General features: G+C 36.3%; 5 protein-coding genes and 2 long non-coding RNA genes across 31 annotated transcripts in view; all 7 read left to right on the forward strand.

The window, feature by feature from the left end:
• Positions 1-4,121: 4,121 nt before the first annotated feature.
• On the forward strand, positions 4,122-6,092 carry LOC114269315 (uncharacterized). Its single transcript, XR_014365352.1, has 2 exons — positions 4,122-4,260; positions 6,055-6,092. It is a non-coding gene; the product is annotated as an uncharacterized LOC114269315 (long non-coding RNA).
• Positions 6,093-16,979: 10,887 nt separating this feature from the next.
• LOC114269354 (protein MIZU-KUSSEI 1) lies at positions 16,980-18,556 on the forward strand. Its single transcript, XM_028210663.2, has one exon. It carries the CDS (start codon positions 17,234-17,236, stop codon positions 18,179-18,181), a length of 948 nt encoding a protein of 315 aa, XP_028066464.2. The 5' UTR covers positions 16,980-17,233; the 3' UTR covers positions 18,182-18,556.
• An 18,959-nt stretch (positions 18,557-37,515) lies between these two features.
• On the forward strand, positions 37,516-43,678 carry LOC114269311 (uncharacterized). 19 transcript variants are annotated; one of them, XM_082922451.1, is made up of 13 exons: positions 37,782-37,860; positions 37,952-38,052; positions 38,523-38,631; positions 38,831-38,948; positions 39,452-39,568; positions 40,203-40,508; positions 40,736-41,124; positions 41,581-41,680; positions 42,018-42,071; positions 42,171-42,257; positions 42,370-42,435; positions 42,708-42,836; positions 42,959-43,678. In XM_082922451.1, the coding sequence occupies exons 3-13, from the start codon at positions 38,573-38,575 to the stop codon at positions 43,277-43,279; spliced, it is 1,746 nt and encodes a 581-aa protein (XP_082778577.1). In that variant the 5' UTR covers positions 37,782-37,860; positions 37,952-38,052; positions 38,523-38,572; the 3' UTR covers positions 43,280-43,678. The 19 variants fall into 19 exon arrangements, with proteins under 19 accessions (XP_082778580.1, XP_082778581.1, XP_082778577.1 ...); XM_082922450.1 differs by having other exon boundaries at positions 38,540-38,631; XM_082922446.1 differs by having other exon boundaries at positions 38,543-38,631.
• A 14,632-nt stretch (positions 43,679-58,310) lies between these two features.
• On the forward strand, positions 58,311-100,944 carry LOC114269309 (Tetratricopeptide repeat (TPR)-like superfamily protein). Of its 2 annotated transcripts, XM_082922461.1 has the most exons (23): positions 58,311-58,509; positions 58,622-58,732; positions 58,919-59,125; positions 59,308-59,430; positions 59,539-59,622; positions 59,750-59,800; positions 60,580-60,672; positions 61,393-61,533; positions 61,652-61,732; positions 62,019-62,266; positions 62,350-62,521; positions 67,773-67,844; positions 73,797-73,912; positions 73,994-74,051; positions 74,408-74,473; positions 74,616-74,828; positions 74,960-75,011; positions 87,143-87,516; positions 87,636-87,730; positions 94,771-95,013; positions 95,403-96,046; positions 96,706-96,909; positions 100,431-100,944. In XM_082922461.1, the coding sequence occupies exons 1-23, from the start codon at positions 58,507-58,509 to the stop codon at positions 100,625-100,627; spliced, it is 3,648 nt and encodes a 1,215-aa protein (XP_082778587.1). In that variant the 5' UTR covers positions 58,311-58,506; the 3' UTR covers positions 100,628-100,944. The 2 variants fall into 2 exon arrangements, with proteins under 2 accessions (XP_082778587.1, XP_028066407.2); XM_028210606.2 differs by lacking the exon at positions 67,773-67,844.
• Positions 100,945-101,200: 256 nt separating this feature from the next.
• Positions 101,201-102,092, forward strand: LOC145823149 (uncharacterized). The gene is made up of 2 exons (XR_014365353.1): positions 101,201-101,412; positions 101,511-102,092. It is a non-coding gene; the product is annotated as an uncharacterized LOC145823149 (long non-coding RNA).
• Positions 102,093-115,210: 13,118 nt separating this feature from the next.
• On the forward strand, positions 115,211-126,958 carry LOC114269307 (secondary thiamine-phosphate synthase enzyme). 3 transcript variants are annotated; one of them, XM_028210604.2, is made up of 7 exons: positions 115,211-115,808; positions 118,353-118,413; positions 118,519-118,613; positions 118,698-118,731; positions 124,425-124,479; positions 124,570-124,612; positions 126,605-126,958. In XM_028210604.2, the coding sequence occupies exons 1-7, from the start codon at positions 115,587-115,589 to the stop codon at positions 126,674-126,676; spliced, it is 582 nt and encodes a 193-aa protein (XP_028066405.2). In that variant the 5' UTR covers positions 115,211-115,586; the 3' UTR covers positions 126,677-126,958. The 3 variants fall into 3 exon arrangements, with proteins under 3 accessions (XP_028066405.2, XP_028066404.2, XP_082778588.1); XM_028210603.2 differs by lacking the exon at positions 124,425-124,479 and having other exon boundaries at positions 115,360-115,808; XM_082922462.1 differs by lacking the exons at positions 124,425-124,479; positions 124,570-124,612 and having other exon boundaries at positions 115,360-115,808.
• A 4,308-nt stretch (positions 126,959-131,266) lies between these two features.
• SPP (Insulinase (Peptidase family M16) family protein) overlaps positions 131,267-144,179 on the forward strand; it is a 24,762-nt gene continuing 11,849 nt past the window's right edge. The window contains exons 1-15 of one of the 4 annotated variants that reach the window (XM_028210598.2): positions 131,267-132,126; positions 132,983-133,223; positions 135,368-135,609; positions 136,826-137,024; positions 137,379-137,426; positions 137,850-137,957; positions 138,051-138,239; positions 138,384-138,686; positions 139,735-139,836; positions 140,782-140,916; positions 141,137-141,361; positions 142,991-143,194; positions 143,278-143,448; positions 143,662-143,811; positions 144,114-144,179. The exon at positions 144,114-144,179 is cut by the window's right edge and continues 72 nt beyond it. In XM_028210598.2, the coding sequence (XP_028066399.2) occupies positions 131,834-132,126; positions 132,983-133,223; positions 135,368-135,609; positions 136,826-137,024; positions 137,379-137,426; positions 137,850-137,957; positions 138,051-138,239; positions 138,384-138,686; positions 139,735-139,836; positions 140,782-140,916; positions 141,137-141,361; positions 142,991-143,194; positions 143,278-143,448; positions 143,662-143,811; positions 144,114-144,179 (2,676 nt within the window). In that variant the 5' untranslated portion in view covers positions 131,267-131,833. The remainder of the gene's footprint in view (positions 132,127-132,982; positions 133,224-135,367; positions 135,610-136,825; positions 137,025-137,378; positions 137,427-137,849; positions 137,958-138,050; positions 138,240-138,383; positions 138,687-139,734; positions 139,837-140,781; positions 140,917-141,136; positions 141,362-142,990; positions 143,195-143,277; positions 143,449-143,661; positions 143,812-144,113) is intronic. The other 3 variants (XM_028210599.2, XM_082922464.1, XM_028210600.2) reach the window with 3 other exon arrangements.

Consider the following 144,179-nt stretch of genomic DNA (forward strand, 5'->3'; position numbering starts at 1 on the left):
GGAAGAAACCTAGTTGGCGAAATGGTTGAGTATGAAACCGTTGAGCAAGAACTGCGCAGCCTTCACTAAATCAGGCCTAACCTTTTGTACACTTGGACTTTAGTTATGAGACTACCACCATTGGAAAGTGGACTTCCGAGGCTTCATTTTAGACTCAAGAATCTCCTAAAGCTGAGTCTGAATGAGGGAGATATGGCTATTTGAAGTTAGGCATCCATCCGTTTAAGACATAAATAAGCAATCTCCACAAAAATAGGCATATATCTTTGCACACTTAGAATTTAGATATGAGGCTGCCACCATTATAAAAGACTTTCGAGGCTTCAATTTAGACTCAAGAATGACCTAAAATCGAGTCCGGATGAGGGAGATATACCCATTTGAAGTCGGGCTTGGAAGCAGATTTTTGGTGGCCGGCCACCGGCAATGTGCCGGCCACGAGTGTAAAACCCAGATATTTTCTCCAGTTGTTTCCACAAAGTTCTAGTTGTCCCTTTTTAGATATTTTTGACCTAAGGCTCATTTTTTCTATATATAGAGGACCTCTTTTCTTGCTTCCAAGGTTAGAAACATTTAGGAGTGAGAAATAATTTTGGAAAATATCCTCTCTCTCTCTCTACAATTCTCTCTCTCTCTTGCAACTTGCATAGCCTATGCCCAAACATTCTAAACCAAACCTAGAGAACTTCTTGCTGAGATGATTTAAGCTTGAATTTGAGCTCTTGAAGCACTTGAGAGTGTGAAATTGGTGGTTTGTGACTTAAGGGTTCATTCATCTTCAAGATGTATACCTTCTCTTGCCTTTGTACCATCTTTACACCACTTGTTTTCCATTTTTTATTACTATTTTTAAGCTCTTTAAAACCTATTTTTATGGGCTGAAGCTTGTGATTTAGGGCTATTAAAGGTAGAGGGGTTAACCACCCTTCTTTGAACCTTGTTCTCTAAGCCTTTCCACTTGTGTTTCCCATGTCTTCGTCAATTTTTTTTGAGCTTTTTACCACTGATTTTCAGAGGCTAAAAAATGATTTTGAAGTCCCAAAATGAAGGGGTTAGACACCCCTCTTTTGGCTTGTTTACTTGCTGTAATTGCTCCATGTTTTAGCTTATTATTTTAACTACTTTTGTCTTCATTCCAGTACATTTTTGAACTGTTTTTAGGCTATATAAAATCTATATTTTTGGGCTGAAGCTTGTGGTTTAAGGCCTTAAAGGGTAGAGGGAGGTAATTTACCTTTCATTCCACCTAGGTGTTCAAGGCTTTTACCCTTGTGTTTTCCACCTTTGCACTATTTTTTTTTTTTTTTTTTGAGCTTTTAAACACTATTTTTCAGAGTTTTTTCAGTGGCCAAAATCATGTTTTGAAGTCTAAATTTGGAGGGGTTAACGTCCTCACTTGTGTCTTGCTTACTAACCTAGTTTGTGCTATGTTTTAGCATGTTAATCTAGCCTTTTTTGTCTTAATTTCAACATGTTTTAGGACTTATTTTTTGACTGTTTTAGCACTATTTTAAGCTGCTAGTTCCATTTGAGCTTTCTTTTGCATGCTTGTAGTGTAATAGTCCTCATGAGTTTGGTGTTCTAGGCCTTAGACACCATCTTTTTTGAGTTGATAACATTTATTTATGTTTTTCTCACTCATTCTTAGCACTAATAATCTCTGCAACCTCCCTCCTTTCTTGGTTTTTGTTTTTCTTTGAGAGTTGTTTCAAGCCTCTTATTCTTTTAAGCATGAGATTGAGATTGTCATGCTTAATGGTTTAATCCCTTTTAGGGGTTCATTATTAACGGCATGACATCTCTTTCATGTCTTAAGTTAACTCTTGGTTTGGTACTTTACGCCACTGGAGGACTTAAACTCACCCTTTGGACTCAATTGATTAAAGAATGGTTGGTAACCTAAAATGGAGTAATTAAAATTGAGGCTAAAATGGTGAAAGATAATAATTTGGTTGTGTTCAATCGAACGTTAATTGAACACATGGAACTTGGACCATTTCATACTTGCTAGTGATGAAATGGTTCAAGGCTTCAAGGTCACCACTTCCCTTGATCATCCATGATAAGGAGGTGGTCTTTAGAGTCTCTTTTTGTTGAATTTATTGAAATTGCACACTTAGGTTCACAAGCCATCATGCAATGAAATTTCTTGAGTTGGTGGTTTGTGACTTAAGTTCACCACTCCTTGGATTTGCTCATGAAAATGAAGGGTGAGTTGTGCGGACAAACCCTTGAAATACCCTGTATAACTAGTGGCTGGCAACCTTCATCACTGGCCGGCCGACCACTGATGAAAAATTAAGCAGTGTGTTTTTGAAGTGGAGCAGAGTTGTCCTGGAAGTAGGCAACAGTGTTGGTGTTCAACTATGCAAACAGAGGCATTCAGAAGCAAAATGGTGGGTTTTCAAGTGGAAACCAAGCATGAGCATTTTTCGCATATCGAACCTGTTTAGCTTAAATATTTAGCTTACATATTGTTGCACTTAATTAGTTGTAGCTAGTTAATTTTGTCAATTGTTGTAATTAATTAGTTAGTTAATTAGTTATTCAATTTTGTTTTGTAATTAATTAGTTAACTAGAATAGTTTGTTAATTCAAGTGTTGTAATAATTAGTTAAGTAGTTCAGCTAGTTTATTCATTTCGATTAGTTAGTTAGTTAATTAGCTTAGCTTAATTAACTTAGTTCATTCGGACTCTCCTTCGTGAGAGCACAATGTAATAATGTGTATGTCTTTCAACCCCACGTCTTTCTCCCTTTTATTTACTAGTTTATGATGGTTAGTTTAGGGACATCACGTCTTGTTTAGCATACTCTATGTTTGCATCCACTTGTACTGCATGCACCGATGCTCGGTTCATCATTCTAACTGCATTGTTAGTTTAAATACTTCTTTAAATACATGCTTAGACCGCATGCTATCTAATTGATTCATATTCCATGTTAAATAGCCAAGCTTATTTAGATTGCATATCGCATGTGTTGCATTAGTCATATTGCATAGTTAGGAATCATGCATTTTTCTAACTCTTTTGTTTGTTTTGGCTTGGAGTACTAGGTGAGCCTTTACTCGCTTTAGCATAATTACATGAGTGTTGATGTTGCCATGTTTAGCATGCTTGCCATGAGGCTAATTGCTTAAATGCTATAATTGCTTGAATGCCTGTGATTGAAGGCTTATTGCTTGAATTGGAATAATTTGAGTAATGCTCATATGCGATCACTTTTTCAAGTAGTACATATTTCGAAACAATTTTCAAAACGAACATGAATCAAATGTTCCAATTCTTGCAAAGTTAGTCTATACTTGTATGTGTGCACATCACATAGTAATACTAGCCTAATAAACTGGAACAAGAGCATATAATGTATATAAGAATCATATCATGATTAGTAGAGGCCAATTTTGATCAGGCTAGCGGGGGTGCTCAAATACATTCATGACCTTCCTCTCTCGTACCTAAGTTCCCGAGCTGAGACAATCTTGATAATGACGGACACGTGGACTTTGGCAGGAGTCATGGGTTTCTAAAATATTTAGGTGGCGACTCTGTATCTGGCAAAGCAGTCCATTTTTGACAATTTGATTCAAAATCGATTTTTCAAAAGATTTGTCGAATTTGTACTCTTTAGTGTTTATCAATTCCATATTGCACTTGTGAGATTAGATTCAAAACCGCGGCAATCCGAACTGTATGGCTTATTTCGAACTTCCGAAAAGAGACGCGAAAAAGTCGGGCTACAGTAAGTTTTTAGCCTAACATATAATGGCAGTATTCTAGTGTTGTACCAAATAAGATTCTGCAAATCAACTCATAGTTAATTAATTTAGGTATTTCATAGCACAATAATTTATGGTTTACTTAAATGTTTTATTTGGTGCTAGTCAAACTGAGAAGTTAGGAGGGTTATGATCATGGGTATGGTATGATATTTCTATTTTGTCTAAATCTAGATTTATCTCTTATTCAAATTGTGCTCATACTGTTACTTGTTGCCCCTGTTAATTCATAACAATTCAATTTCAGTTAGTGTCCCACAATATCATAGGTCTTATTTCTTATTATAAGGTGTCACTCTACATGGATTGATTTCAGGAAATCCTGGCTTTTGTAACTATATCTGCATGTGATTTGTCTATTGTCATTGTTAATAGAATAATCTTAGAACTAAAGTTCTTAGAATATGTGCAGACTGCAGAGGAGGCTATGGCATCGATTGAATCAACATTTTCGTTGGATGTCAATCCAAAATTGGATTGGTGAGTTTGTTATTGATTTTCCCACAATTGGTTTACTTCTTGCATTAATCAAAATGGCTAAAAAAACTCTTTCTTTCTTTTTTTTGATTAAAATTTTAGCTTTCGATTGACAACCTCATCATGACATTGTTCAAATTGTTTGTTAGGCTCTAATTTATTTAGCCATGAATGATATTATGTTTCTTTTTTATTGTTATTTTTATTTTAGTTGATAGATTTAGTTTTCTTTTCCTTTCTATTTTCCCAATTATCCCTTTTAGTCACTGCCTTAAAAGGGATAATAAATTGGATTTGTGTAGTCGAAAAAGGGCATTTCGAGGGTGAAAATTTAAAACAACCCCCAAACCACCGTGTGGCTCTCACGGACAACTTCCTCTTCACAAATAGGACTTGTGACAACTGACGGAATGTAATTAGGACGCATAGGCTTGGAGTTAGAGTCGTAAATGCCTTAAACTTAGTCAAAAAAGAGCGCTCTGATGGCGAAAATTCAAAACAGCCCCCGAACCATAGTGTGGCTCTCACGGGTAGCTTTCCCATGACAAATAGAATTTGTGACAACTGACGGAATGTAATCTGGACACGTAGGTTGGGAGTTAGAGTCAAATACGCCTTAAACTTACTCGAAAAAGAGCGTTCCAAGGACGAAAATTCAAAACAGCCCCCGAACCACCATGTGGCTCTCACGAACAGCTTTTCCATGACAATTACGACCTATTACAACTGACGGAATGTAATTCGGACCCGTAGATTGGGAGTTAAAACCAAATACGCCTTAAACTTAGTCGAAAAAGGATGTTCCGGGGGCGAGAATTCAAAACAACCCCCGAACCATCGTGTGGCTCTCACAAGCAGCTTCCCCATGACAAATAGGACTCGTGACAACTAATGGAATGTAATTCAAACCTGTAGGTTGGAAGTCAGAGCCGAATGCGCCCTAAACTTAGTCGAAAAAGGGCTTTCCGGGGATAAAAATTCATATTAGCCCCCGAACCACCGTGTGGCTCTGATGGACAGTTTTCCTATGACAAATAAGACTTAGGACAACTGACGGAATGTAATCCGGACCCGTAGGTTGGGAGTTAGAGCCGAATACGCCTTAAACTTACTCGAAAAAGGGCATTTCGGGGGCGAAAATTCAAAACAGCCCCCGAACAATAGTGTGGCTCTCACGGACAGCTTTTTCATAACAAATAGGACTTGTAACAATTGATGAAATGTAATCTGGACCCGTAGGTTGGGAGTTAGAGCCGAATACGCCTTAAACTTACTAGAAAAATGGCGTTTCGGGGGTGAAGATTAAAACAGGCCCCGAACCACCGTGTGGCTCTCACAAACAACTTTCCCATGACAATTACAACCTGTGACAACTGACAGAAAAGAGCGACAACTTTATGAAAATAAAATCCATATATTCTAATAATTATCTTTATATGTTTATAGGACGAAGAAAATACATATTAGATTGTTTGTGCAGTTGGTTGGAATAAATATTGCATGATACATATATATATGCTTTTATTTCCAAGAAGACATTTCTCGATTATTCTACCTTAAATGCATATTAGAACATGTTCTCTATGGCTGACTGAATTGATATTTTGTAACCAATTCTAATGTTTTTTTTTTTTTTTTTTTTTGTAAATGGCTTTGTTGCGTGGACTTGTGGATAATCCATTTTGGTGTATGGAGAAGAAATTTCACTTTTGTATAGAACTAATATAGTACTTTTGTCGTTCTTAGCTTTTGTGTAGTTCATTATTACTGATACAAAAAACTTTTGGTAATTAACAGATAATGATTGGCATGGTACATAGATCACCTTCTATCGTGGTACATATATGACCATTTGTCCACGTACATATATGACCTTTTGTCGTGGTCTATAGAAAAAATTTTGTCGTGGTACATAGATCACATTCTGTCGTGATACATATATGACCATTTGTCGACGTACATATATGACCTTTTGTCAAGGTCTATTGAAAAACTTTTGTTGTAGTACATATATCTCCTTTTGTCGTGGTACAGATTACTATGGTAATTTATACCATGCCAAAATTTAATTTCGCTTGGTAGTAAATATAATTTTTGTATACGGAGGGTTTTGATTTTTGTATGATTCTATATTTTTGTATGGAATTATTATTTTAGTTTGGATAATAGTTGGTTTGTATGGACCTTGACATTTAAAGTTATTTATTTTTTGCATATGAATGCAGATTGTGAAATGATTGATAGTAAATGTATCATTTTGTTTATATATGTATTACAAGTTGCACGGAATATAAACATGTTGTGGAGAAATTATAATTTTACGATAAAACATGATATCGTGTTTTTGGCGACTAAACAATTAGTAGCTAAAAAGAGATTGGGAAAATAGTTTGGGCGGCTAAAAGTTTTGTAGCAAAAAAAAAAAAAATAGACCATTGGCGACTAAAAGTTTTGTAGCTAAAAGAAAATCAAATATTTTGTGACTAAAATATTTCGTAGCTAAAAACAAAAACTAAAGAATAAAAACACTTTTGCCGACTAAAAATTTAGTAGTAAAAAATGTGGAACTTTAGGTGACCAAATATTTAGTAGCCAAAATAACAACTCTTTGCCGACTAAAATTTTAGTAGCGAAAAATGTGGCACTTTAGGCAATCAAATATTTAATAGTCAAAACAAGAACTCTTTGCCGACTAAAATTTTAGTAGCTAAAAATGTGAGACTTTAGGCGACTAAAAGTTCGGTCGCCGAAAATGTACTAATTTAATTTTATGTCCAACCTTTTGGCAACTAAAAATTTAGTCGGAAATTGAATACATTTGACGAATAAAACAATTTTAGTCGCTAATTACCTTTACCTACAATTCTTCGACGACTACATCTACGACCAAATAATTTAGTCGCATTTCAGCAACTAAAAATTTAATCGTCAAAAATAAAAAAAAAAAGTTAACAAAACAATCATTTGGGACCTCAAAATTTCACAAAAAAATATCACTCGTAATAATTTTAAATTTTTTCGCGGGCAGATGGAACTTTCATGCCAAATCAACTATGGAAGTATAACATTTTAGGATATTTATTCCCTCTAACATCATTATACAATTGATTTGCAACATATTAAGTGACTTGGCAAAATATGTGCAATCATCAATTGTAAGATGTTCTTGGTTTGCGGGTGTGTGTCCCACAGTTTTTTCTTGATGATAAATGTGGTTAATTGTTAAAAATACAACATGTGCATAAGGTACACTTACCATCACAAGTTGATGAGCATGATTACCTTTAAATAAATTCAACATTTTTACTAAGTTTAAAACTTAAAATTATTTTTTGTCAACCTCAATTAAATAGATTGGCTAGGTTATCCATTGAAAAAATATTGTAGATAATCTTCATTAGACAAACTTAATTAGTTATTTTGTAGTTAAATTGCAAGAAGATGTTTATGGAATTCTAGATATATACATGTATATATGGATTGTAACAGTGTAGTCCTGTAATAGTGTTCTAATTTTGTGTTCCATTTTAGGTTTGAGCATCCATGGCCCTTGACAGTTGGGTTGGGTATGGTCCAGGCCAGCTATTTTTGTTACAATATTCATTTATTGGGTATAGTCCGGGCCAGCTAGTATAGGGGCCAACTCCAAAGGAATCCACCACACTTGAGGCCTGTGGTAGCTGATCTGATCGCCCTGATTCCTTTATTTATACCTTGCACATGCATATGCATTGCATTGCATTGCAGGTCCAAATGTTCTGATATTCTTTAAAATGTTTAACTCATGTTCCTTCATAGATAAAATTTTGTTGTTTTTTATAATCAAAATTATTTGGTCAACAAATACAGTTTTTATAAAGCTTTAACAAACACTAAAGTAAATCAATTAGATGCGGGTAGAGATGTGACTAAACCCTATGAATGAAACTTAGGTTGCATACAAAAGTAATATTAAACAAGTCTCTAGTACATTTGATCTCATATTAATACTGTGTTTGGTTGGGAAATTAGGGAAAAGATTTGGAAAGAGAAAAGAAAAAGGCATGTGAAATGTGAATAAAATATACTTACATTTCACATAATTTCACACGTTTTTTCCCTTTTCCCTTTTCAAATCTCTTTCTAAATTTATCAACTAAACACAACGTAAAGAGAGGAGGAAAAAAAGATTTGATAATGCACTCTAAAGTCTTCTGTATATTTGGATCTTAAATTTGTGATGAATAATCTATTCACAAATTCAAGATGCAAACGATACTTTAGAAATAAAAAATAAAAAGTAAGTGAGGTTATGGCAAATGTGGATAACATTTGCGGGTCCGTCCACCATTAATTAACACTAACAAGGATAAATAAGTTAAAATTTTGCTAAGAGTAGAATTGCTGCTGATCATATAGAAGGTTGAAAGTGGCTTATAAAATATATATGTTAAATTTTTCCTGTAATGAAATGGAAAGCCACAATTACAGAGAACTTCAAAGCTTGCTTATTTCCAAGTTTACTAATTGGCAATCAAGAAATAATGCGAATATGACAAGCTAGTAGGAAGGAAGAAAGGAAGGAAGGAGACCAAAAGTTGTCTTGATTCCTCGTGCTCATGCAACCAAAGAAGCCATTTCTCTCTTCTTTCGTTTTAGAGGTGCCCACGCACACCTTTTTTTTCTTTCTTTATTTATTTATTTATTGTTTTTTTGTTTTTTTTTTAAAAACTGTGATGATAACAATGCCAGTCACCCGAATGATTTTATATAATTTCCAATCAATGTGCACAATGTCATGCGCTCTTTTGTATCAAAGCAAAACCGCACTTGAATAGGGGTGGTGGTATATGACACATGACATGATTGTCATCAATTATATTTTTTTATGACAATTGTTATATATTAATCATTTTTATTATTAAAATAATTAATCATAAATATTCAAGTAAATAATAATACAAATAAATAAATAAATAAATGAATATCCAAACAATCATGTTTTGCAGCAGGTAAATCAAGTTAGGAAAGACCAAAACATCACATCATAATATTAAAACTCACAAATTAAAATTCCAAAACATTTTTAATCCACATTTAGTGAGAACATACTTATCCTTACCTAGAATTAATATTAGGAGCGGGGCACATACTTCCCACTAAAGCAGAATAAAAGAGAAGTAATAGTGTCTAAAATCTCTCCACGGTAACAAGGCAATCAACTATAAGTAAGCAAGACACCCAATAAGTTAGATATACAATTCTAACTGGGTTTTCTATATATAGGGAAATCAAGCAAGCATTTATTAAGTATGAGAGAGTCCTTGATTGACTACCCCAATCTAAGTTTTCTTTCATGATCATTTGGTGTTTTGTTGGGACATTTTGGCGTGTCCATTCAATGAGCTCATATTTTTTGGCGGCATCATCTCTACTGTGTACTAATTTTATCGCGCACAAATATATATAATTTTTTTATATTTATCATTATTAGTGAGATTTTTCATTATAATTGTGTAATGGAGAAAATAGCAACCCATAAAACACATGGTAAACAATTTTTCTGTGTAATAAGAAAATTTCTTATTTTATTCGAACGAGGGGACAGAAAATGAAGTAGATTTGTTTGTCGCATTTAGCTTAGCGAAAAATTTCATGAATATGATAGGGAGAGGGAGTCGAAGAAAGAAACAGTGACTTCACAACAAATTTGTGGCTCAATGACTTATTCACCATTGAATAAGGTTTTGAGTTTTGGCTGGATTTGTCTTTCAGTTTGAATAAGGTTTTGAGTTTTGACTGGATTTGTCTTTCAGTTTGTGTTCCGACAGCTATAATATCTTGTGATCAGGGACAAGCTTCCACCGCGAGCACGGATAATTAAGGTGTGCATTAAGCTAACCTAGACCCCCATGGGAAACCTCCAAAAAAAAAAACAATGACTTTAATTTGGATTTTTTAAAAATTTTAATTTATATTTTTTTAATATATAATTCAAATTTATTTTATATATGAATCTCATAAAACACTAATTAAATCTCCAATACACATTTGAACTTGGCTGGGACTTGCCTCCACTCAACCATCTAGATTAGAGGGTCTAATCCGGCTCATTGGACTCACTTTTGAACCCTTTTTTGATAATTTGAACTGTTCACATTTTAGAATTTATTGAGTATATTATTCTTATAAAAAATCACGTCGATCGGGTAACGAATATTATGTATCAGATCACTTTTTTTATGAACCGTAAATTTTCTGACCATCTTTTTTTTTTAGACAAAAGTGATCCGAATACATAATATCTGTTGTCCAATCGATGTGACTTAATAAATTTTAAAATATAAACAATTTTAATTATCGACCAAAAAACTCAAAAATAAATCCAACAGAGTGAACTGAACCAGCCTGTCTGGAATCTGAATTAGAGAGGGTCCGGAAATTTGACCATATTTCTGGACAATAATTTTGGTGGAAAATAATATATAACCTTTTTAAAAGTTGAAGGCAGTAGCGGTGGTAGTGGGCCGGCAGGCATAAATTATTGAATTGACGATTAGGAGGGGGACAAGTCAGTGAAGCGTGCAACCAAAATAAAAAATAAAAATAAACAGTAATGTTTAGTATTATAGTAATGTTAAGTATTATGAAAATAATTATAAAAATTTTGTAATTTTTGAATTACACTTAGAATAAAACATCACATATTAATGAAGGTAATCCAAGGATCATAAATTTTTCATGATCATTTTAATGAAAAAAATTTCATGATCCTTAATTTTTCCCAAAAATAAAAACCTACCTACTGGAAATCAATAAATCTAGGGAGCCTTTTTAATTTATTTAAAAATTTACCAATTGTTCATCTCACAATCCATTGTTGCTTTTATTTAAATATATATATATATATATAATAATTTAACTTTAACATATTTCAATTAATTAAATTATCAATTTATATTACTCATATAAAGGGAGAACAAATTAAAATAAATCTAAATAAGTGATTATTAATAAAACTCATGTACATAAAACCTCCCCCAAAAAAAAAAAAATAAGTGATTACTAATTAATTAAGTTAAGCCTCACATAAATTATTTACAAAAAGAATAAATTCATCTTTAAATATCAACATTTTTTTTTCTTTTCTTTTGATTAAAAAATCAATGAACCTATTCAATTTGTTTGTTTGAGTTTTCAGGAGAAAAAAAAAATCTAAAATATTCTAAAACATTCTAAAAAAATTTAGAATTTAGCTTGGTAAAAAAAAAATTAAAAAAAAATCATTCTTTTTATATGATTTTCCTTTTTTGGGTAACTAATAATTTTAAAAAGTTGTTTTTTAGTATTTATTTTTGTCAAACTAGATTCTAATTTTTGGGGAAAAAATAAGACACAAATTCTAAAAACTCAACCAAACAGAATTATATTATTTGGAGCACATATTTATTTTATTTTATTTTTTTAGTTCTGTATATCATGGTCATACAATCTTAAGACATATTTTGAGGGGAAAAAAATACATATCTACTTTCGCTACTTGTCTCAATATAGTAATAACAAATTGATAAGCTAATTAATTGAAACGCTATTTTTTCCTTAAAAGCCTCCACTTTGAGGTGGGTTGCCATTAGGGGTGAGAATGGTTCGGATTGATCCGGATTGGGATAAAATCAGAACCAATCAGTTATCTACAATTCCTAAGAAATTAGAACAAATCCAATACGTTTAAATCATGGAACTAATTTAAATCAATCCGTTTAAACACGGATTTGACCGGTTTAGGACCATAGATTCACATAATTAAATAACAAAAAAAAAATATAGAACATTTAAAGCAAACAAAAGCAAACAACATCATATGTGAGCTGATCAACAAAAACAGCAACATATAAAATAACAAAAACCCATTAAAACAATATCACCAATTCTTCAAAATGTCATCTTATGTTACAAAATTCCAAGCAAACAAATAACAGCAGTAGTAGACAACAACAAACAAATTCAGCAGTAGTAGACATTTCCCTTCCCACAAATTCTAAGCAAACAAACAGAGACAAACTGATTTTAGAAGGGGGCAAACCTTTGAACCAAAAGGAGTTTCAGGCTGAGGATCATGCTTTGGCTCAAACTGAGACTGAGAGAGGTCGATGACATCATTTGTGTCTCCAATACTTGACATCTATCAAACAAGAAAAAGAAATACATCAAAAAAATAGGATTAATATTATTAGAGAGCAGAAATCATACAAGAAATCAAAGAAAAATATATACTTTGTTCCTCTCCATACCACAGAAATCATGCCAGAAATCAAAAGAAAAAAAAATCCAAACTACAGGAACCAAAGAAAAAAATAAAAACAGAAATCATTTGATATACACACACTCATTTAAGATACACTGTTTCTCTCATTGTATACAAAAATCACTGTTTTAGGAAAAAAAATAGAAAAAACTAAAAATAGAAAAAAAAAAAATATATATATATATATATATACACACACACCCCCATTTAAGATAAAGACAAAAAAATATAAAAATAAAAACTCTTACTTACACACCCATACCCATTTCAGAAACAGAAAAATAGTGTCATCGAGAGAGAGACAAGTAGCTTACCGATCCGATCTAAGATGGATAAGAATGTGAGAGACAGTACCGAGAGAGAGAACTTGGTCTGAGATGAGAAAGAGAAGAGAGAGAGAGTATCGAGAGAGAGATGAGAGTGTTAGAGACAGTGTGGCGTGAATGAATTAGGGTTAGACTTCAGCTTTTATATGAAATACAAAATTATATTATGTTGGAGGGTATATAATGTAAATATAAATTATTTCTATACAGCCTGGATTGGTTCCAATCCGGAACCATGAATTTCAATCTGAAACTGATCCGTGACCTATGGATTTTTAAATTTCCAATCCTGAACCGAACCACAGACTCAAAAAATCAATCCAAACCTACTGGATTAGACTAGATCATATCGGACTACGGATTATACGGATTCCTTATTCAGCCCTAATTGCCATGTGAGCAGCTTGTAAATTTTTGGATAAATTTGAGAGGCTCTTTAGTCTTATTGTTTGGAATTAGGTTGGATTGTACTATTTGGACTCGTGAAATTTATCGTAGGTTCTACTTTGGAGATTTGTTTTGTTTATTTTGTAATTTTATGTGTATAAATCATTCATGGAAAAATTTAAATTAATGTAATAGTCTTAATCACATAATTTTATCAATTTCTTTTTTAAATAGTGGATAATTATAATTTTTGAAAAGAAAATCGCATCTCTCTCATTCTATATTATTCCTTTGGCCAAGGTTAAGGTGATAAGAGACAATTGAGGCGTGTTTTGAGAAGTTGGTAAAAAGTTGATCTTTTAATTTTTTTAGTCTATTTTGTCTTTTTGTGAATAAAAAAATATGAGAAGTGATGTGACTCAAAATAGATAAAAACCTAATAGCTGCATTTTTACCCTCTTCCCAAAAGACCCTTGAGAGAGAGAAAGCACACATAATGAAATATATATTTTCAAAATAAGTGAATTATTTATTTTTTTTAGAAATAAAAGTAGATAGCAAATAAATTTTTGTTATAAATTTTAAAAAAAATTATAAATATAAATAAAAAATTATAAACATAATTAACTAGTATTATTTTAGTTTTAAAGTTATGATCACTTGCAAAATTTAATAATGGGAGTCTTTTTTTTAATATTTAAGATAATTTCTCTTTTTTACATGTCTTTTACATATCATTTATGTTAAAAACGAATCTAAAAAATAAGTATATTATTTTCCTTAGAGGATATTTTCCTTAGAGGATTGTAGAGACCCTTAATTAGTACTAGTATTTTTAGCCTCCGTTTGGGAAGTGGGTTAGTTTTTTGACTTTTTGATTTTTTTGACTATTTTATCTTGGGCTAAAAAGTTTAGTTTGGGAATGATTTTTTTGACTTTTTTGACTTTTTTTAGGAGAGAAGAACATAATACTTATGGATTTGATGTGATATTTTATTTTTTGTGACTAAAATAACCTATTTTATCTTTTGTGATTAAAATAATCAAAAAAAAAATCCGATTTAACTCTTATCAAACAGAGCTTTAATTTATTTTAAAGTGGATAAAAAAGTTGAGTAGTCTACTACATTCATCGTTATCCTTAGGCATATATTAGCTGCCAAAAACAAAAAAGCATTGGGCAAAAGGCAAACAGAGGGCAGAAGTGATAGGGGGTCGAAATCATTGCCCTACGTGCATGCTCGTTTTCATGCTCCACGCCACACCACTCGGTCATTCATGTCTATTGTCATAATATTATAAATTTAGATTTAATTATTTAAAATTATTATTTAATAATTTAAATCTATTATATATATAGATTTTATATTATACAAATTCAGAAGTGATTTGCAATAATCTAAATAAATATATTTTTTAATTTTTTATGAAATATGAGTTATATATAAGTTGGGTTTGAAGTGATGTAATAGAGAAGTGATGTGACATAAATAAGATAATGTAACTTAAATAAGATAGTGACTTTTTAACTTTTTAAAATTATGACAAACGAGACCAATTTCAATCGCAATCTATTTTAAGATAAATTCACAATAATTAAGATGAAATAAATAGAATTATTCTTGTCATCCCCTGTTGCAGCCACCATCCGTGCACTCCCACTCCACACTGTAAACGCACTTTGATTTAACATTCATTGTCCTCACTTTTCTAGTCTTTTAGCACATTCCAAATATTCCACTCTCTCATAAATATAATCTTATTCTTCTTTTATTATTATTTTTCTTCTTGGTTTATTTACCTTAAAATTGTGCTCTCTTTGAACATGCTATATTCAAAGTTCATACCCCCGGGCGCGGCACAGTTGCGTTGGAGGGAGGATCTCAAAGTTGTTACTATACATGACACTTGGTGTGGATTTGACTCCATTCAACTACGTAAGTTTTTACTTAATTAAAGTTTGTGTTGAGGGGATTAGTGCAAACTTTCAAATTATAGTTTCTCATCTGAAACGAATAATAAGATACTTTAATGATCTCGACGGATATTGTCTTGGACCTACGAGAGGATGCGAAGATTTTTCTATATCAATATATATATATTCAAAGTTCATATCATAAGTACGGTACCTTGGCATTGTTTGGTGTTGGAAGGCTAAGCTGGCGTGTAGTAATAAACTAGTGGGAATATTACTATTTACCATTACAGTTACAAACAGTCATCGTCCTGAATATTTGCTGTTAATTGTATGCATATCATTCTGATCAAGAAGAGAGTAAACTCCCCGCAAGCAAAATGGACAAATGATTTAATAACTAGTTAAAAAAGAGTTGTAAATGGGAAGCATAATGTCATCACTACTTTGTTTTTCTTTGTTTTTCCTTGGTAGAAATACAATGGAGAGAGAGAGGAAGAAAAAAAGAAAGGGGTTAGGATTTTTTTTTTGATTGATTGTAATGAGGAGACGGAGGAGGGATTGTCGTGTCGTCCACTGTGATATATTCCGGGACAGGGAAAGACGAGCCTTTTTGCTGTTTTGCTGTCACAATAAAGAGAGAGAGAGCGCCCCACTGCCTGCGAGTGCTTCCAAAAAAACAGAGGTCCTTCTCCTCTCTCTCCCTCTCTCCCGGACACCCTCGTGGGCAGAATTATTGCACACACAATTCCTGGCCAACGTTACCGATTTACAAAACTTTACAAGGTTTTAATTTGTAGAGAAAAATAGGAACACACGATTTATATTTAAAATAAATAAATAATATAAAATTAAGTAATTAATGATTAATTTAAAATATGACTACGTAATATTTCGAAATTATTAAATAATTTCCCGTGCTAACCATGACAGAAAAATCAAAAATTTATTCAGAAATTTAAATTTAGGTTGAAGATTTGATGGAAAATGATATCACTCCATAAATGAATCTTTACCCTAAATTATAAGTTTGCGTTACTTTTTAAATGAAGAATGATATACAAAATCGCTCTATAAATTTATTTTTTAAATTCAATGATATTTAAATAAAATAATTAATGGATGATTAAAGAATACATAATTGAGAGATTTGCTTTAGATATTTTGATAATTGCCATATAATTTAAGTTTGAAAATATAATATCTAATTTTTTGATTTGGTTAATACTACTCATTTTGAATTCATAGAATTGCCACATCATGATTTAATAGGTCTCACCACTGACACCTAGCTAATTTTTATTTTTATTTTTATTTTAGAAAATTACATCCTAATGAGACAGAAAAGTTTTTTTCACACAAACATGGAGGGGTTCAACAATGTGCCTGTTTGGCAGAAATTATTTACAACTTATTTCAGCTTTTAGCTAATTTAAATTATTTTGATGTGTTTGATTTAGCTTATAGTTTTGTGGAAGTCAGAAATCAATTTATTCTTTGAGTGTGGCAGGAGATGCTTTAAGAATAAACTGGAAATCAGCTTAAGCTGAAAGTTACAAGTTATAAGCTGTTTAGACACAAGCTATAAGCACTTTCTCACAGCTCTACCAAACAGGGCTAATATCTCACTTACACCTCATCACAGATTACTTACACCCCAAATATATTAGTAGACATAATTTTGCATCCTTTTACTTTTAGCTATTTATAAAGGAAAACACTATAGTGCACATTTTTTCATATGTATTTTATAAGTAGAAAGAAAAATGATAAATTTTAATTTTTTGAGTCATAATAGAAAGAAAAAAAAATATCATAGTTAAACATAATATGTGGTATAACTATAGAATTAAAATAATATAATAATTAAAAAAAAAATAACATAACTAAAGCGCATATGTACATTAGAATTTCCCGTCTATAAATAGCTCTATGACCCCTACATCTTGTCCTAGTAACTCAGTCTCCCTTGTCTTGGAGGTTGATGATTCCGTGTTGTTTGGATCATATCTCATCTGATCTGATCATCAGCTAGTGCTATTCCGAGCAGAAGCAGAAGCAAACATGAGGATGATAGACTTGGGAAGCCAAAGGGGGCCCTTGCACATGCACGTGCACATGAACATGAAAGTGATGGACACACCAATAACCTCCGTGGAGTGTGGCAGGGAAATCAGATTCCGGCGCTCATTCCGCTCACTCATGGAGTGCGTTGTCCCCTGCTGTGGTTTCCAGCCATCTTCCACTGCCACCGACTCTCTCGCCGGCGATGTTGATGCCGATGCTGCTGCTGCTGAGTCTACAATTAATCATCATCATCATCATCATCATCATCATCATGGCTCCTCCTCTTCCTCATCTTCCACAGTGACAGGGACGTTCTTCGGATACAGAAAGGGGAGAGTGAGCTTCTGCATCCAAGACGACAGGAGGAGGAGCAGCAGGAGTTCCCCTCTCTTGCTGTTGGAGTTTACTGTCCCCACCGCCTTCCTAGCCAGAGAGATGCAGTACGGCCTTCTTCGTATAGCTCTCGTCGAGTGTGGTGAGTACAGCCGTAGTCACATAACCTCTGCCTCTAAACAAGGTTACTACTACCAGTACAATTCGTCTTCCAAAATCAATACTGTTAGCAGCAGCTGCTCCTCTTCGTCGCTGTTCAACGTACCAGTGTGGGCCATGTACTGCAACGGCAGGAAGGTTGGGTTTGCAATGAGGCGTCAGATGACGATTGGGGACGTGGCAGTCCTCAAGCTCATGCAATCGGTTTCAGTTGGTGCAGGTGTCCTGCCTCCTATCACTACTACTGCTACTGCTACTGCTACTACTAAGTCCCCATCCGAGGAGGAGGAGGAGTGTGGCAGTGGTGGTGGTGGTGGTGGTGGTGGTGAACTCATGTATCTAAGGGCCAGCTTCGAACGAGTCATTGGATCGGCCGACTCTGAGTCCTTCCACATGATTAACCCCGTCGGAAGCTCTAGCCAAGAGCTCAGTATATTTCTTCTCAGATCATGATGATTCCTCATCCCCAATATCTACGTGCCTTGTTCACTTATAAATGCAATTACAAAAGAATTCGTTGGGTGTACGTCCCCCATCCCCATGGGATATTATTATTTCAGGCTTTGTGTTGTTCCACTCCAATATATATATATATATATAGGGTCCCAATCCAGTTCAAAAAAAAATCATGATAATAATAAATTAAAGAAGGGGTCCCAAATCTACACTTATATATTTCTGTAATTCTATCTTAGCTTTTAGATAGGAATGACGCTCTTCCTGTGTGTTAGATCTCCAGTTTCAGATCTACTACCCCAAGATAATGCAAGCACAAGCAGTAGATATGTAACTTTTAATACTTTTTATTGATTTGTATCTATACTTTTATACTGTGTTTGGTTGAGAGATTTGGGGAGGGATTTGGAAAGAGAAAGAGAAAAAGTGTGTGAAACTATGTGACATTTAAGTATATTTTATTCACATTTCACCTACCTTTTAGATTTCCTTTTCTAAATTCCTCATCAAATTCCCCAACCAAATACACCCAATTTCATCTAAAATGGACTGGGTGTCAGAGTAGCAATATCAAATGGAAATTGACTCACTTCCATTTTACTTGTGATTTTATATTGCCATGTTTGAATTTGGTGAGGAGTTAGACCTTAAATTATATAAGAAGCTTATTCAGTGTAATTAACATGAAAGATTTAAATGCATATGCTCTTCCAAATTAAACATACCATTAATTGCACCAAACAGGGCCTGAGAGGCTGTTTGGACATGCTTAAAAACTGAATGTTTAACTAATAAGAAAAGCCTGAAGCATTTGGTCCTTTTTTATCATCATGATGATTCAGACTTATGCTAACTGTCACTGCAAGAATACACATTTTTGGCGGTCATTTTTGACTACCAAAACAAATTTAGTCGCCAAAAGTGTGGGAATTGGTTATCAAAATTAATTTTAGTCGGCAACAGTCAACTTTTTAGCTACTAATTTTTTTTAGTAGGGGAATGTTGATTATTGGCGACTAAAATAAATTTAGTAGCTAAAAATATTACAATTGGCCACTAAAAAATTTTTTAGTAGCTACACATATCACAATTGGCGACTAAAATAAATTTTAGTAGCCGTAGGGGCACCTTTAGCTACTAAATTGTTTGGTAGCCGAATGAAAATTAAAAAAATTATTTTTGATCTACGGCGACCAAAATTTTGGCCGCCAAACATATATTTTCAGCGACAAAATAACGTTTAGTCGATGTAGACCTACTTTTGGCTACTAAATTGTTTGGTAGCCGAATGAAAATTAAAAAATTTATTTTTGATCTTCTGCGACCAAAATTTTGGTCGCCAAACATATATTTTCAGCGACAAAATAACGTTTAGTCGCTGTAGACCTACTTTTGGCTACTAAATTATTTGGTAGCCGAATGAAAATTAAAAAATTTATTTTTGATCTTCGGCGACCAAAACTTTGGTCGCCAAACATATATTTTCAGCGACAACATAACGTTTAGTCGCTGTAGACCTATTTTTGGCTACTAAATTGTTTGGTAGCCGAATGAAAATTAAAAAAATTATTTTGGATGTATTTTGTGATTAAAAATTTAATATAATAAACTAGTAATAAATTAATTAAATCCACTTGACACATGATTTCTTCATCTGTCTTTATCTATGACAAAATATACATATTGCATGTTCTAAAATTCTAAATCAAATTGATTAGTGCCTAGTTAGTCATGCAGGAGTCCTAAAAAAAAAATTAACTATGTTTTACAATATAAGAATATAAGAAAATATAAGAAAATTTTTAAAATATAAGAATATAATATTTTAAAATATATTCTTATAAAATTTTAAAATATATAAGAATATATTATTATCTGTCATAAAATTTTAAAATATAAGAATATAAGAAAATATAAGAATATAATATTTTAAAATATATTATTATATTTTTCAGTAAAAAAACATATTAGAACAAATATTTAAGATAACTTAATATTTTTAATTTATATTTAGTCAGAAAATTATTTTTCTAATAAATAATTTATTTTTACATAAATTATGTTCAATAAAAAATAATTATCTTTATATATATACTTTTATATTAATACGGGTCTATGTACTGTATAAATAATATATGTTGCATATATAATCATATGATGTTATGGAGGTGTAGTGGAAAGAGGATGGTGTATAAAATTTATAGTGTGGGAGGTTGATGGTTCAAATCTCTACAGAAACTTTATAACATTTACTTCTATTTTCTTTTAAGATAATAAATTAATATTTTAAATTTTATTTTTGTATCACATGAACCATTGGGCAACATCTAAAAAAATCACCTATTTTTTCAAAAAATTTTGTCCTTTCGTAATTTTATTTAAATTTTTTTTTTCAATTCATTTTATTGAGCCGAATCTAAGAAATATATATATTTTTAAAATTTTTAAAAAATTCAAAATTCAAAATAAGCAACAAATATTTACTATTTTTTTGTTTATTTTTATCTTTATTGAATTTTTTTTGAAATTTTAGAAAAAAATTATAATTTTTCGATTCGTTTTGTCGAATGAAAACGAGAAATAAAAAATTATTTTTTCCCTTTGGCGACCAAAATTTTGGTAGCCAAAAGTTTGTTTTCAGCGACAAAATTGAATTTTGGTCGCCAAAGAACTAAAATGTTTTGGAGGGAGACATTTCAAATATTTAGAGGGATTTACAAAATACCTTTAGCGACAAAAAATTTTAGTCGCCAATAACCATTTGTATAAAATATCTCACGCTCTCACCAAACCAAACCCAACAAAACCAGCGCCTTTCTCTCTCTCTCTCTCTCTCTCTCTCTCTCTCTCTTCAGCATCCTTCTCCCTCTCCCTCTCCCTCTCCGCTGCTTCTCTCCCCTCCACTCTCACCGCCGCTCCTCCGCACGTTGGCCGACAACCGGAGCACCGATTCACCCCCTTGTTGGTCACCGTTGCCTGAGATCCTCTCTCTCCCTCTCGGCTCTGTTTTTCTGTCTCTCATTCTTTCACCATTCACTCACAAAAACCCATAGAGCTTCACATACACGCACACACATGGGTTCTTCAAATAGTCAGAAGGTATGATTTCTAATGCATAATACTCTATTGGGTCATTCACTTTTTGCTCTAATTCTTGCTTTCCATTAATGGGTTCCATCAATTTTTTTGAAGGACCACTTTGAAGTTGTAAAACAGTTTTTGTTTGATTCATATTAAAAATGATAATGACCTAACATTTTGTTTGGCTCAAAACATTGGTCATGGTGTTTTGTGTTTTTTTGGGGGAATGTTGGTGAAATTGAATCACTTTGTCTATGTAGCCATTGTTGGTTTTTAATCTATGTAGCTACTTCCCTTTCTGCTATCAACTTGAACATATGATTTCACTATCTCGCCCGTTAACTGTTTGACAAATTGCATGAACTATCAAAGCTTCAATTTCTTCTTATATTCTTGGAAGTGTTTAATCTAGGGGATATTGACCCAAAAATCAGGTATTGTAGGTTTCATTTATGGATCCTTGGTCTGAGTCTGATGGACTATATACTCCTAAGCAGTTGATGAGATGGTCATGTGAATTGTGTGTTTTAAAATTGAAGTATTGTCCTTGCTGTTAGTGGACAATTAACAATTAGTATAGTCATCTTGACCTCTTTGACCTCTTTTTTCTTTGTTGTCCTAATGATCAGTCCTTTTAAATAGTTTTTAATGCTCTTCTTGAATTCAATAAATTTTCTGGCCTCCCGCCAAAAAAGAGCAAAAACAGGATTTACATTGTTGGTACTGATAATCTATCTAAGATAGATCTTCGCAATTTACTTCGGGTTCAACTTGGTTCCCTTCCTGTCAAATACTTAGGAGTGCCCCTTATTTCTAGTTAGCTCTCAATTGATGATTGTAAAGGCCTCATTGACAAAATTAGTTTCTTTCTTACACTGGTAGACTTCACATTATCCAGTCTATTCTCTTCAAGTTTTTTGGTCTATGCACTTTCTCCTCCTTAAGTTAGTATCCTTGCATATAGACCAGTTGCTTAGGAATTTTTTCGGACTGGGACAAACTCTTACCTTCATTCTTATAAATTCACTTGAGGGACTCTTTGCTTACCTAAAACAGAAGTAGGTCTTGGCATTAGAAAGCTTCTAGATTGGAACCATGCTCATTTTGTCAAGAATATTTGGGTCATTTACTTTTGTTCTTGTCAATCATAGCTGAAGCTATATAATAATAAGTCAATATTTTTTTATTATAAGCCTTTTGTTCAATTAATTAATTGATTTAACATATTCAGAAATTACTTTGTCTACTAATTAGGCTACAAAATACTAAGAATTTAAAGTTTTACTTGATGTAATTCACTGGTTCACAATCTTTTATTCTTCTTCATATTTTATTTTTTATTTATAAATTTTTTGTCCTGTTTACTATAGTTGTATATTTGCTCCTCATTTTACAATAGTCTTTAATTTGTGTTTTGAGTTTGTCCTTCAAGAACATTATGTCTTTACCTTTGACCTTTCAGTCAAAAACATTACATATCTTTTGAAACATTAATATGGAGTAACATTCTGAGTGTATATTTGCAGGATTCAAAGAGCAAGGCCTATCATTATAGATCCAGGCTTATACCATTCACAGAAATCTGGTGTATTTTGGGCCAAAGAGAAAAGATCTATGCCTTCTTCATTCAAGTTATTCATGGGTATATTCTTAACTTTTGCCTTGTATCACTATTCTATTGTCCATGTGGATAACTCAAGTACCTGTTCATCTGTGTTCAGTTTTTCACCTTAGAATCAGGGATGCTGATGTTTTCATACGTATGTGGTCTCATAAACTAATATATGTTAGAGGAATAAGTTAGTGGGATTTTCTGTACTTTTGCGGTATTATAGTGATACATTTTTGAATCAGATCCTGTAGTCCTCAATTATGATAAACCACCACCTGTTTGTGTGTGGCTTTTTGAAATTTAGGATTGATATTTGACCTCTTTGGTTCATATAGGCATAACTTGATGACAAAAAGCATGTGAATAGGAAAAACATAGCTGAAATTTTGCATCAAGCATATTTAGTGCATGTTCTAATGAAGTTTGGTTTGAGTTTAAATTTTATATTAATTTGCAATTTAGCATGAAGCCAGACAAGTTTATTTATGTTTTATTTGGTTTTAGTGGTCAGGTGTGATTTGGTAATGTCAAAATTTAGTAGACATGGATCCATGGGCCTTACTTTGGTTAGGTTATATTGGGTTATTATGTGTGGTCTAATTTAGTCGCTAAAATAAAATGTTTTCAGTACTACCACCTTGAACATCTTGACACATTTCTTGTTATGTCATAGAAATCTGCACGTTTTTTGGTTTGGTCACAATTAGAGCAGGAAATTGATATCGAGATGATGGGGATGGTGTAGGTGATGCTTTCTGAGCAGGAAATTTGAATTTTAAAAAATTTGCACGCAGACACGTTGCGGACACTTAGGAAAATACGTGTATATCACTTAAACACATTAAACACATAACAAGTTTTATTTCTCTTCATTTCTTATTATTTCTCACTAAATAACCCCATCCAAACAAGACTATACTGTAGAGGAAAAAGAGATGATGAATTGCTTATTAGTTTTATAGTAGAGTTTGTATTAGTTTTATAGTAGTGTGTGCACTGTCTTAGATTACAAAGTCCACCTGATTTGGAGAATGGAACAATGGGTGCTGATATTCTTGATTCATAATATTTTAGCAGTGGGGTTGATATCATTTCCCTTTAAAAAAAAAAATCAAGGAAATATCTTAATCAATATACTATACACTTTCCTAGTTCCTTCTTAAAATTAACATTTGTCCTAATAATTCTTTATTTAATCAGTAGGGATATTTATTTAAAATTAACATTCCTATATTGTTATAATATTATTCTTTGACAATAATATTGTTAACCTTACTAGATTGTCTAGTGCTGCAGCCCTACATGCATGTACAATAGTAATGATGAAATTTTTTTTTACCAACCCAATATGTAGTCAATACTAATGATTAATCTTTTTTGTTTGCAGATGGTTTTGGACGTACAAATGTGGATATGACTTTTTTTGACACGTACGGAAGGGCATTGTTTTTATACCTCTGTCCGTATATATAGTGATTCGTTCAGTAATAATTGTTTTGCGTGATAAATATCTCAAATATGGCATGGTAAAAATTAGCATTGGATGTGGTATAAATTAGTTTTTGGGACAATACATATTAGTTTTTTGGTGTGGTACAGATTTCCTCTATTATGTATATTTTTAAATTATTGAGGTTGGAATATACTTGGGTCGTATGGAATTTGTATTACATATGTCGAATGGAATGGAATTGGATGTTGAATGGAATTTTTGGCATGCACGTTGTCAAATGGTTGATAATATATATTTAGTATTGATGGATTTTATTGTTTATACATTGTATAAGTTGTATTAATAATGGATATAAGTGGTTCAGAAATTTAAAAAAAAAAAATTTATTTGTAATATAGTATTTGGCTACTAACTATTTTGGTAGCCAAAAACTATTTTCAAATGTTTTGGCCACTAATAATGTAGTAGCAAAATGAATAAAAGTTGGCATCCTTTGGCGACTAAATTCTATAGTCGGCAAATAGTTCAATTGCCGACTAAAACTTTAGTCTCTAAATAGTTCAAATTATTTTTGTTATAACTTTCAACGACTAATATTTTTGTCGCCAAAAATGTCACTTTTGCCGACTTACTCAACTTTAGTAGCCAAACGTTAACGTTTGGCGACCAATAATTTAGTAGCTAAAAATTTCCTTTTCGGCAACTATTTTTTTGGTCGCCAAAACGTAACATTTGCCAACTAAAAAAATTAGTAGCCAAATGTTGCATTTTCAGCGACCAAACACGGGTTTAGTCGCTAAAACATTCGCCGACAAGGTTTAGGCGACTAAGTTGGCGACAAAAAAATTTAGTCACTAATTAATTTTAGCGACTAAAAACATAACATTTGATGACTAATATTTTAATCGGCGAAACTGTTATTTCTTGTAGTGCGTTGTTTTGATGTTTAGCGAAACATGGATGCAATATCTCTGCTATCTATTGGATTTATTTATTTACTTTTTAAAAAAGAGAGAGAGGTGGCCCAATTAATAAGAAGATATGAAGCAAGAAAACCCACCAATCTGGTTGTTTGGATCTTGCCCTGAGCATATTGGGTAAGGGGGCACACATTCACTTCCATCCCACAAACTAAGATATGTGAATGTTTTGGTTGTAATTTTTTGAATTTAATTTTTTAAAATACAAGTTTTTATTTTTTGTGTATTTTAGTTTTTTAAATATTTTAAGAAATTTTTTTACTTTTTAAATACACTTAATATAAATACAACTAAAAAGTATAATATTTGTGAAATTTTTTTTAAAAATTCATTAAATACAAACAAAAAAATAAAAATTCAGTACATTTTTGTATTCTTTTGTATTTATTGATTTTTTAAAATATTTTTTTACAAATATTTTATTTTTTAGGTATATCTAAGTTATGTGCATCTAAAAAGTAAAAAATTTATCTAAAATATTAAAAATATTCACAAAAAATTAAAATATATATATATGAAAAATAAAAAACTCAATTTTCAAAAATTAAATTTAAAAAACCGAAATCAAACAATCATATTACTTCCATAATATCTAACTCAACTCAACTCTCCTCTCCGTGAGAAAAGTGAGAGTTGAATTAATAAAGATTCCATTCCGTATATATGTACAAAAATGTTTGATAGCTCTAAAACAAGAGCACCAATTGGTAAGGTTCACATGTTGATGTGATGTGAGTACTTCTTTTTGTTTTTTGTTTTTTTTTTTTTTTTTCATTCATTGTCACGTAAGTAGAGCTCAATTTAGAGCTCTACCTGCGTCTATAGCTCTCTATCACTTCCGATATATGTAATCTATATCAGATGTAGACACAGACACAAACACGCGAGGAATGACTGTTTGTTTATCACCAACAACAACAACAGGGCTCCACTCCTCCACACCTTCACTCTACCACCACCAACACCACCACCACACCAACTTTGACGTGTCTCCTCTCTTAGCGTCGTATCTCTATCTCCCTCCTCAGCCATTTAATTATATAATATAATAATATTAACATTAACATGACAAGAACAAGGGGTATGCTATACCTGGGACTTGAATGGTTGTTTGATTTCATGATTCACCGTAGTGTAGTACTACTAGCAGGATAGGATAGGATAGGATAGGATATTGCCCTGTTGCTGTTTTTTGTTGTGTAGTGTTGTATGGGTTTTTTACATGTAACAGGGGTGGGACATAAATACACCAACTGTTAATAGCTAATATTGTTCTGTTATTCATTTCTCGATAACTTAAAAAGAGAAATAATATACAATTATTGTTACATAATTAAATTTAAAAAATAAATCTAATTTTTTTTTTTTTTGCATGAATAACACTACTCAAACTTAAATTTGAGTAGTAGTGGCACAAATTGCATGAAAGAACCAAAATGAGCATTATCTTCTTCAAATTACATCTCAAATAGCCACAAGATATCCCTATTTAATAATAAATTATTATTTTAGACACAATCAACTTATTGTACAAAAGAAATAGTGTTATTACTTAAAAGGAATTTTGTTAAGAGTAATCTAATTTGAAAGCTCTAAATAGAACTCTAGTGAGATAAAAGAGAGAGAGAGTAGATAGAGATAGAGAGAGGAGTGTGGACTCTATCTTCACATGAATACTCTTCACATCATTAAAATTACATTAGAGCTCTTAAATTATAGCTCTCAAACATTATTGTTTTGTTAATGTGTATCCTTTAAGTATATTTTAAACAAGTTTAAAATGATTATATCTTTTTAAATGCAATCACTTTCACGTAGAATTTTAATGTACAAACTTTTAAAATTTATTAACATTCGTCTTAAGAACATATATTAATAAGGCCAAAATATTTAAATATTAAATGGCATATTATCATGTGTTAATATAATAACATGGTATCACTGTTACACTCATTTTTTACTTATTTTGTAATGGTATCAAGTCATCACCAATAACCACTATCACCCGCTATCAATAACCCACCATTTAGGCATGGTGAACCTCTAAAAAAAATGAACTTATCTTTTTTTAAAATTGTATTTATGGTTATTTTTAAAAAATAAATGTGCCTAAATAAAGTAGGCATAATTATTAAATCAACTTAATTTATTTTTATAAATAATTTACATATGAGATTATAACATTAACAATTTAAATCATGAAAGAGAAGTCACAGGTCAAAATTCTACCAATCTAGTCTACGTGAATAAGAGGGAATAGGGTACCTGATGTGTTTTTAGGTTAGATAAATTAAAAAATTTAAAATTTTTAGTGAAATATGGGGGAAAAAAATGAAAAACTAATTTTTGGGTTTGAAAAACTAATCAAAGTGATTTTTGAGTTGACTTTTTATTTTTATTTTTTATTTTTTATTTTTAAACACAAATTAATGAGATATATGCAACGTATGTAATTTGAATTGAATGCATATCTTTTTAGGAGAAATTAGTGAAGGGTTAGGGGATTCCAGAGCCTCTGTAGGGACCGTAATTGTTTGGGGTGTCTTAAAAAAAGTATATTTTTTTATTTTTTTAAATTAAAAAGTTGAAGAAAAAAATATGGATGTTTAGGTTAATTTTTTGACTTTTTATAAAAAAATATGTATTAAAAAATTATATAAATAAGTATATAGGAGAAATTAGTGATGGAATAGGCCGTACGGTCGGCAGTGTAAGGGGCATTGTGGTAGTGTGTAGGGGAAGAGATGATTCTCTCCTTTGCGGGCATAAATTAGACGGTGTTGTTCGGCTTATGGGAGCCCACTACGGTCCTGTTTTGCTAATTGGAACCGTTCAATGTATAAAATTCGTTAAGTACTATATACTTGTAAAAAATCACATTGATAGAATATCGATAGCTATTTGATCGGATTAGTTTTTTTTCAACCATTAACTATAACACCGTCCATGTTTTTATACAAAACTGATTTGATCATATAGTTAGCTATATTCGACCAACATGATTTTTTATAGGCATATAGTACTCAACGAGTTCTACACATTGAATGATTCGGATTATCAAAACGGGATCCGTGATGGCCCTCACGGGCCGAACAACACAGTCCTTAAGCTTGCCTCCGCCTGTGTAATTTATCCTCACCAAAGTCGAGCACAGTCGCCTTCCGTCAGAGTGAGTTATCTCACAATTTGTAAAAAAATAATTTTTTTATATTTTTTTGGTGAATAGTGATAACTTTTTAACTTTTTTTATGACTTTTTCACCTTTTTTTTTTTGTAAGTTGCAAAAAAATAGAAAAAGAAAAGTCATTTTGGGGAAGCCTAACCCCAAAATAAAAAATTGAAAAAAAAAATGGCGCAGAAGCAAAAATTGAGTGGAGGATGAACAGAGAGCATCACTAGCGTCCCATTCTTTCTCCGGCAACCTTCGTTTCTGGCAACCTTTCTCTTCTTTGTCCTTATTCTTCTCTCATTGTTGCAAATCTCCTTTTCTATCGCAGATGTCATTCAGATCTGTCTCAGATCTCTTCTTCTAAACAAGGGTTTTCAGATCACCGAGAAGAATAGGATGAAGAGGGGTCGCGCTAGCGGTGGTGCGATAGTGGGTTTGAGGCGCTGCTGTGGTGCGAGGGTGGACGACGACGTAAGGAAGAGTAAGAGGAAGAGCAATTGCGCGGCTGAAAGGTTGTACCGAGGCGGGTTCTATATCAATTTACACAATAAAAGGAAAGGTGTGCTTGAAATTGATAATGACGAAATGGGTTTGGCTTAAATCTGATTTCAAAATCACACTAACAAAACGAGGCCAACGCTGCTTCAGATTATTACCGAACCCAGAAAACATAGGAAACTTGGATTGCTTAGGATTGAAATTACTGAATCAACATAATAATGCCTTAGTTATTCATTAATGGCTTTGATTTGTTTAAATTGAAATTTGCATTGTTGGTCCAACATTCAACAATCTCTGTTTCTGCTTCAACATTCAACAATCTAAAAAATGTAGAGAGAGAGAAAGAGATAATCAAGAAATTTCAATGGTGTTTAGTGGCTTGAATCAATTATTATAGGTCTTCTCGCTGGAGTGGAAGGGCATTAGGACTCTTTTTCCCAGATTTATTTATTTTTTTTTATTTTTTTGAGGGGTTAGTTTTGCCCCCAAAACGACGTCGTTTTAGGGGCTAGGATCCGGACGCAGGGGATGGGGTGTGGGGTGGGCAGAGCAAAGATAAACTACTCCCCTGCCGCCCCCAAAATGCAGCAACATTATTGAGTGATATAGCGGGATGGTGGCGAACCTGGTGGTGTGGTTCCCGCGCTTGGCAGAGTCCGAATCATTTTAACTGTTCTTATTCTTTTTCTTCTTCTTCTTCTTCTTCGTCGGCCCCACCTCCTAAACCCTACACTCCCACTTACCCAACTTTCTGTTGGACAATCTTCACTGTATTTAAAAAATTTAATTCTATTGTGTACACAACAACAAATAGAATTTAAAGAAATAAAGAAAAGGAGAGAATTTGTTTGATTACAAAAATCAAACATGAAATAAAAATAAAAACAGATTTTATTTTGTTACATAAACAAAATTAAAATCTAATTTAAATAAATAAAAACAACACTGAAAATAAATTAAATAACTTACTTGATTTAATTTCTTTGAATTATTTTCTGATCAAGTCCAGTGTTTGACACTGTGTCCTTAAGACAGATTCGTCCTCTCCACGGTGCTTTCAGAATTCGGACGTCTATCTCCCAGGATGAAATGATCTACCACAAACAATAGCAGCACTACTAATTGTTTGCCTTACGAACACACTAAGTGTTTACACTCTTTCTTTCGGAAATAGAATGCAGCAAGATGAAGAATAGAATTAGCAGAGGTGAAATACGAAATTTCTGAAAAAAAAAAAATCAAATGAGGGTGGTCCTATTTATAGATGTGAAGGTGGCTCTTGGATTTGAATTGAACAGGTATGTGGCTCTTGGTTTTGAATTGAACAGGTATCATACCTGTTGGGTTTTGAATTCAAACAGATAGTAAAACGGGAAGGGCCCTGTTTGGGTGTGCACTAATTCCAAAACAGTTTATTTCTGTTTGAAACCGGGAAGGGCCCTGTTTGGATGAACAAAAAATCCAAACCAATTTAATTTGAATTATGGATTTTATTTTAATAAAAAATAAAATTAAATTCAAATGTTTTTGGCCCAAAAAGATTAGAAGCCCGACCGGACGGACGGCGGCGGCGCGCGTGTGTGGTGATTTTTGGGTCCAATGGGTCTAGCCCATTTTGCCCATAACCTCTCCCTCTAAAACACTTGGGTACCCCTTGGGGCACACCCCAAGTATCTCACCCTAAGCCTTATAAACCCTTTCAAAACTTCCCACCAAATCAATGTGGGACAAGCCAATTTACAACCTTAAGGAATTTCCACCAAAACTCCATTTCCATGGAGCACACTTTGGCTTCAATTTCCCATTCACTCGGTAATGGTTTTGAGCAACCAAATATACCACGTGAATCACAACGCGGCATAGAACGCGTTACCACTTTGACCCGAGTAAAACGACACTCGGGGCCTACCTAAAAAATAGACCGAACTTAGGAAAAAATTCTGGTTTTATCCAGAATTTTATAACCATTTCCAACAATCCCCCACATGAATGGAATTTGATGACAACGGAAATGCAACAATATGCAGACTTTAACGAAAGAGTATAAGTCGAAAATATCTTGCATCAGGATAGGTAGTTTTCGGCTTTGAACCTTCCCTAGTGATAACCTATCGGACTTACTGGCTAACCAATGGACGCGATGCCTTGAATTGTTCAGCCGTTTGTGTAAGCCAAGACAATAGATTTCACACAAAATATCTTCTAACACATCGTGGTTCTCACTGTTTTGTTCATTTTGGCCTTGAACGCACCTGGTTTTCATAAGTGTTTCTAGAGAATTTAGCCTCTTCATTCTCATAGAACCGGCCCCAGTTCAACACTCAAATAGGTGATTCTTATTGTGAGTATCTCTTTATACTCGTCTTGATTTTATGCCTTAATCAAGATATAAGTAATCATTAAAAGCAAAGCTTATCCTTACACCCCTGCAGACAACATATGTTGCAGATATCACTCTCACCATAGGAATGGGTAGGAATTTTAATCCCTTGGTGATTTCTGGCGAGCCATACATAACTTAGTTGTCCCTTTGAACTTAGTTCTTGGGATCTCCAGTCATATAAGTAGGGTTACCATTATGACGACTCTTATGTAATAGGCTTTAATCCCATCCCCTTCGATGAACTATACACTAGCTCTTTTGTCAAACCTTTTGTTAACGGATCCGCAATATTCTCTTTAGATTTTATATAATCTATTGAGATTATTTCGTTTGACAACAATTGCCTTACGGTATTATGTCGACGACATATATGTCGTGACTTACCGTTATACATGTGATTCTGTGCCCTGCCTATTGCAGATTGACTATCACAATGAATGCAAATAGCTGGCACAGGTTTTGGCCACATTGGAATGTCTTCTAAGAAGTGACGAAGCCATTCTGCTTCTTCACCTGCTTTGTCTAAAGCAATGAACTCGGATTCCATTGTGGATCGTGCGATGCAAGTTTGTTTCGTGGACTTCCAAGAAACAGCAGCGCCTCCTAGAGTAAAGACATATCCACTAGTGGATTTTGAATCTTTAGTATCCGATATCCAATTGGCATCACAATAACCTTCGAGTACTGTTGGATATCGAGTAAAGTTCAAACCATGATCACGAGTAAATCTTAGATATCTAAGAACCCGAATGATCGCTTTCCAATGGTCTTCTCCAGGGTTGCTAGTGTACCTACTCAATTTACTGATAACATAAGCTATATCAGGACGAGTACAATTCATTAGGTACATTAGGCTTCCAATGATTTGGGAGTATTGTAACTGAGACACTGCATCACCTTTATTTTTTGATAAATAAAGACTGATGTCTACAGGTGTTCTAGCTAAATTCAAATCATCCTTGATAAATTTATCAAGAATTTTCTCAATATAATGAGATTGAGATAATGCATATCCGTTAGATGTTTTAGTAATTTTCATTCCTAATATAACATCTGCGACCCTCATATCTTTCATATCAAATCTTTTGTTAAGCATCTGCTTAGTTGATTTGATCATGTTTTGACTGCTTCCAATGATAAGCATGTCATCCACATAAAGACAAACTATGACATATCCTTGGTCAGTGTTTTTAACATAGACGCATTTGTCACATTCGTTTATCTTAAACCCATTAGTAAGCATTGCATGATCAAATTTTTCATGCCATTGCTTAGGTGCTTGTTTTAATTCATAAAGGGATTTTACAAGTCGACAAACTTTCTTTTCTTGCCCTGATACTACAAACCCTTCGGGTTGTTCCATATAGATCTCTTCATTTAGATCACCGTTTAAGAAAGCTGTCTTAACATCCATTTGATGTATTTCTAAATTAAACAACGCTGCTATAGCAATAAGCATGCGAATGGATGTTATTCTTGTCATAGGGGAATATGTGTCAAAATAATCCAGACCTTCCTTTTGTCTGTAACCTTTAACAACAAGTCTTGCTTTATACTTGTCAATTGAACCATCTGCTTTCATTTTTCTCTTGAATATCCATTTATATCCAAGAGGTTTAGAACCTAGTGGAAGATCCACCAATTCCCAAGTATGATTTTGCATAATGGATTCAATTTCATTATTAACAGCCTCTTTCCACAAAGGTGCTTCAGGACTTGTCATTGCTGCCTTAAAGCTTTGAGGTTCATTTTCTAACAAGTATGTCAGAAAATCTGGACCAAAGGATTTTGATGTTTTTGCTCTTTTACTCCGTCTTGGTTCATCATTAGTTAAATCCTGTTGGTCGAGACTATTACTAGTCTCTTGTGTTTGATTGTCATTAGTCTCTTGACTTTGTGTACAATCATAAGTTCTTTTCTGTGAACTTAATTCCTGTCCTTTCTTGTAAGGAAAGACATATTCAAAAAACACAGCATTCCTTGACTCTATAATAGTGTTCACATTTATATCAGGTATATCTGATTTATAAGTCAGAAACTGATATGCACTACTATTCTGAGCATAACCAATAAACACACAATCTACTGTTTTTGGTCCAATTTTAGTCTTTTTAGGAACAGGTACTTCAACTTTTGCCAAACACCCCCACACTTTTAAGTATTTGTAGGAAGGTGGTCGACCTTTCCACAATTCATAAGGAATGCTTTTGGTTTTCTTGTGGGGTATTCTATTAAGAACATAATTAGCAGACAATATTGCTTCCCCCCACAAGTTCTGTGGTAAACCTGAACTTAGTAACATGGCATTCATCATTTCTTTTAGGGTTCTATTCTTCCTTTCAGCAATGCCATTTTGCTGTGGAGAATAAGGGGCTGTAGTTTGGTGAATAATGCCATGTTGTGCACAAAATTCATTTAATGGTGCATCATATTCACCATCCCTATCACTTCTAACCATTTTAATGGTTTTACCAAGTTGATTTTCAACTTCTGTTTTGTAGAGTTTAAACATTTCTAAGGCTTCATCTTTACTTCTAAGTAAATAAACATAACAATATCTTGTGCAATCATCGATAAATGTTATGAAATACTTTTTGCCTCCTCTAGTTTGAATAAATTTTAAATCACATACATCAGTATGAATTAATTCTAGAGGTTCGGTTTTTCTTTCAACCGATTTAAATGGAGCCTTAGTTAGTTTCGCTTCTACACAAATTTCGCATTTATGATTAGGATTAATTTCAAACTTTGGTATATAATCTAAACCAATTAATCTACGCAAAGCATCAAAATTCACATGTCCTAATCTACCATGCCATAAATTTGACTCAAGAATATAAACAAAAGATGTGTTATTCTTATTCATAGCAACTTTCGGTACAACTGTCATTACATTTAACTTAAAGAGACTATCACTCATGTATCCCTTACCAACATACATACCACTCTTTGTTAATACAAATTTATCAGACTCAAATACAAGCCTAAAACCATTTTTACTTAACAAAGACCCAGAAACTAAATTCTTCCGGATGTCAGGTACATGCAGTACGTTGTTGAGGGTCAGTTCTTTCTCTGATGTCATCTTCAAGATTACTTTCCCTTGTCCAGCTACAGTAGAAGTAGAAGAATTTCCCATGAAAAGTTGTTCACCATTTGCTGCCTCATTGTAGGTAGTGAACATCTTCTTGTCCGCACATATGTGACGAGTTGCTCCAGTGTCAACCCACCACTCTTTGGGATTTCCAACCAAGTTAGTCTCAGACACCACAGCAGAGAGGTTGATGTCATTCACTCCGTCAGAGATGTAATCCAATTCTGTTACATTGGCCTGATTGGTGGTCTTCTTACTTGTACTTCCATGATTCTTTTTAGGGCGGCGGCAGTCAGAAGCTCGATGTCCAGTTTTGCCACAGTTATAGCATTTTCCTTTGAACTTCTTGCTACTATCGCCTTGTTTAGGACCATCTCCAGTAAACTTCCTCTTTTTGTTATGTGGTTTTTGAACTTGTTCAACCACATTAGCCTTGGACTCAATGGGATTTTTCCCATTCCTCTTTTCAGCCTTTCGGTTATCTTCTTCAATTCTTAATCTTACAATCAATTCATCCATAGTCATCTCTTTACGTTTATGTTTTAAATAATTTTTGAAATCTTTCCAAGCTGGTGGTAACTTTTCCATTAAAGCAGCGACTTGGAATGACTCGTTAAGAGACATACCTTCTGAATGAATATCATGCAAAATTATTTGAAAACTTTGAACTTGAGATATTACCGTTTGGGAGTCTACCATAACAAAGTCCAGAAATTTACCGACGACAAATTTCTTCGTGCCGGCATCTTCTGTCTTGTATTTCTTCTCCAAAGAATCCCACAATTCTTTTGCTGTTTTCAGAGGACTGTATACATTATACAGCATATTGTCAAGGCCATTTAGGATGTAGTTTCTGCACAGGAAATCTGAATGTTTCCAAGCATCTACAGCGGCAACAACTTGCCGACCACTTTCACCCTCTTTAAGTGCTGGAGCCTCTTCATGGAGAAACCGGGCCAAATTAAGAGTTGTAAGATAGAACAGCATCTTCTGCTGCCATCTCTTAAACTCGGTACCGTTAAATTTTTCCGGTTTTTCTCCATGATTGATTGGTACATGAACATGGTTCTGGATAGGGACCGATGTAGGTGTAACAATAGGAGTACCACTGCCAGATGCAGTTTCAGTTGTAGTAGCCATAATCTCTGATTACAAAAATCAGAAAATATTAAAACACAAATTAATTTTCTAGTTACTAAAACCAGAAAATAATTATAAACAACAAAATAATTTTATTTTCCTTGTTACTAAAACTAGAAAAATAAAATATCACAAGAATTTTCTGTAATACCAAATAATATTCTGAATTGTTAATGACACCAGTATCGTACTACTAGTTGTTGTCAAAGAAAAGAGACAGTATATTACTACTATCTGTCAAATAGCATGAATCACTATTTATTTTTCCAACCAGAATATTAATTTGAAAACACAGAAAATTAAATACAATGAAGATACCCAAAAAGGGGTCTGTCTTAAGACTGTTGGACAATCTTCACTGTATTTAAAAAATTTAATTCTATTGTGTACACAACAACAAATAGAATTTAAAGAAATAAAGAAAAGGAGAGAATTTGTTTGATTACAAAAATCAAACACGAAATAAAAATAAAAACAGATTTTATTTTGTTACATAAACAAAATTAAAATCTGATTTAAATAAATAAAAACAACACTGAAAATAAATTAAATAACTTACTTGATTTAATTTCTTTGAATTATTTTCTGATCAAGTCCAGTGTTTGACACTGTGTCCTTAAGACAGATTCGTCCTCTCCACGGTGCTTTCAGAATTCGGACGTCTATCTCCCAGGATGAAATGATCTACCACAAACAATAGCAGCACTACTAATTGTTTGCCTTACGAACACACTAAGTGTTTACACTCTTTCTTTCGGAAATAGAATGCAGCAAGATGAAGAATAGAATTAGCAGAGGTGAAATACGAAATTTCTGAAAAAAAAAAAATCAAATGAGGGTGGTCCTATTTATAGATGTGAAGGTGGCTCTTGGATTTGAATTGAACAGGTATGTGGCTCTTGGTTTTGAATTGAACAGGTATCATACCTGTTGGGTTTTGAATTCAAACAGATAGTAAAACGGGAAGGGCCCTGTTTGGGTGTGCACTAATTCCAAAACAGTTTATTTCTGTTTGAAACCGGGAAGGGCCCTGTTTGGATGAACAAAAAATCCAAACCAATTTAATTTGAATTATGGATTTTATTTTAATAAAAAATAAAATTAAATTCAAATGTTTTTTGCCCAAAAAGATTAGAAGCCCAACCGGACGGACGGCGGTGGCGCGCGTGTGTGGTGATTTTTGGGTCCAATGGGTCTAGCCCATTTTGCCCATAACCTCTCCCTCTAAAACACTTGGGTACCCCTTGGGACACACCCCAAGTATCTCACCCTAAGCCTTATAAACTCTTTCAAAACTTCCCACCAAATCAATGTGGGACAAGCCAATTTACAACCTTAAGGAATTTCCACCAAAACTCCATTTCCATGGAGCACACTTTGGCTTCAATTTCCCATTCACTCGGTAATGGTTTTGAGCAACCAAATATACCACGTGAATCACAACGCGGCATAGAACGCGTTACCACTTTGACCCGAGTAAAACGACACTCGGGGCCCACCTAAAAAGTAGACCGAACTTAGGAAAAAATTCTGATTTTATCCAGAATTTTATAACCATTTCCAACACTTTCAATCCATTGTCTTTTCCTTTTCCCCCATTTGTTTTTATTATCTTATATTTTATTTTATTGTGTTTTTGTTCATTGTAGGTAGTATGAAGAGTTCTCGAGTTCGAATTGTTATTATCATTTTTTTTATTTTCGTGCCGACAGACAGTAACTGATTACCTGTTCCCCAAACCCAAATCCCTCCTCACATACCCATCATAATTTCAATCCTTATCATCATCATCATCATCATCACTACTAGGGCTGTGCAAAATACCGCCCAACCCGCTAAAACCGTACCAATCCGCATCAATCCGCACTGCTCTAACCGCTAACTGTGGTTTAAATTTTAAAATTTACAATCCACCAACCAAACCGCTCCGTTCCGCTATAGTTAATATATATATATATTTTTTAACTTCCAATGAAATATCAATGTAAAAATGAGTGTGAGAGAGATTTAAGATATAAAATTTATTACAAATTAATAGTTATATATATGAAATATATTATGTAAAATTACTTTGTGTTATATATTTAAAAAACATTATATAAATTAGTATTATATATTATACAAATATATGATAATTAACTAAAATATTATTCAATCTGTCAAAAACTGTTTAAATCATAATTTGTCAACCTATTAATTCACTAATCTATCATTTAATTTATAATTTTACTCTCGATCCGTCCGAAGAACGTCGCGCACACTCGTAATCACTACTAGTCGCTTCTCTTTCACTTTCTTCTTCTTCTTCTTTATTGTAAAGTATATAATGACAATAATTTGGTGTTACTTTACAGCCCTTGTTCAGTCTCTCAGTCAGTACGAGATGAAAGTTCCTTTTTTTTTTGTTTGTTTGTTACTCGTTCGCTCTCTAAACTGGATGCTGCGTCTCTCTTGTGTAAGCATTTCCCCACCCTTTTTTCTTTTTTTTCCTCGTGTTTTTTCATCGAAGAAATTGTTGACCCACTCCACCGCTCATTGGTAGTAATCTTCTATTTCTATAATAAAATCAAAAAATTTGGGGAGGGGGGGTGGGCTTTGTCGGTGTAGCAGTTGATTAGTTTGTGTCTGAATCCTGATTGATTGTTTGTAAATATTGGTTGGGTAGGGGGTGGGTTAGGGCATAGGGGTGGTGGTGCTGGTAATCCAACCAATTGCATCTCCTTGTGTTAGATTTGGTTTTTGTTTTTGTTATTTTTTTTTATCAAAAAAAAAAAAAAAACAATAATGTAGCTTCTTCGTCTTTTCCTCTTGGTGGATTCTTCCTTTTTCCACTTTATATTATAGTTTCCCAACTTTTGCTCATTAAATATGTACTGTTGTTGTTATCTGTAGAGTAGACTGTCTGTGTAATATAATCTCTTTCAGATTCTTGCTTCTTTCAGTAGGGAGTACTAGAAGAAGAAGGGGAAGAAGATATGATGTTGCGAGTGAACTTGGGATCCTTTGATTCCTGCCTCTCTTCAAGTTTGCAGGGGTAAAACCTTCTTTTTTTTCTTTGCTTTTTTTTTTTTTTTTTCCTTCCTTTTTTTTTTTTTTTTGTTTTTATAAAAAAATTCCCAGTTAAAAAAGACTGTATTCATATGTCAATCAATTAATCACTTGAGATGAGATGAGATGAGACTTGATTGATTGAGAAGATTATTAATTGGTTGGGTTGGCTATACTGCTTGCAGATGCAGTAGTGCTCCTCCTCCTCCTCCTCCTCCTCCTCCTCCTGACAATGGTATGCTGCTGCCCACCAATGTGCTTAACGTGTCACCTAGCAGGCTGCCTTCCTACCCTTTCAACTCTGTATGTATAAATATCCTTCTAATTTCTCAACTCTTGATGTTAAATGCAACTTAGAATCTAAAATATCTCTTGCAAACTATTAGGCAGTTCGGGAACTATTAGCTCTGCTCGAACTATGCCACCTCTTGCCGTTGGGCTGCTGCCCCTCTTCCACCAACTAGGAACTGTTCTATTGTTCTCATTCTATCGTCCTCTCTACATTATGGCAAAATTTTATGCAAATATCAATCATATAATTTTATTTAGTTATATTTTATTCACATTTCGCTTACCTTTTCCATTTCCCTTTCCAAATCGATCCTCAAATCTCCCAACCAAACACAACATTAGTAATTGGGATCCTGGTGTTCCTTCTGTTGATTTACCTAGATATATTTTATGTATTGAACAATAAATTCAGAGTTTTGCCATGGTTTCCTTCATTTCCAAAGAACCGAGCACATCCTTCTGACCAAAACTTGAATACTTTTTAATTGCATTATCATTTGTATGTTTTGACACAGGCTCTACAGTTGGAGAGCACATTCAGTGACCAGTCTACCTTTTGTTGGGAATCTGAGAAGGCACCAGGTTTTAGTTCCATTGCTTCCAATTCTTCATATGTCGCCCCAATGATGAAGGTTTTTTTTTTTTGTTTAAACCTCTTTATTTAACAGTTACTAGAAAAAATGATAAACAAAATGGTCAAACTTTGTATGTTGTATGCCTGTTTGTTGCAGGTGTTTTGTGCATACTTTCTGGTTGAAATATCTATCTAGCTTTATATCATTGCTCAAACTATAAAAGCAATGATCAAATATCTGTTGTTTATTATCTTAAAACTATATATCCCTTGTTTAGGAGCTTTGAAGTGATGTTCTCTTGATTCTTCATTCGTTGCTATCAAAAGTGTATCCAACTAAATCAATTTTCTAGTTCTTTATGGACAGCTTCCTTGGATTATAAATGTGCTCAAGTTAAGGGGTCAATTCAGATTCTTAGAACCTTCAACTTTTATTGGATGTGAGGTTTTGCTTTGGGTTTACACAGTCATATTTGTTGTCCTCTTAAACATATTGATTAATATGCACACCTCAAGCCTCATTGTTCCCAGTACTATTTTTTAGTACACCTTTTGTTTTAGCATCCAACCCACCACCCCCACACAAAAAAAGAAGAAGAAAAGAACATATATATATGATATAATTACTGTTTGATCTTTGTTTGGATCTATTTGGATCTCTCTCTTTATGTTTGCCTGCCTGTATACTGCAGCCTTCTGCAGAGCTGATGGGGGAGATTGCCTCACTTGAGATCGAAATTATGCATTTGGAATGTTATCTTCTTTCACTCTACCGAACTGCTTTTGAACAGCATTTACCCACCTTAATGAAGAGCAATGGACCCTATTTACTGTATAACTCAGGATCACCAATGAAAGTTATAGCAGATCAATCATGTTATAAAATAGAGCCTGACACGTGGAAAGGTGGTAGGGCCAGTCATTCTCAAACTTCTCCTCCGTGTGGGTTGCCTGGTTTTGATAACCTGAGTCATGCTGCTCCTCCAAAAACATCATCCGTAAGGGTTAATACACCTCACTACCTAGATAGGTTAAAAACAGCTTACTTTATGTTATCTAGCATGATTTTATAGCTATGCAGTGTTTCCCCCATACATTGTAAATTTAAATTACTAGGCATGTTTGTTGGGTAAATGTCGAGACACATTTCTCATATCCTTACTCAAAGTGCCAAGCATCCAACACATTTAGAAGAGTCCATTTAACAAACTCTCCATGTTTGCAGGACCAGAAGAGTGCTGATCCTGGCCATCGCAGCCTTGCAGATCACTTTGGTGCTTCTTGCATTGATGAAGCCCTTTATACTCCAGATAGACTTTCTGAAGACATTGTCAAATGCATGTCTTCTATTTACTGCAGGCTTGCCAATCCTACTTCAACTCATGCAGGCTTTTCAGTTTCTTCCACTTCATCCTTGTCCTCCTCAAGTATATTTTCTCCAAGAAATGTTTCTGATAGTTGGAGTCCACATTGCAATGGGGAAGCTACAGGGCTTGGACAATTTCAAGGGTTCAAAGGGGAGAGCATACCATATGCTGCAATGATAGAAGTCTCAAAGATATGTTTAGATGATAATAGCTTCAACTATGCTGCTAGAATGCTACAAAAGTTAAGGTGATGCACTTTTATTTATCCACTAGCATAAAGTTCAACCAAGATATCCACTTGTTTACTAGGATGGACCTGAAAATCTCAAATAATTGTCCATTTTACCCCATCCTATGGCTGTCTGAAAAGCCCAAAATTGGGTCTACACAGTTTAAACATGAATGATTGTTTCCTTATTTTGCTGCTCAGTAAACAATGTTGATACTTAAGGCAAGACAAGACAGAAAATGTAGAATTATAAGACCTACTTCAAGTTGGTTCTCCTAGTTTCTTTTCAAGAGAGAAAATAAATAAATAAAACTGAACCAGGTCCCAATTAGCCTGACCAGAATTGCTGAACACAATAACAGCCCCTCAGATTCAAGGAAAGAGGGAGATGTTGATTAGCTTTTCTCTGTAAGGGAAAATAATTTTATTTATCCATCCAGTTATTCTCATCTGTTTATCTTCAAAGCTTTGTAGGTCTTTGGTTAAAAGTCTAGAGAAGATTGACCCAAGGAAGATGAAACGCGAAGAAAAGCTTGCATTTTGGATCAACATTCACAATGCCTTGGTGATGCATGTATGGCTTACAGAACTTTGAACTTTCCTTCTAACATTAGCTTCCTAACAAAGCACGTACTCTTGAGACATAATTGTTGAATAAACACTATAACAAATGGAGGAAATACAGGTCTGGAAACCACATTATAAACAGCATTCCTATCAGAAGATGTGGAATGTTAAATGTCAATTTAAGTTGTGTTTTTCTTAGACTCGCCTAAGTCAACAAATCCTTCAATCCCGATTACTTGGGTCAACTTCTCCATAATGCTAAGACTGACTATAATTAAATTTGCATCCTGTGATCAATTTAGTATTTGCTTCCTTTTTTCTTTTTTCTTTTTGCTTCCTTGCAGGCATATTTAGCATATGGAACTCATACTCATGTAAGAAGTACTTCTATTTTAAAGGTAAAAACACGCGTGATTATTCTTTTTGTCCATACATCTATCAGAATGTCTATATTCAGCAGCAAATATTAATGGCTCAGTCACAATCTGATCTTTCAGGCAGCGTATAATGTGGGTGGACATTGCATAAATGCTTATATCATTCAAAGCTCCATCTTAGGAATCCGGTCACACCATTCGCTGCCGGTATGCTGTGTACTTCCTGTACATGCACACATTATTATGCATGAAAGTTTTGATAACTTGACACTAATAAAACATTATTTTCTTTTACTATTTTATGCTTCATTGATTGCAGACAAGTCATAGGGGGAAAAGGGGGTGTTTCTCTATCATTCCGTGTCTCAAACTCAATTCATTAATGGTTCAAACTTTTATTTCAATTCTTATGCCTTTTTGGCATATGTAGGGTTCTTTCACGTTGGAAATCCACATAGCCAAGGAAATTAACATGGTGGTGGTCAATCCATTTCAAACCAAATTATAACAATGCCAGCTGACTATATTCAAAACATGGAAATGCTAGAAACTAGGAACTTAAATGCCAGTTAATTAATGCCCTATGATACTTGAAGACATAATGTTTCATTGTTTTAAATGAAAAAAAAAATCATTTACAAATACTTTTCTCGACAGTGGCTGCAAGCACTGCTGTATCCAGGAAAGAAGTATAAGATGGGAAGCACGAGACATGTTTATGCCATTGAATATCCAGAGCCACTTGTTCATTTTGCGCTTTGTTCGGGGGCATACTCTGACCCTGCGGTATGAAAGTCCTCTCTGAGAATTTCCTGTTAGTGGATTCCCAGAGCAGTAATCACAGTTTGAATTGAGTTAGTTTTTTTTTTTTTTTTAAAGGTTTTTTTAATGGGGGTATATGGATGTAGGTTCGAGTCTTCACAGCAAGTAGTGTGTTTCATGATCTCAAACTTGCCAAAGAAGAGTTCGTACAAGCTAGTGTCTATAGCTACAAGGAAAAAAAAATATCCCTGCCAAAAATGCTTTACTACTTCGCTAAGGATATGTCACTGGATATGGCTGGGCTGTTAAAAGAGGTTAATGGCTGCCTAACTGATGAAGCTCAACAAAAGGCTATCATAAAATGCTTGAAGGGTAGACCTGACAAGTACATTCACTGGTTACCGCAGAGTTCAACCTTCCGGTATATCATTCATAGAGAATTAGCTGAAGGGATAATATCTGATTGATCAGCGGCTTTTTCACTGTATTTATGAAGCAAGCATAATTTGAGTGCTTCGAAAGTTAAAATCATAAATATGGCAAATAGTTTTTGGTTGTATAAATATATAGAGAGAGAGAGATAGATATATGGGAAGAAGGAAATTGATGATGTGTACCCTTCTCTCCAGTAGAATCCCACTCTTTTTATTGTGTTTGTGAATTGTGATAATGTGCATGTATATGAATCCACTGATTTCTTGTAAAAAATGATTTATTGTTATCATTTCAGTAGAATTTCAGAATTCGTCTATTGTCAATGAGAAACTCGTGTACGGAATGGAACATTTTGTCAGGCCTGAAACAAGTAAATAGAAATCTCTTCCAACTTGGTTTGGATTTTGGGAGAACCTCATTTTTTGATCTCATAACTAATAAGTTTCTCCCACTCTTCTTATCGAGGCTACTTATATTCAATAATTGATATTTGATTCTACATAATTTAGGTTGTAGAGCTGGTAATAATTGTCGATTTTGCTAATTGAAAATGGGATTGTTGTGAGTGGAGAGATTGGAAGAGCAAAATAAATTGGGAGATAAAATAATGCATTTGCAAGTGTCTTCTTTTATAGTGATAAAATTAGGTATAAACAAATCTTTTTTGAAAAATGATAGCATATTGATTGTTATAATTGAAAAAATAAACTTTTAGACAAAAATTTTAAGGATTTTGTTAATGAAATACTGAAAAGGCACTTGCTAAGAAATTCACATCATGTTTGGATTGGGCAATTTAAAAAGACAGTAAAATAATTGTATTTCTCTTTATTCGTATTAATTGTTTGGATTAGTAAAGATAAGTGAAATTATGTTATATGTAAACATAGTGATAGATAAAAACTCATTTCACTTATAATTCTTGGAAGGACCTTTGTTTGGGAGATAGAGAACCCTGGGATTGAAATTCGTGTCTAGTATTAATTTATTATTTGGTAAGAAAATTAAAAGTTCAACTAATAATTTCTCATATTTTGAATAACTCAAAACCTTGGATGAAGTGGGACATAGATGACTAATCCTTTGGATTAACTCAAAACCTTGGATGAAGTGGGACATAGATGACTAATCCTTTGGATTAAATGGTTAATTGACAAAATATTTATGTCCTTCATTTTTTTTTTTTTTTGGTCACTATTTTATTTATTGATTTATTTATTTGTGTTCAAATTTTAGTTTATGTTGGGAATGGATTGGACATATATATATATATATATATATTAGTAGGTGACCCATGCTATCACGGCAATTTGTTTTTAAAGTAAAAAATTAATTTTGAGTATTAATATTTTATATGTATAAAATTTGAAAAATTGAAAACCTACAAACAAATTTTTTATGTAAAAGGCTCATAAAAATAATTTCTTTCAAAGTCATAAAAAAAATAAAAAATAAATAAATAAAAGTGTATTCTCAACCTAAAATCAAATCTTCATTTGTATTAATAAAATTTATCAAAAATCATGAATTCCGCATGTATCAAAATATTTCTTTTTTAAAAAAATAAAAACATCAAAAAATTCTATGATATACAAAGTATTATGATTATTAATTAAAAAGGTCTTTACTAATTTCATATATTTTTAATTATGTCTAAAGCGTATGTTGTTATATTTTAATGTAAATGTTTTTCATATTCTCAAAAGAAAAAAAAAAAAAAAAAAAGAAGGCGGTGCAACATGTCTTTAAATATATGCTTCAAGTAGTGCTTGATTATAATCTATTATATATTTTTATATGACAATATTTAAATATTTTATTATACAAAAAAATGCTTAAGGTAGATTGACTCAAAGGTAAGATTTATCCTTATATTAGTAACATTGTAAAAGTTATTCATATTGATACATAAAAATTACAAATTCAAATCATAAACAGTGTGTTCAAAGGGAATCAAGTACAAAATCTCTATAATCCTAATAATTTCAGTTCTTAAAGGGGTTTTAATTAATTATCATATATATAAGTAGTGTTTTTCCTTTACTTAGGTTGTATGACACATTCTAAATTCAAAATTTTTATTAAAAAATTATTCAAGAAACATCAATATGTGCCTTAAATATGCACAATCATTTTAGAATTTGACATTTGTCAATTTATCTTCTAAAAACTTAACAAAAAAAGTATTGAGTTCTATTATTTTAATCAATCAATATCAAATTTGATGTTACATGTGTATGTAAATCACTTCTAGAAATATGATGTCTTATATAAAATCACAATGGAGTTAACTTTAATCAATGTAACGATATTTTATAGTATAATATGTGTTATAAAAGAATAATATTAATTTAAATTTAAATTATTTATTTTAATAATCTTAGCATTATCGTTCTATAAAAATGTTAGTAGAATACTTATATATAATAAATTAGTTAAATTATTTGCTTATTTTAATAATTTTAGTTCTATTGTGCTATAAAGTGTAATTATCATATATTATTTTATATGATATATATTAAATTATAAGATAGTAAAATAAACAATCATTTTGATATTAAAATAGGGTGAATCACCAATAAATCTCAAAATATGACATTGTGAACAGTTTAGTCCTCTCTTTTTTCTTATAAGCCCAAAGCTTCCATTAAAGTAAAAATTACATAAAAAAGGATAGTCGCTTACATGTTTGGGTTTAACTTTTTAGGAATAAAAATGATTTTATCAAAATGTAAAATTACACATTTAGGAAATTTGAACTACAGAAGTTTTGAATTTTCCCTAATTCTATAACAAATCACACGTTACGAACAAAAACTTAACAGTCTAATATAACACTCCAATAACGTATCACTTCAATGTAACACACTAAAAAGCTCATTGGTATATTTTTCTCAAACGTAACAACGGAACACTCAAAAAAATTTATTTGGTATACTTTTCCCAAATGTAACGTTCCAATGTAAAAAAAAAAAAAAAAAAAACTTTAATGTACTTTTTTCAAACGTAGCACTTCAATCAGTATAATCTTGAGCATAACACTCTAATGTAACATACTCCAATGTAACACACAAAAACACTAAAAAAAACTTTTTAGGGTATTTTTTTCAAACATAACACTCATAGTTTGCAATTTTACATTTGTTCAAACTTTACTAAGGAATATTTGTACTCCTTTTAGAATAGAATCTCACATTATCTTCTTTTTTTTTTGTGTTACATTGGAGTTTTATGTTTGGGAAAAATACTCTAAGAATTTTTTTTTTTTTTGGTTACATTAGAGCGTTACATTTGGAAAAAGTACACCAAAGAATTTTTTTTTGTATGTTACATTAAAGTGTTACACCAAGAAATTTTTTTGAGTGTTATATTGAAGTATTACGTTTAGAAAAAGTACACTAAAGAGTTTTTTTGTGTGTTACATTAGAGTGTTACACTAAGAAGTATTTTTAGAGTATTATATTAGAGTGTTACATTTGAAAAAATACATCAATAAGGTTTTTTTCTATGTTACATTAGAGTGTTATACTAAGGAGTTTTTGTGTGTGTTACATTAATAAATTTTTGTGTGTGTCATATTAGTGTGTTACGTTTGAGAAAAATATATTAAGAAGTTTTTATGTGTATTACATTAGAGTGTTATAATAAGAATTTTTTTTGTGTATTACTTTAGAGTGTTATACTAAAGAGTTTTTTTTTTAATGTTATATTGGAGTATTATGTTTGGAAAAAGTATAGTAAGAAATTTTTTTTACGTGTTACATTAGTGTTACATTTGGATATTAATTAATGTCAATGTTATAATAGGGACGAACACCACACCAATAACTGCACAAACGAGGTAACATCATCCACTTATAAATCACTTCACTAAATCTCCACAAAAAAAATAGAAACGTAAAAACTTACATCACCTACGCACACCCAGCATTAAGAAAAAAATTTAAACAAAATCACACGTAAGAGCAAACAAGTAAACTTTCAAACCCCCAAATCAAGGAAATAACATACCTAAAATAAAAATGACTAATTGGTTTGAAATAAAACTTTTAGGACTAAATGGAATAACTTTTCTCTAAATGGGATTTATGAGTAATATTTTCTTAAAAATAATAGTTAAATTATATAGAAAATTAGTAAGATAAAACTAAAAGTGATTCTAATTCCTTATTTTTATTTTTATTTGGAAAATAAAAATATGTATAAATGGAGCTACACAATTTTTTTTAAGATTAAATATACATATATTCTGATTGGATTAAAAAGAAAATACATAAATTAATTATATAGAGTATTGATTTTTTCTTTAATATTCTTTTTAAATTATTTATACATATTGTATATAAGCATATAAAATTTAAATTAAACATAAATATTTTGTAATAAATAATTTAATGTTAAATAAAAATTAATATTAAGATATCAATAAGATAGAAAAAAAATAAATAATAAATAATTTCATCTGTATGGTGTGCATAATTAAACACATTTTGTCTTATTTATTTATCTATATATCAAAATATATATTTTTTCAAATATTATATTAATTAAATTAAAATATCAACTATATAACAATATATGAAAAATAAGTATTTCTCAAATAGAGTCCATATAAAATTGGTTATCATAATTGAAATTCAGTTTCTGTATAATTTTATATGTAAATTGAAAAGGCATTCTGATGCGGCTTTTTTAGAAAAAATAAGCTTTTAACTAATAGGAAAAACACTACTTTTAATAATATATATATATATATGATTTTTATATAGTTTTGAGGTTGACTATATTTTGCAAATACGTGTAACATTTTTTTTTAAAACAGTATAAATTAATCTCATAACATATAATATTATTTTATCTATTTTTTTAAATATATTTTTTGTATTAGAAAAACAGTAAAAGTAAACATGTTGCAAGGGTTAGCCAAAACACAAAAATAGCATGATTTCACAATCAAACATGTGATTCAATATAATGATTATTTTAATTATCTAATAAGCACTCTCTGTCATGATCCGAACCCGCCTCTATAGGTTAAGGATATAACCGGCCAGTAATCAAGGGATTACCTACGACCTCAAACCATTCCAGACATAACTCATCAGAGTAAATGGGCCAAACGGAAGCAATTTCAAACTTTTGTCCATAGAGTTGTACTTATATGGCACGTCATAATAAACCATACATATACATGTTAATAACTCACATCAAAATATGTACTAATACAAAGTTCTGTACATACAGGATCATTCAAGTCTAGGTCAGTCAATCAAAACTATATGCAACGTATCCAAAGTCCTCGCCAACATGACAAAATAAAACAAGATAGCAAAAGGGCGAAGACGAGTCTCGTGCGTGAGACGTAAGGGCTGACTCTTCAAAACCTTGGTTGTTCCACACAAACTTCACTGAGACTGGGTTTGGACCTCCCTTGGCTCACCTACAGACACATGAATGAGCGTGAGCGAAAACCTAGTGAATAATATCAAATAATAAAGAAGTTACACAAGCGGTATTTAGAACAACGTGCTTCAAATGGCCTTGGGCCCAATTCGTATTTCTATCTTGCATATATATAAATATAGGTCAAGTGACTACGGTTCCAAACACGTCATACAGCCTCGGGCCCAATTCATCCGCGTCATACGGCCTCTGGCCCATTCATTCATATCATTCATGTCATACGACCTTTGGCCCATTCATTCGTATCACTCGTGTCAAACTAGCCTTTGACCCATTCATTCTTTCATTCATATCAGACTGACCTCTGGCCCATTCATTCTTTCATTCATGTCGAACTGGCCTTTGGCCCATTTATTCTTTCGTTCATGTCAAACTGGCCTTTGGCCCATTCATTCTATCTTTCATGTCAGACTGGCCCCTGGCCCATTCATTCATTCATTCATTCATGTCAAACTGGCCTTTGGCCCAAACATTTTTTCATTCATGTCAAACTGGCCTCTGACCCATTCATTTGGCATAGTAAACATTTGTCCACCATTCAAATTAACGAACTTATAAGACTTACATAGGAGTAAGCAATTGGACAAATAACATACTTCAAATATATTTATGAAAATATTACTCACAGTGATCGGCTGGTGGATTCACCCTTGAGCTTGACCCTACACATCACATAATACATATGGGTTACAAACGATTTAATCCGTTCTTAATTCATACATCCCTCTTAGGCTTCTTTCTTATCCTTTTTATTCATTCATAATGCTCAATGCATGCCTAAGAGTGCTTAGAAGTGGAAGAGAACGGAAAACGAAACACAAAACATCTTTACAAAATTTCAAAAATAGGGGTCTCTACTCGAACGTGGACTTGCCGCTTGAGCGGACCCATTAAGTCTACAAAAGTTCTAGTTGTGTGATACCCCTGTTCCGTAGTATGCTAATTGGTCCTTAATTTGAGTATGATTATGTGTTTAATATGATTTTGTGTGCCATTATGTGAATATATGCGGTTTTGAATTTCTAGCTGTTCACCGTAGGAATATCTATTTAATTATCTGCTTTGGAAATTAAATTGAAGGCCTTATCGGCCACTGAAACCAAAATTGATTACGCCATTATGATTGGCATGATTTTTAGAGCCTACGGTGAAGTTTAATTGAAAAATTGATTCGGGTCGGATTAAACAGATTAAATTATGGAATTAGTGCCCAATTATTTATTATTATTAAATTGAATTAGTGGGGCTTGTTATATGTATGCACTACACTCTCCTTTAATTCTTTTGAACTCAAAAATCTGAGTTATACAATTGTGAGAGAGAGAGGGCCGGCCATAGAGAGAGAAAGGGAGAGAAACTGTGCAATTTTGGCTCAAAGCTTGGAAACCTTGAAGATTTCCCAAGAAATTGTTATAGATGGTGAGAATCAAGGCTCCTAGGTGAGTATCTCATGGGTTTTGTTTGGAATTTGTAAATTCAAGTTTGATTAATAGCCAAGAACATGAATTAGTTTGATTATAAGGAAATTGAGTTTATTTTATTGAATTTGAAGTCATAGAACACATGCATGTAGAGAGTTGCTATGGATTTCCATGTTTGAGCTTAATTTGTGTAATCTATGTTGAAGTTTGATTAAAATCCATGTGTATGACCATTTCTTCCCCAAATAAGTTGTTGAATAATGTGTATTTCTCACATGCAAGAATAGATCATGAAAGTGTAAGCTTTGCATGTTTGAATTTGACGTGTTGGTGATGAACTTGGATTAATTTGAGACATGCATGTAGGTAATACAATAAATTGAGCTCCATCATGATGTGTTTTGGTGTTTATATCATGTTAGTATAAGTATATGTGAAATTGGAGCCATAATATGCAAGAAATGTGGTTGAAATGTCGAATTTGAGCTCAATAACACAATCTGGGAGAACCCAAAAATTTGATGTCCGCTCGAGCGAGGAAACCGCCGCTCGAGCGTAAATTTCGTGCTCCCAGTATTTTCTGCAGACCATGATGTCCGCTCGAACGGGGAAGTTCGCGCTCGAGCGGGGAGCTATGTGGAATGAACTTCCGCTCGAGCGTCCAAGTTCACACTCGAGCGTAAAAATGATACATCCAGTACTTTTTGCAGACATGGTGTCCGCTTGAGCGGAGAAGTGCACGCTCGAGCGGGAAGCCATATAGAGAGGCCTTCCGCTCGAGCGCCATAATGAACGCTCGAGCGTAATTTTCACCTATCCAGTACTTTTGCAGGCCTCAAGGGTCCGCTCGAGCGGGGAAGTCCACGCTTGAGTGGGGACCTTGTTTTCTGAAATTTTGAAAATGCGTTATGTGTTTTGTTTTCTGTTCTCTTTCACTTCTAAGTACTCTCAGGCATGCATTAAGCATTGTAATTGAGTTAAAGATATAAGAATAAAGCCTAAAGAGAAAAATGTGAATTTGGGAACGGATTGAATGGTTGTTGACCCTTTTGTGTTCATGGACTGTGTAGGGTCGAACTCCAGGGCAAACCAACCAACCGATCAGTGAGAGTAATATCGATATTTGAAACTTATCAGTTGTCCAATTGTTTATTTCCTTATAAGCCTTGTGAGTTTGCCAGTTTGAATTATGGACAAATGTTTGATACGAATGAACGAATGGGCCGAAGGCCGTTTTGACAAGAATGAATTGGCCAAAGGTCGTTTTGACATGAACAAATGGGTCGAAGGCCATTTTGACATGAATGAATGGGCCAAAGGCCGTTTTGACGAGAATGAATGGGCCAAAGGCCGTTTTGACATGAATGAATGGGCCAAAGGCCATTTTGACATGAATGAATGGGCCAAATGTCGTTTTGATATAAATGAATGGGCCGAAGGTCGTTTTGACATGGATGGATGGGCCAGAGGCCGTTTTGACATAAATGAATGGGTCGAAGGCCGTTTTGACATGGATGGATGGGCCAGAGGCCGTTTTGATAGGAATGAAGAATAAATGTTAAATAAAAATGTGAATTGGGCCCAAGGCCATTCGGAGTATGTTGTTCTACATATCGTTTGTGTCTTCTTATTTGATATTATTCACTGGGCTATCGCTCACGCTCATTCATGTATTTGTAGGTGAGCCAAGAGAGGTCCAGACCCAGCCCTAGTGAAGTCTGCGTGGAACAACCGAGTTTTGGAGAGTCAGCCCATGTGTCTCACGCACGAGACTCGTCTTTGCCTTTTGTCATTTTGTTTTATGTTGCTATATTGGCGAAGTCTTTGTATATGTTGTATATAGTTTCATGGGTTGACTTAGTTTTTGAGTGATCCTGTTTGTACGGAACTTATGCTACTACATTTCTGTTGTGAGTTATTAATGTATATGTGTCTGGTTGTATGGATGTGCCATGTAAGCACAGCTCTATGGACAAAGTTTTGAACTGCTTCCGCATGGCCCCCAATATCTCTGTTAAAAATACATTTGTTTTGGTTTGAGGCTGTAGGTAATCTCATGATTACTGGCCGATTATGTCCTTAACCCACGGGGGCGGGTTCGGGTCATGACAAGTTGCCTCGTTTTTACGCTTGTGCGTGAACTCGGACGCTCGAGCTGAAAGTTACTCTACATAGCTGTAATAACCCCAATCCACAATTAACCACTAATCGGTAATTAAGGATGTTAACGAGAGGATTAAAATAAATTATGGTCTATTATGTAATTTGCACGATATTTGGTCTTCTACCTGTTACTTATAGAAATATTTGTTTGGAATTTCACTTTAATATGTAAATTGAAAGCCTTATCGGCATTCGAAACCGAAATTGACTACATCGATATGTTATTTGGAATTTTTAGAATCACATGGCAAGTTTTATTAAAAATTGATTCAGAACGATTAATTAAGTCATGTTTGGTTAGCCTAATATTCTAATTAATGTGTTTTAGCACCATAAATATATATATATGAGCCTTAACTCATTTTTTGGCTCAATTCTTTGCTCCTCTTAGTGCAAAAATCTGAGGTTTTCTCTTAGAGAGAGAGTGTGTGCAATTCTAGAGAGAGAGATGGAAGAATTGAAGGAGAATTGAAGACCTTGGCTTAGATTCATCAAAACTAAGCTAGAGCTAGATTAATTCAAGACTATAGGTATGAATTCAACCCCTAAATTATAAATCTAAGTTATCAACATGAAGATTATGTGTTTAGGGGTGTGTATTGAGCTTAGAAGGAAGATTTGAGTAGCAATTCATGCATGTATGTACATTTTCTTACAAATTGAGCATAATTTCCATGAATCCTCTCTTGCATATTTGAAATTCATCTTCATTTGGGGAAATCATTAAGTTTCAAGTTGTTTTGTGATGTTTGATCATGTTTTGGGAAGCTCAAGACCAAGAAAACCCATGCATGTTGTGTTCATGAACATTCATCATGTTTTAAGTTGAAATTGTGAGTTTTTAACAAACTCTTGGGCCATGATTTATGAAATAATTCGTAATTCTTCATGTTTTACAAGTTTACTATGTTATCTCAAGTTTTGGGGCCCAAGATATGTGTTTTGAAGGTTGGAATTCGAGTTTCGAGCTTGAAGGTGCAATCTGGAAATTTTAGAATTTGCATCTACGCTCGAGCGTGGGAGTTCACGCTCGAGCGACCACTCTGAGTGCGTACACTCCACTCAAGCGACCAAAAGTCTGCTCGAGCGTAAATTGCAAGTTCCCAGAAGTTTCATGTCTTTTACAGATTGCTCGAGCGAAGGAATGTGCGCTCAAGCGACCATTCACATTTTGCATGTCCGCTCGAGCGTGGACCTTATTTTCAGAAATTTTGCCTAAGTGTTCCAAGGCATGTTTTGGCATCCTCATTGCATCTTAGGCATTCCTAAGCCTTAATTAAGCCATAGTAATGAGGTTATGGATTAGAAACACACAAAGAAAATAATGTACTAAGTTCCGAGACTGCAAATGTGTGTGTTTTAGGCAATGTGATAAGAAAGAATAAGAACTAATGTAATGAAAGCTAAGCCTTAATGGCCACTTGAATGTGTAATGATAAGACATGCTTGTGTTATGTATTTTGTGATTGTAGGTCAAGACTCGAGGATTGATTGACCGCTTACTGAAACCATTGTGAGTAATGTTATCGTAAAGATACGTTCATATGAATTATGTTCTAAATGAAATATGATAAGCTGTGATTTCTGAAATGATATCTGTTTTCGTGAACGAATATTCCATGTTTGAAATCTATTATGGCATCCATAGATAGTCCCAAGTCATGGGGGGCGGCATAAAAATGTGGGTCCATGACATACAAGTAATTACGAGATCTCGTTAGCCACTTCATTTGTGGTGATATGTGTTTAATCGGTATCCGGAACCGATTACTCTAGTCGGAAGACGTTATGTGATGTGTTCTATGGAATGTACCATTATTATGTTCTGATATGAGAATGATTATGCTAAGATCTGTTTTACGCCTATGATATGTTCGGAATTCGTTCACTAACCTCTTTACCTTAATGTTGTTCACTGGGCTTTGGCTCACTGTGTGTATATATATGTATAGGTGAGCATTCTGGAGTTCGAGCCTGAAGGCTTTTTGTCTGGATCTGTGTTCTGTTGTCAGCCAACCATTGTGCCTTACATAGAGGTTCTCGAAGTGTCCTGTGTTCAAGTTCTGTTGGTTCTGTGTATATATATGACTTGATATAATTCTGTTGGCCGTACTTCAGATACTTTAATGTGTGTGAGTATAATGTATGATTGACTTTTGACTATGTATATAAAGTTTTTAAATATTCCGTTTCATATAAGTTAGCACAGCTCATTGGACAACTATATTTATGTATTAGCTTCCGCTAGCCCCTTAATATTGTCAATCTGTTTAGAGGCCTTCGGTAATCCAAGGATTACTGGCTGGTTACGATGCTAAACCTATAGGGGCAGGTTTGGGTCATGACAATAGCTCCCCGCTCGAGTGGACATCAATGTCTGCAAAATATTTTGGAAACTTGTATTTTACGCTCGAGCGACGGTTCCTCTGCTTGAGCGGACGTCAAGAATTCTGGGTTTTCCAGAACTTGTTCTTGAGCTCAAATTCAACCTTTAAAAGTCCAAAACCCACAATTCTGGTTTCAAAACATGAAAATACAATATATATCATAAGTATACAAGCAAGATGAGGTTAATTGCTCAAAATCATGGCCCAATTCTTCAAAATAAATCAACATTCCTTTAGTATACTTAAGGCTCATGCATTCAACCCTCATATAAGCTTCATACTTTCAATAATCAAACATGCATGTTACAAATATGGTGCAAATGGTGTTCATTCTCATGAAGCTCAACTAAAACCATGCTTGCATGTATGATCCAACCTACAATCTTTCATATTTCACATATTACATACTAGATTATGTAATTTCGTAAGAATTCTCTACATGCATGAACGTATGGACTTCAATCTCAACTTAATCAACTCAATCATAATCTAACTCACCATTTAATCTTCAATTCACAAAATTACAACTCAAACTCATGAATTAAGGGTTGATTACTCACCTAGAAGCCTTAATCTTTCAAACTTATGCTTAATTCTTGAGTTGGTCTTCAAATTATTCAAGCTTCAAGATCAAAACCTCAATTTGAGCTCTCTCTCTCTCTCTCTAAGCCGGCCTCACTCTCTCCCTAAGATATAAAAATCTGATTTGAGCCTCCAAAACAACAAAATGAGAGTGTAATTGGCCATTTATATGCTCATTCTCAAACACATTTCTTAATATTTAAATAATTGAGCACTAACCCATTAAATTTCACCGCAGGCTCTAAAAATTACGCCAATCACAATGGCGTAGTCAATTTCGGTTTCTGTGGCCGATAGGGCCTTTAATTTAAATTCCAAAGCAGATAATCAAACAGATATTCCTACGGTGAACAGATAGAAATTCAAAATCACATATTATCACATAAATGGCACACAAAATCATATCAAACATACAATCACATTCATAATAATGACCAATTAGCATAATACGAAACAGGGTTATCACACACTCTCTCTACTTTTTGAGAGCTTCTCTCTCTATCATTTTTTTCTAGGGTTTTTGAGATTTGGCTGCCGCTTGGGGTGGAGGAGAGAAGCGCCGACCGCCAACCCCTTTTCTTCTTTTTCTACCCCCTCTCCTCCTTCATTTTTTGTTTCAATAATCTTTGGAAGCTTGTCTTTCCAATTCCTCCTTCATTGTGAGGTTTTCTTCTCATTTATGGTGGAATCTCTTATTGCCTCTTCTCTCCCTTGTCAGTCCGCCTTACCTAGCCATGGGCTCTACCGGAGCCACCTTCTCCCTCTTATTCTACCTTACTCCCGCGTCGCTACCAACTCCTGATCTGCCTCTTCGTGGTCTCCATGGCTTAGATCTAATACTTCTCGGCCTCTAGATCTACCTCTTTTAGCTGCTGGCTGCCAGATCTTGGTATGGGACTAAGGTTTATTTTATTTTATTTTCCTATTTATGTATTTTTGTTTTTTTAGTTGTTTGATTGTGTAACTCAAAGTCCATCGATGGTGATTGTAAAACTTACCCTGTCTATGGTTGTAACCTATCATTTATCTCATACATCCTCTATTGTTAATCTCTTATGATCGGCTCTGCTTCGCAGTACGAACATGAGTACGAGTTAGAACTGTGCGTTTGGATATTTTTATAGTTTTTCTACTTTGTGCTTCTTGTAATATTTTTACTTTATTTGGTATAAACTTTTTATTGGATGGACTCTTTTGTAAGTAACGTTTGACTTAACTTAATGGATTTTTCTACTGAAAAAAAAATGGATTATTATTTATAGGGAAAGGCTTCTCTCTAGTCAAAATCAGCCTCATGATACTGTTGGGTGTTCGTGGGCTTACCACGAAGCCCGCATCGATGATTTGAAACGTTCATTGTGTAGGGCTCGTCGAATACTTTATCCCCGTAAAAAAATTACGTTGATTAGATATCGATAGCTATTTAATCAGATGGGAGCTCTCCCTTATTTATAAACATTTACTTTATTGACAAAACAAACATGACATATAATTATTAATCAACAATTTATGAACTATATTTATCTCAGGTTTAATTGTCCATTACATTGTAATTTTTCTTAATCCAGTGTGTTAAAAGGTTGAGAGATTAAAAAAACAAAACAAAATAAAAAAACAAATTATTATTATCTTCATAATACCAAAAATGTCTTTGACATAGAACATATTTTGTATGAAATCATTTATTTGACATAGAATAAATACAGCACATAAAATATTATTTAATAATATAGGATGAAATCATTTATTTTCTTAATTAATTTCACGTGTTTTCTCTCCCCCTCTCCCTTCCGTCAGAACAAGAGATGATATAAAAATCATAATATTTTATATACATATTTTGTCTTTCTCCTAATTCATGTAATTATTTATTTTTGTATTATAATCTGTTAGATTAAGGAGTTATTTAACATAGTCTACTTTAGTATATATAAGGAGTTATTTAACATAATCTACTTTAGTATATATATATATATATATATCTATCTTATTTAAACTATATCACTTTCTATTTAGATCATATTACTTCTATATTATTTTATACATAATTTTATAAAAAATAAAAAATATATTTATTTAAATCATTCTAAATAACTCTTAAAATATTGTAACTATTATGAGGTTAATGATTTCACCTTCAATGGTTTGACCCTCTTATTTGTGTATTGTGATGGTAGTTTAATGGATTATATTATAGGGATATGAATAAAAATAAATAAATAAATATACCTAATCAGTGGAGGTTTTTTTTTTTTTAAACATTCTAATAAAAACAATTTAAAGGATTAACTTACTTTTTCAAACTATTTAGGAAATTAATATATTTTTTAAAATCATATTTTAAAAATATAATTTTAAATTAAAATTATATTTTTAACATGGATTTCACTTTTTGAAATTATATTTTTAACATACGATTTTAAAGTGAAATTACATGTTAAAAATGTAATTTTAATTTCAAAAATATGATTTCAACAAGTAGATTAGTTTCCAAAATAATTTAAAAAATGAGTCAATTCTCTAAATTATTTTTTTATAAATAAAAATATTTAAAAAAAAACTCAAATAAGCATTCAGTGTGTTTGGTTTGAGTTTTTTGAATTAAGTTTTTTGAAAACTGAGTTTTTTGGTTTTCGTATTCTTTTGTTTTTAGTGAATATTTTTTAAATTTTCAACATTTTTTTTACTTTTTTAGATGCGCCTTAGTTATATGTATCTAAAAAGTAAAAAATTTGTGAAAAAATATTTTAAAAAATTAATAAATACATAAAAATACAAAAAATGTACTAAATTCTTTGTTTTTTTTTAATATTTTTGGTATTTAGTGAATTTTTAAAAGTTTTTTTTTACAAATTTTTTATTTTTTAGATGTATTTATGTTAGATGTGTCTAAAAAGTAAAAAAATTATTTAAAATATTAAAAAAATTCAGTAAAAATAAAAAAATATAAAAAATAAAAAAGAAAAATTTTCTGAAAAGAGTTTTCTGAAAACTCAAACCAAGCATGGTGATTATTATTCAAAAAAGAAAGGTATAAAAAATTTATTATTCAAAAAAGAAAGGTACGAAAAATTAACATCCATTTTGTACATTGGTTCTCCGCTTCAAAAGGGTTCTGGACAACGATAGCATAGCATAGCAACGCGACGCCCCGCCCCGCCCCGCCCCGCCGGAACGAAACAGTAGCAGAGGCTTAGGGTTTTAGCAGAGTCTGACAAATCCGAATTGGAGATCACAGTACTAATGGTCCTCATTTTGATCTTTCTCTTTTCGGTTCCTGGTGCTTTTTTTTTTTTAGCAACTGTTGATGCAACTGTGATGTAAACCAATTGTGTTTTTGATTATTATGTTTCTATAGGAGGAGAAGGAAGAAGAAGTAGTAGACGGTGGAGGAGATGCTTTTGTCTTACGGCAGTTGCAAGATTCTATAGACTCCAACCCTAATGACTCCCTTCCCCATTTGAATCTGGTACGACAATTTCTTTCTTTCTTTCTTTCTTTATTCTTCTATGTTTGTTTATTTGTTTGATACATAATAATTTATCTATAAACACGCTGGAGCCCCGCACGCATTTGATTTGAACCCTCCGAGACGAGTGAATTCTTGCATTTTTATTTTATTGTTATTTATTTTTATGTTGTGACTGACCACCAGGGATTGATATTGTGGAAAGAAGAATCGAAAGAAATCAGAGAAAAAGCGGCGGAGCATTTTCTGGTAGCGGCTAAGTTAAACCCTCACAACGGCACTGCTTTTAGATATTTGGGCCATTATTACAGTCGAGTATCCATCGACTACCAGAGAGCTCTCAAGTGTTACCAGAGAGCTGTCACCCTCTCTCCCGATGACTCCGAATCTGGGGTGGGTGTGTTTCTTTGTTGGGCTTGTTTTATTTATTTATTTATTTATAATTCCCAAGTTTTCCTTGCAAGAATTGCCAAATTAGCAACGCAACCACCTCTACTTGTCTTTTCTTTTACTAACCCAACCCAATTCTGATTGTGATTGTGATTGTGTGCGAATATATGTCATTTCATGTTCAGGAAGCACTGTGTGATTTGTTGGACGAAGGCGGTAAGGAGAGCCTGGAGGTTGCTGTTTGCAGCGAAGCTTCAGACAAGTCCCCAAGGGCCTTCTGGGCTTTTCGAAGATTGGGTTTCCTTCAGGTATCTTCTTCTTCTTCTTCTTCTTCTTCTTCTTCTTCTCAGGCTTAGGTTTGTAATTTTGTTTTCTCTTTGTTATTTTCTGCTGCACTTAGCGCTCTTTGCTTGCAGATCCATCAAAAGAAATGGTCTGAAGCAGTACCTAGTCTTCAGCATTCCATCAGAGGCTATCCTACCTGTGCTGATTTGTGGGAAGTCTGTACTTTGTTCCTCGTTGTCCTTCCTGTCTTTCTACCACCGCTTACTGCTTTTGTTATTTGTTATGATTGAATTTTAAAAAAATCATTCTTGCTCTTTCTTCATTGTTATGATATGATCGTAGGCTTTGGGTCTCGCCTACCAGCGGTTAGGCATGTTTACTGCAGCTATTAAGGTAATTGCTTGCTTTCTTGTTTTTCTGTTTTGTGATCGTAGGCTTTGGGTTTCAAATTTTCTTCCATCTCTTTCTTTTTCTTTTTGTTCATTGGGGAAGGCAAGGGTTTAATTCCTGGTTCTTGTGTGGTTGCTACTGTAGGGAAAGTGAAAGTTTAAAAGTTTTCTTACTTAGTGTATTGTTGAAACTTGAACCTAGTTTTTATGCTCTTTTGAATTATTGGATGTGAATCTACCGCTGCTATTTGGAAAATGTTTCTGTAAGCCGCATCATGCTTACAGAAAACACTCTGCTACAATGTCTGGAATTTCAGTTGCTTTAATGAGTCGCTTTTATTATTATTAAAGGAGAATCCGCTAATGTCATTCACTTACTCAAGACAGATTAAGGCATTGAATTTGAAACACATACAACTGTCAATGACTATATATGAGCGCGTAATTATGCCAGTGTACTTTCAGTTACTTTCTACTTCTGAAAAAAAAAAAATCTGAAAAAGATATAAGTATGCTGGTTCTTTAAAACTTTCAATTTTCCTGTCTTCCAAACAAGCTGTGCTGGTTCTTTAAAACTTTAAATTTTTCTTTCTTCCAAACAAGCTTTTATACTAGGTGGCCTTATTTCTTGAAGTGGTTTATCCTAATTACTAGTGCATGAATATCACTCCATGTCATGCTATTTATGGCTCTATCTTGGTCCTGTATTCTATTGGATTATTATAGTTGTTTAAAGTTTTGAATGATCCGTGGTTGTGTTTGATTCTCTTGGTATTTGAACAGTCATATGGGCGGGCTATTGAGTTGGAGGGCTCACGAGTCTTTCCCTTGGTTGAAAGTGGAAATATTAATTTGATGCTTGGTTCCTTTAGAAAGGTATGATTTGTTTCTATTACTTGTTTATGGTAGTTAACAAACATTCTGCACGTGCTGTGCCATATATAAGTAGCTAGTTCACTATCACCCAACAAGTTATTGATATCCTTACATTGCAGTTTGTTTATTTATGTGCGTATGTGTAAATTGATACAGCTTTGAAGTCTTGGTTTGTTTTCGACGATATTCTAGACCAAAATTCTTATTTTGATATTCTTTGTTATTTGCAGTTCTCTTTGTTTTTTTTTTTTTTTTGGGTGTGTGTACAGCTTTGAAGTCTTGGTTTGTTATATTCATCAATCTTCTAGACCAAAATTCTTAGTTTGATATTCTTTGTTATAGGTATCTTAGGTGTGGGTTTTTATTGAAACTCACTTCTACCCCTTTTCATGTGCTTCAGTTTGCTACTTAAAACATTCTTTATCTATTGTATAAACAAAAACAACTGAACCACCAAGTTGAATCGTTAAGAAGCATTTTGTGGACTAACCACATGTTTGAATAGCACTTGCACAACTCAGCATGATCTGAGATTGATAAAGATCAAAATAACCATATTAATATTGACGGTGATTCTAAAATTTTTGTAATAGTCCCATGCTTGCTCTATGTTCATGAAATATATACAGAAATTTAGTGACAAATTTTTCATAGGGTTCTCATGCTTATCTCTGCTAGACATGATATGTTGATTGTCACTGTTTATCTTTGTTCATAAAGGGAGTTGAGCAGTTTCAGCAAGCTTTACAAATCTCTCCTCAAAATTTATCTGCTCATTATGGCCTTGCTTCTGCACTGCTTGGTCTATCCAAGGAATGTACAAGTTCAGGCGCATTTAAATGGGGAGCTTCACTGTTAGAGGTTAGTAATATTGGAACTACTGTATACCATTTGATAGGAAATAAACCATAGAAAACATGCCACCCCGCATGATGCCTGAAAACAAGCATTTCTAAAGTAAGTTCCTATGATATTGTAGGAGGCATCTAATGTTGCAAAAGCAAGTACCTGCTTAGCTGGAAATGTTTCTTGTATTTGGAAGTTGAATGGAGATATCCAGGTATGGTCATCTAAAGGGTTCTGGTCTTGGCTTTAGCTTTTCAACCTCCATACCATATGGGAATATGGTTGTATATTGTTTTATGAATTCCCCTCAACCTACGCAGTTGTTGTTTTCATGTATTATGTATATATTCCATTCCATTCCATTCCTTTTAGTATTTATTATCAGAAATATATTTATTGCTTTCCTATGAGGGTTCATGTCATTGTTATGTTCAGTACTCGATTTTTTTCCTTTTTAAACACAAATGGTGTAATACAAGGCGATATTCCCTCCTTATTAGCTTGCGTATGCAACATGTTTACCATGGACGGAGGAAGGCTTGGGATTAGAAACTGATGACGAAGCTTTCAGCACTTCCATCATTTCCTGGAAAAGGACCTGTCACTCAGCCGCAGTTTCTGCCTGTAGTTCCTATCAGCGGGCTTTGCACTTGGCCCCCTGGCAAGCAAATATTTATACTGATATTGCTATCGCTTCGGATCTCATTTGTTCTTTGAAGGAGTGTTTTAAGCAGGACCATAATGCTTGGTAAGCCTGGTTTATTTTATGTCCATTAAATTATCCTATATGACTAACCATTTGCTACCTTAAATTTTCATCTTATCTACCAGGCAGCTACCTGAGAAGATGTCCTTGGGGGGCTTGTTGCTTGAGGGTGATAACAGTGAGTTTTGGGTGTTGTTGGGTTGTCTATGTGATCATAGTGCATTGAAACAACATGCTTTTATACGGGGATTGCAAATAGATGTATCTCTAGCTATTTCATGGGCATACCTTGGAAAGGTAGTTGCAACAATTACATCAATTTGAAGATTTTCTTTATTTGTGTGATGAACATCTGTTAAAATTGATGTATTATTGATTGATATATGTTGTGTGTTTATTACAAATGGTGAGTGACTCATTATATAGGAGAGGGTGAGTGTAGTAGGTGAGGAGTAGGTGAGGAGTAGGTGGTGGTAGGTGATGGTAAATTGGTGGTAGGTGATGGTAAATTTTAACAGCCCCCGCAAACTTAAGGAGGATAGAAACTAACCAACTTGAGTTTAGAGAGAGTAACAAAACAAGAAAATACATAAAAATAAAAGAGGATAGGTGACACTGTATGGTCGTGTCAGACCATTGGTGAAGACACTGGATGGTGATGTCATAACGTTGTAGAGGACACTGTATGGGGGTGTCATAACGTTGTAGAGGACACTGTATGGTGGTGTCATAACGGTGTAGAGGACACTGGATGGCGGTGTCAGACCGATGTAGAAGACAGTTTATGGGGTCATGTCGAACCGTTGTAGCTGACAATGTTGTGACAGTTGTTGTGACAGTTTATAGAGTCTTGCTGGACCCTTGTAGAAACTAACCGGAATCAATGTCGGGACAGTTTACAGAGTCTTGTTGGACCCATGAAGGAGCTAACCGGAATCCATGTCGGGACAGTTTACAGAGTCTTGTCGGACCCATGAAGGAGCTAACCGGAATCAATGTCGGGACAGTTTACAGAGTCTTGTCGGACCTTTAAAAAGTCGCACCCTCAAAAGGTGTGCCTAATTTTTCAAAAAGGCGTGCCATCAAAAGGCGTGCCCCATTCCATAAAAAGGCGTGCCATCAAAAGGCGAGCCCAAGTCATAAAAAGATGTGCCGGACATGATGGCGAGGCACGTGAGTGCCTTGGCTGGCGCGCCCGTTTGTCGTCTGGCGTCAAGTGGCGCGCGATACGCGTGGCTGCCTCGCTATTTAACCAAGGTTGATGCTGAGGCTGAGGCAGACAAAAAACTGCTGAAAATCCTCTGAAAAAACTCTTCCTTTGCTGAGAGAGAAACTCTGTAATACTCTGTAACCAACCCGTCTCTGAAACACTTAGCAACATGGCCTCTTCTTCCCGTGGTCTGCTCACGCTCTTTCCAGAACTGAACGAGTCCACAAGAGAAATAACTGGTGCGGTGGCCAGTGAACCTCAACCAAACACCTCTGGTTTTGCTCCGTTGAACTTTCCGATGCGGTCGGTGGAGCAAAAAATGGCGGTGCAAACTGATATTGAGGCCAATCAGTATACTCTGAAGTCATGTGTGGAAACCATGACTGCGGTCACAAACTTGTCGCACCGGCTGCAGAGCAGGACAAATGAGGTGCAACAGTTAAACTCCCAGCTGGCTCTGCTCCAACGCATGTATAAGGATGCGCGAGCAGAGATAAGTGTGCTAAAGACAGAAAATAAGGAGCTGAAGCGGAAGGCCACCGTGATGTTCCGATTTGGAGGGCCGCCATATGCTGCAGTGGAGGAGCAGGGAATAGTGATAATGCCCAGTGGAGTGGGTAACACGGAGGCAACACCGTCAAGGGCCGCTCAGGACGGAGGCAAGAAGAAGAGACCGGCGGCAGAGTAGAGAAGAAAAATCCCACTGTTCCGATTTATGTTGGTTTTTTTTTTTTTTTGTGGTGGAAAATGGTGATCGGGGTGAGCCCCGACATAAATAAAATGAGTTTGGTGTGCAGTTCAGCTTCTTCCTTTGTTGTTGTTGTTTTTTTTTTTTTTTTTTGTTTTTTTTTTTATATATAAATAAAAAATAAAAATAATAATAATAATGAAAAAAAAAATTAAAAATAAAGTGAAAGAAAAAATAAAAAAAGAAAGAAATAATGAGAATAGATGGGAAATCAAAACGAGAGAGTATTGTGTTGGGATAATATAGTATAATAAAAAGAGATAGATATATAGATAGAAAATAAAGAAAGTTGGGTATGTAAAAAAAAAATTAAAAATGAATTGAAGAAAAGAAATAAAAATAATTAAGTTTGAAATCAAATGAAAAAGAGAGGGGACAATCCATGTGATAAAGTGGAGAAAGAAAGAGCCCATGTGCATAAGTCTACCCGAGAGGGAGAGAAGAAATGCATGTCGAGAGCTTTATAATAAAAAAATAAAATTTGGACGGTGGATTGTTTTTTTTTTTTTTTTTTTTTAATAAAATATATATATATATATAACTAACGAATTGTTTGAACCTCACCCACTGGAAAAAGAATGGAGGGCCCCACGTTGAGAACAAATTCCCACGGACTAGACATCTTTGCAGAAGACACAAAACAATCTTTTGAACAACTTTCGGCTGGAAAGTTCAATACCATTCAACAACACCAGTTGTACACATACCTACACGGTATTGCACAACCACCCATGAAACAAAGCCCTCCGCAGATAACATCTTCCATAACCATCCAAAACTCAAATGTTGCAAAACCACCACATAATGCTCGTAACCACCATGGACAACGTTCAACAACTCCGGCGAGCAGCCCACTGCAGCGAAGCAGACCGATGTGTTGACGAAGAAGTTACCCCTAGCCGAGAACGCGATCCCGAAGCTGAACCCGTCGGACTTCTGGATCGTGGTGTCCGCGCACGGCATGTACACCGGGTTTGAGTCGCTTCTTGACTCGGCCAAATACATCAGCAACGAGAGGATTAGAGCTGCGAAGACGATCGAGACTCTCGGAGCAGCCATTGTTGAGAGCTTCGCTGCTGTAGACGGCGGTGGTTTCAGGAGAGTGAAGGTACGTGTAGAAAATTCTAGCGGACTAGGTTGAGGTCCGGCGGGCGGCCAAGGCGAGGTTGCCGCCCGCCGGTGAAGCGAAAAATACTAGATTCTTAACCTTGCTCTGATACCATGTTAAAATTGATGTATTATTGATTGATATATGTTGTGTGTTTATTACAAATGGTGAGTGGCTCATTATATAGGAGAGGGTGAGTGTAGTAGGTGAGGAGTAGGTGAGGAGTAGGTGGTGGTAGGTGATGGTAAATTGGTGGTAGGTGATGGTAAATTTTAACAACATCTTAATTTTATAAGGACTTGTTATTTTACTTCTGAAGTTGTTATTTAAAATCTATCAAAAATGTTTGTGTTACATGGATTCTTTAAAACAAATCAAGTAACCATATCAGACACTTGACACCTAGATAAGTGTATCATATGTGTGGTCGATACTTCTTATCAGATATGCACATATCCACCAATTCAATTTTATTACATAGTTGTATTTAACACTACCAATATATGTAGTTTATTGCATAATTGCTTTAAAATGAATAAAGTGCTTTTTTTTTAACAAAACACCATTTGCCTTTTTTTGACATTCTTATGTTACATAAAACACGATTTTTTATCCCACAAAACAGAATAAAAATGTAAAAAATATTATCCTTTTTGGCCGAGTTTGCATATCCTTCAATTAGAGGTTTGATGGGTCTCCAAACCATAGAAACGCACTTGCACGTGACACCTGTACCCAGGTCCATGTAACATAGAAAGTTGTAACAATGTGTTTGCTAACTTCTTTGCTGGAAATTTGTGTTAATGTATATAATAAGATAGTGGCATGTATATAATATGATAGTTGTGTTGGTGGCAGATAGTGGCATGTATAGAATATGATAGTGGTGTTGGTGGCAGATAGTGACATGTATATAATATGATAGTGGTAGATAGTGGTAATATATAATATGTAAGTGGCATATAATGGGTTATAATGATGTTTGTAATATTTCCTATATAAGGAGTGTCATTTGGTCTTGTAAGATAAGAAGTTTTGAATATAACAGAAATATATTCCTTCTTCCTCATATTTTCGGAGTTCTTCTTCCTCATATTTTCTAAGTTGGTATCAGAGCAACAAAAAACACAGCAGCCCTAAAACCGTCATAGCCATGTCGGAAGTCACGTCCGAAACCACTTCAACCCCTGCCGCTGCCATTCCGGTGAAAACGTCCAACTCTCACTCTGTCCAAATCACCACCATCCGCCTAAATGGTGATAATTTTCTCCGTTGGTCACAATCTGTCCGGATGTATATCCATGGGCAAGGAAAGATCGGTTACATTACTGGTGACAAGAAGGCTCCTGCTGTTAATGATCCGCTGTTCGACAGTTGGGACGCTGAAAACTCCATGGTTATGACATGGTTGGTCAATTCCATGGAGGAGGATATAAGCTCTAATTACATGTGCTATACTACTGCACAAGAGTTGTGGGATAATGTTAGTCAGATGTATTCTGACCTAGGAAATCAATCTCAAGTTTTCGAATTAACTTTGAAGTTGGGAGAGATTCGTCAAGGAGATGATTCCGTCACCAAATATTTCAATTCGTTGAAAAGGTTGTGGCAGGATTTTGACATCTTCAACACATACGAATGGAAATCGGTTGACGACTGCAACCACCACAAGAAAACTGTGGAAGACAGCCGTATTTACAAGTTTCTTGCCGGCCTCAACATTGAGTTCGATGAAGTGCGAGGAAGAATTATTGGCAGACCTCCTCTCCCATCCATTGGCGAAGTATTTGCCGAAGTCAGAAGAGAAGAGAGCCGAAGGAGCGTCATGCTTAAGAAAAAAGGTACTGGTGAATCAATTGAAATTTCTGCTTTAATTAGCGATGCTGCGGCCAACAAGGCTGCAAATTACCAGCGCAGGTTTGATGATAAGCCACGAGTCTGGTGTGATTTTTGCAACATGCCTCGCCATACACGCGAAACGTGTTGGAAGATCCATGGCAAACCTGTCAACTGGAAAAGCGGCAAACAAGGAGAGAAGAATCGTGGCTTTCCTACCGCTAATGAAGCCGATTCAGGTCCCTTCAACAAAGAGCAGATTGATCAACTCTTAAAGCTGATAAAATCCAACTCCTCATCCGGTACTCCTAGTGTTTTGTTGGCACAAACAGGTAGAAATCCTAAAGCCTTCTCTTGCCTAAACTTCTCTCCGTGGATCATAGATTCCGGTGCCTCCGATCACATGACTAGTTTTTCCCATTTATTTAGTACCTATTTCCCTTGTTCTGGTCATGACAAAATCAGAATAGCCGATGGTAGTTTTTCACCTATTGCAGGAAAAGGATTTATTAAACTAACTGAGAAAATTAATCTCAATGCTGTTTTTCACGTCCCCAACTTAGCCTGTAACCTTTTGTCTGTCAGTAAACTATCTAAGGATTCTAATTGTCGTGTTACATTTTTTGAATCCCATTGTGAATTTCAGGAGCAGAACTCGGGGATGATGATTGGGCGTGCTAGGATGCTTGAAGGTCTTTACTACTTTGATGAAGCACCTGTTAGTAATAAAAAAGCTCAGAGCTTTAATAGTACTAGTTCAATCTCTGTTCGAGAAAAAATAATGCTATGGCACTATAGGCTAGGACATCCTAGTTTTCTTTATCTGAAACATTTATTTCCAGAATTATTTAAAGGGATTGATTGTTCTTCTTTTCATTGTGAAAGTTGCATTTTTGCAAAATTTCATCGCTCTACTTATTTGCCAAAACCTTACCAGGCTTCCAAACTTTTTTATTTGATTCATAGTGATGTTTGGGGCCCTTCTAAAATCACTACTCTTTCTGGTAAAAGATGGTTTGTTACATTTATTGATGACTATACCCGCTTATGTTGGATTTATTTGATGAATAAAAAATCTGACGTGAAAAATTTATTCACAAATTTTTACAATATAATTGAAAACCAATTTCAAACCAAAATTGGTATTTTACATTCTGATAATGGAACAGAATATTTCAATGAGCAGTTGGGTGAGTTTTTGGAAAAAAAGGGGATTTTCCATCAATCTACATGTCGGGATACCTCTCAACAAAATGGCATTGCAGAACGAAAAAATAAACATTTACTTGAAGTAGCACGTGCTATAATGTTTTACATGCATGTTCCTAAATATTTATGGGGTGAAGCAATTTTAACAGCCTCTTATTTGATAAACAGGATGCCTACAAAGGTGTTAACATACAAAACACCTTTTGATTGTCTCAAAACTTTTTTTCCTGACACGAGGTTGTTTTCTGACTTACCCGCCAAAGTTTTTGGATGGTCTTCATGTTTTGATTGTCTCAAAACACCTTTTGATGGTTTTCATGTTCCTAGTCAATTTCGTTCAAAACTTGACCCCGTGCTATAAAATGTGTTTTTTTGGGTTATTCCTCAAACAAAAAGGGGTATAAGTGTTTCGATCCTCAAACCAAGAAATTTCATGTGAGTATGGATGTGTCATTTGTGGAAACAAAATCCTATTTCCCCAACACTTCTCTTCAGGGGGAGACAAGTGGAGTAGAAGACCATTTTTGGGATATTTCTATCCCGCTCCCCAATGTCATTTATCCTACACAAAAACCACATCTGTCTGATAATGATCACTTAGGAAAACCAAGTTCTATGGTGCCTAGTCAAGAAGATTCTTGTTTAGGGGGAGAAGTATTACAAAATAATCTAAATTCTGAGCTTCAGGTTTATACTAGGAAACGATTTCATTTGAGGAATAATGACCCGAATGTCCATCCTAATGACCCGAATGTCCACCCGAGTTCTGGCATCGAAATTTTAGATAATCCTATTCCTTCTATTTCCGACCTTGATGTTCCTATAGCAATTAGGAAAGGTGTCCGAAATTGCATTAAACATCCTATTGCAAATTGCCTCTCCTATCAAAGACTGTCTAAAAACCATAGAGCTTTCACATCTAGGATTTCACACTTGTTTGTTCCAAGGAATATATAGGAAGCATTGGATGATCCGAATTGGAAATTAGCAGTCATGGAGGAGATGGATGCTTTAAGGAGAAGTGGTACTTGGGAGATAGTTGATCTACTTAAAGACAAGAAAACAGTTGGGTGTAAATGGATGTTTACGATAAAATGTAACGCAGATGGAAGCGTTGAGAGATACAAGGCGAGACTGGTGGCTAAAGGCTTCACTCAAACTTATGGGATCGACTATCAGGAGACGTTTGCTCCTGTTGCTAAAATAAATTCCATCAGAGTACTGTTATCTCTTGCAGTAAATTCAGATTGGCCTCTACATCAACTTGACATTAAAAATGCATTTCTCAATGGTGATCTTGAAGAGGAGGTGTTCATGAGCCTACCGCCGGGATTTGAGCAGAGACTTGGAAGCGACAGAGTATGCAGATTGAACAAGTCATTATACGGACTCAAACAATCACCAAGAGCGTGGTTTGAACGCTTTGGGAAGGCAGTTATCAGTTGTGGCTTCTCGCAGAGTCAAGCAGATCACACAATATTTTATAAACATTCAAAAGACAGTAAAATTGCAATTTTGATTGTTTATGTTGTTGACATCATTTTAACTGGTAATGATGAAGCAGAGTTAGCAGCCCTCAAAGAGAAACTCGCAAAAGAATTTCACATTAAGGATCTGGGAGCCCTCAAGTATTTTCTCGGAATGGAATTTGCAAGATCCAAGGAAGGTATATTCGTTAATCAGAGAAAATATGTTCTTGATCTCCTTGGAGAAACAGGTATGCTTGGTTGTAAGATGGTGGAGACTTCGATCGAGCCTAACTTGAAGTTACAAGCTGCTAAGGCTGAAGAAGTCAAAGAGAGGGAACAATATCAGCGACTTGTAGGGAAATTGATTTACTTGTCTCATACGCGGCCTGATATTGCCTTTGCAGTCAGCATGGTAAGTCAGTTCATGCACTCACCAGGGGCAGAGCACTTTGAGGCCGTTTATAAGATCTTAAGATATTTGAAAGGAACTCCAGGGAGAGGCTTACTGTTCAAGAAACATGGACATCTTCAAGTTGAAGTATACACAGATGCAGACTGGGTAGGAAGTGTTACAGACAGGAGATCAACATCCGGATACTGCTCCTTTGTAGGTGGGAACCTAGTTACATGGCGGAGTAAAAAACAGAATGTGGTAGCTAGAAGTAGTGCAGAAGCAGAGTTCAGAGCTGTTGCCCATGGAATCTGTGAAGTAATGTGGATTAAAAGAATTCTTGAAGAATTAAAGCTTTCTCACCTGACACCTATGAAGGTCTATTGTGACAACAAAGCAGCTATATCTATAGCTCATAATCCAGTTCTACATGATCGCACAAAACATATAGAAGTGGATAAACATTTCATCAAGGAGAAAATCAATGCTGGCATAATCTGTATGACCTACCTTCCAACATGTGAACAATTAGCTGATGTGCTAACGAAGGGACTATACAAGAAGCAATTTGATAAGTTGACTAGCAAGCTGGCTATGGAAGATATCTTTAAACCAGCTTGAGGGGGAGTGCTGGAAATTTGTGTTAATGTATATAATAAGATAGTGGCATGTATATAATATGATAGTGGTGTTGATGGCAGATAGTGGCATGTATAGAATATGATAGTGGTGTTGGTGGCAGATAGTGGCATGTATATAATATGATAGTGGTAGATAGTGGTAATATATAATATGTAAGTGGCATATAATGGGTTATAATGATATTTGTAATATCTCCTATATAAGGAGTGTCATTTGGTCTTGTAAGATAAGAAGTTTTGAATATAACAGAAATATATTCCTTCTTCCTCATATTTTCGGAGTTCTTCTTCCTCATATTTTCTGAATAGGATTGAAATTGTGTATGGGCCCAAACGTGGCTAGTTGCTTGTTTGGTTAGAAATCATAATGGTTGACCTAATCTTATTTTGCTCTAGTTTGAGGCAAGGGCAAGCACTGCGTTTGGGTTGGCTAAAGATGCACATAACCAAAAGTCCAAACAGCACCCATATGTAATATGTAATTTGGTACATATGATGTGCCATATTACAAGTAGCTTCGTGATTTTCAAGTTTGGTAGGAACTTAATAGGTATATCGACACATCATATCCATAAGAATGTGGATTTGTGGAGCATGGTTTCACTTTGTGAACTAGTTCATACATTTATTTGTTAAATTCAAACACTAGAAAAATTAATTTTTTTGATTTATAGAGCTTTCCAACACTTATTCAATAAATGCAATGAATATCCTTTGTTGGTAAATGTGTAACTAAATGATTTATTTTTCCTGAAAATTGGTTACTTTAGAATAGTATGCTGATAGAGAAAGGTGTAAACTTCTGATACACTTGGAGTAGTTCCTATTTCTTATATGTATATATATATATATTTTATATCATGCAAAAATTTAAGTGGACCATTTGATTTAAGGTAGAAAAGGAAACACAAAAATCGATACATGAATTGATTTGACAGATATGCTATGCCTACTTGAGTTTTAGATGACTGTTATTGCTGGAGCAGTTTTTTGCTGCTTCTAGAGAAATTCACCCAATATTTTCCAATCAATCCCTTGTTTGGTGTATACATTTTTCTATCTATAAAACTTTCTTACTTTTCAAAAAAAAAAAAAAAAGAGAAAAAAGAAAAGAAAAGATGTTGGTACTTCATAGAAAAAGAAAGGGTAATCTTTAGGGGACATCCATGTGTCTTGAGGGTTGTTGACCTTGTTCATCTGGTGAATCAAAGTTTACCACTACATGAAAAAAGAAAAGAAAAGATCCCCACATTGATCAATATGTCCTTTATCTTTTCTCTTCCCAGTGAAACCACAGCCTCCTGGCCACACCATTCATTCAACCCCTTAGCCATCATCACATTATATTCATCATCTGGCCACACCTTCTACCCAAATCTCATTGCTCTGTGTGTGTGTGTGTGTGTATTTGCTTTTCACAATAGAATCAAATTTCAAAGGTTCATGTGTTGTCTTACACTGTTTGTGATTTGATGATGGTGCAAATTAGAGGAATAATTAGAAGGCCTGTTTGATTTATACCTAATGCATTGTCTTACACTGTTTGTGACTTAATGATGGTATAAATTAGAGGGATAATTATAGTGTTAGGGATTGTTAAAGAAATGGTTGTTTGATTATGTAAATGCACAAAACTTAAACGCTTTGGATGAATCTTACTTTTGGAACACAGTTGAAGGTTGGGTTGATCAGTGTAAGAAGGATATGAATTTTTGGGGTTTTGGGTTTGATCCTGTAATTATTGTTTTTGCAAGTTTCAGATGGTAATAGAAGAAGGGTTATTTATTACCATTGGCAATGTGTTATTGACAAGAGTCACAAGAAGCCAAATTACACGATCACTGTGCGGCCATGGTAAATTTGATAATTTGAATATATGTAATTTTGAATATCTCTAATGCAAAATTTCGATCTAAACTGTTCTTAAGGATAGTTTTGTGTCTAATTTTATGGTTTTAGGTTTTTGCTGCAGAAGTTTCCAACCAAGGGGAAAACTGCTATGGACTTATAACCAAACTAAAGATTGAAGAGTAATTGTTCAAAGGAAACTAATATCACAAAAAGAGTAAAGTGGTTGGTAGATAGGATAGGATGGAGATAATTGACAGAAAAAAGTGGATGGCTGTTTTGTTTATGCAATTGGGCATTGAATTTGTCTATGATGACTTCTTTAATATATGCATTAAGATGGTAAGTTTGGGGTATCCAGAGATGCTAATGTGTATAGATCTCATTAATACAACGTTGATGGAGGGTAGTTTGATATAGATGGTGGCTGCTGCTGCTGCTTGCCAGTGGTGGATGATGACAAAAATTGGTGGAGATGCTTGTTGATGTGGCTGCTAAATGGTTTGCCAAAATTGGGTTAAAGAGAAGAGTTGGGTGGTGATTTGGGTTAGAGAAAGGGGGGAAAGAAAAGAAGAGGGAAGAAAAAGGCAGTCATGGTGGATGGCTGATGACTAAGTGGCTATGGTGGTCCCTGCAAATTTTACAAAGAGATATATAGTGGAGCATTCTAGCCAGACCTTTTGGCCTTAGGCTGTCAATTCGGCATGGTTTCTATTATGTACTTATATGTATGGATAGATACATGAAGCACTCTATTAAACATCAAGGAATATATATATATATATATATCATCTTTAGGTTTCTCAAAATATTATCCAAACTTCATCTTTCTCAATTAGTTGAGTTTTGGATGTTAGCTTATGCTTTTGGCTGAACTTGGCTTAGCAGCCCAGTCTGACTTTTAGCCCCACGTAGCGCAGCATTTTTACTATCTTTTCAAATATTCAAGGTTGGCTTTTCTCATTTGGATATAAATAACCATAATATTGTCATATATACATACAATGGTTTTTCCTTCAATAATAGTTCCTGATTTCCTGAACAGCTTGATATTTCTGGGAAATTGTCTTACCAATCTCACAGCAGAGTATCTAAACCTTCTGCTTTTTCAGCTCTATGGCGAAGAGGGCGAGAGGCAATTGGCCAGACAAGCATTTGATCGTGCTAGAAGCATAGATCCTTCTCTTGCATTACCATGGGCAGGCATGTCAGCTGATATTTATGCTAGGTAAATTGTTATCTTCATGTAATACATGATTTTTGTTTACCATTGTCACCTGAATACATCAATATTGGCTTTGTTTCTCAGGGAGCTGACCCCAGATGAAGCATATGAGAGTTGTTTACGGGCTGTTCAGATACTGCCTGTAAGGATTCTGTTTTTGTACATTGCTTTTCCGAATGCTTAGTAGTGAGGAAATTTTTGAACCTTGAATTTATATGGAATTTTCCATAAAATTTCTTTATGGTTTCAATTGAATGGGTTATTTAATGTTTGATTGGAACTAAAGTAATTTGTATTGATTTGGTCTTTATTTCATTGAGTTGTTAGTGATCAATATATTTATTAGAATTGATTTAGTGTTTTATTGCAATCTTTGCCAATAAGATTATCAGTTTTTTTCTTCCAAGTAGAGAGTGAGGTTTCTGCTTATGGCCTTAGACTTCATTGTGTTCTTAAATATCTTACAAAGTTGCACTTACATCTCCAAAATCTGGGCAGCTTGCAGAATTTCAAATTGGTCTTGCAAAGCTTGCTCTGCCTTCAGATCACCTTTCATCTTCACAGGTATGACCATATTAATTACTGATATAATACAGTCATGAGTGTTTGCCACTGTTCCAAAAATGTGCTAGTTCTTCATGTTTCTTGTGGAGGGAGTTGCCAAGGGACATGTCAGTCTAATTACTGCAGGTAATTGCTGTCTCAGGTATTTGGAGCCATCCGGCAGGCCATGCAGCGCGCACCCTACTATCCTGAATCCCACAATATGAATGGGCTGGTTTGTGAGGCACGATTTGATTATCAGTCTGCTGCTGTCTCATATAGGCTTGCACGTTCTGCAATCAGTACTTTTGCTGGCAATGTTCCAAAATCCCATCTCAGAGATATATCAATTAATTTGGCCAGAACGCTTTGTATGGTAAAAAAATCTGACATTTTTTTTCTCTCCCAGTTGATCTTTAAATATACACACATCAAAACCTCAACACCTCTCTTGCCCCTTCTTAAAATGTTTGTTGAGTCATTCTCTATTGCATCCATTGATTGCAGGCAGGGAATGCTCTTGATGCTGTAAAAGAGTGTGAAGAATTAAACAAGGAAGGTTTGTCTAATGACTACAATAAATTACACACACACACACTTGCACCTGATAATTTTAGAGAAAACCAAAATTAGGGAATAATTGTGATATCATCCCCATTTTATATTAATGAAGATTAATAATTACAAGGGAGTCTTAAGGCATAGAATAATTATAATTGAATAATAACCCAACTAATAATATAATATTCTAACATTTCGAGCTGGTGCAAAGATATCTCTCATACCCAGTTTGCTTAGGATGTCATGCAATGGCTTACTTCCAACTCCCTTGGTGAGGGTGTTAGCGAGTTGTTCACCAGACTGCACAAATGGAGTACATATTGTGTCACTAGTGAGTTTCTCCTTAATGAAGTGGCGAACAATCCCAACATGGTTTGTTCTGTCATGTTTAATCGAATTGTGAGCGACGTTGATGGCGGCCTTATTATCATAGTATAACCGCATGGAGTCCGTTTGATCAATATCTAGACCACTCAACAATAACTTGATCCATAAGAGCTCACACATCCCTTGTACCATAGCTCTAAACTCAGCTTCTGCACTTGACCTGGCAACCACATTCTGTTTCTTACTCCTCCAAGTAAGTAGGTTGCCTCCAATAAGGTGTAATACCTTGAAGTCGATCTCCTATCAGTTACTGATCTAGTCTAGTTAGCATCTGTATAGGCTTCCACACGAAGATGATCATGCTTTGAAAAATAACGACGCTTACCAAGAGCAGACTTCAAGTACCTCAAAATTCTTATGACACATAAACTGGCTAACCACACTAACAGTAACAATAATATCAGGACGGGAGTGAGATAGATAGATGAGTTTACCCACTAAAGGCTAATTGCTCCCCCTATCAGCAGCTGCTCCTCCTTCATCATCCCCCAGTTTCTGAATGGGTTCCAGTGGAGTGTCACATGCCTTGCAGCCAAAATCTCAATTTCCTTCAATAGGTCAAGCACATACTTCCTCCATGAGATAAATATCACATCCTTGGAGCGAGTAACTTTAATTCTCAGAAAATACTTCAAGCTCCCCAAGTCTTTGATTTCAAACTCACTTGCCAAATATTTCTTCAACAGAGGTATTTCTTCACTATAATCACCTGTAAGAACTATGTCATCCACATAAACAATAAGTGCTGTAGTCTTGCCACGTGAGGAATGTTTCACATACAAGGTGTGATCTGTCTGACTCTGTTTGAAGCCATATTTAAAAATAGCCTGAGTGAATCTCTCTAACCAAGCCCTTGGAGACTGTTTGAAACCATATAATGACTTTCGAAGCCGACATACTTTATCCTTTGTCTGATGATCCTCAAAATCAGGTGGAATGTCCATATATACCTCGTTTTCGAGGTCACCATGGAAAAAGCATTCTTGACATCAAACTGATGAAGTGACCAATTTAGATTAGCCGCTAGAGAGAGAAGTACTCTGACTGAATTCATCTTAGCCACAGGTGCAAAAGTCTTCTGATAGTCAACGTCATATGTCTGAGTGAATCCTTTTGCCACAAGTCTAGTCTTGCAACGCTCAATAGAACTATCCGCTTTGTGTTTCACAGTATACACCCATTTGTATCCCACATGTCGTTTGCCTCTAGATAACTCAGTTAATTCCTAAGTGCTATTCTTCCTAAGTGTTTTTATTTCCTCAATCATGGCAAGTTTCTACTCAGAGATAGCAAGAGCATTTTGAAAATGGTTAGGAATGCTAACAAAGGAAATATTTGACACAAAAGCTCTATATAAGGATGACAAATGAGAGTAGGACACAAAATTTGAGATAGGATGTTGAGTACAAGATCTCACACCCTTGCTCTTGGCAATTGGAACATCAAGATCAATAGGAGTATCAAGATCAATGGAATTACGAGATTCAAAGTTACCTGGACTCTCATCAGAAGCAGGAGATGGCAGTGGATGAGCAGAAGTGGTCTCTTATATCTAGTTAACTTTCTGTCTGTCTTTGTCCTTGACATGAACTTGCCCTTCTCTATCTTTGGTGGCATTGGATTCTATAGTCCCAGTAAGAGGTGGTGGTGCTGCAAGAGCAACTGTTGAAATATATGTATTATTGATTGCTTTAATGTTATGTTGATGTATTACAAGATTGATTAATTACAATTCCTATACAATCTATATATAGAAGAAAATGTGGTAGTAGGTGTAGTGGAGGTGATAGTGGGTTAGGTGAAGTGGAGTGTGTGGTGAAGTGGAGGTAGGTGAAGTGGAGTGTGTAGTGGAGTAGGTGAAGGTAAAGATGGGAAATTCTAACAGCCCCCCGCAAACTCAAGGAGGAGAGAAACTAACCAACTTGAGTTTGGAGAGAGTAACAAAACAAGAAAATACATAAAAAGAAAAAAGGATAGGAGACACTGTATGGTCGTGTCAGACCGTTGGTGAAGACACTGTATGGGGTGTCATAACGTTGTAGAGGACACTGTATGGTGGTGTCAGACCGATGTAGAAGACAGTTTATGGGGTCATGTCGGACCGTTGTAGAAGACAGTTTATGGGGTCATGTCGGACCGTTTGTAGAAGACAGTTTATGGGGTCATGTCGGACCGTTGTAGAAGACAGTTTATGGGGTCATGTCGGACCGTTGTAGAAGACAATGTTGTGACAGTTTACGGAGTCTTGCTGGACCCTTGTAGAAACTAACCGGAATCAATGTCGGGACAGTTTACAGAGTCTTGTCGGACCCTTGTAGAAACTAACCGGAATCTATGTCGGGACAGTTTACAGAGTCTTGTCGGACCCTTGTAGAAACTAACCGGAATCTATGTCGGGACAGTTTACAGAGTCTTGTCGGACCCTTGTAAAAAATCGCATCCTCAAAAGGTGCGCCCAATTTTTCAAAAAGGCGTGCCATCAAAAGGCGTGCCCAATCCATAAAAGGCGTGCCATACATGATGGCGAGGCACGTGGGTGTCTTGGTTGGCGTGCCCGTTTGTCGTCTGGCGTCAAGGGGCGCGCGATACGCGTGGCTGCCTTGGCTATTTAACCAAGACGAAGGCTGAGGCTGAGGCATACCATTCTGAAACCTCTGAACGCTCGGAGAGCTTGTCTCTGCAAATCTTGAAACACCCGGAAACCAACCCTTCTCTGAAACACTTAGCAACTCAAAAACATGGCATCTTCTTCCCGTCCAGTTACCCAGAACCTGCTCACGCTCTTTCCAGAACTGAACAAGCCCACAAGAGAAATAACTGGTGCGGTGGCCAGTGAACCGCAACCAAACACCTCTGGTTTTGCTCCATTGAACTTTCCGATGCGGTCGGTGGAGCAAAAAATGGCGATGCAAACTGATATTGAGGCTAATCAGTATACTCTGAAGTCATGCGTGGAAACCATGACGGCGGTCACAAATTTGTCGAACCGGCTGCAGAGTAGGACAAATGAGGTGCAGCATTTAAATTCCCAGCTGGCTCTGCTCCAACGCATGTATAAGGATGCGCGAGCAGAGATAAGCGTGCTAAGGGCAGAAAACAAGGAGCTGAAGCGGAAGGCCACCGTGATGTTCCGATTTGGAGGGCCGCCATATGCTGTAGTGGAGGAGCAGGGAGGAGGCAACTTGCTGGGGGGTCTAGGAAGCACGGAGGCAACACCGTCAAGGGCCGCGCAGGACGGAGGCAAGAAGAAGAGACCGGCGGCAGAGTAGATAAGAAAAATTCCCTTTCTTTCCCCACATGATCCTCATCATTCATCCCACTAAAGTATATATATTAAAAAAAAAAAAAAAAAAAAAAAAGAGAAAGAAAGGGAATCATGTGGTTGAATTCTGAATTGTTGCCTGGGTGGAGAATAAAGAAAAGAAAGGGAATCATGTGGGTCGATGGCGCAGAGAAATAAGAAAGTCGCTCCAACGTTTTACTTTCTGAGCCCACAAGGAGGCTATGATGGGCAAACACGGCCAAGGGCAACTAGATGCAAGAGTATCCAAAGCCGGGCCAATCAGAACCATTCATAGAAGCAGGCTTCCAAATAACCCCGAGTTACTTCAGCTGAAAAGTAACTTACAATAGTAGCCATGGATGCAGGAAGAAAATCAGCAAGATCTTTGAGACCCGAATCCATGACCTAGAAGGGCACCCACACCACCGTTGCTCGAGCTGGGAGTGGAATGTAGGCCAAGTGTGCATGTGAAGCAGAGTCTTAGGAGCTGATGGTGGTCATCTTGGCCTGAGTGTCGAGCATGGCGACGACGGCGTCGAGGCGAGAGTTGAGCAGATCGAGTCCGACAGCAGAGGCGGCAACGTTAGGGTTCAGGTGCGGTGATACTACCGGCCGGAGGAGTCGATCGGCGGCCGCCGCCAGTTTCACGGCTCCAAGGAGTTGTTCCTCTCCGATCACTACGATGTGCAGAGCGCTGATACGATTGAAGGAAAGTGTACGGTTCACACATTCAAGAGCTACACGAAGCTTGATGCTGTTGGCAACGACGATTTCTTCTGTCGTTTCGAGTACAATTCGTCCACCGGGGCATTCAATCCTGATAGAGTGGCCGTGTATTGTAAGTGTGAGATGCCTTACAACCCCGACGATCTAATGGTCCAGTGTGAAGGCTGCACTGATTGGTTCCACCCAACTTGTATAGAAATGGTGGAGGATGAAACAGCGGGTATGGATCTGACCCGACATGGTGGGTTTGCATATGTGTATCAGTATCATGATGAAGATGAGTCAAGGAGCAGCAGCTGGAGCGAAGGGGAAGAAGAAGGGAGCGATGTTCGTGATCGACTGTGCGAAGCCGGTGGAGGATAAGATCATGGAGATCGCATCACTGGAAAAGTTTCTCCAGGAAAGAATCAAGATCGGCGGGTCAGAGGGAAGAGAGTTGGAAGATGCAGAAAACTGAAGGTATGTGTAAAGGTCCGGCGGGCGGCCAAGGCGAGGCTGCCGCCCGCCGGTGAAGCAGAATTATTTGATTCTAAACCTGCTCTGATACCATGTTGAAATATATGTATTATTGATTGCTTTAATGTTATGTTGATGTATTACAAGATTGATTAATTACAATTCCTATACAATCTATATATAGAAGAAAATGTGGTAGTAGGTGTAGTGGAGGTGATAGTGGGTTAGGTGAAGTGGAGTGTGTGGTGAAGTGGAGGTAGGTGAAGTGGAGTGTGTAGTGGAGTAGGTGAAGGTAAAGATGGGAAATTCTAACAGCAACTGGTTCCACTATAGGAATCACTTCACACCAAGGCTCCCCCTGATGGGAGGACTATGAAACTAGAGAGGACAATAAATAGGGCTGGGACTTAAAAAAGATAACATCTATGGACACAAACCAATTACGAGAAGGAGGGTGATAACACTTATACCCCTTTTGAGTAGGAGAGTACCCAAGAAAAATACATTTGAAGGAGCGAAGTTCCACCTTACCACGAGAAGGAGAGTGATTGTGGACAAAACAGACACAACCAAATATTTTGGGAGGAATATAAAACGAGGACTCAGAACCTAGGAGGACTTGAAGGGGAGCTTGTTTTTGCAAGACCTGGGTAGGAAGACAATTAATAAGATGGGCAGCGGTGAGAACAGTGTCGCCCCAGTAGGACCGAGACACACTTACAGAAAAACACATGTACTGAGTCATGTCAAGAAGATAACGATTCTTGCGTTCAGCCACCCTATTTTGTTGAGGGGTATTGGTGCAAGAGGTCTGATGGATAATGTCATGGACAGGAAAATATTGCCCTAACCCGGAATCTATGTATTCCTTCAGAACGGAAAATTTTGATAGTGGCTCTAAACTAAGTACAAATCATCTTATGAAAATTGCGGAACACAGAGAAAACCTCACTCTTATCTTTCATGAGATATACCCAAGTTGTATGAGAAAAATCATTAATACATGTAACAAACCATCGATGACCTTTCACAGACGTAACACGAGATGGACTCCAGACATCCGAATGTATTAATGAAAAAGGAATTAAGCTTTTATTAAAACTCGATGCAAAAGAAGCTCTGTGTTGTTTTCCAAGTTAACAAAACTCACAAAGAAACTCAAAACATATTATTGTTTGCAAAAACAGATGGAAATAAATGCTTAAGTAAATAAAAAGAAGGATGCCCAAGACATCTATGTGACAGCCATAAATCATCTTTGGTAATGGGACTCGTGGTGGAAGAATGAGGAACTAGAGGCCATTTTCTGTACTACTATTGCCAATTGTCCTCCTCGTGACAAGGTCTTGAAAAAGACAATGATTAGAAAAAAAAGTCACACTACAATCCAAATCCTTTCTAATACGACTCAAGGATAACAGGTTCAGTGTTGTGAAAGGCGCGCCTAGGCGCGAGGCGAGGCGAGGCGAGGCGCAGTCGGTGCGACTTGAGGAGGCCCAGGTGAGGCGCAGTATAACAGTCGCGCGCCTTGGATGCGCCTGGAAGAGGCGCAGAGAGGCGCAAGTCGCGCGCCTAGTCGGGCTTCTCTGTTTGAACACAATATTCAGATCTGACGCTGAAAATTGTGTTCCTATAGCCTTCAACACATACGATTACAACTCAAATGCAATACAATACACGCGAAATCAGAAGAGGACCCAAATCGACTCAAATCGAAGCCGTAATCTGTGTTCTCCTTCGACGAAGCTCCTTCGACTCCTTCCGACTGGGCTCTTCTCTCTCTCGAACCAGGTACTCCTCTTCTTCTTCGAACCTCTGTCACGAACCTCTGTCGAACCTCCTTCGACTCCTTCCGACTGGGCTCTTCTTCTTCAATAGAGCTTCGATTGATTTTTTTTTTTTTTTCTCTTCTGCTTCACTCGTTGGGTTGTTGGGCTCTTCTCTTCTTCTTCGGACTGGGCTCTTCTCTTCTTCTTCCTTTCCTTATTCTGTCGAAGCTCTGTTTTTCTTTTTCTTTTTCTTTTTTTCCCTTTGCTTTGAGTCTGTCTCTGTTTAAAAAAAAAAAGAAAAGAAAATGACATACATTACATACATTAATTAATTCATACATTACATACATTAATTAATTAATTCATCATTAATTAATAGAAAAAAATAGATACATTACATTCATTATGATTATACTGAAATTGATTCATCATTATACTGAAATTAATTAATTCATCATTAATTAAAAAAATAGAAAATTGATTCATACATTACATACATTAATTAATTCATCACATAACATACATTACATTCATTATACTGAAATTGTTTTTCTATTTTTTAATTTTTCTATTTTTTACGAAGACTATGCGCCTTACTTCAATAATGCCCGCGCCTCGCCTTGCGTCTTGCGCCTAGGCCCCGAGAGACCTTCAGCGCCTTAGTGCGCCTTGAGCTTTTGAAAACACTGAACAGGTTAATAGAAAAATTGGGAACATGGAGAAGAGAAGATAGAGGTATGGTAGGAGTGACATGGACTAAACCTTTCTCAGAAATAGAAGAAACAATACCATCTGCAATCCTAACTTTGTCCTAACCTGAAGAACAGTCTGCCCCCCTAAATAGAGCTCTCAATAAAGCGCGCAACTCAAATGCCTGTTAGAAATTCCCTTTGCGAGAATAAGTAGTAGCCACTGCCTCCTAAATATCCTGTGCAGTGTCCATAGATAGATAACTCTCTCCAATCTTCGAGACCATAGAATGTATCAACCAACCCATAATTAGGGAGTTGGTGATCTCCCATTTATCATAACTCTGGTCCGTGGTGCTGGGTGCCTATATCCTACCGTCAACATATCTCATCTTCCCTTTGTTCTTCAAAAAGATAGTCAAACTCTGCGACCACGGTAGATAGTTCTGGCCATTGAATAGAGATGTAGTAATTTTAAGACTAGTTTTGAGATTATCAGTTATAATAGTAGGTACAATGGAACTCTCACTCTTATGTGTCTCAGAAGTAGTGGACACACTGGTGGAATCTGCCATGTATATTATACTACCTAACCCTCAACAAAATTAATGCCAATCACAAACCCAGAAGATGGTGGAGGAATAGTAAGCACGATGACCACTAAGAATATTAAAGAATTAAACACTCGTCATTTTTTTTTTTAATTTTTTTTTTAGAGAAGAAAAGAAGAAACAGAGGTCAATACCTCATCACAAAGTCAACGACAGCAACAAAAGTTCAAACAAGCAGGGAGACGACACAGCAAAGGGAGACAACACAGCAGAGGATGTCGAAGGAAGCCAGAGAATGCCTTAGGGCTGTCGGCTGGGTCTGAGAGACTGCCAGTGGCAGTCGGCAAGGCAAGACGAGCCTGCCGCATGGTTGACTTAAGCTAGAAAGCCTGTTGGCAAGGACCAACAAGAGACTGGGGCACCTGTGACAGTGATCAAAGGGGCTAGAGCTGCCTCCGACAGGTTTAGCAGCTAGCGTCTGGGCCAAGAAGCCCTTCGGCAGTAGTCGACTGGGCTGCAAAGGTGTTACCCTATCAAACCTGGATGGGAGCTTTGTGGTGTATGGATGTAGGGTTGTGGCTCTGATACCATGATAATTTTAGAGAATACGAAGATTAGGGAATGATTGTGATATCATCCCGTTTTTATATTAATAAAGATTAATAATTACAAGAGCCCTAAGGCATAGAATAATTATAATTGAATAATAACCCAACTAATAATATACTATTCTAATAGCACATTCATTTTGCAGTTGCACTTTTAATTGAGTGCACAATTATGAGGGAAAAATGAGTGAAATTATCTTCATCACTGGACTCCTCATTAGGGATGGCAATTTGAACCCGGCCCAACGGGGACTCGGCCCCCCGTCCCCGATAAGAGCAATTTTTTTTCGAAAAATACCCCCGACGGGCCGAGAATGGTATTTAAAATTAAATCCCCGACCAGTTTCGGGCCGGGGCCGGGGATCACTTTCACAGTCCCGGACCCGATCCGTCCCCGGCCTCGTGTTTTTCCCGAAGTAAAATTACCATAATGCCCCTGTCCATTTATATATATAACCCCCGTGTACAATCTGTGACAGATAATTTGTCCATTATATATATATATAAAGTAGAGCAAATCTCATCACTCTCACCCAGATAATCTCATCACACTTACCCTCACCTCACTCTCTGATCTGTCTCTCTCTCTTCTCTCCGCATGCAGTCGGCTGCTCCGCCTCTTGTCGCCTTCTCCACTACCGTCTCCTTCTCCTCCAGGCCACCGCCGCCTCCTCCTCCTCTTCCGATCGTCCTCCTCTGTCGTCGCACTCACAGCCACGGTGCTGAGCCACCCATCGCCGATCCTCCTTCGTCCATGGCTTACCCATCATCGCCGATCCTCCTTCGTCCACTGTCCGCGACGCCGATCTCAGATCTATTTGTATTTATTCATGTATGTTTGTGTATCTATCCAATTATTTATTTATTTATTTATTTTTTTTATGATCTGTTGATGATTAGGGATGATGATGATGTTGTTGTTGATTGTGTTGCTGTTGAAACAGGTTTGGGGGGCGGAGAATTTTCAGGGTCGGGGAAACCCGATCCCCGTTAGAGGGCGGGGATGGGGATGGTGGTAGGGTCCCCGTCGGGGCCGGGGCCGGGGAGATTTTCACAATCGGGGATCGGGGACGGGGGTGGTGATCCCCGGCCCCGCCCCACCCCGTTGCCATTCCTACTCCTCATCTTGATTACCAGACTCCCTCTATGTTTTTATGTACATTCTCCCATAATTTGGATAATGTGAAGTCTAATTAATTGAACTTGATCATCAGTTAAGAAAATGAGCGACCACCTGTATGGGGATATAGGTTGTGAAGTCCAGAATCTTTATCATTTGGAAAAGTTTTGTCATGACCCCAACCCCACACCATGCGGATTAGGGTGTGATAGGCTGATAGCCGTAGCTACCAAAGGCCCTATACCAGTGTTAACAGAAAATGCTAATACCCTAGTGAATTTACGTTTTAGAATGCACGTTCTGAATTATGGTACACTTTTCATTACAAAACAGTGAATTTAGCTATCCAAAACGATCCAAAAATTTGATTTCAATATATTTCTTTAAAGGTTTCCTTAAGAGGCAACAATAAAATATAATGAACTAAAATTTGGGGAGAGTGTAGTTTTAGCAAGGCAAAAGGTAAAAAATGGGATATAATGCTCATAGAAATGTGTTGTTACATGATCGATTTGAAAAAGTAATAAATAAATTTTATTAGATGTCCTATTGTTAAAAGAAAATTACTTTAGAAGTACTTTAAATTATAGTAATGTGTACAATTCTAGGAATTAAATTAGACAAATATGTTCTATTAAATATGTGTGAAATTTCGTATTTGCGTATGGCTAAACAATTAATTAAGTCAATTTTTAGAAATAATTATGGCTTAATAAGAAATAAATGGGAATGCCAAATATAATGGGAGCTTACAAGTTTTCTAGTTTTCTTGTAGTCTGTCATTATGCAGTTCAGAAATATTCATGTTAGTAAATTTCTTATTGATAAAGCAAAGGCATGAAAGAACCTTTTTTTTGGTTAGATTCTTGGGTCTGATATTGTGAAGTGAACCTATACTCTGGAATTTCTATGGCTTTGTTTGGTAGCGTTCCAGAGCTTGATTTGAACATAGTATTTGTTTACGATTTTCAAAACGCGGTTCCACACACACTTTTGAAAACGCGGTTAAAGGCGGGAAACTGGATGTCCCACCGGTTGACCGGAACAATGCAATTTTATTATTATTTTTTTTTTGGGGGGGGGCGGGGGGGGGGGCAATTGACACATGTTAATTTTTATATATTCAATAAAAAATATTTTCCAAATTTTTAAAAAAATTTTATGAGCTTTAATAGATTTTTGAGTTGTGTGTTTGTAGGGATGGCAATTGGAACCCAGCCCGACGGGGACCCAATCCCCCGACCCCGAATTGAGTGGTTAATCCTCGAAAAATACCCCCGACGGGCCGGGGATGGTATTAAAAATTAAATCCCCGATGATATTCGGGCCGGGGACGGGGATACATGTTTCAGCCCCGGCCCGGCTGCCCCCCGATGTGAAATTACCCTTTTGCCCCTGCTTTATATATAACATATGTGTGTGTATGATTAGGGTTTTGTGTGTGTGTGTGTGATTATAACAACACAGAGCCGTCTCTGCTGGGCAGAGGTAGAGACAACGCTTCTCTCCATCTCCTCTCTCTCTCTCGCTCGATTTCTCTTTTCCCTCTCTGTCTCTCTCTCTCGCTCGGTTTCTCTCTTCCCTCTCTCTCTCTTTCAGTTGATCGAGCAGAGCAGCAGCGGTAACGAAGGGGTTCTATGTAGGGTTTCAGGTGCGGTGTCACGGTCTTCGATCGCCGGAACCTCGTGGATCACTGGAACCACCTTCATCATCCTCGTCGTCCCCTCACCTTCATCTTCCTCAACGTCCCCTCACCTTCGTCGTCCTTGCATCGGCACCACTCCCCTCGGCATAGTCGCTGCCCCTGCCCCTCAGAAGTGAGGTTAAATTTTTCTTGATGATGAAAACAGATTAAATCCTCAACGATCTAGTCTTTCTTGATTTCTATGAGTGATTCTGTTTTTTTTTTTTTTTTTTTTTTTTTTTTTTTTTTTTTTTTCAGATTTCAAATTTTTTGTTAATGATGATGAAAATAAATGAAGTGATTCTCTTCAATTTCAGTTTTTATTTTTTGTTTTAAGTTGATGATTGTTGTTGATTCAGATTGTTGATGATGATAATGAAAACAGATTCATTTTTTTCTTGTTCTTGTGTTGTGTTGTGTTGTGTTGTGTTGAACAAAATTAAAAAAAAAGAAAGAAAAAGATCGGGATATTTCGGGGTCGGGGAAACCCAATCCCCGATCGGGGGCGGGGGCGGGGGCGGGAGGGGCGATGGGCTCCCCGCCGGGGATCGGGGACGGGGACGGGGAATTTGTCACTTTCGGGGATTGGGGACGGGGGGTGTAGTCCCTGGCCCCGCCCCATTGCCATTCCTATGTGTTTGGTTATGAGTTGTAAGTTTTTGTATCAAATATCGTATATCACGTCAAAAATTCCCCACTCAATTCAAAACTCATTCACCAAACAAATTTTCCACACTCAAATCATAATTCTAAGACACACAAACTCAAAATACAACTCCTATTGTCAAATCATATTTAGAAAGCTCAACCAAACGCTACCTATGTTTTTCATTTTCTAATACATTTAATGTTTTAGGTCTGCTTGATTTGGAAGGTTTGCAGATATATGCTGTTTCTTTATGGAAACTTGGAAAGAATGACCTGGTTCTTTCTGTGGCAAAAGATCTCACTGCAAGTGCTTTGTCCATGAAACAGCCATCCAGGGATGCCTCTGTCACTTTAATCTGTAGATTGCTTTACTACATTTCTGGACTGGAATCAGCAGTTATATGCATTTTAAAAATGCCCAAGGAATTATTTCAAAGTTCAAAAATTAGTTTTGTACTATCTGCCATTCATGCTCTTGATCAATCTAATCAGCTGGTATCAGTGGTTTCACGCAGTCATATCTTTCTTGCATCTCCTGAAGAGACCACCAGAATGCACTTCTTGATAGCACTCAGTAAACTCGTAATTTTCTTTTTCCACTTGTTGCAATTTAAACATCTGCGTAGCGTAGCTAGCATTTTTGCAGTTTGTGGAATGCCAGTTATGAGGTTGGAATATGGGTTTGCTTTTGGGTTGTGTAGGTCAAACATGGATCTGAAGAGTGCCTCGGGATTCAAAGTGGAGTAAAACATCTTCGAAAAGTTCTTCACATGTATCCTAACAGTGATTTGATAAGGTATGTGTATATTGTAGAATAAATAGATTATGATGTCTCCATTTTTCCATGGAGCATACTAATGCAGCTAGTACCACCTACATGATGCTTCTACATGTGGTGTGGATGCTTCAGTTTGAGAGATTAGTGTCTTTCATATTTGCCTAAACTTTTTCCAAGTCCATACTCCCGAGGGCTGCTGCTTGCGAGGAACATGATGGTTTTAGAAGCTTACTTTTCTAGCCATGCAAGACAATTGGGGGACTTGAGGGACATTTTGGTTGAGGGACAAACTACATATACCTACTTGACTTGCAAGGATGACTTCTTAAACAATAATTCATTTCACTAATGATTTGATTTAACTACATATCTGCTTGGCTCGCAAGGATGACTCAACCAAACCAAACCAAACTAAGTCTTGTGTCCCAATCAAGTGGGTCAGCTCCATAAATCCGTTTTCATCTTTTAGCTCTACTAGTGGTTTTTTTTTTTTTTTTTGGTTACTAGTTTTATAATATTTTTTTAGCTTTTTGTGTTTTACCTTTTTATAATAGTTGCATTGGCCAGAACGTATGAGTGGACATTGAATGTATGATAAAAGAATAAAAATCAGTATAAACATTTTACATATTATTTCATATTTTTATATTTATGTTTAAGCATTAAAATTTTAAAAGTAGTTTGAAACCAATCACATAAAATAATTATAATCCAGATCACGTGGTTGGATTTATTATTATTAAATATATAATTTAACAGGTTATTTCACTTTTGTTATGTGTATGTATGTAGAAACTACTTGGTAATTAAAAAGTGAAGAAATAAAACACCCAACTAACATTGTAATATTATTATTTTGAAATAAAATAATTAAAGGAAATTGAAAGACAAAGTATTTTTACAAAATTCATTCATTCTCTAGTTTGATCCTCTTTGCGGTTAAACTTTGGTAATTTTTTATATTGTTATTTCCATTCCATATTAATGTTTGTCATTTTGCACTTCTGCTACAAACTTTCCATATGTGGATCCTTTTCATTCATCTTGTCTAGCCTTGAAAGATAGAGTAGTTATTATTATTTTTGTTGGTGATGCTGTTAAAATATATATATATATATATATATTTAATTTCAACTACACATGAGAAGGGAAAGTGACTATATTGAACTATTTGGTAAAAAAGAAGAATGCACATGTATCAACCAATAAAAGGACTGAACTTATTTTACTTAAAATATTTAACTTAGATCAAAACATATATTAATTATTTTGCAGGGAAATTCAATTAGTTCGCATGTACTAATATGTGAGCTTGAAAAGCCACTAATGTATATTTTTATACCACTCACTTTGAAAGCCAATCTTTTTGCATATTTTCATAGTTAGCATTATCATAGTTGGTTCATATGTATTGGGATTTCTCTACAAAAGTGAAGTACATGATAAAGAAACTTAGACAATTAAAAATCAATATACTAGAACTATGTACAAAGAAATAAAATAGAGCAAAAAGGGTTATGAATATTTTACACAAGTCTATTTAGTACATGATAAAGAAACTTAGGCAAGTAAACATCAATATACCAGAACTATGAACGAAAAACAAAAATAAATAAAAAATAATGTTATGAAATTGCATTTGTGATAAATCCTTTTATTAGTAATTGTAACAAATTATGAACATTTTTTTCCCCCTATTTTCATTGAAATTGACATATAAGTTCATACCACTGGTTTTTGTCCATCTCTTTTTGTTGATGGAGGAGTATTTTCTTTTCTTATTTTGATCGAAAATTTGAAGGAAAAAAAATTAATTAAAATCAAGAGGAAAAAAAAGTAATTTCAACTACACATGAGAAAGAGAAGTGTCTATATTGAACTATTTAGTAAAAAAGAAGAATAAATAGGCATCAACCAATAAAAGGACTGAACTTATTTCCCTTAAAAAATTTAGCTTAGATCAAAGCAGAAATTAATTATTTTGCAAGAAAATCCAATCTGTTCGCATGTATTAATATGTGAGTTTAAAAAGCCACTAATATATATTTTTATACGACCCGCTTGGAAGGTCAAAACCTTTCTACATATTTTCATAGTTAATATTATCATAGTTGGTTCATATATATTGGGTTTTCTCTACAAAAGTGAAGTACATGATAAAAAAAACTTAAGCAATTTAAAATCAATATACCAGAACTATATACAAAGAAAGCAAAGAGAGCAAAAAAGATGATGAAAATTTTACACAAATCAATTAAGTACATGATAAAAAAACTTGGGCAATTAAAAATCAATATACCACAACTATGAATGAAGAACGAAAATAAATAAAAAAGGTTGTGAAACAGAGTTGATTGAAAGACAATGCGATCGAATCGACTGTTTGGTTCTGAACAAAGTGGTCTGTTATGTTTTGATTTAAAACCATTGGGCTATGTAACAGATTTGGTCCCAAACATCCGAAACAGAGTGGGTAATGTTAATTGTAGAATCTATTTTAAATTGCGAAACAGGGTTGTTTTGAACCCTCCGAAGCAGAGTTTATTATTATTTGTGAAAGTGTTGTAGTGGATTGTGACCGGTGGTTGTTCTAAACCGTCCAAAACAAAGTCTATTATTATCACACAAAACCCAATTGAAAAAAACAATCCAAGGCCTATCAGTTTGCCAGCAAGGCCACTTTGAATCATCACCACTCATTCAAAGTAGATCAATTGCAAAAATATTTATTTTCTTTATATGTTTTCATGATTATTCTTGATTTGAATATCACAAAATGTCTCACTTACCCTTCATGAGAAGGTAGTGGAGGAGACAAATATTAAACAGGCCACAGTAGTAGAATTATTAAAAAAATAATCATATTATGATGTTTGAAGGTGTTTGAATTCTGGAATGTGTTTGTGTTAGAATTTACCATCACCTACCACCAATTTACCATCACCTACCACCACCTACTCCTCACCTACTACACTCACCCTCTCCTATATAATGAGCCACTCACCATTTATAATATACACAACAATCAGATATCAATCAATAATACATCATTTTTTTACATGGTATCAGAGCAAGTTTAGAACCTAATAGTTTCGCTTCCCCGGCAGGCGGCAATCTCGCCTTGGCCGCCCGCCGGACCTCAACCTATTCAGCTTATTTTCTACACATACCTTCCTCATCACTATCTGTCTCGGTGGAGCTCATCACAGACTCCACCGGCGAACTCAGATCCGAGTAAGGCCCAAAGGAGCCAAACCCACACGGAAAGTCAAAGGGAAAGGCCTTCTTTCTCAGCAAAACCTTAGGCATCCTCTGTAGCAACCGCTCTGAGATGCTTCAAATCAGTCTTGTTCCCGATGAGCATGATGACGATGTTGGCATCTGCGTGGTCTCTCAGCTCCTTCAACCACCGGCTGACATTTTCAAAAGTGGTTGGCTTTGTCACATCGTAAACAAGAAGAGCTCCGAGCGCACCTCTATAATAGGCACTGGTGATTGCTCTGTTGTCCCATATCTGCGCCTTAACAGTTCTGCCCTCAACCTGGAGAGTGCGGGTGGCGAATTCGACGCCGATGGTAGATTTGGATTCGAGGCAGAACTCGTTGCGAGGGAATCGGGAGAGGAGGTTGGATTTGCCGACCCCTGAATCGCCGATTAACACCTGATACTCAATGCTAATTCCAAATTTTCAAAATTACCATTTCGAGTCTGGAGCACAAGACCCTCTGATCGGGGAATGATGGGGACAGGTGTTTCTGTAGGGACATTTTTCTGCAGTAGCTATTGGAGTTCTGGAGAGGAGCTAAATATTGCATGCTTGAAGAACTTAAATCCCACTCTAAACGCAATGCCAAATTTTGATCAGATTCATACACTCATTAAGCACTATGGTCCCACGGTTTTCTTCCATACCTCTTTTTCTTTTTCTCCTAAAGCCACTGAGTTTGTCCCCTTGGTCTTGGTCTCTCTCTCTCTCCTATCACCGGCAGATACATACACACTTGCACTATACCAATCCATTATAATATCTTAACCTCCACTATCCTAGTCCACTGAGCACAAACATCAACCACATCACACCCACTTTTTTGTTTTATTCCTTTTATCCTCATCATCATGTCCCCCACTCTCTCTTCTATTATTATTATTATTATTATTATTATTATTACACCAAAAAAAAAAAAAAAAAAAAAAAAAAAACAACAGTTTTAACAAACAGTGGGCTCTTAGGTGCTTTGCTTCACGAGGCGCACACACATTTCATCATTACATTTCAAACTTTACACACCACCCTTCTCCACTAATTTATTTTATTATTCTTTTATACAAATCCATTCCCACTCACTTTTTAAAACTCATGCTGCTTCACGCTACCCCACTTTACCTTTATTTATTTTATTTTATCTTCTTCTTAAAAAAAAAAAAAAAAAAAAAAACCACACAATTTACAAATTTGCACAACACCCATTTTTATTCATCTCCGGGATCAACCCCGATCACCATTTTACACCACACAAAAAAAAAAAAAAAACAAAAAACAAAAAAAAAGGAAACAAACAACCTCATCCACAGGCGGGATTTTTTCTTCTCTACTCTGCCGCCGGTCTTTTCTTCTTGCCTCCGTCCTGGGCGGCCCTTGACGGTGTTGCCTCCGTGTTTCCCATTCCACTGGGCACGATCACTCCACCCTACTCCTCCACTACAGCATATGGCGGCCCTCCAAATCGGAACATCACGGTGGCCTTCCGTTTCAACTCCCTGTTTTCCGCCTTTAGCACACTTATCTCTGCTCGCGCATCCTTATACATGCGTTGGAGCAGAGCCAGTTGGGCGTTTAGTTGCTGCACCTCATTTGTCCTACTCTGCAACCGGTTCGACAAATTTGTGACCGCCGTCATGCTTTCCACACATGCCTTCAAAGTATACTGATTGGCCTCCACATCTGACTGCACTGCCATTCTTTGCTCCACCGACCGCATCGGAAAGTTCAACGGAGCAAACTCCGGGGCGCTTGGTTGAGTTTCCAGTGCCACCGCACCAGTTCTCTCTCTCGTTGACTCGTTGAGGTCGGGAAAGAGGGTGAGCAGCCCGCGGGAAGACGATGAAGCCATTTTCTAGGCACCAGAGTGTTATACAGTATCTCTCTCAGAAATCTCTCTCAGAATATCTCTCGCAGGTTTTTTGCCTCAGCCTCAGCCTCTGTCTTATAGCCGAGGCAGCCACGCGCATCGCGCGCCTCTTACCACCAGCCGACAAACGGGCACGCAAGCCAAGGCGCCCACGTGCCTCGCCATCATGTCCGGCACACCTTTTGATGAATTGGGCACGTCTTTTGATGGCACGCCTTTTTTGAAAATTTGGGCACACCTTTTGAGAGTGCGATTTTTAAGGGTCCGACAAGACTCTGTAAACTGTCCCGACATTGATTCCGGTTAGCTCCTTCATGGGTCCGACAAGACTCTGTAAACTGTCCCGACATTGATTCCGGTTAGCTCCTTTATGGGTCCGACAAGACTCTGTAAACTGTCCCGACATAGATTCCGGTTAGTTTCTTCATGGGTCCGACAAGACTCTGTAAACTGTCCCGACATTGATTCCGGTTAGTTTCTACAAGGGTCCAGCAAGACTCCGTAAACTGTCACAACAACTATCACAACAGTGTCTGCTACAACGGTCCGACATGACCCCATAAACTGTCTTCTATATCGGTCCGACATGACCCCGTAAACTGTCTTCTACAACGGTCCGACATGACCCCATAAACTGTCTTCTACATCGGTCTGACACCGCCATCCAGTGTCCTCTACAACGTTATGACACCACCATTCAGTGTCTTCACCAATGGTCTGACACGACCATACAGTGTCTCCTATCCTTTTTTATTTTTATGTATTTTCTTGTTTTGTTCCTCTCTTCAAACTCAAGTTGGTTAGTTTCTATCCTCCTTGAGTTTGCGGGGGGCTGTTAGAATTTACCATCACCTACCACCAATTTACCATCACCTACCACCACCTACTCCTCACCTACTCCTCACCTACTACACTCACCCTCTCCTATATAATGAGCCACTCACCATTTATAATATACACAACAATCAGATATCAATCAATAATACATCATTTTTTTACAGTTTGGTTGTTTGGTCGATGTAGGTTGCCATGTGATGTTTACTAAGTTTGGAAGGGTATTTTTGAATACGGAAAAAGTAGAAAACATTTTGACTCTTTAGACTTTTAAAATAGTAGTAGATGAGGGGCTATATCCTTAGTTCTTGCAAGTATGACTTGTTAAGCAATAATTCATTTCATTAATTTAATAATAGTGAGTGTTTGTTTGCAGCCCTTAGATTAGTATGTATCCTTCATAACTCCACAACTTTTCTACAAGATTGAGATATTACCTATTCTGGAATCTGATTAAAAACAGTTTCTTTTTGTAAATTCAGTTGGCTTGTGGAAACCTCTCGTTCTGTTGGTAGTTTTTTTCATTTGACCCCATAATGAAATGCGCTTAGTCTCAAATTCAAATGAAATTCAACATTGATCTATAATTCAGTTTTGCCATTCTGCTTCAACCTATTGCAATTGTTTACTTTCATCATACAGTCTAAGCCAAAGCATGCATTTTTTAGTGTCACAGTTATTGAGGTTTGTTGCATTTCATTACGCAATTCACAAAGTCTTTCCCCCAGCTTTTTTGGGGTTGGATACATTATTTCTGTTTCTCTTTGCCGTTCTATCTAGGGCCATATTTTAGTGTAGCCATACAGCACCATGTCTTTTGTCACTACCTTAATTTTTTTAGATATTGTTCACTGCCTCCTCTTTTGGACATTCGGACTGTCTAATCTAGTCATTCTCAACTGGTAGTTTGGTACACGAACAAACTTTCTTGGTCAAAATTTTCTCTTATTGTTAAATCAACCATTTTAACATATATAATTTATCTTCATGGTATTCTCTTATAATTCATCTGCATTGTTGATGCTTGTTGATATTATTCTTAACCATTACATCCTCATTTCAAGGGTCTCTTTAAGATAAATTTGTTGCTAACAGGAATCTACTTGGTTATCTCCAACTGTCTAGTAAAGAATGGAAAGATACTCATATTGCAAGTAGATGCTTTATCATAAGCCCTTTGGGGTGTCTGGAGGAAGAGGGTTTGAAATCAGCATATGAGATCCTTGGTGCTGGTGCAGTTGCTTGTTATACCACACAAAACTACAAGACGAAATTTTCCTTCCCAACCTGTGAATGCCAGTGCTTGCATGGAACAAGAGCAATCCGACAACTACGAAAGTATTGTTGTTTTATTCCCTTGTGACTTTAAGATTCTTTTTTTCCTTCTATTTCTTTCTTTTAATGAAAAGTATAATTGTATCTCATTATTAAAAAAAAAAAATAGCTACTTTGAGCCATTGACCCTTGTGGTTCATGTAGAGTTTTTTATTCTTTATTTTTTTTTATGTGGTTTTTGAAACTATGTGCATTTAATATGATGAGTTAAATTGCTTTGTTTTGCAACTTTGAATATCTCCTTTTCTCTTGAAGAAAGTTGCTTGTTGGTTATTTCCAATTTCTTTGAATTTTTAATTTCCTTAAAGAGATTTCATTGCTTCAAAGTTTTATGAACAATTCTGGATATCTCAGTTATCTCTGTTTCCTAAAGATGAGATTATTGATTGCAGGCTGTTACATCAAGAACCATGGAATCATAATGCCCGCTACTTGCTTATAATTAATTATCTACAGAAGGCTCGTGAGGAGAGATTTCCTCAATATCAATGTGATCTACTTGGGAGGTTAATTAATGTGGCTCTTTCCTGTCAATTGTACTCAAAGAAAGATAAGTCTTCTCAATATCATATGTCCCAGCTTCTACTTTGTGCCTCAGAGATAAGTTTGCAAGGTGGAGACCACATCGGCTGTATCAACTATGCAAAAAATGCTACGGGGCTTTTGCTTTCCGATAATTATCTCTTTTTTTCACACTTGCAATTATGTCGTGCCTATGCTGCAGAAGGGAAACTTTCAAGCTTACATGAAGAGTATATAAGATGCTTGGAGCTCAAAACAGATTATCCTATCGGTTGGATTTGCCTTAAATTTATTGAATCTCAATATGGACTACAGGCTGAGTTAAATCTATTAGAGTTGTGCTTTGAGAATTGCTCAAAGGAGATAAAAAGTTCATTGAATGTGTGGATGGCTGTATTTAGTTTGGCACAGGGTCTGATTGCTATTTGGACCAAGGATTTCCTTCATGCAGAAGAGTTGCTTGCACGGGCATGTTCATTAGCTGGTGCTGAGAGCTGCCTCTTTTTCTGTCATGGTACTTTCTAGTATATCTTCTTATTAAACAATTGTGGATTTTTAGTATTCTCTACAGTTGCATGTTGTGCACTTGTGCGAATGATTCTCTTTATGTTAGTATTTGTTTGATTATTAAAAGAATGAGTCAGGAAGAAGAGAGGGCAGTACAAAATCCTATTATTATTATTTTTTTGAAGCAAGGTTTTCTTTTCACTCTTTTTCTTTAAACAGAAAAATAAAATAAAATAAAGCAAACAAATTTAGTGCCTCTGTTATGTTATTATGATAACAGCAGCCAGTGCATTCTCGTCAAATACTAGCACATGGTTATGTAATAATGATAAAAATTAAGTTTAATGGAGAGTATTTAACTGCATTTTCATGAAGCCAGGGGCTAGAGCAAGGCTTCGTGCTGCTGTCTCTGTTACATTTTTTTTTGGAACCCAAAACAACTTGTTTATCATCTAAATAACTGCTGATGGAACCCTCAATGTGTTTGGATTTTGAGAAATTTTATATAGAAGTAGGTCAGGTTACATCTACTTTTACCTTTATTTTATTTTATTTATTTTAATTTTTATTGTGATAAAAAGCGAAAGAGTTGCAGATAGAGTTTGGTTCTTGTTTTATACTGTGTGTGGACCTGGCCCACTTGATAATTGTCTTTAACTGGTTCAGGTGTCATTTGTATGGAGCTCGCTAGACAGCTTTGTGATTCGCAGTTTGTATCCCTTGCCATTAGAAGTCTGAAGAAGGCTAAAGAGACATCTGTCATCGCCTTACCCATTGTCTCATTATTGCTGGGTCAAGCAGAAGCAAGCCTGGGCTCTAAAGTGAAATGGGAGAAAAACCTTCGTCTTGAATGGTTTTCTTGGCCACGAGGTCTGTTTTCATTTGACCAATGTGTATGTATGCTTATATATACATGTGGTGCACTTATTTATTATTTGGTGAGCTGTGATTGAGAATGTAGAAATTTAATATATAAAGAAATAGAATAATGTATATATTGATGTTATTGATGCTATTACAAATGGTTCCTTATATAGATGTAGGTGTAGTGGATGGTGGTGGTAGGTGAGTGTAGTAGGTGAGTGTGTGGTAGGTGATGGTAAGTGTGTGGTAGGTGATGGTAAATTTTAACAGCCTCCCGCAAACTCAAGGAGGATAGAAACTAACCAACTTGAGTTTGGAGAGAGTAACAAAACAAGAAAATACATAAAAATAAAAAAGGATAGGAGACACTGTATAGTCGTGTCAGACCATTGGTGAAGACACTGGATGGTGGTGTCATAACGTTGTAGAGGACACTGTATGGGGGTGTCATAACGTGGTAGAGGACACTGTATGGTGGTGTCATAACGTTGTAGAGGACACTGTATAGGGGTGTCATAACGTGGTAGAGGACACTGTATGGTGGTGTCAGACCGATGTAGAAGACAGTTTATGGGGTCATGTCGGACCGTTGTAGCAGACAATGTTGTGACAGTTGTTGTGACAGTTTACAGAGTCTTGCTGGACCCTTGTAGAAACTAACCGGAATCAATGTCGGGACAGTTTACAGAGTCTTGTCGGACCCATGAAGGAGCTAACCGGAATCAATGTCGGGACAGTTTACAGAGTCTTGTCGGACCCTTAAAAAGTCGCACCCTCAAAAGGTGTGCCCAAACTTTCAAAAGGCGTGCCATCAAAAGGCGTGCCCAATTCATCAAAAGACGAGCCATCAAAAGGCGCGCCAGACACGCGGCGATGCACGTGATCGACAGTGCGCGTGTCGGCCTCTTCGTCATGTTCTATATAAATCGAAGCGGAGGCTGAGGCTGGGAAGCATAACAAACCAGTCTGAAACCTCGGAACCTTTGCAGTCTGAAACTGCTATTTCGCTGAAACACTCAGCAACCCAAAAAACATGGCCTCTTCTTCCCGTTCAGCTACCCAGAATATGGCCTCTTCGTCCCGTGGTCTGCTCACTCTTTTTCCCGACCTCAACGAGTCAACAAGAGAGATAACTGGTGCGGTGGCCCGTGAACCTCAACCAAACACCTCTGATTTTGCTCCGTTGAACTTTCCGATGCGGTCTGTGGAGCAAAAAATGGCGGTGCAGTCGGATGTGGAGGCCAATCAGTATACCTTGAAGTCATGTGTGGAAACCATGACTGCGGTTACAAATTTGTCGAACCGGCTGCAGAGTAGGACAAATGAGGTGCAGCAGTTAAACGCCCAACTGGCTCTGCTCTAACGCATGTATAAGGATGCGCGAGCAGAGATAAGTGTGCTAAAGACGGAAAACAAGGAGCTGAAGCGGAAGGCCACCGTGATGTTCCGATTTGGAGGGCCGCCATATGCTGCAGTGGAGGAGCAGGGAGTAGGAAACTTGCTTGGTGGTCTAGGAAGCACGGAGGCAACACCGGCAAGGACTGTCCAAGACGGAGGCAAGAAGAAGAGACCTGCAGCAGAGTAGAGAAGAAAAATCCCACTGTGGGTGTGGTTGGTTTGTGTGGGTTCTGTTTGTTTGTGGTTTTTTTTATTTTATTTTATTTTATTTTTTTTTCGTGTAAAATTGGGATCAGGATTGATACCTGAGATGAATAAAATATGGTTGGTTGTGCAAATTAGAAATTGGGTTGGGTGTTTTTTTTTTTTTTGAAGGGAAGTAGCTGGGGGCACGTGGGGTGAGTGCGGTTTCTTTACAAAAGATGGATTAAAAGAAATATATAAAAAAAAAAATAAAAGGAAAAGAAAGTGGAGTGGGGAACAGGAGTGTGTGGAAAGAAGAAGATACATGGCCAGTAGGATGATTAGGTTTTGGTGGGTGGGAAAAAGTAAAGTGAGAGAGAGAAAAGCTGTTTGCTGGATCATCTACCAGTCAATCCATCTTCGTAAAAGTTATCACCGGTGGAAATGATGAAATCTATGTCCGACTTTTCTCCTGTTTTGCCCATCTGAAGAGCAACATGAGATTGGTTGTAATTTCCTTTTCTTTCCCAGTCACCAACCACCAAAACGCTAAGAGACCCATCAGCTTTTGCAGGGTGTTTGAACCTCTCAAGCTCAGCTATGGAGACACTGAAACACAGCCCTATTAGAATAGCAGTGAAGAGCTTGAGTTTAAGAGAGAGATTCATATTCTTGTTTCCGATCAACAATTCAGTCATGGCGTTGGATGAGAGAGAGAGAGAGAGAGAGATCAGGTTGTGGAAATTATGAAAGCGATTCCTCGGATTCTTGCTCTAGTTACGGTTCAAAACCCAAAAAGAGCAGGTTGCCTTCTTTACAGAAGTCCGCTGGCAGCTGTAACAGTGAAAGGAAGCGTGAGAAAATGAGGAAGTGCTCCTGACCATAACAGAGGGCTACAGTGGCACAGATCTTTGTTGATTTTATCAGCGGAATAGGCTGAGGTCCGGCGGGCGGCCAAGGCGAGGTTGCCGCCCGCCGGTGAAGCGAAATTACTTAGATTCTTAACCTTGCTCTGATACCATGTAGAAATTTAATATATAAAGAAATAGAATAATGTATATATTGATGTTATTGATGCTATTACAAATGGTTCCTTATATAGATGTAGGTGTAGTGGATGGTGGTGGTAGGTGAGTGTAGTAGGTGAGTGTGTGGTAGGTGATGGTAAGTGTGTGGTAGGTGATGGTAAATTTTTAACAGAGAATGTGTTGTAAAATGTTATCATAGGGTTGTTGTATCCTTCTGAGTGGAAAAGATCATGACCCATGAATATCTAGCTGATAGATTAAACCACCATGAACAATATAGTCAGAGTGAACCTCATGACCAATCAACTTTCTAGTTGATAGAATTACTTTCTTAGCCATCAACAAATAATGACCTCTATTTTACTATCTGAGAAATGTATTATTTGTAAGAGTGGTTGGTTCCATTCCTCTCACCATTTTCATTTGTAATTTGTCGTCCATTGTGTTACCCAAAGTGGACTGGATGGTTAAACAGCCCCTTGCTTATATGCTTTGGCAACTACTTCTGTCAACAGTTTAGGTTTTTTTTTTTTTTCTTTTCTTTTTCTTTTTTCCTTTTTCCCCCCTTCGTTGGCGTCAGCAGGTCTGTATGTAAAGTGTTTCAACGGACACTCATCATTGATTATGGCCTGGGGTTCCAATGTATCAGTGTTAGTAAGGGTTGTGAATGTTTCTTGCATCTCTTTTCCATGTTTAATCAAATGCTAGATATTGAGCTATGCTTTGTAGGCACACATGCTGCCTAAAATGCATCAAGTGTAGCTAGGGTGGAAAGGGGTTGCTGGCGGCATGGAGCCATACCCTCTGCTATTTATGCAACTATATGGAATGCTATGTGAATGCTTGATGGATACTGATCTGACTTCCTATTTTGTGGTTGGTTACTTCATTTTCTGACTTCCATTATGTTTCTTACAGAGATGAGGCCTGCAGAACTCTTTATGCAAATGCATTTGCTTTCAGTACAGGGAAGTGTTAGTTCTGACTCTTCATCCAGTGTGGAGTTCTGTCAAAGCCCTCAGAGCTGGATTCTTCGGGCAATACATTTGAACCCTTCTTGTTTGAGATATCGGAAGGTTCTGCAGAAGTTTATGGGAGTGACTTCAGGTATGTAAATTTAGAGGAAGGGGTGGGTGTTCTATATATTTGAACCACCACCTATGGAGTCGCTCAAAATAGTTGAACGAGTGACTTATTCTCAGGTGCCAATAGGCATTTTGTCTCTCCATATGTATCTGTAAATTATATAATCATGTTGTTCCCTGTTTATATATGACATAATCATATTAATATTGTATCCCTACGCTACAACTTATAAAGAAAAATCATATCAATATTGTAGCTGGGGGTCAGCTGAATAGTAGGTTTTAGGCTTTGAGAAAAATGTGATTTATTTATAGCATCAAATAAAAATGATTCAGGATTTATAGCAGACTGCAGTAGTGTGATTATGTGACTGCTGGTGAGGCGATAATATATGCTATCAGACTGACATGGATAAAAATCCTTGGATACTTGCTTTACTTCTTGTTCATCGTTCTAATGCCATCTGGGATTGTGAATTTGAGATTCACTCGTCCTACTAGAAGCTCTCAATAATTTAAATTTTGGAGTCCCAAACTAGGTTCCAAATAGTTCAGTTCCCATATGACACATTAATGTGTACTAATTGGGCGTTGTTTTTATAGTTCAGTTCCCATATGCAAGCCATTTTCTGGATCTCTTTCGCATGGTTGGCCTTGCTGATTTGAGATGACTTGTTTATGCATAGGCCGTGAAATACAGGACAGGCATGTGAAAAGAGATTGTCATGGAGCGTTTGTTGACAATGCTCTTAGATGTTTAATATGCTGATGATCTCAGAATCTTCCCTTGGTTACCGTAGCTGTGTGCTTGTATTGTAAGTATAGATCTAGAAATTTTTGTAGTGTGTACTCGTGAATCATGGTAGAGCGTCAACTGGTATGGAAGCAAATTGATCTAAATCTCATGTTACAGGCGAGTGAAAGATGTGATTTTAGTGTCTACCAAACCTGAAGTTTCAATTAGCAGATGTGTAGTTTCAAATGGAAATGGCAGCTGGTTGATTAGTTGACCAGATTCCTTGCCATTTACGCGTGAAGGTTAGATAAGACTTGACATCTCCAACAGGAACAGCACACTTGAAAGAGAAGACTCGCGATCAAAGCAACATTGCATCCCCCCTTTTCTTGTGATATATCCCGATATTATTAGTATAGTGATGAGTTAGTTAACAAGTGATAGGCAGACTAAAGGGTTAAAAGCACACCATTGTCACTCCCAATCCAATCTGGAACATGAGGGGAGCAGGTTAGAGAGAATTTTTAGGCAATCAAAGGAGTTATTATAATCTTTTCAATGCATGTCCAGCTTATTGGTACAATGAGGGCATCAATCATTACATGGTAGGTAGTTTTGTATAGTATTGGGGTGAGAAGGGTTTGTATAGTTTTGCTCTCCCCGCACAAAAATATTCACCCTCACGTAAAGAAGGTACATATCTCTGTATGTTCTGTTTTGTTCACCTACGTTAAAAATAAAAAATAAAAAAATCTAAGAAAAGAAGAGGATATTATGCCTGATATAAATGAAAAATAGAGTTATCAGGTGTCAGACACGTGCAAAACTCCTGTTGGTATTTTGCCCTTGTGTTGACTTGAACACCAAATATTTGCTTGGAGTAGACCCTAAAAACATGTCACAAAAAGCATTGGAACCAGAAAATGAATGGTCAAACATTATCATCGTTTTTTTGTTTTTGTTTTTGTTTTTGATTTTGTTCATGTTCTAAACTTGCAACACTTCCAACTAGGAGTGCTCACCGGATATTTCAATTTGTTTAAAATAATTGAATCGAATCGATTCATCACATTTTAGATAGATGCGTGACGATGAACGAATAGTTGTGGATTGATTTTTTTTAATCCGTCTAATTTTTGACAAATGGCGGATTTCAGGTTCTTTTGGCCCAATTGAATCGCCAAACCGCAAGCATTTCTAGTAATATTTAAGACTTTATGTTTTTAATTTGTTTAAATATTCTGTTTGTGTTTTCAATGAAAAAGAATTTAGATATTCTGTTTTATTTTCAATTTGTTTTCAATTTGGAAATCTTTTTATCAAATGGCAAGTATTGATATTTGATATTTTTGTGAAGAAAATATAAGGTTTAATTTTGTCATTTAAAAAAAAATCAAATTAAATAGTTTTTAAATAAAAAAAAAGTAATGAAATAGTTTTGATAATGCATGGTTTTCTTATATGTATTTATTATTGGTAATTGAAAATTTACTTGATAATCTTTTAATTATGTTGAGTTGGATTGTTATCCAAAAAACAAATGTTGACACGTTGTATTATGTTCAAAATTTGTAAAAGTTTAAACTCCTAAACCGATTTGTATCCATCTACCAATCTACTTAATTCGTATCCACCAATTCGGTAGACGGATGTCGATTGGTTTTTTTCAATCTGCTAATTCGATAGATGGATGGCGGATTGGAGGTTCCCGGCCGCAACTGAATTACGAGCACCCCTATTTCCAACCATTAGATTAGATTATATGAATTTTTTTGAGACATAATTAAAAAAAATTGTAAATATATTAAAACAAAAGAATAATAGAAGGATATGAATAAAGAATATTGTTCAAAAAAGAATACTAAGGCTTCGTTTGGCAAGTGTCCTTTTTAGTTAAAAAATTAAAAAGTCAAAAAGTTACTAAAAAAATTAAAAAACTAATAAATTATATTAAAAAGTCAAAAATTCTCTTTTCTCTTTACTTTTTACACATTTTTCGTAAAAAGTCAAAAAGTCATCCCAAACATACTAATTGTTTTTACACCATCATTTAACTAAAAAATTAAAAAGTTAATAAAAAAATTTACCCCAAACAAGACCTAATTGACAAGAAAATGGCAAACCACAACCACTTTGTTTATTTATTTAGAAAATTACTTATCAGTTCTAATTGAGTATTATTAATTCACTTCCAATGACCATGTGAAAGGACGAGTTCATGCTCTACATCCTTTCTCTCTCTATCTCTTTATTCGTTTTCTTTTTCACCGATGTCAAATGGAGATGATGTATTGGGCAGCACCACTCATTTATTTAATAATCATTAAAATTATGAGAAAAACTATGATACATATCCCTCAGTATATATATGTAATTTATAATTAAAGAACAAAATGATATAATTTTATGCTATTTGTATCACAACTGAAAAAAAATAAAAAGTTATAAACAATAACTATTCGAGTCATAATTAAAAATCTCAAGTCATAATTAAAAAGGAAAATAATATAATTAAGGGTGTATATAATATAATGATTTTAAATGGTGTATATAGTAGAATTATATACATAATTAAAATTAGTATTTTTTTCATGCTTAGGTGACACATTATAGAGCTTACTTTTTCTTTCTTTTTTCTTTTTTTTTTCTTCTAAAGGGCTTACTTTTTTCAAAGAAAATTATGTTAGTGTGGGGATATATTTTTTGAGTCCCAACACTTGGCCAAGGTGACGCCAACGTGTCAGTCGAGGTGCCATGTGTCCAGGTTATGACGTCGAGATTATCTCGGCAAGACTGAGGTTATCTCCGAAGATATCGGAATCCAAGATAAGCGGATAAGGGACGAGAGTCCTAGAATAAGAAAGGACTATAACATAGGAGTTTATTTTTATCTCTTGGAGAGTCCAGGATAAGTACTGAGTAAGAGTCCATTGAAGCTAGGCTTCTATGAGGACAAGGATTGAGGTAACTATAAAAGATAGGCACCCCCGATGGGTCTAAGGTACGCAATTTGTATTCTGAACAGTGAGTTTAGCACTATAGATTATCTTTGAGAGATTTACTGACTTGATCGTCGGAGTGCCCCCGGGTGGACGAACCACCGCCAGAATCTTCTATTTCTGTTGCAGGTCAGACAGGTGCTATCTATTCTGCCGGTGCTCTCCAGCTGAATACTGAGTTGGCAGTGTGATCGGAAAATCGCTCACACAATTTGGTGCCGTCTGTGGGAAAGAAGGGAGAATAGATGGCCAGTGACGGACAGAAGGAAAAGATTGGGGACGACACTTCTGTTGGGAGTGGTAGACCTATCGACCTTGACGTCAAAGGAGACAACCGCAACACAGAAACTCGTGACCAGAATCACAGCAAGAAAGACGTCGGCCAGGATGGCGACGTACCAAAGAAGCCAGATCGAAGTAGGTATTACAATGAGGATAACCTCCAGGTATGGAATGATAGATGCCTGCAGAGGGACGAAGAGGTAAAAGAGATGGCAAACAAATTGGCAGACCTGCAATCAAACGTCAATTTTATGATGCAAAACAATGTCATGCAGCCACCATACCCGCTACAGAACACGCCGATTCCAGCGGCCAATGCCCAAAAGTGAGGGCAAAAGCCAATCTCAATAGCTCCTCAGCACACCAGAAGCAAAAAACACTCTCACCAGTCTTCTAGGGAGGTCGGGCAAGGAGAGTCAAGGAAAGAAGAATCACGGAGGACGCATCACGCAAAGGAGGCAGACCCTAAAGAACATCGGCATGTTCAGAGGCAGGCGTTGTGCTTCGACACAACTAATGGAGAAAGGTCGAAGAGGACTCACCACGAAGTCGAAAGTAGTGCACCAAAAAGATTGAGATCAGGAGATAGCCGAACTCCTAGGTGAACAGAGGAAGCAACAAAAGCCCGATGCCGAGGTAAACTCCCTTGATAAATCGATAACACCGTTCTCAGTGGAGTTGGACAAATTTGAGGCATCGAAGAGATTCAGCACGCCGAGGTTCCAAACATACAATGGTAAGTCAGACCCCAACTTCCACGTTGGATTATATTTGAACTCAATGGCATTGTATAGTGGGAACGAGCCGTTGCTCTGCAAAGTGTTCCCCTCATCGTTCGGGGAGATTGCATCAGATTGGTTTCACAAACTACCGAAGGGAAGCGTGAAGACCTGGGAAGGCCTGGCCGAGATGTTCGTGGCCAGGTTCGTGACAAACAAGTTGCAGCCCTTAAGGGTGGATGCATTGATGGCTTTGAAAATCAGTAAGGATGAAAGCCTTATGGCCTATGCAGAAAGGTACTATGAGGTGTTCAACCGAATATCAGAGTGTAATCAAGAGGTGGCGGTCGTATCTTTCAAAAACGGCCTAAAAAATGACTGTCCACTACGAAAATCTTTGGCAAAGACATTGGCAAAAAGTATGGAAGAGCTCATGGCGAGAATCGAAAAGTATGCCAGAGCCGAGGAAGATACATCGGGGACTAAGGAGTCAAAGCAAGAGAAAGGAAACGGCTCGCCAAAACGAAGTCGAGGTAACAATGGATTGAGCAAGTAAGAGACAGAACTGAGGGCTGCACAGGCAGTGACAACTATGTTCCGAATCCCAATTCACAAAGTCCTGGATCAAATTCGGAATCAACCCTATTTCAGAACACCAGCAAAGGCACCAGGAGAATTCATAGGAAGAAACCTTGGCAAGCATTGTGCTTACCACAATGAAAACGGGCATATGACTCAGGGCTGCAGAGCCCTGAAAACACACTTGGAAGACCTGGTGAGGCAAGGCCATTTGAGAGACCTTGTCGATGAGGCCAAAACAAGGGAAGAACAGGCAAGACTGCCTCAGGCACTAGCAGCTCCGCCTCCTCCAGCACAGCAACCTCAGGCAGGAGGACCTTGGGTAATTAATGTAATTCACTCGAAGGTTAATGAGAATGAAATTAGGGGGGAGACCCAGAAGGTGAAGCACTTGCAGCATGTCTACCAAGTCGGGGAGAAGAGACATCGGACAGAAGAGTGCCAAGGACCACTAGTGTCCTTTTCTGAAGCCGACCTTGAGATGGTGCAACATCCGCATAATGATGCCTTGGTAGTATCCCTCCAAGTTGGGGAATACCAAGTAAAGCGCATCCTGATTGACCAAGGCAGCTCTTGTGACATCATGTACGTCCGATGTTACAAGGAGCTCGGCCTTCACCCAGACGACATGGAGCAATCCAATAGGCCAATGGTCGGGTTCAATGGAACGCCGACGTGGCCACGGGGAATAACCAGCTTGGAGGTGCAGGCAGGCACCAGAAAGATAACAATAGAGTTCACCATAATCGACACGCCCTCCCCTTACAACATCATTTTGGGAAGGCCATGGTTGCATGCAATGAGGGCTGTTCCTTCAACATTGCATCAACTATTGCGGTTTCCAACAGAGCATGGGATTGAGGAGGTCAGAGGAGTTCAGTTGCAAGCAAAGAATTGCTCTATGGCAGCAATGAAATCCACCTGCAGCATTCGAGAACCAGAGAAGGCAGAAATCGAAGACAATGACGTGGAGGTCCTAGAGGATGTCGGCAAGGAGCCAGCCGAAAAGAGTGAAGAGGCACTGAAGAAAATCCTCGTCCAGGAAGGGGATGAAGAACGCTTCTTTCTTCTCGACTTAGGCTTAGCCAAAGAAGAAGAAAAAGAGTTGAAAGCTTTTTTGAGAGCAAATATTGAGGTGTTCACGTGGACGCCCTACGAAATGCTTGGAATTGACCCTGAGGTCACTTGCCATAAGCTGAACGTTGACAGGTCGGCCAAACCTGTAATCCAACGAGCAAGAAGACCGACGTTGATACACGTCGAAGCAGTGGAGGAGGAAGTAGATAGATTTCTCGAAGGCTAGGGCCATTCGAGAGGTAAATTACCCGATATGGCTATCAAACACAGTAGTAGTGAAGAAAAAGAATGGTAAATGGAAGGTTTGCGTAGACTTTACCAGCCTGAATAGAGCCTGTCCCAAAGACAACTTTCCTCTACCCAAGATCGACCAACTGGTAGACGCCACTTCGGGGCATGGAAGATGAGCTTCCTGGATGCATACAGGGGGTACCATCAGATAGCAATGTACCCCCAGATGAAGAGAAGACTGCATTTATCACTTCCAAAGGGCTGTATTACTACAGAGTGATGCCTTTCGGGTTAAAAAAGCAGGAGCAACTTACCAAAGATTGGTAACCAAGATGTTCAAACACCTAATTGATGGAACGGTGGAAGTTTATATTGATGAAATGGTCGTGAAGACCAAGGAACCTGAAGGTTATCTGGCCGACCTAAAAGTAGTCTTTGACATCCTTAAAACATATCGGCTCCGACTCAATGCAGCAAAGTGTGCATTTGGAGTGGGATCTGGAAAGTTTTTGGGATACCTGGTGACTAGAAAGGGCATTGAGGCCAGCCTAGATCAGATTAAGGCCATCCTAGAATTGAAGAGCGTGACGTCAGCAGAGCAGGTACAAATGTTGACTGGAAGGGCCGTAGCCCTGAATAGGTTCATCAGCAGAAGCTCAGATAAGTGCAAACCTTTCTTTAACTTAGTGAAAAAAGCCACAGACTTCCTATGGACCGAGGAGTGCGAAGCCGCTTTGGCCGACCTGAAGAAGTATTTGACCACAGCTCCCATTCTTTCAAATCCAAAACCTGGGAAGGAGTTGTTCCTATACTTAGCAGTTTCAGAACACGCAGTAAGCGCAGTAGTAATCCGAGAAGAAAAATGGGAGCAAAGGGCTGTTTATTATGTAAGCAAAACCCTGGCCGATACAGAAACAAGGTATCTACCCTCAGAGAAATTGGCACTGGCTTTAGTAATGGCTTCAAAGAAGCTGAATCATTACTTCCAGGCCCATAAAATTGTGATGCTAACTGAACACCCTTTGAAGTCCTTGCTGCAATAAGGAGACCTGACAAGAAGAATAGCCAGATGGGCAGTCGCCTTGGGCCAGTATGACCTGGAGTACAGACCCAGAACAGCAATTAAAGGCCAAGTTTTGGCCGACTTCGTGGCGGAGTTCACGCTAGAATCCATCGAACATCGGGCTTCGTTAAGCCAAGGTGAACGATGTCTGAACAAGCAAGGAGGAGCCAAGCCAAAGGCAAAAGAACAAAGTAAAGAGGAGAAACTCTGACCCTGCAGCATTTACATCGGTGACTCCTTTCGACTGTTTGTTGATGGGAGCTCAAACCAGCAAGGAGCAGGGGCAGGAGTAGTACTGGTATCTCTAGATGGAGAGATATTGGAATAGTTCATTCGATTGGGGTTCAAGGCCTCAAATAATGAAACAGAGTATGAAGCATTGATTGCAGGACTAAAGCTGGCAGTAGCAGCTGAAGCAGATGAAGCGATAGTCTTCTGTGACTCCCAGCTCATAGTCAACCAGACAACGGGTGAGTTTGCAGCCCGAGATGAAAGGATGTCAGCCTACGCAAAGGAAGTCAACAGGTTAGTGACCTTGTTTCAAAATTGTCGACTACATCAGGTTAGACGAGATGATAACAGTCACGCCGATGCGCTGGCCAATTTGGCTAGTGCTATACAACTTGGAAAAGCAATGACGATAATGGTCGAATACCTGTCGGGCCCGAGCATTGAACCACCGATCGCAGAGCACAAAGCAATGTGTGTGGATATGGGACCAAGCTGGATGGATGTAATTGTAGCATTCTTAAAAGAAGGGAAGCTGCCAGATGACCACAAAGAAGCACACAAGATCAGACTGAAGTCGGCAAGATTCAGTCTGACAGCGGAAGGACATCTCTACAGAAGATCCTTCACTGGACCCTTTTTGAGGTGCGTACATCCTTTACAAGTTGAAGATTTTTTATATGAAATTCATGAAGGAATTTGTGGAAGCCACACTAGGGGCAGTTCACTTGCCCATAGGGCCATTACCCAGGGGTATTAGTGGCCCTACATGCAAAAAGATGCAGAGGCCTATGTCAAGAAGTGCAAAAAATGTCAAAGGTTTGCACCTCTAATACACCAACCAATAGCAGACCTGAACCCAGTATCCAGCCCTTGGCCGTTTGCCCAATGGGGCATGGATCTCGTTGGGCAACTGCCCCAAGCAACTGGGTAAAGGAAGTACCTGCTGGTAGCAACAGATTACTTCACAAAGTGGATAGAAGCTGAGCCCCTAGCCAAGATCCGAGATGTAGACGTGAAGAACTTCTTATGGAGGAACATCATCACCAGATTTGGGATTCCGAGAGCAATAGTTGCTGACAATGGAACACAATTTGACAGCAAGCTAATGAAGAACTTCTGTGCAAAGTTCAAGATCAATAACTACTTTTCAATCCCAAGTTTTCCTCAAAGCAATAGACAAGCAGAAGCATCCAACAAAGTTATCCTAGATGGGATAAAGAAGAGGCTATAGACAGCAAAAGGAAAGTGGGTGGATGAACTACCAAGTGTGTTCTGGGCATATCGGACTACGCCGAGAAGGTCAACGGGAGAATCCCCCTTTGCCATGACCTATGGCACAAAAGCTGTCATTCCGCTTGAAGTCAGCATCCCTGGGATCAGAACCCAGGGAGTAGAGAACGGGACTAATAATGTACTCTTAACCCGAGATCTGGACCTACTAGAAAAAAGAAAGAAGAGAGCTGCAATTCAGCTCACAACTTACCAGCAGCAGCTTGCCAGAGCTTATAATAAAAGAGTCAACCCAAAGGAGTTCCAAATCGATGACCTAGCCTTGAGAAAAGTCATCGACAACAAGAAAGATCCCTGGGAGGGCAAGCTTGGCCCAAACTGGAAAGGACCCTACAGAATCACTTCGGTATTGGGTAATGGGGCATATCGGCTTGAAGATAATGAGGGCAAAGAGTTGCCAAGACCCTGGAATACTTGTAATCTGAAGTTTTTCTATCATTAGATGTTCCTTGTTGTTTGCCAACGTAATGAATAAAATTTTAGCAGAATTTTTCTATATTTCTGACTGATAAAGATACATAACGTTGTTTCTGGAATACATGCATAATGAGACCCCAAGTGGAACTTAGGTTCACATTAGGGGGCAGAGAGAAGAAATGATGTTTAACACTTGTTGAAACTTGAGAAAAGTTTACAAGTTGAAGTTAAACCGAGATGATGTTTTACACTTGTTGAAACTTGAGAAAAGTTTACAAGTTAAAGTTAAAACCGAGATGATGCTAAACACTTGTTGAAATTTGAGAAAAATTTACAAGTTAAAACCAATGGAGTATTAAGCTAAGTACTCATATACTTGCCGATGTAAACTAAGGTGTTTTACGACGAGAAGGTTGCACAAGACTACGGTACATCTTGAAGACACAAAATTATTCTAAGTATGAAAGACATACAAGAAGTAATAAAGGGAAGACAAACATGCAAACATTCAAGAAATAAGGAAGTTGTATTCATGAAAAGGCACATCGGCCATATGAAAAGCTTATATTGTCTCAAAAACAAAGAAGTACAAAGTATAAAAAACAAAGGAAAAGAACATCAAAACTACGATTCCTCGACATCAAAGAGGCACGTCCAATGATGCCTGCTCAGGGGTAGCTTCCTTGGGGACCTCCTCAACCTCCTCATCTTGAGTCAAGTCTACGACTTGCTCATTTTGAGGAAGAGACTTGGCTCCAGCAACGTCTGTTGACTTTCTCACCAAAACCTCCTCCTCAGATTCAGAGTCATCAACGGATTGAGTTGGAGTTGGAGGGAATAGAAGCGGAATGGTGGCGTTCCTGAGGGGCGAGTCCACAGGGACTTCAAGCTTTTTTAGAAAAGACATCCAACCAAGGGTGAAACCCTTGTTGCATGCCTGCTTCACTTGCTTTTCATAGTCTGCCGTGACATCAGCCACCCCTTCGTTGTAGCCCTTCTCATCGGCTGCTTTTACTTCGGCCTCTTTTGTGGCCAGAGTGTCTTGTAATTCTTTTTTAGCCTGGGCCGCTTTCTCCTCGGCATCATTCTTTTCGGCCTTAAGCACCTTCTTGATGGCCTCAGCAGAGTCCGCATTTTCTTCGGCGTCGTTTTGAGCTTTGATGGCAGCCTCGGCTTGATCCTCCAAAGTCTTCATCGTTGACTGCAGATTTTTGTTAGTCTTTTGCAGACTGGAGACCTCCCTCTTCTTCTCGGCCAGCTTCTCCCGGTTCTGGAAAGATTGTACTGAGAAAGAATGAGCATGCTGGATGGCCTGAAAGAAAACAAAAGTTATTAGAAAATATTGTAAGTATGTAATGAAAAGAAAGAAAGAAAAATTTCCTAATAAAGAGACTTACCTGAACAGAGTGCTGGAGCATTAGAGTATAGTTCTTATATTAGCTCACCTCGGCGTTTCGGTCGAGATCGCCGGGAAGGAGCAGAGCGGTACTAAGGGCGACGGCGACATTAATGTCGTCGGCAATGTCGTTAGCCATAACTGGCTTATCTTCCAAAGTAATTTGGAGGGCCCATGGGGCATCGCGCTTTGAAGACCCTGAGATGGTTATAGCAGATGACCTCGGCCTCTTTGATCGGGTGGACTCAGATGGTTGGGCCTCGGCAGGCCTCTTCTCCACGGCAGATTGGGATTTATCACTCTCAGCCAGTTTAGAGATCGGCAGGGTGGCCTCTGAGCTTTTTTTATTCTTTTTTGCTTTGGTGGAGGCTGGGTTTGCGTTGGCTGAGCGTCAACGTCAGAAGGGATGCTGGCTAAGAGGTCATTTGCAACAGCTTTCTGGTGGCCCATCTCGGAAGAAAACACAGTTCGTCGCTGACGTTGTCGCTAAGATGGTGGGATCAGGTATGGAGCCGAGGTTGACAGCTGCTCAGCTGGATCAGAGGTTGATCCTTGGTCTGTCCGAGATGTGGACGCGACTTATGGAGTTGTGGCAGAAGGTGGAGAAAGGCTTTTCTTCTTATTTTTTGGGACGTCGGGAAGAGCCGACTTATAAGTAGGGATGAAGTTGAGAAGTAGAGGGGCCTTCCGCTTGTGGACTGGCAAATTCAGTAGTTTCTTCAAGTCTTTGCTGGGAAAGAAAGACTGACAGAAGCCCTTTGGTGGCTGAGGGAGAGCTGCAAGAAAAACAGACATTAAAAACAAATAGAGTATCGAAGACTTTGAAACAAACAAGTAATATGGATACAGGGCTCTTACCATTGCTCTCTACAAAAACTGATCGAGGAAGAGGGTAGAGATGGAGGTCCTCGTCTGGAGCGAATTCCCAGTTACCCGAGGTAATGAAGTAATTGTCTCCAGCTCCTTTGTTGGAGTCTGGGAGATCGGCTACGATTTTGTATTCTGTAGACCTCGGCTTAAGGTAGTAAATATAGCCCGTATCTTTTTTGAGGCCACACATAGTGTAGCAATATTGGATGTCGGCTAAGGTAATCCTAGCATTTTCTTGTTTCGCTAAGGCAATTATACCGTTGATAACTCGATACGAATTGATGGCAAGTTACATAGGGTTTAACTTATAGTAATGAAGTATTCCACGAAAAAGGGTGTTTAGTGGGAACTGAAGTCCGCACTCGATAAAGGCCACTACAGCGAAGGGCATAGAATCAATGGTGGGCATGATGGAGTCGTCATCCCTAACCAACCTCAGATGGACGTCGGTAGGGATGGAAAACTCTCGCCTAAAGTATTCTAATTTTGTCGGTGTGTTTACCCTATGCTTCCACATATCCATGATATCGGCTTAACTGAAGGGGTTAGATTTCAGAAGGGTGTGTTCCTGAAGGGTTTTATGGACCTCGGCTAAAGCTAGAAGATACACAGAATCAGTGGGGAATCGTTTCAATTTTCTCTAACAATTGTTTTGAGTTCTACAAACAAATCCCAAGCCTAGATCTATGGAAACAAAGATTGAAGGCACGAATCTGGAAAACAGAAAAGCAAGAACGCGCTTCAGAATCAAGAACAAAGATGGACTATCAAGAACATTGTAAATACGAAGGGTAACAGGCCAGGAACAGTAGCAAAAGTACAAGAAAAAATTGGCAAGCAATACGTACAATCAAGACGTGAGCAAGAGCAAAGTCGTGGAATAATCACATTCAAATATATGATTCGCAAATTGAATGTTTGAACAAAACAGTAATGGCAACGAGTAATGAAGGACATCAAAAACTGAAAATAGGGAAAACAATAAACTCACCGAAGAGAGGAAGCCGGTGTTGAGTTCGCCGAAGTCCGACGAACGGCAGCTACAGAAATGATTAGCAAGAACCTCGCCGGAGGAGGTGGACAGAGCGAGTTGTAGAGTTTTAGAAGCTTGAACAGTGGAGGGTTTGGAAGAAAAAACTAGAGAGAGAAAGCTTTAGAGACAATGGAGAAAAGTGAGAAAATAAGGAAAGGGGCAAAAAGTTTTGTTAAAACTTGAAACGGCAGCAAAACAGAATTAATGCGCCTAAAACAACGTGAGCGTCAGACGGCGCACGCATGCGCGAGACGATTTAGAAGCACGTACCAAGTACGATCCAGTAAGAGAAGGACACGTGGTTGAAACAGTTGAAATTGTGATGCATGACAGCTCACACGCGTGAAGAAGTTTTTGGAATTCTTGATCTTTAAGAAGACATGTCGGCCTATAGTGATGAACTCGGCTTAAGCCGATGTACTGACAGGAAGTACCGATATAGGTTCCATCACCTCAGAATGCCGAGGTAATAGAACTTAGGGGGCAGTTGTGGGAATATATTTTCTGAGTCCCAACACGTGGCCAAGGTGACACCGACGTGTCAGTCGAGGTGTCATGTGTCCAGGTTATGACGCCGAGGTTATTTCGGCAAGGCCGAGGTTATCTCCGAAGATATCGGAATCCAAGATATGCAGATAAGGGATGAGAGTCCTAGAATAAGGAAGGACTATAGCATGGATAAGGATAAAGTTCTTAGGAAGTTTTATCTTTATCTCTTGGAGAGTCCAAGATAAGCACTGAGCAAGAGTCTATTGAAGCTAGGCTTCTATGAGGACAAGGATTGAGGTAACTATAAAAGAGAGGCACCCCCGATGGGTCTAAGGTACGCAATTTGTATTCTGAACAGTGAGTTTAACACTATTGATTATCTTTGAGAGATTTACTGAGTTGATCGTCGGAGTGCCCCCGGTAGACGAACCACCGCCGGAATCTTCTATTTCTGTTGCAGGTCAGACAGGTGCTATTTATTCTGCCGGTGCTCTCCAGCTGAATACTGAGTTGGCAGTGTGATCGGAAAATCACTCACACAGTCAGTATGTATTTTTTTTTTTAATTATATAAAGTTCTACACAAATTGAAATCTAATTTAAATTATACTAACTTTACCTATTTTATATGGACTCTATTTGATAAGTATTTCTTTTCCACATACTTTTCATCGTAACTTGAGATAATTCACAAATCTAATACCAATTTTACGTTTCATGTTTTTTTTTTTAATTCTTTCAAGGGTATTACGTTTTTCTTCTACATTATTTTATATAATCACAACTCATATGAGGAAAAATCTGCACAATAATAATATTCTCGATGAATTTTGAAATTTAAAAAATTAAATAATTAGAATTATTTTTAGTTTTATATTATTAATTTTTCTTCTAATTTAATTATTATTTTTAATATGAAAATAAATATTTATTTTATTATTTTATAATTTAATATATATCATATAAAATTATTATATGATATTAAAATTATATTTTTATAACACATATTTCACGGTCACAATTTTTTTTTAAAAAATAACGCAAGTATTACACGGGACAAAGTGTCTGTTTGGCAGAAATTATTTACAGCTTATTTCAGTTTTCAGTTTAATTTAAACTATTTTGATGTGTTTGATTTAGCTTATAACTTATAGTTTATAACTTTGTGAAGTCAGAAATCAGCTTCTTCTTTGAGTGGAGCAGGAAATGCTTTAAGAATAAACTGAAAATCAGATTAAACTAAAAATTATAAGTTATAGACTGTTTAGACATAAATTATAAGTATTTTCTCACAATCCTACCAAACAGGACTAAAGGCTAGTATTCCTAAACTTTATATACTGGTAATGATAATCTGTTGTGGACCATCCAAAGCAAAAGCAAAGACGAAGGAGCGAAGGAAGGATGAAAGAGGGGCCCACACCAAGGGGAGGATGTGTCGCACATTGCAAAGCTCGGTTGCTGAGCTGCGTATATTAATTTAGTAAAGCAGGTGCAGGGTGTGAAAAAGAAGAGAACCACCGAACCCCCAAATAACACAAATACAAATACAAATACAAATAGGGGAGAGGGGAGGAGATGCAAATTCAAAGCTCATTTGTGAGTGCAAAGGCGGCTTCAGTGTGTGTGTGTTCTCCGATCATCAGAGTGAAATCCCTCTACTACACTCAGAAGATCACCCACGACGATCCTTCCTCTGCCGGTTCTATGGCAGCTCCTCCTCCACCTGCCCCAAAATGGTCTCAGAAGACTATTACTCTCCCTCCTCAGAGGCGAGGTTGTCATCTCATCACTCCCAAGGTCTCTCTCTCTCTCTCTCTCTCTGCTACTTGTATCCTTATTCTCTCTTACTCCTCAATTATGCTTTGTTTTATTATTATTATTCATGCTTCGTCTCATCTTTCTGTTGGATTTTCTGTTCATAATACATACCTCTGATTTTTGCTTCGCCTCCTGGGTAAGTGAATGTGAAGTGAACACTACTCACTACTCTAGTTGTGATCTGCAACTGAGTGCAGAGACGAATGCCTACCACGCGTTTGTGTGCAGTCTAAGGGTAAAAACTGCAAGTCAAATCTTTGCCTTAATGAAGAGGATTTAAACTACTTTTTTAGATGCAGTCAAATTATTATGCAACTGTGTGGAGTTCAAACACAAATAACTGCAGGCTTGAATTCAAAGATAATACAAATAACTTGATATTTTCAAAGACAACTAGAATTGAAAATGGCAAACTGCACTGCAACCAAGTGTTGATAAACTAATTGTACAAGCCTAAATTGAGAATTGAAACTGATACTGTTTGATGTATTGGTGGTGCGCAACCCTCATTTTATCTTTGCGTTGGCTATTTATAATGGCTGGCTGCGTGCAAGTTCAAACATCAGCACCTCACATCCTTCTGTTTTCAAGACTGCATGTCCTCCACCTTCTTCATTGTTGCACTCCTTATCTAGTGTGTCTTGCTCTCACACTCTGGTTGCCCCACTTGTCCCAACTTTCCAATGCCTTCATTAATTCAAAGAGAATCTACACATTCTACACTACTGATTTTTTATGGTTGAGGCTTCACAGATTGCCATGTCCTCCTTTTCTTATGTAATGCAGACTTACTTCCATTGACTTGATGGAATACTTCTCCATGTGTGACATGTTCTTTTCCTTTGACCAGGTGTTGAACAATACCACAACTATCCCCTGCTTCATGGGATATGAAATAACACTTGGTTGTTGGGATGACTTATACATGCCCTTCTTCCATAAGTTGCCATTTGTATAGATATAGTTACACATGAAGATTCCACATCTATCATAGCAAAACTACTTCTTTTAACATAAAAGGGGAGAGAAAAAGTTTATAACAAACTCCTCTCAATTAATCTCAGTTTAATATAAATCTGACCCAAGTTACTTCAACCAACCCTTTCTTACTTGGCTTCCATCACTACGTACCCATTTCCTGTTGGCTAGCCATTTTTAGCCTATGGCTTGGTTGGAGATTAGTCACCCTTAAAGTGATTGTTTGGAAGTTGGACACCCTTGAAGTTTTCAACTCTCACCTATTTCCTAATTTTGTTTTGTTATTTTTGTTGAAGATTTGACTGTATCATCAATTGGTATTTGAAATTAATTTGGTGTGTATCCCATGCGCCATGGTTCTAGCCACTTAAACGAATCTTTACTCACCTTGATCAGAAAGGTCTTTGTTTAGGTGTCTCAAAAAAATTGAAAAGAGCGAACTTTGAAAGTGTTGTTCATTATGTTGAATCCTATGAACAGAATTGGGAGCAAACAAAGCAAGAAGATTTCTACAATTAACACTAAGTCAACCAAATTCTGGCTGGTGGTATTGGGGCATGTGATTAAAAAACAGAAACTTGCTTCCTAAATTCTGGCTGATGGAATTCCTGCAACTAGAAGGAGACAATCCTTCAGACTATATTTCACATGCAAAATGGCTTCCTAAATAGGCTCAGAACAATAATGTGGTGATGCACTGATTCATTATGGTGTATTATTTTATGTTGGGATAACTCAAACAAACACATCAAATATTCAAAATTAAGCTCTTGACAGGCGCGCAGGCACAAGAGACATCTCAGCAGGGTCCGTCATACTTGCTTACCGCAACACTCCCTCACTAGCCCCAAAAGCCTCCATTGTCCACAAATTCAATATTATATTTATGTTTTTCCTGAGTTTCCATAGAGTCTGGTTATGTTAGGATTAGGAAGGTCAGGTTTCTATTGAGTCTATATGTATTTTGAGGATGCTGTATGTTTAACTCTTATGTTTGGTTGGAGGTTAATCATCATCCTTGAAATGATTGTCTGTAGGTCCAACCCCCTTGAACCAGGGATGTCTTATTTTCTAATATTGCTTTGTTATTTTTGTTACAGATGCAATGTTGTCGTGTCAACTTGGCTTTGCTGATTTGTTTGAGCCTGCCTAGGCTGGGTTTCTTGTTATGCCCACTAAACTCTGTAGTCAACTCTGTTTATTGCATGATCAAGCCTACCATCCCTTTAATCACATTTGATTAAGAAGATCATCTGTTTACACATCAGCTAGCTCTGTTGTAGACTGAAAAGATCTTGGTCTTTTACTTCTGTTATATTTTTAGAACTTGAAGTATTGATGGCTTTTAGTTTTAATTTTATGATTTGTATATATTCATAATGGAGGAGGGTAAAATTGTTGGAGCCATTTGGTCATCCCATGGATATAAAACCCTCCAGTAATTCCCTTCTTTCCCCATGCATTAAGGTTGCATATGATAACTTTGTCTGGCATAATGTTCTGGTATGTTGGTTTTATATTCAATAACCGTTAGTTCTGCTTTAGGTTTTGAAGGAAATTGGGCAAGACTTGTCAGGATTCAAATGTGGCCTTGCACATCTTTTTTGTAAGTGACCTGCACACTATTCACTTACCTAAAATGTCTTTTGAATTTAATTTGGATAATGTAACATTTTCATCTTTTCCTTTTCTAATTTGTTATCTGTGACAGTGCAACATACAAGTGCTTCTTTGACTATAAATGAAAATTATGACTCTGATGTTCGAGATGATACCGAGACATTTCTTAACAGCATAGTTCCAGAGGTGAGGTTATTATATTTGATTCGAAATGGCAGCATTTTTGTGTTGTAGGGGGGTATATTTCAATCCTGAATGCCATTTTTTCAGGGGATGTCTGCACCATGGAAGCATACACTGGAAGGTTAGTGTGGGACATGTTTCACTGAATCAGGGCAAGGGTATCAAATAACATTGTCTTCTTGCAAGTTTCATACCAACTTGACTGTATATCATAATTCCCTCTAACCAAAAATTTATGTCTCATTTGTTCTATAGAACCTTCAAACTTCTCACTTTGAATGCAATGAACGAGAAATGTCATTAAGGTTTTAATTTTTCTGGTATGACTTCTACCAACCATATGGAAGTGAAGAAATGTCAAAGGCATAAGAGTAATGCCTCATCTTGTACTTGACAATTATAATATAATACTTGCATATGTTTGGCTTGCTTATGGTGGACACAACTTTGAAATGTGAGCTATGTGGACTATCAATAATTTACATTATATTTAGTTGAAACTGTGAGAATATTATGTTAATTATGGAAATGTATTTTAGATTTGATTGTGAATATTAGATTGATTGTATTTCCTATTTCAGATTAGGGTTAGGACTGATATATGTATTGGTTGTAATCTTTGTATTAGCACAATTTGAATAAACAAGTTTATTTAGAAACATGGTATCAGAGCTACGTTCGTAACCTAAGCCGCTTGATTCATGAATTCTTCTTTTGGCTTCTGAATCACGAATTGATTGAGTTCTCTCTCTCGATTCATGGCCGGTTGAAGCTTTCTCTCCCTTGTTCCGTCTGGTTCGAAGTTCTGGGTCATCTGGTCAGCGTCATCGGCTCACGTGATTCATAATCGAACTACGTAAGTGGGATTTCTGGTTCGTCAAACTCGCCTGAAGCTTGCATCTCTTTTTCTAGTTCAGATTTCGATCGCGACTCCCTCTCTCTAGGTCTGATCGCGATCTCGAGTCTCTGTCTTTGCCTCAGCGAAGTCGTGACATCATCTGGGTTCAGTTTCAGGGTCTCAGTCTCTGCCTCTGTTGTTCGCAATCGCTTAGGATTACGTGTCGATTGAAGCTCTTTGCTTCGTTGTTAGTATTGACGAAGCTCCTCGTCTTTGGTCTCGTCTCTATTCTGTGGTCACTAAGCTCTCTCTCTCTCTCTCTTGTATTGGCTCTCTGATCTTAGTCCACCAGGTTTTGTCCTTATTACACTTTGACCACATCAATAGTAATAGTGTGTGTAATATATTGTGTGATCTGGTTCTGGTTGTTTGGGATTATTATATTTTGACTCATCAGTTCTTGGTTGTTACACTCGAACCCCTCACCTCTCTGGTTATTACGATGTCTTTGGCTTTTGATGAGTGTGCCTTCTGCTATCAGAGGGGCCATTGGAAGTACCACTGTCTCAAAAAGAGATGTTTGTCTGCCTCATCTTTTCAACAATCTTAGAACCAATTCCGTGCTCCTTCCGCTGCGTCTATTGCATTTGCTCCGGCTCCTGGTCCTGACTTAGCTTCCTTGACTGCTCAGATTAGCTCAGTCTAGTACATTAGGTAAAGTTTCTCCTAGTAAACTTATTGAATGTCGGGGCTGTAAACTTGCCAAAATAGCAGCTTTACCTTTTCGTAAAAGTACTTCTATATCTGATATATAATTTTCTTTAGTTCTTACTGATGTTTGGGGCCCTTCTCCTGTTCTCACCAAAGGGGGTTCTGCATACTATGTGTCATTTATTGATGACTGCACCCGTTACATTTGGGTTTATCTTATGACTTATAAGTCTGACTTCTACCAAATATATCGTACTTTTCAGTCTATGGTCACTACATAGTTTGGGTCTACTATTAAATTGTTGCGGTCTGACTTGGGCAGAGAATACTTTAAAATTGAATTCTGTGAATATTTGGCCAAATTGGATACCATTCACTAAACTTCTTATACTGACACACCTGCCTAAAATGGTCGAGCTGAGTGTAAACACCATCATCTCCTTAAGACAGTTAGGTCTCTCCTTCTTTCCTTCTCTCTGCTTCCGTTCCAGCTCCATTTTGGGGTGAGGTAGTTCTTATTGCTGCTTTTCTTCTTAATCGTATGCCTACCCCTCTTCTTTCTGGTCGGTCTTTTTATGAGGCTCTGTTTTCTCAACTTCTCAATTGCTCCCTCCTTCGTGTGTTTGGATCTGCTTGTTTTATCTTTTTACCTCGTAAAGATAGGACCAAACTTAGTGTCCGGTCTGTCTTATGTGTCTTTTTGGGTTATAGTCTCACTCAGAAAGGTTATCGTTGTTAAGGCCCTGTTTCCCGTCACCTTTATGTTTCCCGCCATGTTGCCTTTCTCGAACGTTTGCCTTACTATCAACTTCCTTCTCTCACCGCCTCAGTTTCTGAAGAGAATTTGGTTCATATTGACCCGTTTCCTTCTGAGGTCCCGCCTGATGAGTACATTTCCATAGTTCCTCCTGAGCTTGTTCTATCTTCTCCTCCTGTTTCACCTCTAGTTGTTTCTCCTTCGGTTTCTGTTCCTCCTCCGTTGTTAGTTTATTCTCGTAGCAAGGCTCCTCCTCCACTGGTTGTCTCTGCCCTTGCTGCTGATCTTCCTACTTTTGACGACTTTGATCCTGCTGCACACCGATATCCTACTCGAGCGCGTCATCCTCCAAATAGGTTAGGTTGGTCTAATACATGTTTTTTTGCTTTCTATCGTACTTTTTTGTTTGCTATTCACTCATTTTCAGGATCTCAGCTTCACAAGGAGGCCTGTCAGGATCCTCATTGGGTTCAAGCTATGGAGGATGAGTTGTTTGCTTTACAGAAAACTAGTGCTTAGGAGTTGGTTCCTTTGCTTGCTGGTAAGAATTTGGTTGGTTGCAAATGAGTCTACAAAGTCAAGACTCATTCTGATGGTTTTCTTGAGCGTTACAAAGCTCGTCTGGTTGCCAATGATTTCTCACAGGAGTATGGTATTGATTATAAGAAGACCTTTGCTTCTGTTGCCAAGATGATTATTGTTCGTACTTTAATCTCTGTTGCGGCTGTTCGTTCTTGGCTTCTTTATCAAATGGATGTTAAGAATGCTTTTCTCTTAGTTGCAGGAATCGTGCAACCAGGTGACGATTCGGAGTAAGAATCGCGATTCCGCGCTTCTTAGAAAGAAATGTGTAGGAATCGCGTTTCTGTGGAGAGAGAAACGCGATTCAATCCAAGATGGAATCGCAAGAGAGAGAGAGAGAGAGAGAAACCTGAACTCGCTGTCGCCTTCTCCTTCGACATCGCCTGGACCTTCGATCTGCTCTCGCGATCTGCTCCTGGATCTTCGATCTGCTCTCGCCTTCGATCTTCTCCACATCGCCTTCGCCATTGCCATCGCCAGCCGTCTTCGATCTGCTTCTTTACCTTCTTCTTCTTCTCTCTCTCTCTCTCTCTCTCTCTCTCTCTCTCGTCGATTTATGTTACGTTCTGTCTCCCCCTCCCATTTTGTAACATATAATAAATATAATAAATAATATAATTTGTTATAATAAATAATATAATTTATTATATAAGAATAAATCTAATTAAATCAAAAAATATAATAAAAAAATATCAAATTAAATCTATAAAATAAATATCCAATTTTTAATTTTTATTTACTTTAACATATTTTATTATTCTTTATTTGTTATATTTTTTATTTATAATATACACCAATTAAAAATAAAAATAATTATATAAATAAATTAAAAATATTATCAATAAAAATAATAAATATATTTAAAAATAACTATTTAAATCACCTTTATATAATAATCATATTTTAAAAATAACTATTAAAATACATATATATATATATATATTACCGCTCCCCGAGGCGCTCCCAACCTAAGAAACTTTTATCAGCTCACGCTCCTCTGCTCCCGCTCCCGCTCCCGCTTCGTGCAACTAAGGCTTTTCTTAATGGCCATCTCACTGCGGAGGTTTACATGCGTTCTCCCCCGGTCTTCACCATTCCTCTAGACAAGTTTGTCGCCTTCGGCGTGCTCCATATGGTCTGAAGTAGTCTCCTCGTGTTTGGTATGATCGCTTTCAGATTGTTGTTACTGAGATTGGGTTTTATCCTTGTGCCCAGGACTTTGCTTTATTTCTTTCCCACACCTCTGCTGGATTTGTTGCATTATTACTATATGTGGATGATATGATCATCACTGATTCTGACTCTTCTGCTATTTCTGAGGTCAAGTAGCATCTTTTCCGCACATTTGAAATGAAGGATCTGGGCCCATTGCGGTATTTTCTTAGTATTGAGGTAACTTTTTCTCCTAAGGTCTACTTTCTATCTCAAGCTAAGTATGCCAATAAGGTTATTCATCATGTCGGTCTTACTGACATTAAGATTTCTGATACTCCCATGGAGCATAATGTAAAGCTCAACACTACTGATGGTGTTCTTCTGGATGATCGTACTTTATATCGAGAGCTCATGAGTTGCTTAGTCTATCTGACGGTTACTCGTCCTGATCTTGCCTGTGCTGTTCATGTGGTTAGCTAATTTGTCTCTGCTCCTCGCTCTACCCGTTGGGCTGCTTTGGTTCGGATTCTTCGCTATCTCCGGGAACTATATTTTAGGGTTTACTGTTGTCTTCTACTTCCTCTTTGGATTTGGTGGTTTATGCTGATTCTGATTGGGCTGGTGATGTCACTGATCGCAAGTCCACTTCTGGCATCTCCATGTTTCTTGGTGATTCTTTGATCTCTTAAAAGGCCAAGAAACAGACTGTTGTTGCGCGTTCCACTGCCGAGGTTGAGTACCGTGCTATGGCTCATGCCATTGCTGAGATTGTTTGGCTTCGTTGTCTCTTAACTGAGTTGGGTGTCCCTCAATCTTCTTCGACCTCCCTTTACTGTGACAACCGTAGTGTTATTCAGATTGCACATAACACTGTCTTTCATGAGCGAACGAAGTACATTGAGATTGATTGTCATTTTGTACATTAGCATCTGTATTCTGACTCCATCTCGCTTCCTTTCGTCTCTTTGGCATTTTGCTGATTTATTTACGAAGACTCACACTACTACTCGCTTTCAGTTTTTTCTTGGCAAACTCTTAGTATTTTCTGTCAAAACACCTTGAGTTTGAGCAGGGGTGTGAGAATATTATGTTAATTATGGAAATGTATTTTAGATCTTATTGTGAATATTAGATTGATTGTATTTCCTATTTCAGATTAGGGTTAGGATTGCTATATATATTGGTTGTAATCTTTGTATTAGCACAATTTGAATATACAAGTTTATTCAGAAACTTACAGAAACATCATGAATGCCATAAAAAGAGACATGTTTTTAACTTAATAAAAAAAGGGATACTTCATAGAAAGAGGTTAAACAACAAAAGTTTTGAGTCATGTCTAATTTGACATGAAACCTCCTACCTACTTTTAGTTGTTTTAATGTTGCCCAAGCATGGATGTTGACTTGGCTGTGAAACTAAACTACTTGAGCTTGACTAGTGTTCAGCTTGTTAAAATCTTGTTTGAGACTGACTCATTATGTGCAAGTCAAGCTTGAACATATGTTGAAGCTCATTAATTTTTTTGAGCTCAGGTCAAAGTTGTCCTAAGAAGCTTATATGCACACTAGAACTGTATAGAAAACCAAGCTAATCAAACTCAACTCGTAATCAGCTTGATTGAATCTTGTTTGAGATCGGCTCGAAAGATAAATAAGTCAAGCTTGACTAAATTTTATGCTCATTAAGTTTTCAAGCTTGAACAATCCCCCACTCAACTTGGTGCAACTCGTTTACCACCCTAGATGTTGAATAATTTTTTTTTTTGCAGGTCCAGATGACATGCCAGCACACATCAAATCATCAATGTTTGGCTGCACACTCACGTGCGGATATTTGTTTTTATTAATTGGGACTGCTTTTATATTGAAGTTTCACTACCAAATTGCCATTTATATTTCTTTGAACTTTTGCAGGATTCCAATTACGAATGGCCAGCTTAACATGGGAACTTGGCAGGTGTGTAAAATGGAGTTTGGAAAAGATGTGTAGAATTTTTTAATGATCAAGCGATAAGCTTCCTTTGTATGGTTTCCATGACTAATTTCAGCAAGTGATCCTGAAAAATCTATATTTCATGGACTTACAATGGATGCTTGAATTTTTAATGAATTAAATTGGTCAAAATGCATCAGTGTATATATTGTTTTAACTAGGGAAGAGAGGAAAGGATAAATGAAAAGCATATGCAATATCGACCAATAACATATGCAGTGGGAAGGGAAGTGGCTCCAATATTTGTTCTTTGGCTAGTGTGAAAGAAGTAAGAACTCTAATGGGAAGTTAAATAGCAATTAAAATGATTTAAACTTCCATGAGGATTTGTCGTCAATAACATGTTCTTCTTGTGCCAACCTAGTTAGGATTACGAAGTTAGATTATGATGCTTTTTGCTCTTAACCAAACCAAACTCTAATGGAATCGGCTGTACGAATCCTTTTTTTTTCCGACTCTATTTATGACCATTTCGTTAGTCAAATGAAGGAGATTTATATCTCTATTTACTACACTAGTTCACATCAATTTGGGTCTACCCCTTCCCCTAACACTACCATTTACTGTCACTGTATCTCATCTGTTCACTACTGCCTATGTTGGTCTCCGTTGTATATAACCAAATCATCTCAATCTATTTTCTCTCAGCTTATCTTCTATCGGTACTACTCCTATCCATTCTCGAATATACTTATTCCTAACTCTGTCTTTTCTAGTTTTGTCACACATCCACCTTAGCATTCCCATCTGAGCAACACTTATCTTATTTACATGTTGTTTCTTAGTTGCTCAACATTCCGTCCTATACAATATCGCTGGTCTAATAGCCGTTCTATAGAACTTCCTTTTTAGTCTAGTGAGTATTCGTTTATCGCACAGTACTCCAGACACACTCCTCCACTTGAGCCACCCCGCCTTAATTCTATGGACCATATCCGCTTCAATCGCTCCAGTTGTTGTGATAATCGATTATAAATAACAAAAATGTTCACTCTTAGATAGTTCTTGATTCTCAATCTTCACTTCTCCTCTGCTTCTATTGTAATTGTTACTAAAATTACACTCCATATGCTTTTTGCTCTTGCTCCCTCTGTATTGATGTATCTTCATATGTAATGTGTGTTGTTTTCATCAATAAAGTTCCTTTTTGCTAATCAAAAAAAAAAAAAAAAAAAAAAACACAATTGCGATATTCAAGTTTTGCAAGTGTCATGCGCTGCCAAGTCCACAAAGTCTTCAGGGATAGACATCAATGATTGAAGTGGTACTACTTTGACCTCTTAATCATTTTTTTTGTGTCACTGTTTTGAAAAAAAGGCCAACTTATGGAACCTCCCAACCATGTGCAAAGTTCTTGCACTAGACCCATGTTGAAGAAGCGTAAATGTTCTATCTATTTGCCTTAACACCACATTTAGGCACTTCTTAGTCATTATTATTAATATCAACATGATACTGTTCCATGGGTATATTTAATGGGTAGGACCTGCTATGCATTGCGTGTTGATTGTTGTTATGCCATGTTTTCCTGTCACTTTTTGTTCCAAGCTCCTTTGGAGATAGCTGCATCTTGTGAACTCTTTTGAAGATATGTTTTCTCACTGACTGTTATATTTATATTTAATATATTTCTTCATTGAAAGCTAATAAGGTCATACACAGCTACAACTATTTATGGTGGTTTAGTACCAATGTCGTAATCCCAAGGCATCTTCTGTTTGAACTTGGGATTGGTGCCTCGCAGACCTTGGGACCTTGAGAACTATACAAGTTCAGCAGTGTCAAGTAATATTTATATGGCCAGTGGTTTTCCATTACTTGTATACTGTAACATGGACTTGAGATTGTTAAAGCTGGTTTTATGTTTTGCGATTGTTTTTGCATTTGGGAAATAACTAGTCTGATCTTTATGATTTTGAATAGGAGGATTCATATTTCTCTCTCTCTTTGTTACAGGGCATATGGCTGTGCGAGCACCGAGACGAAGCTACTCCACGCAAAGTTGTGGTCACTCTTAATGGAATTTAAGGTGCTAAAGTTAAGGGATTTGACTTTTAAATCTGAAGTCTTATATTTTTGTAAAACAAAAATTCTATTTAGGTGGTTTATGATTAACAAATAATGTTAATGGACACTTGTTTTGTTTGTGATTCTTCCATTCTCTCCGTGACCAGTTGAGAGGGAAGTAAGAGTTCCGTGTGAGTAGATATATGGGAAATATGTTAAGGTAGAAGTAATATGTTGTTTTATAAGTAACAATTTCAAATTACACTCTGGCTCATGATAGTGTCACTAATCACATTTTCACAACTGGCTCCTAGTTCATGCTTTCATAATTTTTTTTTCATGTAAATTTATTTTTGGAAATTTTCTAAAAAGTTGTTTATTTTATATTATTTTTTAAAAATGATTACTCAAATAAGTTTTATATTAAAAAAAAAAATGAAAAGGATGTTAGCTTGCAAACAGAGAGCCTGACCTCCTTTGGCAACATCATATTTTAATTTAAAATTTAAAAAGTTATTAAAAAATTAAAAAATCTAACAAATTATACAAAAAAAAAAGTCAAATATTGTCTTTCTCTTTATTTTTTTTGTGTACTTTTTTTTCTTTTTTTTTTTATAAAAAATTAAAAAATCTTTTCAAACATATTAATTTTTTTTACTTTATATTTTAGGTAAAAACTTTAAAAATTATTAAAATAGTTTATTTCTAAACAAGTTTCTCCAACAGTTTTTTTTTTTTCTCCTTCTAATGGGCACGAATCAAGTTAGTCAGGAGGCCAAAATTTTAAGATTAAGGCAGTGTTTGATAGAGTTTAAAAGGAAAAGAAAAAAAAATGAAAATAGAGTTGTATTTTGAGTTTGAGTTTTGGAATTATGATTTGAAAAAAGAAAATTTGTTTAGTTATGAATTTTGAATTGAATTTTAAATTTTTAATGTGACATATGAAATGAAAAATGTTGTTTGGTTATGAGTTTTAGAAAAAAAATTCAAAACTTAATTGAAAAACTTATAACTTATAACCCAATACATAACTCAAAACTCTATTAATAATTCTATTTAAAACTCATAACTAAACTCTTTTTAAAATTTAATTCAAAAAAATAATTTATATATTTAAAAAATATTAAAAACAAATATAATTATTTTTTCCAAATAATAGATAGCGATTTACAATTGCAAAAAACTATATATATACATATATATTTTACTGTTCCGGTCGATCTGCCGACTATCAGTGGCGGGCGACCGAGTAGACCAAAAATTCAAAAATTGTCTGCTCGGAAGAAGCTTTGCTAAACGTGAAAGAAAAGTGTGTTTTAAAATGTGTAATGGAATTAATTTTTAAATACGTCACCCAAATAGAGGTTTCACGTAAGAGAAAAGAGTGAGACTCCCACCATCCAGTGAATGCTGATTGATCTAATTTTTTATTCTATTTTATTTTATTATCCTCTTCTTCTTGCTCTCCACGTATATATGGGGATGGTGAGGGTCACCAAAGTGGGGTGTGAATCATCTCTGTTTTACGTACATGGGTGAAATTATAAATTGAGCACGGTACTAAGCACAACCTAAATTTTTCTCAACATGCTTAGGCAAGTCAATAGATTAGGCTTGTTGGCAGCCAAACGGGTCAAGATTTTTCGTTTATTTTTTGTAATTTCTAATAGGTTGTGGACCAACCTGACATCCGCCCAAACAAACCTCCTCTCACAAGCTGGCTAATGGACTTGGTCAAGCTTCAAGCCCTAAGTTCAGGTGAAGGCTCATTTAAGCCAACCCAATTTGTTTAAAGTATGATCTTAAATCAAGTAAAAGTTCACTTTTTTTTATCAAATGATCATACCATCGCCTATGCTCTGTTAATTTTGTCAAAGTTAGAGGTGTATTGTGATGTTATTTTATTATATTATTTATTTTCTATGCAAGGTATTATAAGCCAATTTAAACCATCAAACTTGGGGTTGTTTGCGTGTCTTAAATAAGTGTACTTTTTGATTTTTTAGATTAAAAAATTGAGGAAAAAAATATAATTATTTGAGATAACTTTTTGTCTTTTTATGAAAAAATATGTATTAAAATGACAAAATCACATTTTTACCCTTACATGGCAGAATCATCAGTGACAAGCGGCAGAGGTAAGTACGGCTGGGTTGAAATGGTGCATGAGACTTTACGGGTACTATTCGACTGTGGGGCCCACCAAAGGTCCTGTTTCGATAATCCAAACCGTTGAATAAGTAGAACTCGTTGAGTACAATATGCCTATGAAAAATCAATGTAATCGGATATTGATAGTTATGTGATCAAAACAGTTTTGTATGAAATTAATGGATGGTGAAAAATAAACGGCTGAAAAAAATCTGATTAGATCACATAGCTATCCATATTCGATAAATGTGATTTTTTACAGGGTCGATGAGTTCTACACATTGAACGGTTTAAATTATCAAAAACGAACCGGTGGTAGGCCCTCACGGGCCCAACGTTACCCTCAAACTTAATAAATGTATACATCTAATTTATTTTTTTTTGATTCATTTGAACAGGCCATTAAGTACTGAACCATCAATCAGTACCAATGCTGTCACTCTTTGTTTGTATTAAAATATTATAGAAATTAATTTTTTTATATTTTTAATTTGTGAATAGTGATAACTTTTTAATTTTTTTTAATAACTTTTTAGTTTTTTGAATTTTTCTTGATACGCCAAATCAGGTCTAAATTTTAAACGAATAAACATATTTTTTGAAATAAATTTTTAAATCATACCATCGGTGATTTGAAAAATTTTCAATAGCTAAAAAAGTGGAACTAAAATTTTAAGGAGAGCAGACCTTGAGATCCCGAGCCTCGTTCACTGGCCAAGCTCTTGGGTTAGTGGATTGGGATTTTCGGGGAGAATTCGGATCTTCGGTAGCACTCCCCCGTCGCACTCTCCTGTCGCCCTCCAAAACGACGTCGTTTTGGAGGGTTTTTTTTTTTTTTTTTTTCTTTTTCTTCTTTCTCTTCGGTCTGCGTCTGGTTTTGAAGAAAACCAGAGAGGGGAGGGGAGGGGAGGGGAGGGGAAGAAGAGAGAGAGGAAGGGAGAAGAAGAGTTGAAGCAAACCACCTCTCCTCTATCCTCCACTCCGGCCGGATCTGGAACAAAAACCAATTCATCAAAATCTGTAAAAAAAAACCAATTCAGATTTCAAATCTGTAAAAAAAAATCAGATTTCAACAAACATCATCATCAACAAACCCAGAAAAAAAAAATCTGATTTGAAATTGGTTGGATCTCCTTCTTCCCTGTCGCACTCTCCTCTTCCTTTTTTTCAAATCAAATCAGATTTTTTTCAAATCAGATTTTGGATCTCCTTGTTAAGGAAGAGGAAGATTTTGGATCTCCTTTTTTTCAAATCAGATTTTGGATGGATTTGATTGGGTTTGAAATTTTTGATTGAAATTTCGGATAGGTATATATTATCTTACATACAGATCCAAGAAAAAAACCCAAAAAATTAGATCATACTCTGTGTTCACTTTTAAACCCAAGAAGAAGATGATGGAAAGGAACAAGAAGATGATGGAAAAAAACCCAGAACATGAACACACAGAGAGAGAGAGAGAGAGAGAGATTGATTGTGGTACATTTCTAGATGTATACATACATCTCAGTTTTTTAAACAACAATACAAACACTTGAGCATTAGATCAAAAAAAAAAATTTAATAAAAAAAAAATTAGATCAATACAGAAAAACACTTGAACATGGCGTTCAAAAAAAAAAAAATCTGAGGTTCAAAAATTATACAAACACTTGAACATTAGATCAAAAATAATAATAATAATAATAATAATAAAATAAAATAGATCAATACAGAATATGTATTGAACATGAAATGTAGAGAATATGTAATAAAAAATTAGATCAATAACACTTGAACATGAGATTCAAAAAAAAAAAAAATTTGAGGTTCAAAAATCGGAGATGTATATGTATATATTAACTTACATACAGATCCAAGAAAAAAACCCAAAAAACTACTTCGAATTAAGGAGATGGTTGCTGGGTTGGTAATTTTTTTTTTCCCCTTTTTTTTCTGGGTCATTTTGGGGCAACTTTTCATGGGAAAAAAAAAAAAAAAAAAACTCAGAAACAGAGAGAAAGAGGGAAGAAGATGGCTATCACAGGAGGAATTTTTTTTTTCCTTTTTTTATGGGTCGTTTTGGGGCAACTTTTCATGGAAAAAAAAAAAAAAAAAAAAACTCAGAAACAGAGAGAAAGAGGGAAGAAGATGGCAGGAAAACCAAGAAGAAGAATAAGAAAGAAGAAGAGGAAAAAGAAAACCAGCAAACCCGGCCTCATGTCCTTCTTCATCCCCTTCCTCTCTCTCTTCTTCCTCTCCCCTCCCCTCCCCTCTCCTCTCTGCTTTTCTTCAAAACCAGACGCAGACCGAAGAGAAAGAAGAAAAAGAAAAGAAGAAAAAAAAAAAAAAACCCTCCAAAACGACGTCGTTTTAGAGGGCGACAGGAGAGTGCGACAGGGGAGTGCTACCGAAGATCCGAATTCTTTTGGGGGAAACATCTAGGCACATATGTTGTCGCCTAGCTTGCTTTATAAAACTATAAATTATATATATAGAAATGATACACACCAAATATAAGAGCTGACGCGCTTGGGTTTGAAGCCACTCATCAGTCTCATCCTGTTAATCCTACTCTATTATTATTATTATTATTATTATTATTATTTATTTTATTTTTTGGCCTTTTAAAAGAAAAAATGAAAATAATAAGAAAAGTTTGGTTCTTTCGTTCTTCCTAGACCATATTTGGACGATATACAAGGATCGGTGCTACAAACAAATGCATAAATAAATTAATAAAGGAAGAAAAAGCAAAATACGGGAGAAATAATGATAATAATAATAATAATAAAAAGAAGATTCCTTGTTTGGGAATTGAGAGTACTAGATGATAGGAAGAAGAGTTGAGTTTGAAGTTTTCTCAAAGGGTAGAAAGAAGCAGCAGCAGCAGCGGCGGCGGCGGCGGCTGCGAGTAATCTAATAATCTTTCTATCTGTTGTTTGTATTTTGTTTACGGACGCGGACGCGGACGCGGACGCAGACGGAGCAGAGTATATATTATTATTGATCACTCCCGGAGTGTTTGAGCGTGCGATTGCCATTGCAATGATGGCGGCGTCGGCGTGTCTAACAGGAAGCGTACCTCGAGTGTGTTGTTATACTAGTTGTAATAATACAGTTGGAGGAGGAGGAGGAAGCGGCGTGGTAGGAGTTAGTAGAGGAGACCACCAAGGTTATTATTCAAGAAGTCGATCAAATCTCATAATTCCGCCGCCTCGCCCTTCTCCCAGTTGCCCTCCTCCCCCTTTCACCCGATTCGCTACCACCAGGGCCAGGGCCAGGGCCAGGGCCTGCGCCAGGACCAGGCCACTTCCTTCATCCCTACCTTCTCCACCGAGGTAATTAACTCTTCCTCCTTTCCTACTACTACTCTCTACCAGCACTACAACTAGGGTTTCTTTGTGCTTTATTTATTTGTTCTTTCTATATCATTTTCTTCTTTTTTGGGAATTAGTTGTAAAATCTGTCATCCCCCCCCCCCCCCCCCCCCCAAAATCTATTTGTTTATTTGTTTTTTTCCAATGTTTGATCTTTGGGGACTCATCACAAACGAGAATTCAACTCTGCAACCTCACCTATATATATATATATATATTTGTTTTTTTGGTTCTCTCCTTTTTTCCTTTCTTGCCCCAATCTTTGGGATCCACCTTGCCCCCCCTCTTCCCTTTGTCTTATAGGTTTATTTCTCGTATTTTGTTCATTTAACAATTCATGTGTTTTCCTTTCTAAGGAATTATAGCCAAACTCCCCCCCTATAACCCCTTTCAGCAATCTACTTTTATGCTCTATTTGGTTCATTGGAATGTGATGGAATGGAATGGTGATTTGGCTTTCTTATGGAATGATCATTCTGCATTTGTCATTATATTCTTAGTCTAACCAAACATCCGCTTCATTCCCTTTAAAGCATATCATTTGATAATGTCCTACTCAGAAACATAACCAAGCAGCTCCCTCACATTATAATAAATTACCTGCAGGTGCACAACCTATTTGTGTGCAAACGTATGTCGCTCAGGAATGAAGAAGATGAATAGTTTAAATTTTAAAGATCTGCATCAGTTTTTTTCAATCTTTATCTCTTGCATTTATGATATCAAATGCATCCATGGTTGATATTTTATTGGTCTGAATTTATTAAAAAAAATAAAATAAAATAAAAATAAAGTTCTGTATTGTTTTGGTTGGAAGGTGGTCAGGAATTGATGGATCGGCATCTTGTAGGAACAAGTGCAATACCTGGAAAGGGTATACTTCAAAGTTTGATCAACTGTCAACTCAAGAAACTTTGTCAGAGCAGCATAAATGCTTCTCTTGCATATGTTATCGCCCCAAAAGACAGACTACTGGTGGTATCAACAGATTTACATCAAGAGTCTTTCCAGACAAGTCTTCCTTTCATTTGTCCCGGCATACACTTGACGATGTCTTTGTAAGTTAATAACTCCAACTTCCTTCCATTGTGCGTACATAGAGTGCCACCTGTATCTCTTACCCCTCCCAGCAACCTTGACTTAGGGGACCAACACTGGGTAAATGTCCTTTTTGTTCTTATGTCTATCCCCTGTCACCTAGAGGAAGCTCATCTTAATTGCATTTCAATACAATTTTCTTCATGCACTATAGTGAATTGACATTACAAAGCTTGGTTATGGTTAAACTCCTGTCCCTGTTGTTGCTGTTATGTTTTTGAAATGCTATGTGTAATCTTGACTCCTTCATGATACAAATTGAGCAGTGTTGTAATAATAGGCAGCATACAATTGCAACCTTCATGCCACCTTTCATGTTTCTGGCACCCTTATTTGTGGAGCAGTTTTAACATTTTTTCCATGTGGTTAACTTAGCAGCACTTGCTTTCCATTTGACAGCGCCACCATTGTTTAAGATACACCGGAACTGTGCTTCTTTGAGCAGCCATTTGTGGTATAAAATTCTGTCAATTAATGATGTTGATTGAGACAAATACACAGCTGATTAATGCACATTGCTACTTTGTTATTATTATTATTGTTGGGCCAACATTGGGTGTGATAAGTTGGTTCGTTTGTCAAAGCACAGCATTCTTTAGGTGAGGCACTATGAAGCATGGACACCTTGCTAGAGGCAATGTGCAGGTCGGACATGCGGTGGACACGTGTCAGACACTCTACCAGGCGTCTCCCTTGTTTTTTTTTAAAAATTTTTCCAGCCGGACTTGTTTTCGACACGCCAAGACACGTTTGGACACTTTGTAACAAGATAAAGCTTGAAAAATAGAGAGGTGGATCGAAACCCTAACCCATTGGAGAGAGAGAGAGAACGCCCTAACCTGTTCTTCATTCTTCGTTTTGTTCTTCGATTCGTTTCTTCATTCTTCCTCGTCTGTCGCCTTCTTTTTCTTCCTCATCTATCTCTTCGTTTTTCCTCTCTCTCTCTCTTCTTTGTTTTCAGTTCTTTACGAGTGGAAACAAATATTGATTTGTTTTAATATATATAAAATAGGTTTGTGGGCCCACTAAAGATCAGCATCCCACGAAGCCACCACCAGCCCACTAACCTCACTAATGCATTCACCTTCACACATCTTCCATTATAATATTATATATACATAATATTTTAATATTAAAATACTCCACACTAACAAAAATCTTTTAGTACTGTATTTATTAATTTTATTATTATTATAATTTTATAAGAATCGATATTTGACTATTAAATATGGCATCGACTTGTATATTTTTTTGTATGTTTAATTACCTTCTAATGATTCTTTATTTTTATTTTAGACATATAATAAATAAATAAATAAAATTATATATATTGAGAGTGTCCCCAGCGTGTCGTGTTTCCTATTTTTTGAAAATTTACGTGTCTGCGTGTCCGTGTTGTGTCCTGTGTCTGTGCATCATAGGTGAGGCAACCTATATGGAGTCATTGGCCATACTGAGTAGCACCAATGAATAAACCTATTTATGTATTTTAAAACAGCAGAAGAGGTATAACCTTGATGCCCAACTGGAGCTGAGACTCTATTTCCCTTCCTTCCCCTGCAAAGTCTTCTTGCATACTACTGTATGTACATACATGTGAATAGTTGTGCAACTGGGGTGAATGTGTTACCTGGAAAACTCTCACAGAACCAGTTGTTTTCATCTTATCTAAGATCTCTCTCTCTCTCTCTATATATATATATATATATAGGGCTGATGTTTGAAAGGCTGATGTAATATGATTTGTGTTGGATGAGCAGTTACGTTGAAATTTTGGTTGAATTACTGGAAAAACTTTTCTCTGTCTGTATATATGTGTGTATCAATGTTGCATTTTTGCATGCATGAGGTAGTTTGTGGAAGAATGCTAGAAATAGTGTATTTAATTGTGAAATCAGATATGCTTTCATCACGTCTAGAAGGCCTTTGTTACATTATATTGGAAATTTATTCTTCAGCATTTTTGTGGAAATTCTCATATAGCTCTGGCTAGCATGCAATTTTGATGGCTTTCACAACATAAACTAAAATGAATTTGCATTTTCCTTTTCACTTGTTTGCAAGACAATTTTTCTGGCTGATTGTGGCCTCTGTATGTGTTTAGGTAAAGCAAGTTCATGTTCCACAGGCAGCTATTGGACCAGATGAGCCACATGCAGCAAGTACAACCAGGCCAGGTGGTATTTTAGAGAAACAAAGTTTGGATTCATTGGATCTTGAATTAGAAAGAACAGAACTAGAGAGGTTTCTAAGCTCCGAACTTCCTTCTCATCCGAAGTTATATAGAGGACAGTTAAGGAATGGACTTCGCTATCTTATTTTACCGAATAAGGTTCCACCAAACAGGTAACCCATATCAGAAGAACTGCAATTAGCTGATGGTTATTTTATAAATTAGTCATACTCATTTTTATATGCTACAAGCTATCAATTATAATGATGTGTGGAGATAAGGCAGAATCTCAATTTTCAAAAATGGAAAAGAAAAAAAAATAGAAAGCGGAAATTATGAATTCCCTAGGCCCTCATCGTTTGGTTGCATCATCTCAATTTACCAAGCCTATTTAAATTCATAATTAACTCTTATGAAAATTCCCCCTAAGCTTTTTTATCCTTTTTGCTACTGAATTGGAGTTAGTGAAAAAGAGATATAAAGTACGTAGGCACACTGCTATCCCAAATGGCTAAAGGAATCCTCAAATAAGTAATTTGAAGGGAACCCTCTTTAAATCCTAACAATGCAGCTAGCCCCGACATATGAGAGTACAACAAAGATATACAAGCCATTATTATTATTTACCCTATTCCCTTATGGGAAATGAAGAATGCTAGTAAAGATAGATTAATGGAATTCTCTCTCGGGGCAAAAAGGCTAGGGCTAACTTGCAACATAAAACCAAAAACTAAGATCTGAAGAAGAAGAAAATAAAATAGAAGACACCAAAAAGTGTCATACAAACAGTTATGTTGAGTTGGCAAAGCAAATAATTCCCTACATAATGGTCTAATGGGAAAGCAGTCCTCTGAGCTAGAAATTTTTTTATTCCTTTTAGTTAAATGATCTAGGGCTTCAACAAACAGCTGTAATCAATGCTTTGGTTGATTGATTACATCTTATATTAATGTGATGTCCTTTAAGGAATTTTTTTGTCTTTTAGGCCTCATTTGGCAACTATATGTTCTCACCAAAAAGCCAAAAAGTCATTATAAGTTGTCACATCACTCTTGCTACTTTTCTGCACATCTTTTCGTAAAAAGCCAAAAAGGTACTAAAGTAGTTTGTTCCCAAACGAGGCCTTAATACTGGTCAGATTTAATTACAGTTCTCTCCTGGACTAGGATACTTAATTTTTGTTGTTTTCCACTTTGTCTCCCATGAATTGACGTGGAAGGGTTCCCAGAGATCATTTTGCATCAAGTAGTGACATTTGTCGCATCAGAGACTCATTGTAATCATAAGAAGGAAAATGGCTCCGTTATTGTACTTTTTTGTGTCTGCATCAGAGAATCTCACTCTCTCCATTATTGTACTTTTTTTTTTCCTTCCCTTCTCCAATTTTAGGTTTGAAGCACACATGGAGCTTCATGTGGGATCTATTGATGAAGAAGATGATGAGCAAGGCATTGCACATATGATTGAACATGTTGCTTTCCTTGGAAGTAAGAAGCGTGAGAAACTTCTTGGGACAGGAGCCCGTTCAAATGCTTACACGGATTTTCATCATACTGTGTTTCACATCCATTCACCAACTTGTACAAAGGTTTCTGGTATTTTCATTTGTGGTCCAATTTTTATAGTCACTGAACAGTTGATGTATGTATATCTTGAATCCATGATCCAGTTGAATGCACCTGTCTTGTCATCTTTTTTGTATGTTATTCTGTCTAGATTCTGTGTCTGTGTGCGCGCGCCCTTGCATACTTCCATTGCTTTCTATATGAGCTAAAATCACAGACGGAATGAAAATGAAAACAAGCTTCTTCTACCCCTGCTTCTGCTTGAGCAATAGCTATATAGGACATAATAGTGGCAACATTTTTGGACAGAGGGTGTGTACTCTAGCAAATTATTGGATTCCTATATGATACTAATTCTATCCTTATTGCATGGGTAGGACTCGGACGGGGATCTACTTCCATCTGTTCTTGATGCTTTGAATGAGGTACTTGTTGCCAAACTTTCTTCAAAAATTTAAGCCATGCTGATAAAGATATTTAGGAACTACTATAATGGGCCTATTTGGTGCAACTTTTCTTTTGTTGAAAGTTGATAATCAGAAAACAAAAGCTAAAAGCACTCCTTTCCCAGCCTATAGATAATCAACTTTTTCTAATATTATTTAAACTATTTTTGCCTCATAAGCTATAAGCAAAAGCTGCACGCACCAAGTAGACTGGCACAAAATCCCAAAATAAAAAAAAGCTACTATCAACTTTATAAGTTGCACCAAACAGCACCAATAAGCTTCATCTCCCTCCAATCACTGTTTTTTCTAGAGTGCTGATTTCCTACCTGATGTGATTTTATAGAATATATGTACTGTATTATGGTTACATCTAAGATGCCATCTCTTTCATGCATACAGATAGCTTTTTACCCAAAATTCCTTGCTTCTCGAGTTGAGAAAGAGAGAAGAGCGATATTATCAGAACTACAAATGATGAATTCAATAGAGTACCGTGTCGATTGCCAGGTATTACAATTAGGATATTTGGCTAGTCTTTACTTCCATTTTTTGTGTATTATTGAGCAATATTAACACCCATTTTTTTTTGTGTGTACATAGTTGTTGCAACATCTGCATTCTGAAAACAAGCTGAGTAAGAGATTCCCAATTGGATTGGAAGAGCAAATCAAGAAGTGGGATGTAGACAAAATCAGGAAATTCCATGAGCGTTGGTACTTTCCAGCAAACGCTACCTTATATATTGTGGGTGACATTGATAACATTTCAAAGACAGTTTACCATATTGAAGTACGTGTGCATCTGCTTATCTTTATATTTTATGCATTAAATTGCATGTCAATCAGGAATGTGGATCGTGATTTCATAGTCAACGTTTGAGTTTTAGTTAGTTTTTGTATTTAATTATATATTCACTTTGTGAGTATCATTCAGTCTGTTTTTGAGCGAACTGGCGTGGAAAATGAGACGGCAGCAGCACCTACTACACCTAGTGCATTTGGTGCAATGGCTAGTTTCCTTGTTCCTAAGCTTGCAGTAGGGCTGGCTGGAAATATATCTCATGACAGGCCAGCTGTTTCTATCGAACAGCCAAAAAATTTTAAAAAGGAAAGGCATGCAGTTCGTCCTCCTGTTAAGCATAATTGGTCAATCCCTGGAAACAATGAGCATGCAAAGCCTCCACAGATATTTCAGCATGAGTTGCTCCAAAATTTCTCCATTAATATGTTTTGCAAGGTACGAAAAGAATGAAATATTTTTTTGTTATGTTGTAATTCTTGGACCTAGTCTTAAGATTATGATATTTGTGTCAACTTGCTTTTCACAAAAATATTTGGTTGGTGATATTTTTCATATATTTACATTAAATATATCTTTCATATATTTGCTCAAAAGCATTGTTTTTGCTCATTTTGTGTCATATTATGAATAACATGCTCAATTGAAATGTGAAGGGTAAAGTCAAAGTGACCATGGATAATCAAGCATAAAGATCTAAGTAAAGAGAAAACTAAAAACATTGCAATAGTCTTATTCAAAGAATAGAGTAAAATGAAGTAACTCTCCCCCCAGATTTTGGATTCATTTGCACCTCATTTGTTCTTGTTAGGTGAATACAGTTATATTGAAATCTTCCATATATATACAAAATTGGAAACTTTTATATGAACTCCATGCAGATGGAGGAAAAATGAAATACTGAATTTCCTGTTTTCTTTTTGAAGATGGAGTAATAAAACACTTATTTTATTATTTATTAGGAAGGGGCTTTCTTAGTGGATTGATCCATCATTATTACCTTGTTAAGAGAGTTTTTGCAAAGGAGAAGGAAAAAAAACTTGTCCTTTGACAGGCTGGTGATTCCCCCAATGAATGTGAGGGCATTCACAATGGAGAGAGAAAAGTATTAGGTCCTGATACTGAAATTTCATTCCATATTTGCAACAGTAACCACAAATAATGTCTGCATGCAATTTTGCTGCTTTTATATTTTATATACAGTGAAATTCCTGCTGGTATGATTGCACGTTGATAACCTTGACTTGATTTTCATAGTTATCTTTTTGAAATAATTCTATTGTCTCAATTCAAACTGTTGGCTTGTTTGTAAGTTGGACCTGTCTTTTATGGCCATGGTTTTCGGTTGCAGTCGCAGTTGTGATCTCAGTGTAGCAGTGTGAGATTGGATCAGATTGCTATCAGGATTTGTTGATACACTTTTATGCCCATGGTCTCTGCTATTTTTTATTTTTGTCTTATATATTCCTTGTGATCTTTTTGCCAGATACCTGTTAGTAAGGTCCGAACATATGGTGACTTGTGCAATGTTCTGATGAAGAGAATATTTCTTTCTGCTCTGCATTTTCGAATAAATACCAGATACAAGGTGGATCCCTTTTTTGTTTTTGTAAATCTGTTATTCCTTTTCATGAATAAGTTAATTACCAGTTGATATATTATAATCATTAGAATTGAGGCTGTGAAGTGAAGTCTCACATCGCCTGAGTACTAAAGTAATATTAAACATATAGCGAAGTCCCACATCGCCTGAGTACTAAAGCAATATTAAGCATGTAAGTGTGAGGGCACTCTCACCTTAACAACTAGTTTTGGGGTGAGTTCTACCCAAGACCGTGTAACAGAGACATGTCTAGATTGTGATGTAATTGTACTCAAGGGAAACTGATCAATAAGTATATATATCATTGTTGCAAGTTGTGGGTACTATAATTCATTTGTACATAGACTGGAAATTGTTGATTTCATGGTGTATCTTTGCTTGTGGTTTGATTGGGTTTTTTTTTCATCTTCTTTCAATTGTCAATGTATTTTTTATTTTGCTTTTTATTAATTTATTATTATAATTAAGTTATATTATTAATTTATTTTGTTTTTCCTTTTTGTAAGTCAGGCACACTGTAATGGCTAGTGTTTAAAAATTTAACACTAGGATACGTTGACAACAGACTGTAAGAAATGGTTCAGCAAGCATGTAGAAGGTGGAGCTCTACCTAAGGCTGTTAAAACCATTTCTTTATGTATGCATCAACTATAGCTGTTCTCATAGAGCTCTCCGGCACTTTGTGAAGCCAAGCCTATGATTTAAATGAGATAAACATTAAAAGAACTGAAATTTTAGGAGGCGAATTACAAAAAATAGGGAATGTTCACTTGACTTGCTTTTCTAAATATTAATGTACTTTGAATTAATAATTTTATGTATATATATATGGGCATCCATGCTATATTCTTTGTTTTGTCATTGTGTTTATTAGATTCTGCTCAAATTTGCAATCTTTATTTTTAATAATTTAAAGATTATTTTTTCCAGAGTTCAAATCCTCCATTCACCTCAATTGAATTGGATCATAGTGATTCTGGAAGGGAAGGCTGCACTGTAACTACTCTTACAGTAAATGCTGAACCAAATAATTGGCAAAGTGCAATCAAAGTTGCTGTTCAGGAGGTTTCGATTTTCTATTTGTCTTTATTTTGCTATAAATGTCAGTTTCTTCAATTGAAATTAGCATTTTGTCAAAACATGATAACTATATATTGTTTCTTTAAGTTGAAGGCTCACGGAGATGTTATTTTAAGTTATATTACAGCAACCAAAGTACAACAGTGATGATATATCTTATGTGTTTATTCTAGTTCTAGTATTTAAGATTTTTTGATCAGTGCAGGTTCGAAGGCTTAAAGAGTTTGGAGTCACAAAAGGTGAATTAGCTCGTTATATGGATGCACTATTAAAAGATAGTGAGCAGTTGGCAGCGATGATTGATAATGTATCGTCAGTGGATAATTTGGATTTCATCATGGAGAGTGATGCCCTTGGTCATACAGTGATGGATCAAAGACAAGGACATGAGAGCTTGGTTGCTGTTGCTGGAACAGTTACACTTGAAGAAGTAATTTCTGTTCTTGAATTATTCCACCCTTGAGAATAGCCGGAAGTTATTATTAAATGTATGGTGTAGATTTGAACTGTTTGCAGTCTCGGCCACCTTCAAAGTAATTCTGGTCCACACATTTCATTTTTGGGGTACTTTGTTTTGGGTGCCTAATATTGTTGTTTTTATATTGGGCCAACAGAGATAGAACTTCGTTTTTTTTTTTGTTTTTTTTTTTAAATTTTTTTACCGGCAACAATGAAAAGAGACTATTATTAATGAAAAGAAATATTGCAAGAAACCGTAGGGCAAGAAGTCCTCCAAAGAAGAAGAAAAACAAGAACAACAATCAAAACAAAAGTTACAAAAGAAACAATGCCTCAATCTACACATCACATACTGCTCTCCAATCTCTAAAGATCAATAACAAAGGAATCCCTCGAAAAGAAAGCACATGGAGGCCCAAAAAGATGACAAAAAATAAACTCTATCCCATAAAGAATCAACGTCCTCCATCTTATCCTCGAAAATTCTTGTGTTTCGCTCCAACCTGAAAACCTAAAAATTGCGAAAAAACAGAGCACCACTACCCTTTTGCCTCCTTATTGCAACCAAAACCCAAAAATCTGTCAAGAGCACGTGAAAACAAGTATCCAGGGTCATCTAACAACCCTCCACCAACATGATCATCTATTCCATAAGGTGAAAGCCAAAGTGCAATGCAAGAACAAATGATTCAAAGATTCTTCCCCCTCTTGCACGTGCACATTGAGGATGGAGAATACAATTGGGTCTCCTAGTTTGGAACACATCATTAGTCATGATGCTATTGACCAACTGTGACCAGACCCAGATGCACAGTTTCATGCTAATTGTTATTTTATATGTATGTAATCCGACTTTAACAACAAAATTGTGTTGTCAATTTGACTAGAATAGTATATTTCATCTGAAGATTGTAAAATTGGGGCATTGCATTCTTCAAATTATACTGTTTTGATTGACATTGACATTTAAACGTTTTCTTAAATACCCCCATTGTGTAGCTATGTTTAGACGTGTACATGCTAGCACTTTCATGTTGGAACATGCACTGTCACTGCCAATGACCCTAATAAGACATGATGTTGGAGTTTTAATCATCTTGAGGTTGTCATGCTATAAATGTTCTGTGTTGGACTCTGATGACTGCACTAGTGTTATCGTTACTTAGTTTATATAATTAGATGCTGTTCTAGTGAATTTACTTAGGAAATGCATTATACAGATCCAGAGAGCTCACATTTGGATTTACCTAGTAGGTCAATAACATATTCCTTGAGTTCATATCCTTTGTGAGATAATGTAGAAGATTTAATAGTTCGAAATGTGAGAACTCATAACATTTTCCATCATGAGGGATGTATTGTCAAGCCATTGTAGCTTTGTGTAGGTCTGTTGTATTGGTTATGGACTTCCTTTTCTACTTCTTTGGTTATTAAAATAAAGTGATAAAAATTAGTTGTATTCAGTGTCTTAGCTTGTTAATTTATGTTGATCTTGTACTTTTTCAGTGTCTTAGCTTGTCGCTTTCAGCTGATCTTGTGATTGTACTAAGAAAATCTTTGAATTAAAAATAATTTGTTTAATGAATATCTGGTATTACAGGTTAATTCTATTGGTGCCAAGGTGTTAGAATTCGTCTCCGATTTTGGAAAACCATCTGCACCCGTTCCTGCAGCAATTGTTGCATGTGTTCCCAAGAAAGTTCATGTTGATGGAATAGGTGAAACTGAGTTTGGGATAACGCCTAGTGAAATCACTACTGCCCTAAGAGCCGGGTTGGAGGAACCGATAGAGCCTGAGCCTGAGGTGTCCTTTGATAACAACTTTGCTTGCTTGCACTTTAAACTTCCTCAGATTCTGTTGCTGACTTTCTTTGTTTATGTTTGCAGCTTGAGGTGCCAAAAGAATTAATATCTTCATCACAGCTGCAGGAATTACGGTTCCAGCGTTTGCCATCTTTTATTTCTGTAAGCCCAGAAGCAAATGTCACTAAAATTTATGACAGGGAAACAGGGATCACTCAGCGGCGTCTTTCAAATGGAATTCCTGTAAATTACAAGGTATATGTAAATCATGTTTGTAGTATTCAGTTGCCACTTGCTAGCAAGAAATAATGGTGAAATTAAATTTATTTTCTTGTTATTCTGAGGTGTTTAATTACAGTTGAACATTCATACTTGCGGAGGTATTTATGAGAACAGTACCCTTGGTTTCAGAACTAATTTTTGTCTCTGCTAGTTTTCTTGCTATCATAACATTATATTGATGTTTAGGTCTCAAGAAATGAGGCCAGGGGAGGTGTAATGCGACTTATAGTTGGTGGTGGCCGAGCAGCTGAAATGTCTAATTCAAGGGGTGCTGTTGTTTTGGGTGTTCGAACTCTAAGTGAGGGCGGTCGTGTTGGTAACTTTTCAAGGGAGCAGGTACACAAATTAACGTTGTTCCCTTATTTTATATTTCTTTGCACCCAAATACAATTTTCTTTGACATACAAGTGACATTATAGCTGGAGGTATGCTTGTGGTTTAGACTTCCTTGAGAGACTGTTTAATTCTGCTGCAGTTTATCATGCACTACAGTAATTGTTGCTTGAATTCCCATATATTGGTGCTAACTTTGCTACCCACCAATGCTAGTGTTACATGCATTGGTTCACATATGCTAGTTTTCCTATATCCTATTCGGGATGTTGAATTCCTCTTTAAAACTTAATATGCTTCTCCAGGTCGAGCTTTTTTGTGTGAATCACCTCATAAATTGCTCGTTGGAATCTACTGAAGAATTTATTTGT

The sequence above is a fragment of the Camellia sinensis genome, chromosome 3, assembly GCF_055761805.1.
Source record: "Camellia sinensis isolate YWXY chromosome 3, ASM5576180v1, whole genome shotgun sequence".
NCBI lineage: Eukaryota > Viridiplantae > Streptophyta > Magnoliopsida > Ericales > Theaceae > Camellia > Camellia sinensis.

Bases quoted from the DNA above. Each gene is read 5' to 3' on its own strand.
- LOC114269354 (XM_028210663.2), top strand. From the start codon at position 17,234: ATGAGGATGATAGACTTGGGAAGCCAAAGGGGGCCCTTGCACATGCAC.
- LOC114269311 (XM_028210618.2), top strand. From the start codon at position 37,924: ATGACAATAATTTGGTGTTACTTTACAGCCCTTGTTCAGTCTCTCAGT. The intron at 39,569-40,202 runs GTTTTTTTTTTT...TGTATACTGCAG, and splicing joins ATGTCGCCCCAATGATGAAG to CCTTCTGCAGAGCTGATGGG. The intron at 42,436-42,707 runs GTTCAAACTTTT...TTTTCTCGACAG, and splicing joins TCAAACTCAATTCATTAATG to TGGCTGCAAGCACTGCTGTA.
- LOC114269309 (XM_082922461.1), top strand. The intron at 59,126-59,307 runs GTGGGTGTGTTT...TTTCATGTTCAG, and splicing joins CCGATGACTCCGAATCTGGG to GAAGCACTGTGTGATTTGTT. The intron at 61,733-62,018 runs GTATGGTCATCT...CCTCCTTATTAG, and splicing joins AGTTGAATGGAGATATCCAG to CTTGCGTATGCAACATGTTT.
- LOC114269307 (XM_028210603.2), top strand. From the start codon at position 115,587: ATGCAAATTCAAAGCTCATTTGTGAGTGCAAAGGCGGCTTCAGTGTGT. The intron at 118,732-124,569 runs GTTAGTGTGGGA...GAACTTTTGCAG, and splicing joins ATGGAAGCATACACTGGAAG to GATTCCAATTACGAATGGCC. The intron at 124,613-126,604 runs GTGTGTAAAATG...TCTTTGTTACAG, and splicing joins TTAACATGGGAACTTGGCAG to GGCATATGGCTGTGCGAGCA.